Below are 144,179 nucleotides of genomic sequence, written 5' to 3'. Positions count from 1 at the left end.
CTTCGGGATCACCTGGGTCGAGCAATAGAAACTTCAAAAAACCCTGCCTTCTTGGGGACATCAAAGCTATTATTTTTTCATTTTTTAATTTTATGGGTAGGGCAAATAATAGGGTCTTTGTGTTTTATCAGAAAAGTTAATGAAGTTTACTTCTTTAGAACTTGGAGTGAATAGTAAACAAAATTATGTTGTCACTCTCCCTGGAGTACCTCCAGTGTTCTCGCATTAAGCAAACTCATTTCTGCTCCTGGGAACACAGAGCTGGCTGGCTCGGGCAGAGCAAGTTGAAAAATAGAATAAGACGATGCGTCTGGAGCCACGTGTGATGGGACAGACAGGCAGAATCCGTTTTTTAAGTGTTTGAGATGTAAAACCCTTTAGAGAAACTGACTTGGGGCCACTCTGTGTGTCCGTGGGGACTTGGTTCTGAAATATATGGCATAGCTGTAGCCCTGGACAAGTGCCTGGGCACTGGGGCAGGCGTGGCCCTTCCCTGGGGGTGCAGCATTACGTTTTGAGGGGACCTGGAGTGAGCACAGCACACTCGCCTGCCTGAGCAGGTGTCACACACGCACAGGGCGGAGGGGGCCTGGAGAGACCTTCATGACACACCCTCCTTCCCTGACTCCATGCATGATGCTCGGAGCCTCTGCGGGAGAGTCATCCGTGAGCACAACAGAAGGTGGGGGTGCAGGGGCGCGTGGAGCGGGCTGGTCTAAAACCCCGACCCAGAGCGTGGAAAGTCGTCTCCAATATGGCAACAGGTCTGCGGGAGTAAACAGCTTAGTTCATGTTGAGGAAGAAATAGTTATGATCGAACATGACGGGTACGAAACGCTGGGAGAAACAACTTTATGGGCTGCGAGAAAAAGAGGGGGAGCGTACCCATGGGCCGCCTGCTGCTCCGATGTTAAAGCCTTTCTCCCACCGTGTGGTCTTTGGCAGGAGCCGGCCTCGCTGGCAGGAGACCTGGGTGTATTGCTTCCCCCTCGTCCCCAGTAAAGTTGCTCTGGACTCTGGCTGGCGCCCCGTTGGACCGGGACGTCCTCTCTGACTACATTTCCAGTGGCATGTGGGGTGTAGCTGGCGGGAGCCCTGGCTTCTCTGTGGTCAAGGAGCATTCAGAAGAGCAGTAGAAAGAACAGCCACGTCAAGGCCTGGCTTGTCCGTGGGACGTGCCTTTGCCCGGAACCACGGGATGCCAGACCCCAGCACAAGGAGGGCCACATGGAGAAGCTGGCAAAGGAAGCAGTTTCTGTGGGTTTTTGGAGCAACCACATGCCACTGTTACACAATGTGATACGATGGGGGGGGGGGGGGGGGAATGCAGTTTTTCTTGCTCTTCCAAATTCAGATAGCATTTCTTTTAAAAATTAATAAAAAAAAATAAACTGTTTAGAGTGAAAAATGATCTGGGGCGATTTGCCCCTTAGCTGATGAAACAAATGGCATGGGAATGTTTGAAAGGGACACAGATAAATTGCATTTTCAGTCCGCTCCCTCCGAATGCTGCGGCAGACCAAGCTGGTTTCATCCTGGTCAGGAGTGTGTGGTTGGATGGTCAGAGGACCAGCGAGGGAGTCAGAAAGTCTGGGTTGCCTTCCCAGCCTTGCCGCTGACTCACCGGGTGACCTTGACCAATGGTTGCACCCTCTGCATCCCGTCTAGAAAGCGGGGGTTTAATGACAGCCCCCAGAAAGGAGTGGCTGAGCTGTTTCTGGGCACATGAGGTTAGATATCTGGAGGTCCCTGGCAGGTGAAGATGGCAAGAATTCCAAATTTAATTTCCTTGCACAGGGAAGCATGGTTGAGAGCTTTCAAGAAACAATTGGGGGTGAGAACACGATAAATCCCCAGAACTGTCAGAGGTAACCCTTGACATATGGCTTTAAAAAGTGTCAAATCTCCAAAGCCACCCGCCACCTTCCCAAGTTTCACACCGTTGGACCCTGTGAATTTATTTGAAAACAATTTAAAATTAAATTCCATGGCACTGAGTCATCTCCTGCAGGCCACTAAATACTAAGATGAAAATCTCTTGTGACATGGAACACAATGGCTGTTCAGAGGTCTTGTGTTCGATACGGTAAGGAGTTTTATATGTTGGTGTGCTGCCTCCCATAAGAACCTTCATCGTTTGAAACACTGTTCATTATTTTTCAGCCAGCAAATCAACACCACCGATCTGGGACCCTCTTTGGCTGGGTCTGAGTTTTTGCTTGTCTCGCAGAGATTCTTTATGGGAGGAGCCGAGAAGGTGCTGTGGAAGCGGTAACAAACAAAACAAGTGTCAGGAAACCTGCATTCTAGCATTTCCCTTCTGGTGTGTACATAACTTAGTCTCCCCAGGCATCAGTTTCCCTATTTGTAAAACGAGGGTGCGCCTCACAGCTTGGTGGTGGTGGTGGTGTTGCCATAGAAACCTTCTTTCCAAAGAAGCTTTCTGTATCATTCCAGGAGGAAAGAGATGGAGGTGGGGTCCTCAGCCCCTCTCCCCTCTGCTGACAAGCCAGGCCAGCAACTTTGTGAAACCCAGTACTGGCTAGAGCCCTTCTATGAGTCGTTTTCGGCCTGTGAGAGTGCGTGGGTGAGGAAAGGGAGGAGGAACTGGGTATGTTTACAACCAGGCAATGTGGGTTAGTAATGACTGCTGAATCCACAGATGCTTATTTTTGGTTTTGGTCCAGTCATTAAAAATAGAAGGTCTTACAAGTTTGGATGAAAGCCACTTTGTAGTGCTGGTTTTGATGTGCCCTGGCTGGTACACGTAGAGTCCGTATAGTTAATAGCTACTCTTAATTAACTACTATGGCCCATTCCTTGGCCACTTATGATAAATAAAATGTATTGTATTTTGCGCATAGAATTTTTCCACACATGAGTGTTTTCCTTTGAGGAAAACAAGACCCTGATAAAATATTTTCTGTTGTTAGGAGCTACATTTTCCTCTCAAAGTGAAAATAGCTTTTAAAACTATGAGAGATGGTTATAGAAAGTAGAAGAATAAATTCACCAGTGATTCCAGGTACAACTGCTACTTGTGTACAATACTAGGCACAACTACTGTTAACATTTTGACATATTTCTTTTTCTTTAAAGGTTTTTCCTATGCACACACTCTCTTACATATCATGTAAAACATTGTTTGAAAAACAAAAAACAGGCCTCATACATATGTTTATGTAACTATAGATATCCTGAATGCATATGTATCATATATACATACACACACACACACACACACACACACACATATATATATAGATATATACATACACACATACATATTTCACTGTCCATAGAGATAGATTTCATCATTTTCAGTGGTTATACAGTATTATAATCATGAATGTACCATTAGGTTTTTCAATGAGGAACATTTAGCTTTCCCAATTTTCACTTTATAAACAACAACATAATGAATATCTTATACATGTATTTTAGTGTATGTGTCCAATGGTTTCTGTTGAATATATTTCTTAAAGTGAAACTCAAACTGTACACACATTTACAGAAAGGTTGGTACAACCTACCTTAGTAAAATGTGCTATCTGTTATGGGAATACTGAAAGGCTCTTATATTGTTTCTTGGAAATGATTTTTTATTGACTTTGAAATGCTTGGTCATTGTCGGTAAAGGACTAAAATGAATGCTCTGAAAGGAGTAATAATTGGTCAGAAAGGTTCAGTTAAAAAATTGTTAGATAATCATATGATTGGATTCCTAGCTAAAATAGTGAGTTTCTAAGATTCATATGACTATTTTGAAACTCGGAAAATACCCTGCTCATTAGGAATAATTCCCTCCCTCCTTACTTTTTTTTTCTTTTATTTTCTCATGATCCATTTTTAAAATGATGATTAGATACAGACAAAAGGGTAAAATTGATGGATAGCAGTAAAACTTTTAACTGGGAAGCAGTTACACCACAAGCTATCCCTCCCTTAAGTAACAATAGGCTCAAGCATGACTTGCCCCTGAAGGATGAAATTAAATTGTTTGAGACTATCCCTTTCATTTTACTGAACCAGTTAAGAAAGCAGTACTATTATTTTTGTGCTATGAATCGATCTACTGCACTGCACAATGCTGGCCTGTCACTCATGGTGACAAGATAGGTAAGGCATTCACTTTGATCTCTAGGAAGTCAAAATTGCCAGCAGGAATCAATGGGGTTGATAGAGTTCCATTCTATTCCAGACTGTGGGACATAGAAACTCCAGAACAGGTGAAAAAGCTACCCTATGACAAATGGGAGAGATACCTCCAGCAAAACTGCTCTTCTATGTAATAAACACTGTTCAAGATATGAGGGCAACTGAAGAATACTTATTTCTAAAAACACTGTTGTCACTATCTTAAAATTTCACTTCCTTTTTGAAATTAGAAATATAAACCAAGGGCTTCTGGTTAAATTTAAAACTTGTGACTTTTAATGAGAGAAGTTAGTGAAAAAATTAACTGCTGCCTGCAAATATTCAAATCACCTATCATTCCCTCCTGAATAAACAGAAAGGACAACAGATAAAGCCTAAAAAGGCCCTCTGTGACTAATTTACCATACCACTGTGAGTTATTATTAACACATTTAATGAAAAGTTGAAGAGACTATGGCTCATTTGAACCAACCCATCAATCTGGAATTGCTCATAACAGAAAATAAATGTTTATAAATGGAATTAGACATGGACTTCAAAAATACAAGTGCTATTACCAAGAGGAGGCTAATTAATTGATGCTCTCCATCTCTATTCCACCTCCTCTCACTCCCCATCCCCCACTAAAATGCAGGTTTACATTTAATCTGGAGCTATAAATTAGAGGTTAGAAAAAATTTTTGATGATGCATATATTTTAACTACTGCAATGGGGCTATAAAATAACACATAAAATTAATTTCCCTAGGACATTTTTATTACTAGGATTGATATAATTGATCTGTATGGGTTTGACTTTTAAAAGAGAGGGATGAATGAGGGGATACCCAAACTTTTTCAGTCCCTTGATTCTGTATCATACTTTAGGCTTCTCTTCATCTGAGTGTTAGGAAGCCATGGACAAATAATCTCTATAGAGGAGAAAGTTTGTTCTAATAGTGGTAGAGATGGCTTAGATATTTATTTTCCTTAATTTTCCCACAATCTACAGAGATGTATTCTGCCTCAGTATTGACATTGCTCATTTTCTCTTCCTGATATTATTGTGGCCTACTTGATTTTAAAGATTGAATATACATTTTTATAGACACATTCATTAATAATGGTAAATTTAAAAATATATTCATACCGAAGTCATTCTGCCTAAGAAAATTTGAGCTTTCTTTGTATTCTGACCTCTTGGCCAGAGCTGTCCATTTGGATGAGTTAAAAGGCAGCCACTGACTGCAATAATTGGTTGAGGGTCACATATCCAACTCATTTATCTGCTGTGTATCTGCCAAATTGCCTGAATATCTTACCTTTAGGATCATTCTTGAATAGCCTTATTAAGGATCCAAGAGTTCAAATTTACATAGGAGAAGAAACATATTACCTGGTTATATAGCTGCCTGGTTAATTTATATAGATATGCCAATATCCCATGTAGCAGAGAACAGGGATCAGAGGGGAACTGAAGGAAATAACAAGAAATGAAAGGGGCCCAGTCCTGGATGCCCACAGAATGGCTCGAGGACACTGGGTCTTATCCCTACTGCCTTGCACAGAGTCCAGTGCCGAGTGAATGGATAAAAGAATGAACGTGTGAGTGTCAAGGTGAGAGGGTGTTTAATAAGTGTTGCTAGTAGAGGCAGCCTCATAAAAAAGACAGTAGATGGATAGGGATGATGTGAATATATAGAGCATAACATTGTTTAAGTTACTTAGGGGCAACTTGCAAGACCTGGAATTTATCTTGGGAACAATCCTCCATAGCAGTTGCCTCTCATGGGATCTGCTGGTGTAAAATGGCTGGGGCTTCTTTCTTGACTTTTCATTCTGTGTGCTAACCCATAGCGTCAGCCATATTTCCTCAAAGCCCTTGCATTCAGGACACCACCAATGGACTCAGTCCTCTGTCCAGTAGACTGTGCTGTTGTTCTCCGACCTCACTGTGGGGGGCAGCAATCTTCCTCACAGTGGTTCATCCCAGGTTTTCATAATAAAAATATTCTCAGCTATTTGGGCAAGGACTTCCCCCTCCCTCCCTCCCCTCCCTCTCTCCCCCCCCCCAAAAAAAAAAAAACTATATGCAAAAATATCTCTTCACCCTGGGCCCACAACTCAGGTCTTTTCAAAGCAACAAGGGGGCGGGGGGAGGGGGGGAGAAAGACTCAAAAGATATTCACTTTTTTTTTTTTTTTTTCACAACAATACCAAACCTCTGTGGGGTAGGGTCTTGACACCTTTGTCTGAACAAGCAGCTGGGGGACGAGGAGGAGGTAATGGTGGTCAAGTAACCTCCGACAGTCAACCACCCTCCTGTTTCGGTTGAGGGCCCCAAGTAACACACTCGGTGGGAGGCCTGGGCTGAGCAGGATGGGTCTTCCTCCCAGGGTGCCAGGGAGAACACAAGACCATTGTCAGGTAAGGTGTAGGGGCTGCTGCCGCAGGCTTGGTCTGCAGCTGTCCCCAAATGCCCACTGCCAGGGAGTCCACAGGCTGTGACCTCAAAAGGATGGAGGAAGCGGCCACCCTGGCCCAGGGTCAAACTGTGTGTGGTGACAGGGAAAGGAATGTGGACTTTGGCTGAGGAAAGGGAGGAAATATGGGAACCCAGGAGAAACGCCACCTGGGTTTGTTGAAGATTTAGCACCAGACAGGGAGGGCAACTTTGCTTGTCCTTTCAAGATGTGATTTAGGAAGCCCTGCTCTGTTAGCTGCTTTGAGAAGTCTCCCTCTTTAGAGTATCATCTCAGCTAATGAGCTCTTTAGTGGGGGAGAGAACTGATGGATCCATTCTGTGGAGAGTGCAGGCACATCAAAGGAAGAAATCATTCCACAAGCACACAGATTTCTCCTTGACTTGGCTTGTTGTAGGACTAATTTGCAACTAGGCATTGCAGAAAACCCTCAAAGCGGGGAGTTACTTAGTAAATGTCTGAAATCAGTGGTGAGTGGTGGAAAGCAGGTTGGATTAAGGACAGGAATGTCTGGGTTTGAGCCCAGTGTCTTTCACATCCTAGTTCTGATGGATTTGAGTAAGTTACAAAATCCGAGTTTCTGATTTATTCCTATAAAATGGAGATAATCATTCCTGTTCTATCAATCTCACTGTGCTATTGTGAGGGCTACATGGGGAAAACCTTTTCGTTCTAAAGGTCCACACAAGTGCAAAGATTTATATTTACTGGAGATCAGATCTTTCTCCTGACATTTCCAAAATGCCTCTTGCTACTGTACATAATACAGAAGTCTGACACACAGCAAATGCTAAAACAAACAGACAAAAACAAAACCCAATAAAAATCATGCAATGACTTAGCAAACACGGTGACAGAATGATTTCACATGGCAACAAACAATGGGACATTCCCAGTCCCATACAGTCGGGGCTGCAAAGCCCAGCTGCTTGCATGTTATTGTGAAGCCCTGCATTCAGAAATCGTCAACATTGAGCTTTTTCATAACTTAATCTATTGCTTCTTAGCTGATTAGCATAGACATAAACCAGAAAAGACTGCTCTGCGACCTCAGAAGGTTGAACAAATAATACTCTGTCCAGGTTGTAATTACCCAAGAGATATAACAAAGACAAATGTAAAACCTTTGTAATAACCCCTGAATGTTGATATGAAACTGTTCACGTCAAACTGATTTCTATAGAGAATAAAATAAAAAGAAATTAAAATATTACATACCTGTAATAGAAGATAAGACTCTAAGAAATATAATTCAACTTCTGTAAGTGATGGAAATGCTCTAGGAATAGGAACGGGGGAAGGGGGGACAAGAAAAAATTGCATTGTTAAAGACCTTAAGTCCTCAGAAAATCCCCAAAGTGAGCTGCCTTAAGTCCTCTTTTTTATTTATTTATTTATTTATTTATTTTTATTTTTTTTTTAATATTTTTATTGAGGTATTATATGTGTACATATCTTACTATTACCCCCCACCCCACACCCACACATGCCCTCCCCCCCCAGAGTTTTGCGTCCATTGTTTATGCTTATATGCATGCATACAAGTCCTTCGTTTGATTTCAAAACTCCCCCACCTTTCCCAAACTTTCCCCCTGTAATTTGAAAGTCTGTTTGATGCTTTACTGTCTCTGTATCTATCTTTTTGTTCACCACTTTATAATGTTCTTTACTATCCCTAAATGAGTGAGATCATGTGGTATTGTTCTTTCATTGACTGGCTTATTTCACTTAGCATAATGTTCTCCAATTCCATCCAGGTTGCTTAAGTCCTCTTTATAACAAGTCAGGATATAAATCAATGCAAATATATACACATTAAAACAGGCCCAGCCCTGGCCGGGTGGCTCAGTTGGTTAGAGCATCCTCCCGATACGCCAAGGTAGTAGGTTCGATCCCCAGTCAGGGCACATGCAAGATTCAACTAATGAATGCATAAATAAGTGAAACAACAAATCGATGTCTCTCTCTAAAATGAATCAATAAAAAATTAAATAAATAAATTAAATATGGCCAGAATTCTTTCCTGCACCTATTTTTAGGCTATCTCTACCGGGCCAAAGGGGATACAGAATGATAAAAAGTGGCTGGTGAAATAAATCCATATAAGGGAGTCAAATAATCATTCAGCCCAATAATGGAAGACAAACATGAAACATCTTTTTGTTTGTTTATATCTGTGCCTCTCCTGCTCTTCACGGTCTCCCTGGCCCTGTAAGAGTAGTTTTAAGGACTTGATCGTTTCTCCACCTCTTTATTTGACATGTCCTTGTCATACTTGGCATAACTGAAATGGCCACTGGGACCAGGAATTCAAGGGAATTTTGAAGTGAAAACTATAGAAACTCTTTAAATACTCTTAGTCACTGAATTTAATTGAATTTTCAAAAAAGTAAAGTCTAGAATTAGAGAAAGAATTCATTAAATTTAGACTCAGCAACGTGATGAACTATATTATGCAGCCAATTAAATAAGTGGAAAAAATTATAACATAATATAAAGGAGAGTTCGTAGAATTCAAAATATGATGGCACGTTATCTGAAATCTGTATGCAAGTGGTAGGTAAAATGTAATAAAAAAATATGTGGACTGTGGTGATGTGCTTGCTGATAACATTAATTTTAATACAATTTAGGAATTGCTTTTAAAAACATTTATGTTGCTTTTTCTGGTTTAAGAAATGGTTGTTTGGACTGTCATTTTGATCTCCATAAAAAAAGAAGAAAAACTCAGGACCTCTTTAATGTTCAATTTAGTACAGGTTTTTTATTTCCTAGTACACTCTGAAAGATTTTGTATTCATGCTGTTTAATGTTTTTCTCTGGATGACATCCAAAGTTCTACTGCTGCCCTCCTAAGAGTAACGCTGCCTGAGTTTAACAACTATTTAATCTACCTCTCTTGAATAAATACTTTTCTTTACTAAGCTCTTAAGAGTACACATGTAATACATAGTTTAGTGATATGCACCATGATATCTTAACATTTCATTTAAATTTGATTTTTAAAAGTTAATTAGGCCTTTTGAAAACATACTTCGGAGAGTGCCAATGTTATAAGAGAAACCAGAGCAACAGTGAAATAAATTCTGTTAAACAAAGTTGCTCTTATGTTTCTGAAAATCCTTCAGTTTCAGATTCAGTCACCATGTACCACAACAGGCACCATTCCAGATCCATTCAAAGACTTCTCACTCAACTCCCCTCAGACTCTGTGTCACAGAATTATTATCTCTATTCTACACATGGACACACTGAGGCTCAGGGAAGTTCAATTACTGAAAAAAGTCACAAAGGGTGTGAGAGGCTGGATTGAACTCCAATCTTCTGGTTTCAGAGTTAGGGCTCTTTCTATTACAGCTTGCTCTAAGTTCATCTTTTTTTTTTTTTGTATAATGTTTTTGTTACTTTCTTTTAATTCAAGTAATATCCCACAAAACTATCACTTCTTAAACAAATATAAGAAAGGGAAAATATTAAGAACAGAAGGTAGGACTAGTAAATGAGGTAGCTAAGATGGTTATATAATCACAAGGACTCCAATAAAACTATGTGATTCTTAAATCAAGATATGTTGGCGAGAGTGCAATGTCACCTCACCCACAGGTTGTAGATGAGTGTCTACCTGCTAAGCCTAGATATGATCTCTTCTCTCTGCCAGTTATTGAAGGATTCTAGGCTGACATCTACAACAAGAATCCCCTGTCTATGTAGGGGAAATGAAACTGCCTGAGGAGGAGGAGAGACAAGCGCCTTCCTGCTTGATGGTGGCCTCTGGGAGCCATGGGGACTGACGCTCTTGGTTCAATGGCCTGGTGCTTTGGACAGGTATAAGAACAGGAAGAGGATTCAAGGAACCAGGCCAATTCAGTAAAAACAGAAACTAATATATCAGCAGGACTTATTTTATTTGGGAGAGACAGTGTGGAATGATGGAATAAGAAAACACCTCAGAGGATCAGGAGGCAGGCTACCTAGAGTTTAGTCCTAGGCCTTTCACTGAGAAGCTGGGTGGGTTTGGGCAAATTACATCAACATTTTGGGCTTCCATTGTTCATATGTAAAATGAATAGATTGAATTACATGGTCTAATCTCTCTTTAAGGTGTGTTTTGCCAGGAGTTTCTAATTTGCCAGTAGATCCAGTGATTCAGAACTGAGGTGAATCTAAAACCTTTGATCACTGGGCATTTCAAGGCTCTGGGGAAAAGCAAGGTTCCTCTCCTTCAAACACTGATTAGGTGATTTTTCTTCATCCATGATCATCCTGGTTTGACCTGATCTTCAGTAACATTTTTTAGAGAATTGAAAATTTTATGAACTTTCCCTCAAGATGGTCATGTGGGTATATCATTGTTTTATGAAAGAAAGCTAAAAAAATGTTGGCGATGATACATTGAAGTGATTAAAAGTTTAGAGTTATCAGTCAGATTCTAGTACACCCGAGGATTAGGTTTGAAGGAAGACTCCCCCATCCCCCTCTTTTTTTCCCCCCCACTTGTCTAAAAATGGAGCCAGCTGCAGAGTTGATATACTAAGAGTCTGGGACTCAGAGTCCCAGCTGCAGACTTCCTCCTGGCAAGCCTTGAGCACATGACTTTGAGCCTTAGCTTCCTTATCTGTAAAATGGGGTCAATAGAACCTGCTCTGTCTACCCTACTAGATTCTTACAAGAACCAAATTAAATGAGATCACATTTAAGTTAGTATTTTTCTCTTCCTTAGCAGCAGGAATGTGCCTTGTGCCTCTTTATCTCTTTAACCCCTAACCCATGATATTGTATATACCAGACACTTGATAAATTATGTTCCATTGTGCTGCCCTTTAAATAAGCCACACTGGGCACTTTGCTATGCCCTTGTTTTTATGAGTGTGGATTTGCCTCCCCCAGTGGCTATTTATCCCTTTGGTCCATCACATCCAATCAAGGTGAGGTTTTCTGATGAAGTACAGTGTAGTCTTCCTCAGCCGTAACCATTGATGTTTTCATTATATCATGCCATTTTCCTGTGGTCACCATTTATCAACACACACACAATGTCATTTGTCATAAAAGGATTTCCTATTCAGGAGCCTAGGGTCTGTTCTGTGTTAGCTAACAACTGTCCACCACGGGACGGCTTAGAACACGGCTCAGTGGGGAATCATGTACATGATTTGTTTTATTTGAGTCATGCCATCCTGTGGAGCTCTGCATTTCTTTATCTGGCCTATGGAAATCGTTTTGAGTGTGAGTGGTCAGAATCAAGCAGTGTTCTCACACTTCATCGAGTCTGGCACATTTTCTCTCTTGGCAAATCCAATGGACATTTTGCAGACCCGCTAATCTCAGGAAGACTGAAGTTTTTAGAGGCTGCTCTTCATGGTTAGGGGTAAATGGCAAGGGGAGAAACTGTTTGCTACTGTTTGAGTTGTATTTTCTCAGCTCAGCAAAGAATTATAACTTAATGGGATTGATTAATGACTCACTCTTGGGACACACAGTTCAGTAGTTTGGGTTGAATGAGGCCGAGGGCCTAGTTTTCACTCTCCCAAGAATTCTAGCAATGGTAAAGTAGCGAGTTCCCAGTTTACTCTTGGGAGGAGATTATTCAGAGAAGAAATGTGCTTTGAGTAGTGCTTTCTCTGTGACTCTCTGGGGAATGCCACCTCCAAGAAAATGATATGTCTGATTTCATAGAGAGAGTAGGGTTGAGTAGTATTTAAACTCTTAAAGTGGCTTTCTCAAAGCCTTTCATTTGATTTTATGAGATTTGTGTCTAGAATATTTCACTAGGGAAGGTTAGAGTGTCAGGCTGGCTTGCTGGACAAGTCGGCACTTTAGCAAGGAGATAAGACTCCGGGTGTGAGTACCCAGAGGTTAGGCATCACTCATTCAGCCTTGGGACTTTCTGTCATTGGCCATTCCAGCTAAAGTGCAAGTCCCTTAAGAGTAGGACATGAGGGCTTATCGATATTTTGGCCCCTCTGTTAGTGGTTCAACTTAGTAGTTGTTGCTAGTAAGTTTTTCCCTCATCGATTTATACATTTATGCCATCAAACAATTGAATGTCTTCTAGGCCATAAGGCTATAAATGTTAGCCCAACCGAGCTCCTACCTCCATGGAGCTTGCTTTCTAATGGTGGAGAAAGCAACCCATGAATAATCAAATAAATATTCAGTATTGTATCAGGCTGCTATGAGTGCCACAAAACAACAACAACAGTGAAGCAGAATAAAGACAGAGAGAGTCACAAGGAATGCTGCTTCAGATCAGGCGGCCAGGAAAGGTCATTCAGAGGAAGTGACATTTGAGCAGGGGCCTGAATGGAGAGAGGGAGCGAGGCCATGCCAATGGCATCTAGAGATAGTGCTTTCCAGACGGACAGACAGAGCAAGTACGAAGACCAAAGAAACTGGTCTTTGGAGTTTGGGTGGCTGGATTCAAATCCTGGCTCTGCCACTTATATCTCCGCATGAAATAATCATGATGATAATAGCTGGTGTTTATTAAGCACTTCCCATGGGTCGGTTATAATGCTAAACCTTTTATGTGGGCTCTGTCGTTGAATTCTCACACCAATCCTACAAAAGCAGTACTGTTATGAATCCCATTCTACCAAGCAAGGAAATGAAGCAAAAAGAGGTTAGTGAATGATAGAGCCAGGATTCAATCCCTGGAGTTTGACTGGAGAGTCAGTAGTTTTAACACAAAATAAAATGAGGGATGAGCATGGCCAGATGTGGGAAAATTGGGACATTTGCTCTTTGGAAAATACATTCCATCTCCTGCCCGTGACCTTTTTTTCTTCCAGCACTGCTAGGTCCTTCAAAGGTGGTTTGGGAGGGGTGCCCATATGCATTACCACCTCTCTTTCTGGGTTTCCCCCCACCAAAATCATTCCTGATCCCCAGCCCTTGGGGAAAAGCCATTTTGGTCTAAGTAAACTGTCAAACTAAGCTCAGCCAAAGTGCCACTGGGAATTGTGATTTAGTAGAAAGAGGAGGAAATGATAAGTTCTGGCTCTGCAAGTAACCAGCTGTGTGACCTAGGTCAAGCCATTGGTTCTCAGAGCCTCAGTTTCCTCCTTCATAAAATGAATTGATACTATTTCTACTGCCTGTCTTACCTAATACTAAATATTATTTCTCCTATGCAAATCAAATAAGTTCCTACATGGTGAAGTAAAATATAAAATAAAATGTAAGCTGTATGTGAAGACAGAATATTATTATTATGCAAATATATTCAATGATGTGTTTAATTTCTTGATTATTAGAATATATTACCCTGGCCCTGTTTTACATCTGTTTCTGATGTTATACCCTCCCACTCCTTCTATTCTCCAAATTTCATTTCTTAGGACAATGAAAATGTTACTTAGACTTTTACCAACAATTTACTTAAAATGTTTGCTTCTTTAGAAACTAGATAAATTAGAGCATTTGTACCTTTTGGAATTAATGCTATTTGACTCTGTAATTTCAACTATGTGTATTTATTTTATTATAAAGAAAAATCTCAGTTAACCAGAATGCTAAGAGGAACAAGAGCTTTCAAGTAACAAATTCTTGGGTGAAAAGCAGGATGTATGACATTTTTAAAAAGCAAAAGTGCATTAGAAACCTTCCTCTTTTCATACCACAGAAAATATTTTTGAAATACATCAGTTACTATTTTCTGACTTAGGAAGTAGAGCCCAGTGAGAGTAACCAAATCGGTGTGTGTGTGTGTGTGTGTGTGTGTGTGTGTGTGTGTGAGAGAGAGAGAGAGAGAGAGAGTGAGAGAGAGAGAGAGAGAGAGAGAGATTTTATGGAGAACAGGATTGCCATTTGAACATATCTACATATACACCACTGTATATAAAGTCATAGGCAACATAAGAGGTTGATTTAAAGATGAAATAAGATTAGGACACCACCTGGAATAATGAAGACTCATTGCAATACAAGTCACATAGTGGTTAAAGGCTCAGGCTCAATGCCAGTTCACTTGGACTGGAATCCTGGCTTGGTTACTTGATAGCTCTGTGGTCCTGGATAAGTTACTTAACCTCTCTGAGTCCCAAATTTCCTCATCTGTAAAGTGAGGGTAATAATAATAATAATGATACCTACTTCATCAAGTTATTCAAGTAAAGGCAGTACCTGATGCAGAGAAAGTGCCTTATAAAGGTTAGAATGATTACTATTTTGGTGTGATGAGCACTTACTAAGTCTTTAAACATATTAATCCAATAAAACTCTATGAAGAAGGTACTATTATTATCCTTGTTTTACAGATGAGAAAGTTGAAGAATAGACATAGTGAGTAACTTGCTTTAGGCCACTCGGCTAGTACCAATGTGACTGAGAACCCATCCCACATCCACCTGGCTCCAAATCCATGGGTCTAACCACCATGCTTCCCTGCTCTGGTCACATATTTCCTGATCTCAATCCTTCTTATGACCTACCTTATTTTTCATCATTTACCTTTGTCCTCAGGCTTAGAATAAACAAGCCTATACGAAATGAAATGGTACTAAACAATCAAAATTGAAATCTGATTGCTTGGATCCATTTAATTGAGGTTTTTGAGTATTTTTTGTTAGTGAACATGGTCCTTTATGTAAATCCCATATTGGGAGTGACCTTGGAGACAGTGTTTTAAAATTATTATTTTTTTTTTGCATCAAACCTACCAAAGTTACCACAATATTTACCTAGAAAGTTTCGATTCTGTTTGGTTTTGGAAGGATTGGAAAACTTTTTTTTCGGGTTAATGTTTTATCTTTGAATCTATTCTTCCAGTGGACTGGGTAAACTTTCAATGGTGCCTAGAAAAGTCCACACCGTCCTGGGTGATACATTATCTGATGTGGGTGACAGATGTAGCCTGTGGAGATGGGAGGATGGGGTAGAGAAAGGTATGCATGACCAAGTCTGTCTTTTCCAGTCACAGTAATGGGTCATGGCTGCATTTTAAAGAGAAGGGGAAAATTACTTTTCCAACCCAAAGTATAAAACTATGACTCATGCTGGAATTGGTCCAGAATGTTGGTCAAATTATCCCTATTGACAATGAAAGCTGAAAGATCTCGGGAAGGCAACGTAGAGAACTGAAATGCAGGGACAGACATATGGGAAGCTAAGATTCATTGGAAAAACATGGACTGGTTAGAAAAAAATAAGAAAAGAGTAAGAAAAGCAGGATGTATGACATTTTTAAAAATCAAAGAAATGACTTTTCTGATCTCCTTAGATAATCCTAGGCACTTCAAACTCCCTACCCAGCAAATGAATGGGACATCCAAAGAAAACCAATCCCTCCTTGTAAACAAAGTGGAAATTTCCTTCTTTCCAAAAGGGCCCCAGTCCCAGCCATAGAGGAAGCAAGGATACGAAAACACATTTCTGCCTGAAATGACCTCCTATTTTAAGAAAAAACAACAGCCTCAAAAGAAGGGAAGGAAAAACAAAGTTCCACCCAGAAGGAAATTGCATGTAAACAGCCCAAAGGAAGACCAAGACCCAGAGGGTTGGAACACTGAAATAAGCCACAAGCGAAGGGCCTCTGACAATGTCATTAGCCTCTGACAGTGTCCGAACCTGAGCTTTGAGACAACTGCTTTGTGATTGACAAAAAGGGGGTGGGGCGAGGGAGGATCCTGACAAAAGCAAGCTGGTTGAAAGGTCCCCTCTGCAGCCCTGGAAACTTTGATCTTTGAAGTTTGCCTATTTTTTCAGGACTCCGCTAGTGTGTGACTCAGGGGAGATCAGCAACCACAAAACGCTGGCTATAATTTTCTGCAATTTGTCACATGCCCTCTGTAAGCCCTGGTAAGATGGTTTTCTTTTGTTTTTAAGCTGCAGATGGTAGGTAGCAAGGTAGCTCAGGGAAGATAAGAGCAAACTGGAATCTTTCTTCAATTCTTCTAAGCCTGGAGGCTACATTAGTTGCAGGTTTTGTTTTTTTATTATTTACTTATTTTTCTGCATAAATATTTGGTTTGACCCATGTGGAATTAACTTTCCCCTCTCTTTTAGGAGCCAACTTTTTTAAAAATCCAGAGATTCCAAGTTATAATTGGATTTCTATTTACTCCTGAAAAATTTGGTGACATGGGTCCCAGATCCCTGTGGGATAACATGTGAAGCTGAGTCCCCAGCACCCTGTTCAGACGGACTATGCACTTGACATTCTGCTAGTCCCCATCCTGCAGTTCCACTCAATTCTGTCACCTGCCCATGGGAATCTGTGTTGAGTTCTAAACTGATCCATATACTTCTTTAGGGATATCCCCTGTCTAATCCTGGATTGCAGCAGCCTGCTGAGAAGGATGCTAAGGCTGCGTCTGGGTTTGGCATAAGAGTTATGATTAGTTGCTGATATTCTCTTTGGGCACAGAGGGAGTGGGTGGCAGATGCCACCTATTTGCCTTCTCTGACTAGTTACATCTCTAGTTTAAGCCTGTGTCTTGTTTTTAAATAGGATCCCGCCTGCTTCTTAGTACAGTTTCTCTTTGAACATTCTTGAAACCTAGTAGTGTTCATTTCATCTCAAAACCTCTAAACAAAACCTTCTGTATGGACTCTTTCAAAACCTCATCATGCCCACCTTCTTTTCATTGACCCTCAGCCACTTATAAGAAGCTCCTGGTATAGTTCAAACAGAACCCCAAATAAGTGAAAGGGAAGGCACCGAAGGCCTGTAACACATGTTGTAAGATAATGTGAAGGAGAAGCCACTCCTGTGGCCTCCATTTATTTCTCTTTGCTTCTCTCTCTCTCTCTCTCTCCCCCAATCCCACCGTCTCTCTCTCTCTCTCTCTCTCTCTCTCTCTCTCTCTCTCTCTCTCTTTCCCCCTCTCTCTCTCCTTCATATTATCTATCATCTATCTATCTATCTATCTATCTATCTATCTATCTATCTATCTATCTATCTATCAATCATCTATCTACCTAACTACCTAACTATCCATTTAGACTCCTATCTGCCTGCCATAAGATTTAGGGCTGCAAGTATTCTCTCTTCCTCTCTAAGCGGCCTTTCACAGCCTCACCAACCCCCTACAATTAACAGAGGCCAATATGTAACCAACTCTTTCGCACAAATTGGCCCGCCAGAAGTCCAGGGGTGGGAACTTCGGTGAGCTGCTTTTCAAAGGTCTCCTACCCTTAAATGAAACCTCTTTGTGTGTGTGTTTTTTTTTTACGGATTCTGTTGTTGGAGCCACAAGGACCCTTCAGAAAAATGCCCAGAGCCAGTTGGTCCCCACCATCATTGAAACCCAAAGGGAGGGAGGAGCTCCACAGGTGAGGAACTGCTCCTTAGATGTCTTGAAGTTGCTTGTATTTCAAAAGAATCCAGCTTACCACCACTGCGGCTTTTAGCCTCTCTAATAAAGCAGTTTTTAAAAAGCTAAAAATGCAATCTGCCTTTTAAATCTGCTCTCCCTGCTGAGTCTAAATGGGGCTGCCGCAAAATGCCTGGCCGGCATTAGAGTTCTCCCAAGTCAATCAGCTGAAATGGGGTTGCTGGGGGGTTTGAAATATATTTGAAAACACCCCAGGGGTGGTGCCAAACAACCGAACAAAGGCAAGTTACATGAAAGGAAGAAGCAGGTGGGGGTTTATAAAGCTAAAAATCACTTGTATATTTTGGAAACATCAGAAATTGAGACAGGGATGCTGACCTTAGAAGTTCATCTATCTGATCATAAACTTGTATTTCATTTGGCATTAGAAAAAGATTGGGCTAATAAACATAGCTTCCAATACACAGCCAGGCATCGCCAAGGCAGCATAAAACCCTTGAAGAAATACCCTAGAGCCCAAAGCAAGCTGAGGCTAAAACAGGTCACAGGCAAGGACGGACGTTACTATGATGTTTTCTCAGCAGCTTTGAGGGGGACGGCATTATAATTTTCTTTTATCCCATTGAAAAGGTGGAAAGTTCTCTGAGAGTCGATTTTTCAGTAAGACAAACTCTAGCTTGCTGATGTATCCCATGGAAAAAAGAAAATCTAGGTAAGTGTTACTGTGGCAAAAATGAGCTGTAGATAAACTGACTTTTTAATGAAGACAAGAGTATGATTATGGCATGTAATACATTATACTCTTAATAGTTTCCTGAAAGGTAATGCATCCATGGATCAAAGTCATTTAGAATAAGGGTGACCAATAGGGCAATAAATGTAAATTGTGGGTTACCCAATAAAAATGTAGATTTTCTGATAAGGCAAATTTATATGAACCCCCCTCTCTCTCCCCACCCCTCTTGCAAGGGACATATCTCTCTCTCTAAGGCTTAAGAAAAGAATGAGACCAGTTTTCCAGAAAATTTGCTGATTGGATGGCATGAGCTGCCTTAAAACTTTCCTTGGCCAAAGTGATTTCTACACTTAAGAGGGAGGACTATTTAGCAGTGTAAAATTGAAAAATTCTTTGCAAAATAGTAAATATCTATGCAAGAGAGTACTTGATGTTGCCTTTCCAATATTTTCCCTCTATATGGAATATATAGAGTGTGAACAAAGTTGCCAGAAATTCTTGTTCTCTTTGTTAGAAGAGGGTTGGGAGGTATAAACTTGAAAATATAGCTTTTGCCAACACAAAATTGCTTGTTACCCTTTCAAGGCCAACGTGTGTGCCGAAAGAAATGCCTCAGAACACTTGAGAAGGTGGATGCATATGAGTAAATTGCAAGGGATTGAAGCCTTGGTTTGGATAAGAATGGAAATATTCAGTTGCTTAGCCAAAGCAGTTCCAAAGGACTTTGATCTACATATCTCAGGAGAGCGAACTTGTGCTGTTCCAGCATTTGCTGGTTTTGGCTAGGCGACACATATAGTAAGAAATCAATATAAAATAAAACCCAGTTTTTAATTGTTTTTTTTAGAACTTTCACTTCTGGCTACAAACGGGAGACAAAAGGCAAATGGATATTGTTTTTTAAAATGCTAAGCCAGGCCTTTTCTAACCTCAAGAAAACATTGGGGTTTGATTAGGTTCAGATTTGGGGCAAGTTTCGGGATAGTGTTTGTTCTAACAACTTCCTCCCCATCTCTGTGGAAAGTGTTGGTCTGTTGTGGTTCTGGAAGCCACGCTCTGAAGGCTCTAAGCTGGGGCATCATGAGACAGGCTCCAGTCTTTCATTTGTGCCTCTGCCCACGCTTCCTTCAGTGTGTTCCTTGGACCTGGGCCTCCCCCAACTGCATGAGCCATTACATGACTAAGCAGAGCCCAGACCACCTCTCGTCTCAACCCTTTATGGTAGAGCCTCTGTGTTTACCTCCCATCTCCAACATCTCTTGTGTACACCAGTCCCTGGCTCCTTCAGGTGAGCGTTTGTTTCATTTCTGTCTTCAGTCGAGCTTCATTCCACTCCACTAAGCTGCACCTTGGATCTGGGGATGTTTCTTATGTTCAATCAGTAGGTTCTTTTGGTTGCATCATTCATTTAGGTCTGAAAATCTACTATTGTCTGGGATACATTTTCTAGAAGGAAAGATGGTGATGTCTCCTGTGGGGGGGGGGGGGGGAAGAGGACAGAGAGGAAATTAATATTTTGTAGAGTTTAATATGCTCCAGGTACTGTCCTAGAAGCTTTATTGAGGATTTCATTTTAACTTGACATCAATATAATAGGATATAACATATTGTCATAAAGATCAAAAGATAATTCATGTAAGGTACTTAGTGTGGGACATGGTACTTAGTAAGAACTCAACAAGTGAGTTATTGTTTTTGTTAAATTCTTAGGAAGAAAGGAACTCAATCTGTTTCTTTTAGTGAGGGTCTTCTACAATGCCTGGCTATTTATAGGGCTCCATAACTGTTTGTTGGATGATTGAGTGAATTGACTCTTGCCAGAAGTATCTTATTACTGTTGCTGATTTTCTTTTGGTTAACAAGATATAATTTGACAGATTAATTTATGTCCCTTTATAAAACCATAGTTTTGAAGAAGAATATGACATCAAAACGGTCCAGATAAGGCAAAAATTTTTCCCTTACTTCATTTTTGTTTTTTTCCCCTTTATATTATGTTATTAGCCCTGAATTCTAATGAGCTATATCCTTCTTATGCTTGAATGAAATATAAATACACTACTTAGATATCAATGTTTGATAAACCCAACCAGATACTGCAATGTTTTGCAGACACAGAAACTAGGTTGAAGTCAAGCCATGGGAATAAAAATGTAAGAGTGTGAGAAAATAAAATGTGGCCTGAAAAAAATTATAATTGAGGAAGTCAATGTAGGCAAATACTGCAGGAACAGCAAAAATTTGAAATACTATTTCTAGCAGTAAATGGGGCAACATGGAATAATGGAAAAGCTCAAGTCTCGAGCATTTTATCTTTTGGAGCTCATCCAGTTTTCTCATCTGTGAAATAAAAATGTCATGTAGGTGAACTCTAGAGCCTTCTAGGCCCAACATTGTGTGATTTTACTTAATAATAATAATAAATTACATTTTATAGCTTTTTCACCCTTTGAAAACTCTTTCATAGTGACTTATTATAGAGCTACTGTACTAGTAGATGCACAAAGAATATTTGAAAAAGAAGAAATACACGTATTTCAAATCTATGTATTATAAAAAATGATTCACCTAAATCTGTTGAATAACCTGTCAATCACAAATATAAAAAATAAATATAACTTATTGTAAATAAATTTAACTTATTATATATGACCCTCAGAAAGCATGGTGTCACCTTCATCATAGATGATGAAAGGTAAAAGGATAGGCTCAAGGTCTCTTGGCTTCATGTTGGGGTTTCTGGACTCCCCAATAGGCTACTCCTCACATGACATCAATGTCACTGAATTAAATACTTGCTGGATTATACTGAGAGTCCCATGCAACCCAGACCATCTGAACAAAACAGAGGGATATAAATAATGAAAGATACTCAAAGTCAAAGAAAAAAATTTGCTAAGAAAATCTCTTAAGCCGAAACCGGTTTGGCTCAGTGGATAGAGCGTCGGCCTGCGGACTCAAGGGTCCCAGGTTCGATTCCGGTCAAGGGCATGTACCTTGGTTGCGGGCACATCCCCAGTAGGGGGTGTGCAAGAGGCAGCTGATTGATGTTTCTCTCTCATCGATGTTTCTAACTCTCTATCCCTCTCTCTTCCTCTCTGTAAAAAATCAATATAAATATATTAAAAAAAAAGAAAATCTCTTAAAAACTTAAGTTATTTCTGCTTAAGTACCATTTTATCTTATGAAGATTCTGGCTCATTTGTTATCTACAATCAAGGAAAAAATATAGTCTCTATGCAACTCCCCCATCTACTCTAGGAATGTTTAGTGTTTCTATCTTTACCTATATTCTCTTGAACATAGGTGGTATCTAATTTTGTAAAACCAAGTATAGAATTCTATTTGTTTCAATAAATTAAATGTTAACTATGTAAATTTTTTAAAGAATAATTTTATACCAGTTGTAAATTTATCCTCAAGAGAGGCAATGTCAGGGATCAGAACTTTTTAATCCTTAATTTATCTTTGTGCTAGAAAACTAACATATCTCCATGTACTGACAGTTAAAGTTTGAATAGTACATTAGGGTAATTTTTAAGATTTCAACATGAGCACCTACTTTATGTATATTTTTGAAAGACTACAAAATTACTTCTCTTTTTGGGTATAATAAATTCTTATTGCAGCATGGAGTTTCTGTAAAAAAAATCTTTTATAGATTTCATATGCTAAATATCAAACTAAGTAAGTGTCAAACTTTGTAGAAATATGAAGAAATTAGTACTTTCAATTTTATTAGCATGTATGAGCAGGAATCCCGTGGCACACATTTGAATACTAAAAAGTTTACAATGGTGTTAAAGTAAGAGACATTTATCGAAAACTGGAATATATGAATCATCAGGCTGTATGCTTGAGAGATTCCTTTCCCTTAGAAGCTTATAATCTAGCAGATTGGGGGGTCAACAACATTTTCTGTAAATGGGACAGATGAAAAATACTTTTGGCTTTGTGGACCATAATCTCTGTTGCAATTATTTAACTCGACTATGGTAGAAAGGAAACAGTCATACATGGACAATACATAAATGTATGAGAGTGATAATCTATACTAATAATAGCCTAGGTGGTGTCACGCCCTCAGGCATCACGCCCTAACGTGGTCACAAGATGGCCATCACAAGATGGTTGCGCACACAGCAGAGGTGGGCCCGGTGGCCGTTCTGCATGGTGAGGCCTGGGAGTCCCGCAGCTCCACGCACCGTGGAGGAGGCTGGTCCTGGTGTCTCTACCGCCTTGAGCAGAGGAGGCGGGTCTCGGTTGAGGAGGCGGGTCTCGGTTGAGGAGGCAGGTCGCGGCAGGGGAGGGCAGTTGGGGGCTATCAGGTCAGCAGGGGAGGGTAGTTGTGGGCAATCAGGCTGGCAGGAAAGGGCAGTTGGGGGGGGGGCGATCAGGCCGGGAGGGGAGCAGTTAGGTGTCAATCAGGCCGGCAGGGGAGAGGTTAGGGGGCGATCAAGCTGGCAGGCAGAAGCAGGTAGGGGCAATCAGGCAGGCAAGCAATTAGGAGCCAGTGGTCCTGAATTGTGAGAGGGATGTCCGACTGCTGGTTTAGGTCTGATCCCTGTGGGGGATATATATATATATATATATATAAACTTGCTTAAATTGGACCTGCTTTCTGATGTAGCTAAACTTTTTCTAGCCCAGTGAAGCACCCCAACTTCTCTCTCAGGTAATTGTCAGCTATACAGCAGTAAATATAAAAACGAAGCAGATTCTTATTGTAGATCATGCAGGGAGAAAAAAGCGTAAAATATTTAAGCGTAAAATATTTAGCTGCAGCAGTGTTTGACTATATTCTGCACAGTGAGAAAACCTAAGTCATTTTCAAGTTCCACCATTTCTTACTTCTTTTCAGTAGGGTCAAGTTTCTAAACATTCTAAATCTCTGTTGTCTTGCTAACACAAAGAAAATAGGATCCTACTAAGTCTCCTATCTACCTTCTCCAACACTTCTGTGAGGATCAAATGAGATGAGGCACAGGAAAATGCTTCACAAACATTTGGTTGAACTATAAAATGTTTGCACCTGGCTATAAAGCAAGTCAGTTTCCTGGGCTGAAGAAACTCCAAGGAGGCTAGACGCTAGGGAGAGGAAGCTGGCATTGTTACATGATGTCATTACTCGGCACCTACAGTGACCATTTCTGGGCTGGGCTGGGCTGTGGGCCGCATTTTGTGCAATGGGGTCTTGGCAGCATTGGCTGTGATTTGGTGGGGTGTCACTCAGGGGTGGTTGCGGGGCCTATGTCCTACTTGGGGGAAGCTGAGTGTTGGTTGGTCAGTGCCAGGTCCGTGGTGCCGTTTATTTTTAAATGGCCAGTGTGTGTCATGGCAGCTCCTGCATTGAGCGTCTGCCCCCTGGTCGTCATTGCGCATCATAACTACAGGTTGGAGGGAAGGACAGATACTTAGCCTTTTATACATATAGACTAGAGGCCCGATGCATGAAATTCGTGCAAGAGTAGGCCTTCACAGCCCCAGCTGCCTCGGCCCTCACATCCCCGGCTGCCCTGCTCACTGGTCATTCCGGAAGATCGTTCTGGAAGGTTGTTCCAGAGGTCGTTCTGCCATCCAGTCTAATTAGCATATTAGTTCTTTATTATATAGGACTAGAGGCCCAGTGCACGAAATTCAAACTCCCACCCGTAGGGACAATTTGCATGTTAGCCTTTTATTATATAGGATTATCATAATTATCATCATTATTATTTATTATATCCATTTTAATAGATATAAAGTGGTACCTAATTACAAAGAGTTGACAGAAGAGCATTTCAGGCAGAGGGACTAGCGAGTGCAAAGACCCTGTGGTAGAAAGAGCTTTATCAGCTCCATTTATAAACAGAGGGCTAGTGTGGCTGAACAGATCAGTATAGTCAGGTTGGCGAGGAATGCAAATTCTAGATCATGCAGAGCCTTGGGAGTCAGGGCAATGACGTTGTGAACTAAATATCTTTGAAAAATTTTAAGTATATAGATGATGTGGTTCGATTTACATTTTATAAAGCTCACAATGGCTATTGTGTGGAGAATGAATTGCAATGGGGCGAGAATGGAAGCAGGAAAACCAGTTTTAAGGCTCTTTCAAAGTTAGGCAAGAAATGGTTGTAGCTTGGACTAGAGGGTGGGCAGTAGCAATGAAAAAAAAGCAGAGAGACTGGCCCAACAGGTGTGGTTTAGTGGTTGAGTGTCGACCAATGAACCAGGAGGTCACGGTTTGATTCCTTGTCTGGGCATATGCCCAGGTTGTGGGCTCAATCCTCAGTGTGGGGCATGCAGGAGGCAGCCAATCAATGATTCTCTCTCATCATTGATGTTTCTATCTCTCTTTCCCTCTTCCTTCCTCTCTGAAGTTAATTTTTAAAAAGAAGAAGCAGAGAGGCTGAAGCTACTGATAAAGCCAGCAGAGCTGGCTGATTGGAGGGAGGGAAAAGGAGGACTTAAGAATGACTCCTAGGGTGTTGGCTGAGCAAATAAGTGGATGGAAGTACATTTTGCTAAAATGGAGAAGACCAAGAAAGGGACAATCTGAGAACATGTCTCAATAGATCTTTTTCATTAATGTTGAGACTCAGGATGAGCTGGATAAAGAGGTCTGTATTGAACAGATAACCTTACCTCTGCTGAGAGATACATCCCATCAGCTCAGTTCATTCTTAGAGTCCCGTCACACGAGGCTATTCATTGTCTAGCTTATGGTCTGATTTCCCTTGCATTAAGTGCTTTCACTTTTCAAATCAACTGAGACCATGAAAGGATTAAGTTCATGCAATCCAATTCAGAGGCCTGGTGCACATGCCTCTATGTAGGGACTAGAATATCCGCCTATCCTACTTCCCAGGGTTATTAAGAGGGTTAAATGGGGATTCCGTAGGTAAAAGCCCTTTGTAAACTCTAAAGTGGTTACAAATGCAATGGGCTTAAAGGACTTTCAAAGCCGTTTAATTTACCAAACCTACATATTTATGCCAATTTAACTAAATCGGTTGAAAATTTATAATAAACTTTTATTTAACCAGACTGTTTGTTGCCAGAAGCCCACAAAAATGCAGCAAGAAACTCACATACTTTTGTGTTTAGTGGAACATAATTTAGCACAAAGGCTAAGTTGGGTCCATAAAACTCTGAAAAACAACTTAAGAATTACATTGTATTAATTGAGAGCAAGTCACCCCAAATACTCTTGCCAGCAACAGCTTGCAGCCTGGTGTTCTATTGGTTCAGGCCCATTTTTGGTTGATACACTCACCTCCTGGCAAAAGTGAGAGCAATTACCTAGAACAAGAATAAGGGGTTGTTCCACTACCTGTTCTTCTCTTTCGGTCCAATATCCTGGAATTCAGTTTTTGCTATTGCCAAACTGTGGCCTAAATTCCCTTAGCTACAACCCTCTACCCAGGGCTGGCTTTATAGGCACATGACCTGTGCTCAAAAATGCCCCACACTTGGTTTATTTCTCTACCCTCTCTGTTTTGAAATTCTTAGTAATTCTATCTTTGAACTTGTGTTTCGTATATGAGGTCTGATGGGACAACAAAGCATGCATTTGGGCAGAGGAGGTATGACTGATTCCCACTCTTTCCAGCTGCCTCCTTTGCAGATAGCCTTTGCAATGTCCCATGAGCATGAAATTCTGGTGAACCCCCCATGCATGGGAGTTCAGCAAAACTGAAAGCAAAGACAGAGCAAGTATGTTACATCTAAGACTGAGGAGTGGAGATGGAGGAGAGGTTCTCTAACAGTCCCCAAAGACCACACTTTCTGTTCAAACATAGGAGGAAAGTAATAATGTTCTAAGAAACACCAACAACCAGGGAACCATATCATAGGTTCTTTACTTGTATTACTCCCTTGTGTAGTCAGTCAGTTACGGTGGAAATGATGGCAAAGAGGGAAGGGGAGGATAGGGAAACTCACAGTGCCTTTTCCTTTCAGTCTTTCTTTACTTATCATTCAGCTGAAGGGAGAGCATGTTGATAGCATACGGGCATATTAAGAAGTAAAATAAAAATAACTGGCTGTTGTTCAGTATTTCTATTGTTCTGGTAAAAACTAAATACTCATGCTCATATGAGCTACTTCAACAAATAACATTTTATAATTAATATGGTTCTTTTTTTTTTTTGAGCGAGTACTTTGAAATGTCTTAAAATTAGTATATTCTCTTAAGAAATCAAAATAGTCCCTCAAAATTCTATGGACACTCTTAATGTGTTTTATAGATTATTTGTTTATTTACAATGCAAAGAGTGCTAAGTACCTTATTGTTTAAATTGATGAGATTTAATTCAAATTGTACTGCACTCTTAATTTCTTAATGAATCAGCAAAATGTAATGATATGGAAATGTAATGATATGTCTGGAACATCTGTTAGAAGGAGTAGGTTATCCCTACTCCATTGGAGGGACTTCAATGGGGGAAACACACTTGCATCCTTGTCCCATCTTTACAGCTGTCTTGGAGGGGGAGTGACTTAATCTGATTACTGAGTTTGGCAAGAGAAGCTGGACATGGAAAGCCAGCTCTTTCCTCTCCAGCATGCAGCCACCGGCAGGAGTACATCTTCCGTTGGGCTCCTTGGTTCACATGGTGGTTTTCCCACATGATGTGGTTCTGCTGGTCCAGACACGGGGTGGGTAAGTCTTTCTAACTCAGGGGTCTAGTCCTATTCGGAATCCTGCTTGTCTGTGATAGAAGCTATACTTTGATAACAACATTCTCTAATATGATGTTTAAAACAGTGTTACTGGTACATTTTATTGATTTCTTTAAAATATTGAGGCAAGCCTGGCTGGAGTGGCTCTGTTGGTTAAGCATTGTCCTGTACACCGAAAGGTTGCAGGTTTGATCCCCAGTTGGGACATATATGGAAGGCAACCGATCAATGTTTCTCTCTCCCTCTCTGTCTGCCTCCCTCCTTCCTTCCTTTCTCCCTCCTTTCCTCTCTCTAAGCATGCCCTTGAGGAAAATGTAGTAAAATCTGAACTGAGTTCCATCCGTCTAAAATAAAGGGGATATGGACTCTTAAACACCTTATCCTTTGTCTTATTTCTTATTTAGTCCAGAACTTGGGGGCAGGAGGGGGGGTACAGGGATGTTATTCATTGGGCTCTTTGAATTCCTACAAGGTCAACACTGTTACCTCTAACTACTTCAGCAAAAGGACATGATGCAATGGGATCAGTGGCCTTCATTTGCATTTCCACATTCATGTTCCTTTTATATTCTTTGAGGTGGTGTAATAGCTTAAGCTTAGGAGAGTTTTTCACAATGCTCTCGAGGAGAAAAGTAAAGGAAAACTAAGCTCTGAAACATGGCATGGGGAAGACAGGCCATGCCTTGGCTGGTCTTCCAGAGGCAGGGCTTGCTCTCCTTGTGCCAGCCTTTTGTAGGAACGGCAGACAGAAAACAGCAAGGCAGTTCAGTGCAATGTCTCACTCTCAGTCTGACTCAGCCACAGGGTAGATGTGGAGGGAATGTGCTACACAGAACTTACATTGAAAACAGGAGGTCAATATTAGAACAGCCATATTATCCCAGTTTCAATTATTACTCGGTGATAGTCAAGCTTTTCAAGTTGTCCTAAAATATTTTCTAAGCTCTATTATAAACCCCAACCCAGCCTCGCTCACCCTCTCCCCATAAAAAAAGGCTGCAATGAATGATCTAATTCCAGTTTCTTTCAGTAAACATGGAAACAAGAGAATATCTTCAGAATCATCTTTCTTTACCCCAGTAAATCAAATTCTCAAACAAAACCTGGTTTGGCTTATGAAAGTCTTTTAACTTAAAAAGTTCACAACCAACTTTTCTTTGGCAGAGCAAGCTAATGAGCTCCAGATAGCTTTGGGGGTGGTCAGCCGGCGCTCAGTGGATTCCGAAAGTCCCACCTTGGGTTTCCTCTTTTAATGATGTCCAAAATAGACCCATTCATCTATTTTTAAACTTTCTAAAAATAGCAAGAGAAAAACAAGAGTAGCGAGCCGGAGCCATCGGCTACTCCATTACCGCCGTCATTAGCCTGACAAAATAAGTGACTTTCCATTGAACAGCAGTGACAGGAAAGGAGGAAGGTTTAGAGGTCAATGGCTCCTGTGATACGTATCCCTACATGTAGGATTTCTCTCAGGACTGTTGGAATTAACTGCTGACAAGCTAATTGCTCTTATTCCCTAATGAACCAAGTCTTGCTTCATTAGTAGTTTGTTGCAATTGGACAACTTTTTCAAGGATCTAAAGATCTACCCAATATAATTAGTAAACAACTGAAATGAAACCAGCCTCCACTTGCTGACAAGATTAATTGAATAATTATTGTTTCATTGAGAATCAAAAGAGCCAGGAAATGTAGCAAGAGAATCTATGCCAGTCTTTTCTTGGGTGGAATTTCCTTAGAAACACACCACAGCCTTCTGTTAGGGAGACCTGCTGAGTCTGATCTATGGAAAGAATCCCAACATGGAAGGTAATAGGGAATTTGCTAGGATTTATTGGGTCTTCAATGATTTTCAAGAAAGTATACTTTTTCATATATACACTTAACATCTGTATATTTCATCTAAAACACTAACCACATGGGTAGATTTTAAACAGGCATCTACCAAATGCTCTACACAAATACAACTTTGAGAAAACGAAGTGATTCAGCAAAGCGAATTGTACGCTGGAACTTTTGGCAAATATCTCAGAACAATGTGTTTGGTTTAGTTTGACTTAATAGCTGTGATTTTTGAAATCGTCTGCCTGCTTTTGAGTACTGAGTGCAGAAGACAAAATTTTACATCAACCTTCCATGGAAATTATGCGTGTGTGTGCGTGTGTGTGTGTGTGGCATAATTAAGCTCTAGTGAGGATTTTGAAGCTTGAAAATTGGTCACGGTGGACAGTCCGTGATTTCATATACTTGAGCCTGTTTTTTTCTTGTCAAAAATGATTTCAACCACACAGCTCAAACTGTCAGTAAAAAAAGGTCCTAGTGATCTCAGACAAGATAGTTGCCTCTGGAGGCTTGATAGACTGTTAGTAAAAACCCATTTTGAAAGGCCTGGAAATGTGCCGACCCCTCTATCTGTGGAAAATAAGATCCCCCGATGACCACAGGGATGTCTACAGAAGGAAGAGGGGAGTCCAGCCTTCCAAAACGGCTGGCGAGACTGGGCCAGCTGGAAAGGCAAGCGGAAACCCTGAGCAGGGAATCTGGAATTAGGGTCCTCTGTCACCTCCCAGTGACAGTTTTATCAGATTCACCTTAGGGGACTTTCCTGTATTCCAGCATATTATACCAAGGTGCGGAAATGGTGCTGGTGACCATCTTCAGAGTGGCAGAAACTATTTAATGTGCAACTCGCATTGCTGACTACTATACACACATTCTTGCATTGAATTCATCCAAGGGTCCTGTCAGGGAGGTTTTCTCTTCTCCCCAGTTTATAAATGAAGAAACTGAGGCTTAGGACAGCCATGCGTCCTTTAGACAGTCACACAGCTGAAGAATGGAGGAGGCAGGAATCAAACCCAGGTCTCTTTGGCTCTACAGCCCTTGGAGTTTGCTGAAGACAGCAGCCAAGAAATGATCTACTAGAACCAAGTTTATATAGAGTATAGGTGATCCAGAATCCAATAATTTATATAGAATATAAATGATCCAAAGTCATTTGGGGGGGGGAGGGCTAGTGCACTGAAAATCACATGTCCCTGAAAAGCTGCATTGGTCATGGGGCCAGGAGTTAACCTGTGGTCACTATAAACTGAGAAAGTGCTGGAGACATCTTTTCTTTGTCTACACTAACCTCCAACCTGAGATGGAAGGGCCTGCCTGGCTCCCGTATTAGAAGCAGCCACGGCAGTGGTGCAATAATGCAGCCTCACAGACTAGTAGAAGCTGAGTCTCAGTAAGAGGGGACTGGCTGCTAGGGCACAGCTCAAAGGCGGAGAGCGTGGGGAAAAACGGTAGCTGGCAGGCAAGTCTACCTGCTGGAATGAGGAAACCTGGGTTCAGACTGGCCCTGCTCTCTGACCAACCCCTGCGCTCCTCCCTCTGGGGCCATGCGATTCTCAGCCTCCGTGGAACCAGCCCACTCTCTCAGTAGCTGATTTTAGTCAACACAAGTCTGGGAAGACAACACAGGGGAAGCCACGTGACCACCACGCAGAGGCCAATCATCCACATCAAAGACTGCCTCTGGCCCCAAATGCCAGCAATGCCCCCACTGAGAAGCACTGAGTCTAACCTCCAGTTTCTTCACTTTTGCTTGGAGAGCCTTGCCTTTCTGTCTTGAAGTTTTAACTCAGAGGAGCAGGTTGGGGCGGCAGGTGGGCTGCTGGCCTGGCTCCCTTCCGTGACCAGAGCACACACAGGTGGTTCTGTTTTACATCTTGGGTTTCTGGATGAGTCTCCATTTGAGAAAAGGGTTCCTTGATTAAAAAACAAAAAAACAAGTTGGAAAGGATTAGAACACCTTTAAGCTCCATTCTATTTGTGAGTCGGGGAAAACTGAGGCTGAGGTGAGAAAGGGGCGTAGAGGAGTTGTCATGGGAAAAGGAGTAGAGCCTGATAGGATCTGGGAGAACAAGCGAGCAGGCCCAGCTGCACACTGAGCCCCCAGCCCACAACCTGATGGGCACAGCTGTAGAGGGTCACGGTCGCACTGGCTGAGTGGCCAGGGCTGGGAGACCCTCCCTCAGGCTCCTCCTCATTACAGTTACAGGCAATGCTCATCTGCAGGTTTGGTGTTTCAATTTGCTGCTCACATAGGTTTTACAGTGCAGGGTTGGCATTTCCAAAAGGCCTTGCAATGCATACCTCTGCGGCCGGGTAAGAAGTCCGTGTGGCCCGCCTCCGAACATGGTATAGGAGGAATTCTTGTTATGGGTAGGCCTCTGTTACAAAAAAAGTTTTTGCAAATGAAAATGTAAAAGCTGGAATTCATGTTCAAGGCAACATGGGAGCTTGCAGTCATTCTTCCCTGGAAAGGGGAAAATCTTTCTTTAATGGGTGTAATTAACTGCTAACTGCTTTATCTATTTATACTGTGTTTCCTTAAAGTGATGGATGGCCATGTTACCTCTGGAAGCCCACACATTGCTGGGTTGCCCTTTGAGTCATTCATTTCAAACAGACTACCTCAAGGGAAATATGTCTTTCCTGGTTCCTCAGAAACAAGAACTAAATAAATGGAAAGTGGTCTTGAAAATGGAGAGGCATAAGGAATGAGAAAAAAAAAATCTATATTTATCTACTGAACAATGTTTTTATTTTTTGTTGTTGTAATTCTCAGTAGCAGGATATGATCTATCAAAATATCATGTGAAATTGACCACATGCCCTGTCTCTTGTGGCTCTCCAACGGGACTGAGGCAGACTAATCCCACCAACGGGCTGTCCTGTGATATTAGCATTGTTGGCTGGCGAAAGTTTAAAAGGCCACACTGTAGTGAATGATGAAAATGAAGACAGAAACATCAATGGAAAATGCCGTCTACTTGTGAGCATAGGCAAGTATGAAGGATTCAGTGTTGCCACAGAGCACTCTATGTATGGTGAAGGCAGGTGTCCCTGTTTATGATCCTAATGGGGAAACAAGATATAACCACATAAGAGAAATAAGCAACACTATAGGTGAAATATCATCATTCAATACATTAATTGAATCCATACCCTGGGCAGCATGATATGCTCAGAAGTAGTACTAAGAAGTGGTATACCCACGTGACTTAGAGGCACCCATGGTGGAACTGGAGGGTGGTCATGCTGCATTGGTGAGGATGCAGATACACCTCAGAGAGCAAGCCGAAGCTGATAAAACATACAGTTACACGGATAAGGGGCTCTGCTCCCATGCTCCTACCTGGAAAGTACCTTCTAACATTCAGGTCCTTCCTGAATCCTACATTCTTTTGATGCAACCAGACGAGGACTGCATGTGGAGAGAAACCAAGTTCCACGTGTCTGCAATGACTACCAGTGTTCTTTATGTCCCCCAGGTCTCCAAGCCCTTCAGAGGAAGGGAGAGTGGACACAAAGATCTCTGAATGGCCGAGCTTGTCCAGTCTGCCCTATTGTCCCCAGCTCCGTACAAACTCAAAATCCTTTGGCTTGTGAGCTGATTGCAATGTGGCCACCCCAGGGGCACACACTAGATTGTGACTCTAGAAATAAAAAGTGAATATTATGAGTTGGAATATTACAGTAGCATTCCTGAATAACAGGAGATTGGGGGAGGGAGGAGAATTAAACAATAGAAATAAAACAAAGACAAATAAGTACAGCAAAAGTATACATAGAGCAAAATGAAACAAAATTTAAACTATGAGCTTTATGTAAATAGACTGCATTCTTCATTTAAATGCAGACTAATAGATTGGGTGTGCTGTGTATGAAAAAACACACACACACAAAATGATAGACTTCTCAGTCTAGTCAAGATGGAGTATGCCTACCACAGCTTCTCTCTTCCACTGATTCCAAAGGAAAATCTGGATAGACTACAAAAAGCAATGAAGCAACTATCTTAAGACTCTAAAAAGCAAATAGCAGATATATGGGGAGGAAAGTGAAGAATAACCAGTAAGAGTATTTCCTGAGTGTTTTTTCCCCCCTCTGAACAAAATGTTAACAAATAGAACCCAGAAATATATAAAAAGGATACTATGTCACAATCAAGTGGGATTTATGAGAGGCTGGTTCAACCATTCACAATCAATCAATGTAATTCACCATATTAACAGATGAAAGAAGAAAAACTGCATCATCATCTCAATATACTCAGAAAAAGCATTTGACAAAATCGAACATCCATTCATGATAAAAACTCTCAGCAAAATGGGAATAGAAGGAAATGTCCTTAACCTCATAAAGAGCAAGATATACGTTTATTAAAAAATTCATTTAAAAAGAAATGGGAAACTTTAATGTAACAATTACCAGAGAAGAAATCCAGAAGGTGACTAAATAGTGCCCATTGATAAGAAAATGGTTAAATTGTATTTAATCTTGTGAATTATTTAAAGGATTCTAGACCAGCATTTCTCAATCCTAGAAATTCATTAGACTTACTTGTGGAGCTTTCTAAAAAATTAATTTAAAAGAAGACCTGTTTTCTGGTGAGTCTCTGAATCAGAATCTCTAGGAGCCAGGACTAAACATTAACCCTTTGCACTCGCTTGCTTTTTTCTCGATTCCTTTATTCTACTCGGGATTTAATTTTTTAAATACCCCAGATTTTACAAAGTGCGGCAGTAGAATAAAAAACTGGAGTTTCTTTTCATACAAACTTATTTATTTGGATTTTTTTATATTTCAAATTATTGATACATTCAAAGAGTAATTTTAATCTCTATAATTTTTTATGGTGTGATATTTTTTGAAACATTCACCCACATGAAGACCTGTTTTACATTCACATGTTTCGCAAATATAAATCATCTCTCTTCTTCCTCCTTTGATTTTTCTGTTAGAACAAACAACACAATCTTTGTGTTTTTTGTTAGGGTGAGGTGTGATTATATGGAGCTTTCCATCTAAACGTTGCTCTAAGTTAGTGGATAATAATCTACCCCTGGAAGTTAGTGTACTGGTCTAACCTTTTTCACGTGACTGATGTGTCTTAGAAACAAATAGCCTTTGAAGATGCCATTGGTGAAGCTTAGGTGGTGGCATCAGTTGAGACGGCATTTACATTTTACTTGTCCTTTCATGCTAATGAAAACAAGAAAAGATACTGGAAAAATAGACAAAAATCCCCCTTCCCCCTGCGGTGAAACTACGTGTCGAGTGTGGCTCGACATACAAGCTGCTACCGATGCTAACCGTGTCGAGTCACACTCGACATCCGAGTGCAAAAGGTTAATATCTCCCTAAAACTACCCAGGTAATTCTAATGTGCAAAGTAAGTTTGTCTGTTCAAGTCTACAGACAAAGGTGATGAAGATAATCCGCAAATTATTTTATAAAAGCACCTGTAATTTAATACCCCAAATCAATAAAGAAAACCAACGGACAATTGCTTTTGGATATAGAATAAAAAATAAAATAAGATTCTAGGAAATTAAATCCAGTAACCTAGAAAAAGATACATTTACTTTGTTAGTATAATACATTAAACCAACTATTGATGTAATGAATTAAATTAATCAAGTTAGCCTTGGCCAGGTGGCTCAGTTGGTTGGAGCATCATCCCTGTACATCAGAAAGGTGGTGGGTCAATTTCCAGTCAGGGCACATACCTAGGTTGCAGTTCCATCCCTGGTCAGAGTGCATAAGGGAAACAGCCAATCAATGTTTCTTTCTCACATTGATGTCTCTCTTTCTCTCTCTCTCTCTCCAATCATTCCTCTCTAAAACCAGTAAAAAAAAACACAAAAAACAAACAAACAAAACAAACAAAAAACATATCCTTGGGTGAAGATTAAAAAAATTAATCAAATTAAAATAGAAAGACTATGTTATCATATATAAAGGACTTGGATAACATTAAGCAGTCATTCTAAACAAACAAAAAATAATTCCAAGATAGCAAGAGAAGAAAATTGTTTTTGTAAAATACACAGACTATTTCAATTAAAATCAGGAACCAGATAATGATGATAGTACATAGCCAGAAAACACCATAATTATTATTAAACTAGAGGCCCGGTGCATGAAAATTCATGCACTAGAGGGGGGGGGTCCCCTCAGCCTGGCCTGCCCCCTCTCACAGTCTGGGAGCCCTCAGGGATGGGAGGTGACCCGGCGATCAGGGGAAGGCGACGCCCCATCACACCTCTACTGCTGCCACTGCCAGCAGCACAAGCCTTGGCCAGCCCTGGTTACCTGAGCCTCAGGTGGCCCTGGGCAGCTGGGGGGCTGAGGGGACTGGGGGACTCTGGAGGCAGGCGCATGGAGCAGCTGGGCCTTGCCGTGTGCCTGCCGCCCAGGCGGGGCTGAGGAGACTGGGCGCCTCCATCTTGGAGCTGTGGGCGCCGCCATCTTTGAGAGCAGGGCAGTCAATTAGCATATTCCTTCCTTATTGGCTGTGGGCGCCGCCATCTTTGCAATGGTGTGAGGGTCAATTAGCATATTCCCTCTTTATTAGATAGAATAACGTCTTAAATATTCTATAATAGTGTTGCTCAAACTTTACATGAGTCACCTAGGGATCTTCTTAAAATTCAGCTTCTGATTCAGTAGATTGGGGGTGGGGCTGAGATGCTTCAACTTTAATAAGCTCCTAGAAGATGCCAATGCTGTTGATTCTACACTTTCAGTAGCAAGATTAGCAAAGGTGGCAAGACAAGAACATTAAATAATAAGCATAAACATTAGAAAAGAAAAATAAACTAGCTTTTGGATAATTCTTTGCACTTATATTTAGAAAATCCAGAAGACTATAGTAAAAGGCTACTAAATTTATTAAGGTACCTAAATATTTGATAAATATACACAAGTAGCCTTTATTCTATGCTAGCAGTAAAGCACCTAGAGGTAGAAATGGGAACTATATCATTCCCAATAGAAGCAATTATAAAATATCTTGGATAAACTTCACAAGAATTACATAAGATCCAGTAAATAAAAATACCAAATCTTATTGGAGGACAAAAATGTTAAATCTGTTGGGGTCAGGCTTAGGAGAGGAAGAAAATAGTAGGATTTAAACATATTGAATATGTGGTTCTGGTTGAATATCCAATTAGAGATTCCAAGTAGGCAGTCTGATATATGAGTCTTATTTAGGAGAGATGGATAGAGACAAAAGGTTGGCATTACAGATCAGGAATCTCTTCCCTGAGCTCCAGGTCATATATACAGTTTCCTACTTGACATCTCCATGTTTTATTTGTTTTATTTGTTCCCCCCCCCTTGTGGCCTCAACTATTGTATTAGCCTCTTAATTGATGCCTTTATTACAACTCTAGCCATGTCCCCATCCCACCTCTCATCCAGTTTCCACATAATAGACAAAAATTATTTTCTTTTTTAATGCAACTCAGGAATATATCTCTTACCTGCTTAAAATCCTCCAATGCCTTCCCATAGTTCTTGTGATAAAGTCCAAACTCTAGCAAGGCTAACAAGGCTGGCCCTACTTGCTGGGCCACCGCCTTTCTATCAAGACTCGCCTTGTACCTACCACTCCCCTCCCTCCCTTACCCTCCTGCCACTATGGTCTTCTCTGTCCTCAAACTGGCCCACTGCAGCTTAGGGCCACTGCACTTGCTTTTCCCGTTTTCTGGGATGTTCTTCCACTGGCTGGCTTCTTATCATTTAATTCATTCAGCCTCCATCTGAAATGTTGCTTTCTCAATGGGTCTTTTCTAAAGGAACCCCCAGCCACTGTCTATCTATTCTGCTTTGTATTTTTCACAGCATGTATTACCCTTTAGGATCATCTTATCATCTGTCTCCCTCATCAGAATGTAAACTGCCTTAGAGCTGAAACCATGCCTTCCTTATTTACCACTCTATATCCCCCCTCTAAAACGGTGGTTGGCAGCTAGTAGGTGCTCAAGTTTTTATTGAACGAATAAGTGAATTAAAGAGTAATAATACTGCTGAACCAGCGTTAAGCAGTATTTGCTATTTTATGTTGTCCTTTCACTTCCATTACCTGGTGTCATCCCTGTGATAACCTGTGAGGTAGGTATTATTGTTATGTTCACTTACAGATGAACCGAGTAATTTTGTGCCCTTTGACCTGCACATCTAAAAGAGAAGAGAAATGCATTTTTTTTAAGCCTGTAAAGGAGAAGAGAGTCCAGGAAGTTTAGTAAAATTATGTAATAGGCTGAGCTAACCATCTGCAAACTTTTGCTTTTTGTTCTTAACCAAATGGTAGAAATTGAACTACATGTGTTTCTATCCTGAACACGACAAACCATTCAAAGAAAAATGCTCGCTATTATTCCTGAGTCCAGATGCAAGAGGTCCATGGTAGTCAATGCTCTGTAATTAAATGAGATTTCAGGCTGAGCTTCTAATCCCCCGAGACACAGAATGTGCAGCTGTACTAATAACTCAGCCTATTATATGGAAAGCCAGCCGGCCCTTGTTTCTTTATGTCCGCGCACACATACACACATACAGTCACACATATACATTCACATTTATACTTTTAAAGCCAACAACAATCTAAACACAAGGTTCTCATTCTGTCTTTAAATATGGGAAATAATATTAGATTAAGTTAATGTAATCACTAACATCATGTTCCGTAAATTGAAAACTAATGCAGCTTTGTTCCCCCAACCCCCAGACTGCCCAAGACATCAGAATTTCCAGAATACCCAGACCCACACTTTTCGATGATAAAATATATGTACCCCACTTGGAGTAAGGTGCATAATTTAATATTTTATTGTGTTTGATTTATAGGCGTCCTCAATCCTTATTAAATTTAAGTTTTCACAATTGAGGAAAGGCCTTCAAGAAAACATGCTTTGTGGTTAAAGATGTATCCCACATGTGCTGGGCTGGCAATTTAAAAGGCCGGATAACTCCTCTCGCTGGGAACCCTCGCAGCGCGGCTGCAAGTTCTGACTGCGAGCTCAGGTTAGCAGGGCGGCAGCAGCGAGCGTCGGCGTTCACGGTCCAGGCGGAGAGCAATGCTTATTTCTTTGAGGTTTGATGTTCCATCAAAATCCACTCCGGGACAAAATCTGGTATGTGAAGTCTTGAAAAATTATATCGAAATTTGGCTTTTGTCATTTTTTTTTTTTTTAAAGAAATTTTAAGGGGGTAAGGAGAGTGATTTGCTTCTGACAACTTTGGCAAGGCTTCTGCTAAGTACGCATTCAGAGCAGCAATTCCCCAGCTGACAGAGACCTGCACATGACCTCGAATATCTACAAGCTGAGAAATGTTCCAAGGAGCCACAGACGTTTCCAGGCAGGGGTTCCGGGTCCTGAGGAACAGATCGAGGCACCTCTGGACTTTTGACTGTCAGTGCTTTTTCCTAAAAGCCTGGCCTGCCCCGAGGACTCTGGCCACTGAGAGGGATCCAAGCTACAGGACTGACATCACCGGAGAATGGAAATATCCTTTCAGCGTTGCCAAACTCCCAGCCCCTGCTTATCATCATTCAACTCCAAGCGCCTCCTGACCTTGAAGATGTTTCCAAGCCCCTGGTCCCTAAGGAAGGATTCGCTCATGCTTCTCTTGGATCTTCGCGCTTCTATGATGTCAGTGATCACATCTGTCCTCCCTCCTCAGCCACACAGCAGGGAACAGGCGTTGCTCTCTACTTCGTGTCCTCTATCTCAGCTCAAAGTCATCTTTCATCCTTTCCTCCACGCTCACTAGATCTCATCAATCATTAACTCTTGCCGATTCTCTCTTCTCCATAGCTCCCGAAACCATTTACTTCTTTCTATGTCTACTGCCTTAACTGAGTGCAGGCCACCTCCAGGTTCTTGCTTTTATCATCACAATAATCAAATTTTTTTTTTCTGACAACTCAAGGCTTGCCTTCTGTCTGACTCCTTTTGTCCATTCATTCCTTACTCGGCAGTCAGACTGATTTTTCTAAAAATTCCTATTTATCTGATCATCTCATTCCCCTGCTTAAAGCCCTTAGTATCTTCCCATTGCCTTTGAGTTAAAATACAAACCCCTTAGCTTGGCTCACAAGGTTCTATCCATCTCTCCCATCTAACTCTTGCACTATACACTCCAGAGATATTTAATTCCTGTTAGTTTGTCCAGAAGCCTGTTGGGTTCTTCCTTGCTGCTGAGCCTTTGCTTATGCTGTTCCAGGTATTTTCCCTATCTCTTCAGGTGGCTAATTCCTACTCATGATTTGTTCTCAACTTAGAACTTCCACCTGGACACCATCCTTGACCTCCCCCTCATCTTATTATTTTTTTTAATTTTTATTGCCTTTTTTTACAGAGTGGAAGAGAGAGGGATAGAGAGTTAGAAACATCAAGGAGAGAGAAACATTGATCAGCTGCCTCCTGCACACGCCCTACTAGGGATGTGCCCGCAACCGAGGTACATGCCCTTGACCAGAATCGAACCTGGGACCCTTCAGTCCGCAGGCGGACGCTCTATCCACTGAGCCAAACCGATTAACACCCCCTCATCTTATTTTTATCTCACATAGCATTTTGTTCTCCCCTAGCGCAACATGTAAACTTAATAATTGCAGTTTCTTTTCTTTTTTTCCCCCTGTCCAAACTAGAAACTTTCCAAGGAAAGAAACTCTATGTATGTCACTCTCTTTTATATCTTCATCACCTAGCTCAGTACCTGGCACATAGAAGGGCATTTATAGCCATTAAATATTCATCTTTGTATCCTTCCACACATCTTGCCTCAAGGCCTTGCACAAAGGGGATGTTCAATACCAACTTAATGAATCCAAACAAATTGACACATTGCTCAAATTGTGTGATAGAAAATGGAGCTCTGTGAGAAGCAGAGTAACACAATTAGCTGGTTTAGGGACTATTAAAAAGTTATCTGCCCATCAGTAGATAAGTGGGGGAGGAAATGTTGTGGTACATTTACACTATGGAATACTATGCAGCAATAAAAAAGAAGGGTTTCTTACCCTTTGAGGCAGCATGGAAGGACCTGGAGAGTATTATGCTAAGCGAAATAAGCCAGTCAAAGAAAGACAAGTATCACATGATCTCACTCATATGTGGAAGCTAATGAACTAAACAAACTGATGAACAAAATATATCCAGAGATACAGAAGCATGGAACAGACGGTGGAATCTCAGAGGGATGGCAGGGGTGAGTGGGTGGGTGGGAAGAGATCAACCAAAGAACTTGCATGGATTTGTACATAGTCCATATACACAGACAACAGGGTGGTGAAGGCCTGGGGCAGGAGACATGGGTGGACTAGAGGGGGTCAATGAGGGGGAAAAGGAGACATATGTAATACTTTTAACAATCAAGATTTAATTTAAAAAAATAAAATAAAAAAATAAAAGGTTATCTGCTGAAAAATGGAACCAACTCTGCTGATCAATGACATTTGACTACTAATATGACCAGAATAACCAGACCATGATATGGTTGCTTGTAATCATCTCTGCACCAGATGTTGTTGTTTGATCTTTACTGCCTATGTGGCAACTCCATCGATTGCCTGGAAATTGGCTGCTATAGGGGTTGGTTGGAATTAAAAATGACCATAATACTGATTATAAAATAACAACCAGTAATAAGCACTTATCATGATCTTTACATGCACCAAATTATTTAATCCTCACAATAACCCTGTGAAGTGGACACTGTTGTTCTGCTTCACAGATGAGATAACCGAGACAGTACGGTTCAATAATGTGCTTAAAGTGACACCACTGGAGAGTGGTAGAGATGAAGTGCAAACCCCTGAGATCTTATTTTGAATTCCATGCTTTAAAATATGCTGCATTATTGCCACTACTCTTTGCTTCAATAACTAACTAGGGACATAGACTTGAGGATGGATGGATTTATGGGCTATGCAAAAGTCTTAGGAGTCTTTTGTGTGGCTAGCGTGCATAATGCTTGGGAAACGAGGTCAGCCTCTTGTCATACCTGCTGGACTTGATTTTAATAAAGCTTTGCAAGCAAGCCATAAGAGAAATGGGAGCAATTTGGAAATAAATTACTTCCATTATGCTGCAGGATCTCCTATATGCTGTGGCATTTAGGAATTATTCACAGATGTATGTTTACAGTTAAAAAATCAACTATACTGTGCTCAATTATATGGGAGAAAACTCTAGTAAACAGTTTTTAATTGGATTGAAATTAAGATAAATTTAGGATAATGAAGGAAAATGTCTTAACAGCAAGATTTATAGACTGTGTGCAAAACTCCCATTGGAAGTGAAGGCAGCCCAGCATTTTGAAATGCAAAATTTACATGCACATGAGGAAAAAAGATTATGTGTACAATTTATTCCCATATAGTCATGAAATGCTTTTGAAACAACTTAGGTTACGTGGGTTATTCAACAGAGAGATATGAGCATCCACTGTGTACAAAGTCCTACGCTAGGTACTACGGAAGAAACAAACTTCTCTGAAATCTAATTACAGATCTCAAATAATTTATAGTTTACTTAGTTTTAAGGCTTCTCTGTTAATGGGACTATGTGATGTAGGCATAAAATGTTCATAAAGTTAGAGAACTCCGTTATTAAATGATCGTTTGGAAGAGATGCTGCATTTGGTAAAAGAGAAAATGAGAGTCAACAGCCTGAAGGAAGAGAAAGACATAGGGTTTCTTTTTCTCTAATTCTAGGAACATCTTACATGAAGCTTTAAAAAAAAGTAGGCTCTTTGGCCCCGGCTGGTGTGGCTCAGTTGGTTGGGCGTCGTCACTTGCACCGAAAGGTTGCCAGTTCAGTTCCCAGTCAGGCAGGGCACATGCCTGAGTTATGGGCTTGATCCCTGGTGGAGGGCATGCAAGAGGCAGCTGATCGATGTTTCACTCTCACATCTATGTCTTTCTCTCTCTCTCCCTCACTTGTGAGCTTATTAGAGACACAGTCTTGGGACCACCCGCCACCCTACTGAATCAGAATCGGCCGTCACCTAAGGTGAATTTGTATGCACATTAACATTTGGAAGCATTGGTCTAAATAATAAATCTGTGGCACAAGAGAGTTTGCATGTTTCTCTTTTTGCAATAATCATGAAGTATGATATCTTCTATCTTCCTAAATTCTTTTATCTCTGCTTCCCTCCCCCAAACCATCTTCTCCAGATGAACCGATTTTTTCACCATCTCTTCAAATAAGGTTTTGGGTCTCTACTTCTTTCCACAGTGCTGCTTTTTACCTGCAGGCCTTCCATTTTCCTTTCTGCCCAAACCACAGAGAATTATTCGCATTTCCAGAACGTGCTGTGTGCTTTCATGCCTTTTGTCCAGATTTCCCTCCCTATCCCCACATTGACCCATGGGCCTCCAGGGCTCTGTGACGCCTTCCGTGTCCTCTTTTCACTCCTCTAGTGCTTTGTTCACTTACCTCCATTCTCACTGTACGAGGTGTATTTCTTTATTGCAGCTCTAATCACGCTGTAATGTAATTGTTAACATGTTCTCTTGCAGAACAATGCGAGCATCTCAAGGGAAAAAGTATGTTAGCCACTTTTGTAACTTAAGTACTTACAAAATGTTTGTTGAATGAAAGCTTTATTTGCAAATTTAAAATTATGGGTGACTGTTCAAACACTGGTCGGTAAACTGAGTGAAGAAAAGGATCCAAGTCTAGAATCTCTAAAATGTTGCCAAAATTCCTTACACACACACACACACACACACACACACACACACACACACACCATACATACCATTTAACCTTACTTTATTGGTTTGCAATAACTGAGCAGCTTTTGCAGAAAAGTACCTGACCTATGTCGATGGTCTCACATTTGACAGGTACTATCAAAATGACCCTGAGATACATCAGGAGGGGCATAGAATGGATAAATTTTGATATTCTTGACACTGGAATGTTTTGTAATTTTAAATCAAGTTGGGTCTCTTGTAATTTCTCCATCTGCTAGTTTATTACCCATCTCTGGAGAGAGAATAGTATGGACAAGCAGAAGTCAATGTGAACACACCTTAAACGTAGGCATCAGAGAAGTACCATTTTCAGAAATATGAGCTCACAAGCAAGATTAAAAAATATATGAGGAAATAAGCCACAATTAAAAAGTTAGCAGTGCCCGGCTGACGTGGCTCAGTGGTTGAGTGTCAACCTATGAACCAGGAGATCACGGTTTGATTCCCAGTCAGGGCACATGCCCAGTTTGTGGGCTCGATCCCTGGTGTGGGGCATGCAGGAGACAGCTGATCAATGATTCTCTGTCATGATCGATGTTTCTGTCTCTCCCTCTCCCTTTCTCTCTGAAATCAAAAAATATTTTTAAATAAATAAAAAATTTTAAAAATTAGCAGAAACAATAAATGCCACAGATACTAAAATTACTGAATACATATGTAAAACAATTGTGCAAAATACATTTAAATAAATAAAACAAACTCCTAAAAATATGACCTAAAACACACAGAGACTATAAAAAGCATCATGCTGATTTTAAAAAGAACCAAATAAAATTTCTAGAAAGTAAACATACAATAATTAGATACACAACGAAATAAGCACCAGAATAAGGAAATAATGAAGGAAAAATTGTAAACAGAAACTCCAACTGAGAAGACTATCATTATATATCTTAGAGGTTAAAAAAATGAAAAATACCAGGCATTGAGCAAGAAGTTCTGACATATGTCTACTGGGTGTCTTGGAGGATGGAGAAGAGGCAATATCTGAAGTGATAACATCTGAGAACCTTCCAGAATAGTGGAATCACAGTCCTCAGTTGGGGTGCCTGTGGGAGGCAACCAATCGATGTTTATTTCTCTCGTTGATGTTTCTCTCTCTGTCTCCCCCTCTCCCTCCCTTTCTCTAGAAAATCAATGAAAATCATATCCCTAGGTGAAGATTAAAAAACAAAACATCTAAGGGCTCAACAATATTGTGATTATTAGCATTCCTGGGTATTGATCCTCTGGCACATAGCTGGCTCTAAACGGGTACTTGTTAAAATAGTGCAGGAATGAATCATGTTAACGATTATGCTACAAGAATGCCGATATTTTATGAACATATGTACGTGGCACATCAGGGTAGAGTACAACAGGCTTTCTCAAGTGTGAGCTCCTTCGTGAAGTACGAGCAGTGTTTGATCCTGTCCTCTTCCCAGAGAAATTCTCTCCGGGCACTTGACATCAGAATCCTCCCAGGTCGCACTGGTCCCTTCCAGACAGTCTAGGATCCTGGGGAGTCCAGAAAACCCATCATTTCTCTTAGGGAGACATCCCCAGCAGCATGCTCCCAGGAGAAGGTACCAACTCATGCGCCCACCCTGGCTTCTGCAGTGAGCTCGCTGCCTGGCTAAGCTCAGAGGAGAAAAAGCCAGAGAGGCCCAGCTGGCTCATCTTCCTCATCAGGACCACGCAACATCCCTCAGGGCCAGCTTATCCATGTGAGGACCAGGGTTGGAGATTTCCCTGAATGAACACGTCCCAACCCGGGATGCTCAAGCCTCTGTCATTGTGGAGTCCAGGAGCCCTCAGATGGCCAGAGCCTGGTGTTTTGAGGGATGGCCCGGAGCTTTGCCCCTGCTGGTCCGGCAGCCTTTATGTCTGGAGATTGCAGTGCGATGCAGAGGCAGCCATTTGACAGTGTTTGCACCTTATCGTTTCCAAGGAATCTCGGCTCTGGAGACAATCGGTGCTCTTAGCTGTCTGTCAAGTTCAAGCACTTTTCTATCTTAAGCATATCTGAGTGTTGGGGCTGAGGAAACAAAGGGAGCTCAGCACAAGAGACAGTATTTGTGGGGCTCAATTTCCCCCACAAATACTTGCTGCTACTTTCTTACCATGTCAGTCTGAGGCCATAATTGTCCCTATCCCTGTGGGCATGGCTCCCAAAGCACTTTCTAATCTGGACTGGCGCAGCTGGGCAGGGTCTGTTTTGGTGACGCCACTGTTTCTGGGTGAATCAGTCACTTTCTCCGGGTGCCTTCTTCCTGTTCTGCCAGGGGGTCAGGGGTACTCCCATTTGGGGATCGTTCACCTGGCTTTCATCTGTATCTTGTCTGGCATGGGAAAGTGGATGGACACTCATGAACAAGCAGACTCAGAGGGGTAGTTGCAGCTGACACTCCAGAGGGGATTTTAGTTCTTTATTACGAACTGGTAAATGAAATATATACTATCCTCATATTTGAACAAATATACCCTTGTCACGAAAAAACAACAACAAAGGGTATGTGTAAAGCTATAGTTTTTATGTGTCTGAGGTCTGGCAAAAATATCAGTCTACTAAATTTAATTATTACTGCACTGTACACATCTGGCTCATTTGTCAATGGGCTGGTGATAGCTGAATGTGTGATAAAGATTTATGTAACTTATGGATTATGTATTTGTTCCATAAAATTATTTTTCTCACCTTATTTCAGCAAAATCACTAATCTTACTATATTCAAGATGTTTACATATTTGTTTTCAACTCATAGTAATGATCTGAAGGGTTTCAAAAATTGTACTTGTATGAGAACATATAAATTAAGCATAAAAAATAAAATATAAAAGTTATATATTTCTAAAATTTTTCTTTTAAAATATTCAAAAGTTTTAAAAGTAAACTACAAATTATAATTAATAGAAGCCAAAATTTATTATATGTTAACATTTTAATTAAATCTTATTTATTACTAGAGGCCCGGTGCATGAAATTCGTGCCGGGGGGGGGGGGGAGGTGGTCCCTCAACCCAACCTGTACCCTTTCCAATTTGGGACCGCTGGCTCCTAACTGCTCATCTGCCTGCCTGCCTGAGTGCCCCTAATCGCTTCTGCCTGTCAGCCTTATCACCCCCTTAACCGCTCCCCTGCCAGCCTGATTACCCCCAACTGCCCTCCCCTGCTGTGACCTGCCTCCTCTGTGTGAGGTGGCGGAGATGCCAGGGCCAGCCTCCTCTGTGCCGTGCAGAGCCACGGGACCCCCAGACCTCACCGCAAGGAGCGGCCACTGGGCCCCGCCTCCACCGTGCACGTGGCCATCTTGTGGCAGCCATCTTGTGGTGGCCATCTGGTGACGACATCACATGAGGGCGTCACTCGAGGGTGTGATGCCACCTAGGCTTTTATTATATAGGATTTTTATAAAGCTACAACTATTCACAATTTAAACATTCTATCTTCATTTTGTGGCCAATATAAAAAATCAGTATCATATTTATCTGAAAAAGAAAAGAAAACACTAATTCAAAAAGATATATGCATCCCCATGTTCATTTCAGCTTTATTTATAATGGCCAAGATATAGAAACAACCTAAGTGTCCATTGCCAGATGGGTGGATAAAGAAGATATTGTACATATATACAAGGGAATACTCCTCAGCCATAAAGAAGATGAGATAGTGACATTTGCAACAACATTGGTGGATCTTGTGGGTTATGCTAAGTGAAATAAGCCAGACAGAGAAAGACAAATACCATATGATTTCACTTATATGTGGAATCTAAAAAACAAAACAAATGAACAAACAAAACAAAAGAGAAACAGACTCACAGATACAGACAACAGATTGGTGGTTACCAGAGGGGACCAGGGGTGGGGAGGTGAAATGGATAAAGCGGGGGGTGGGGGAGGTCAATAGTTTGGTGGGGGATGGAAACTAAACTGTAATTACTTATCTCATTATAATGTTGTACACCTGAAATTTATATAATGTTATACAGCAATGTTACCTCAATTTAAAAAGAGAATCAGTACCAAGAGCAATGCGAAAAGTTAAAATTCAAAATGCTTTTAAGCCACCATTGGCAACTTTTGTGAACTAGTGCCCTCATTGAATACCAAAAGAACCAAAAATTAAAACAAAAAGAGAAGCAAGAAAAAGGATCATTGGCATTACTGAGAAATGATACTTTGTTATGAAAAATATCTATTGCCTTCATATTATCTTAGAGGGGGAATCCAACAAGGTTGACTTTTCTCTTAAGCCAGCACTCTCCAATTCTCCAAGCATTCCAGTGCAATATCATCACCATTACCCATGATCCTTCACAGCTTTCCAATCCTGTCACCCTTTCTTTCGTGGGTGGGTATAGGGCAAGAGATATGGGGATTCATTTCCCTGGGGCCCAAGCAGTGTGGGCATGAAAGTGGATGGTAAGCATTATGGGCTGCACTGTGCCTGCTGAGGGCCAGACCCTGAGACATAGAGACACCCATATGTTTTTAATAAATTTATTTGTGAGTGATTGCGGTATGTGGACTACTCTAAAAAACCGCCCTTTGTATATACCAACAGCCTCTAAAATAGAAAGCTGTGGCCCTAGCTGGTTTGGCTCAGTGGATAGAGTGTCAGCCTGCGGACTGAAGGGTCCCGGGTTTATTCTGGTCAAGGGCACATGCCTGGGTTGCGAGCTTGATCCCCAGGAGGGGGCGTGCACGAGGCCGCCGATCAATGATTCTCTGATCATTGATGTTTGGATCTCTCTCTCCCTCTCCCTTCCTCTCTGAAATCAATAAAAATATATATTTTTAAAATAAATAAAATAGGAAGCTGTGGATGAGGCAATTTGAAAATCTAAACGGCCTAGGGAAGGGTGTGTAGCTGCTGGAGGAGTTCTTCCTGAAGCCAGGACAGGTTTTCCAGCCACTCGTGTTAGAGGGGTTCGCACTCCTAGTGCCCTGGGAAGGGAGCCCCCTGCAGCGCCCTGAGTGCACTCCTGCCTTCTGCTTCGGGGACCCTGTGCCCACCGTTCGACAGTCAGAACTGAGACAAAGTGCCAGCAGGCTGGCATCTTTTGACCTGTGCATGCAACTGTTTGAGAGGAGTCTGGAGCTGGAAGAGTCGGAGCCACATACAAATGATAACCTGCATCGACACAGCCCATTCCAGCCCACTGGGCCCGGACTCGGGTGAGGCGGGTGAGGCCGGAGAGGTACTTGCCTCAGGCACAAAATTTAAACCGGCTCCACACAGTGATCAAGAAAAATAATATCTTGATGGAGTATTTATTAAAAATCAAACTTAATACAAACCCCCCCTCGATGAACAAAACATCAACATTTTAAATCAAGATGGGATCAGCAGCAATGTCACTGCTATACCACGTTCGTGCTAGAGCCCAAAGGAAAATTCAGCAATACTGATCCTGTCTGTATTGGAAACTTTGATATTTTGCTCACCATGAATTTTCTTTTTCTTTTTCTTTCTTTCTTTTTTTTTTTTTTTTTGCGTTGATTCTTATTTTAAAAAAATGTTGCATTAAAATATTATTTTTTTCATTACCTGGGTTTTCTGCGTCCCCTTAAATTTTGTTTCCTGAGGCAAGTGCCTCACTCTCCTCACCCTAGTCCCAGCCCTGAGGTAAATACAGCAGTTTGGGGGCTTTATCTCATTTGAGCCCCATGACTTCCCTGTAAAGTGGGCAAGGCAAGTATCATTATCTGTATTTGAGAGTGAGGGAACTAAGTCTCAAAACAGGTAACATCAACGACACAGGACTACATGTACATATTGAACAAGAGACTAAAATTCAGACCTGCTGACTCCAAATCTAGGGCTCTTCCTGTGACATCAAAGATTCAATCTCCAGTGCACCAAAACAATCATCTAAAATTGCTGAAATCCAGATTCCTGAGTTCCCAACCATGGAGACTCAGATTCTGACAGTCTGGTGTAGGGCACAGAATTGGCAGGGTTATTTTCTTTGTTTGTTTATAATATATATATTTTTTTATTCAGAGAGGAAGGGAGAGGGAGAGAGGAGATAGAAACATCAATGATGAGAAAGAATCATTGATCGGCTGCCTCCTGCACACCTCCAACTGGGGATCGAGCCTGCAACCCTGCAACCGGGGCATGTGCCCTGACAGGGAATCGAACCATGACCTCCTGGTTCATAGGTTGACACTCAACCACTGAGCCATGCTGGCTGGGCAGGAATTGGCAGTTTTTAATACTCACACAAGGTGGTTTTGATTTCAGTGAGCCACGGGCCATTGCTGGGGCAACTCTGTCAGGACTCCAGGCAGATGCCGCAGGCTAATCACTGCACAGGCACGGCGGCAAGAGCTTGAAGTTCTGATCATTAACATTTCTGCTTGTCAAAAAGATACTGCACTTCATTTCAGTTAAAATATTATGTTATTTAGTAAGGATAACCACAGCTAGCTAACAAATAACAACCATTAATCACTCCAGTTAACTGAGAGAAAGCGGGCTCTTAATGCACAGAACTGGTGCACGTTGAGGCATGGGAGCAGAAGGATGGCGACCACTCCTACTGGATGGGGTCCCTGAGCAATGACAGGTCTGCAGGGCACTGCACACCTGGGAGGAGTCCCCGAAACGGAGAGGGAATGTGACCTCAAAGACAGACTTTGTCTGCTTAATAAATTTGCCAGTGCGGGTTAGGGCTGAGAGAAAGTTAACTCCTTTTGTCAGGACAGTTTCTAAATTGGGATCAAGTGAGAGAAAGAGTTGCAAGAAAAAAAATTGTATTCTTTACCTCAGTGCTTGTGGAAATGGTAACTTAAGCTATAAATGTGTTATCAGGCCATAAAACCTTAGGAAAAGTTGAGCTGAATATGTGGCTACAATGAAAGCAACTTGAAAAAGAATCTTGCCAGTTTTACCAGAGAAGGCTTTTTGCCTGAGGTCAGAAGCATGAAAATTAAGCAAACAAAAATATTTAAATTGGATTCTTAAACCATTCATCTCTGAAGAAAGAAAAAAAAAGAAAGAAAGAAGGAAAGAAAAAGAAAAGAAAAGAAACAGTTGATACTTTCTTTTCTATCAAGTGCTAGCTATGTGGATTTTACCAAACCTTTTCATCTAGGTTTTCCAGTTACTCCGACCTTAGCAGTTTACTACAGCCTCGCAAAGCTTTATGGCAAGGAGCAGAATTTCATACCAAAATAAAATTTATTGCCTTGTCTTGTTCTTTGGGCTGCGGGTAAAAGAAATGGCAAAGGGAGCTGCTTGTCTAATAATTGAAGTTTAAAAGTTGATTCGATAGAAGTTTTTCTTTTTTTTTTGGTTAATCCTTACCCAAGGATATTTTTTCCATTGACCTTTAGAGAGAGAGTTGGGGAGGTGGGGGAGATAGAGACAGAGACAGCGAGAAACATTGATGTGAGAGACATACATGGATTGGTTGCCTCTCAACATGCACGCCGACTGGGGCCGGGGATTGAACCTACAACCCAGGTACCTGCTCTTGACTGGGAATCAAACCTGTGACCCTTTGGTTTACTAGCTGATGCTCCAATTACTTAGGAACACCAGCCAGGGCTTGATGGAAGTTTTTTATTTAACTCTTCCAATCCATGAGCACGAGATATCCATCCACTTATTTGTGTCTTTTTCAATTTCTTTTATCGATATCCTATAGTTTTTGGTGTATAGATTTTTCACTTCCTCGGTTAAAATTTATTTCTAAGTACTTTGTTGTTTTTGATGCTTTTATAAATGGGATTGTTTTCTTTATTTCTTTTTTAGAGAGTTCATTGTTAGTGTATAGAAATGCAACTGATTCTTGTATGTTGATTTTGTATCCTGCAAACTTACTGAATTCATGTATTACTTCTAACAGGTGGTTGTGTCTGAGGGGGGGTTCTTTTGGTGGAGTACTTAGAATTGTCTTCATACACGATAATGTCATCAGCAAACAGAGAAAATTTCACTTTTTCCTTTTCTTTTTTTTTAAAAAAAATATATTTTATTGATTTTTGCAGAGAGGAAGGAAGAGGGATAGAGAGTTAGAAACATCGATGAGAGAGAAACATCTATCAGCTGCCTCCTGCACACCCCCTACTGGGGATGTGCCCACAACCAAGGTACATGCCCTTGACCGGAATTGAACCTGGGACCCTTGAGTCCGCAGGCCAATGCTCTAGCCACTGAGCCAAACCAGTTAGGGCATCACTTCTTCCTTTTCGATTTGGATGCCTTTTATATCTTTTTCTTCCCTGATTGCTTGGTAGGACTTCCAGTACTATGCTGAATAGAAGTGGTGAGAGTAGGCACCTTGTCTTGTTCCTGATTTTAGAGGGAAAGTTTTCAACCTTTCACTGTTGAGTCTGATAGTAGCTGTGGGCTCATCATATGTGGCCTTTATTATGTTGAAGTATGTCCCCTCTATACTCCATTTGTTAAGTTTTTATCATGAAAGAATGTTGAATTTTGTTAAAGACTCTTTCAGCATCTATTGAGATGATCATACGGTTTTTGTCTTTCATTCTATTAATGTGGTGTATCACATTTATTGGTTTGTGTACGTTGAACCATTCTTGCGTTCAAGTATAAATCTCACTTGACTATGGTGTATGATTCTTTAAATATATTGTTGAGTTTGGTTTGCTAGTATCTTGTTGGGGATTCTTGCATTTATATTGATCAGGGTTTTGGCCTACAGCTTTCTTGTAGGATTGTTATCTGGCTTTGGCATCAATGTAATGTTGGCCTTGTAAAATAACTTTGAAGTGTTCCTCCTCTCCTGTTTTTTTTTTTTTGTTGTTTTTTTTTTTTGAAGAGTTTGAGATGAATTGACATTAATTCTTCTTTAAATGTTCGCTAGAATTTATCAAATTCTAAAGCCATCTAGTCCTGGGCTTTCCTGTGTTGGGAGGTTTTTGATTACAGATTTAATCTCCTTGTTATTGGTCTATTCAGATTTTCGGTTTCTTCATGAGTTAGCCTTAGTAGTTTGTATATTTCTAGGAATTTATCCATTTCTTCTAGGGCAGTGGTCGGCAAACTCATTAGTCAACAGAGCCAAATATCAACAGTACAACTGAAATTTCTTTTGAGAGCCAAATTTTTTAAACTTCTTCTAATGCCACTTCTTTAAAATAGACTCGCCCAGGCCGTGGTATTTTGTGGAAGAGCCACACTCAAGGGGCCAAAGAGCCACGTGTGGCTCACGAGCCACAGTTTGCCGACCACTGTTCTAGGGTGTTCAATTTGTTGGCATGTAATTGTTCATAGTAATCTCTTACGATCCTTTGTATTTCTGTGATACCAGTTGTAATTTCTCCTCTTTCATTGCTAATTTTATTTGAATGCTCTCTCTTTTTTTCTTGATAAGGCTAGCTAAAGGTTAGTCAATTATGTTTATCATTTAAAAAACAACTATTAATTTCACTAATCTTTCTATTGTTTTTCTGGCCTCTATTTTATGTACTTCTGCTCTGATCTTTATTATTTTCTTCCTTCTGCTAACTTTGGGTTTAGTTTGTTCTTTTTTTAGTTTCTTGAGGTGTGAAGTTGGGTTGTGGTTTTTTTAAAATATTTTTAAATGTAGGCATTCATTATTATAAACTTCCCTGTTAACATCGCTTTTGCTGCATCATCTAAGGCTTGGTCTGTTGTGGTTTCATTTTCATTTGTTTCAATATATTGTTTGATTTTCCTTTTGATTTCATCTTTGACCCTTTGGTTGTTCAGGAGTGTTATTTAATTTCCACATATTTGCAAATATTCCAGCTTTCCTCCTGTTATTGATTTCTAGTTTCATACTATTGTGGTTTGAAAAGGTATTTGGTATTGTTTCAATCTTAAATTTTCTAAGACTTGTTTTGTGTCCTATCATATGATCTGTCTGGAGAATGTTCTGTGTGGACTTGAGAAGAATGTGTGCTCTGCTGATGTTGGATGGAATAAACTCTGGATGTCTGTTAGGTCAATTTAGTCTAAAGAATTGTTCAATTACAATATTTACTTACTGATTTTTTAATGTGTAGTATCTATCCATTGTTGAAAGTGGGATATTGAAATCCTGTGCTATTATTATATTGTCTGCTAGAGGCCTGGTGCACAGATTCATGCACCAGTGAGGTCCCTTGGCCTGGCCTGAGGGGTCAGGCCAAAAATGGCTCTCTGACATCCCCCAAGGGGTCCCAGATTGCGAGAGGGCTCAGGCGAGGCCGAGGGACCCTACCAGTGCATGATCAGGCCAGGGAGGGACGTGGGAGGTTGGTCAGCTAGGGAGGGGTTGCAGGAAGTCTCTAGGGCATGTCCGGCCCATCTCACTCTGTCCCGATTGGCCGGACCCCAACAGCAGGCTAACCTACCAGTCGGAGCATCTGCCCCCTGGTGGTCACTGCACATCATAATGAGTGGTTGAGCATCCTAAGCATATCGTTAGCATATTACACTTTGATTGGTTGAAGGGACGGCCAGACGACTAGTCTTTTATTATATAGGAAGGATTGTACCCTTTATATCTGTTAGTATTTGCATAACATATTTAGGTGTGCCAATGTTGGATGCATATACACTTGTAATTGTTATGTCTTCTGGAGGAATTGACCCTTTATTATTTAATCTGAAGACTGGGGAGGCTGGTTGTTCATCCCTCTCCCTTATAGAGTGTGTGGAACTCTCTCTAGATGGGAATTCCCTCTTGGTGCTGAGCAGTGCTGCCCTGGGGGAAGGGATGATGCAAGCAAAGTGAAGCTGTTCTGACTTCCCTTTTTTTTTTTTTTTTTAAATTTCTTTATTGATTAAGGTGTCACATATCTGTCCTCATCCCCCCATTCCCATCCCACCCCTCTCCCCACTCATGCCCCAATCCCCTGTTGAACCCAACCGTTGGATAGGCCCATATGCATGCATACAGGTCCTTTGGTTGAACTCTCCCCCTCCCCCCCACCCTCCCCCTACCCTCCCCTATCCTCCCTCTGAGGCCCGATAGTCCGATCGATGCCTCCTTGCTTCTGGTTCTGTTCTTGTTCCTCAGTCTATGTTGTTCATCATTTCCCCTAGATGAGCGAGATCATATGTCACTAGATATATACTAATAAGAACTGAATGTGAGACGAGCAATAATAGTTATGCTGACAGGCAAATGAATCAATCTGTAGCGAGCTTCCCCCTGGACCAACAGTTCTTTTGAGACCCAATTTCAATGTCCAGTAGTTCCTTATGTGTACATGTCAGCACTGACCCCTCAGCTCTGGATGGTGGACAAATGGTGGTAATGGAGGTCCGACTCCCTCTGGTTTGGTCTCGGCCGAACCCAGGGGCACGGCGTCACCCGGACTAAGGGACACGTGGCCTCACCCATACCCAAGGGGCGCGTGGTCTCACCCGGGCCTGGGACCCAGCCTCACCCGGATGGATCCAGGGGCGCACGGCCTCACCCGGACCCAGGATCTGGCTTCACCCGTACCCAGGGACGCTTGGCCTCTCCCAGACCCAGGGGCACGTGGCCTCACCCGGGCTTAGTTGCACAAGGCCTCACCTGGATCCAGGGACACATGGTCTCTCCCGGACCCAGGGACGCTTGGCCTCTCCCAGACCCAGGGCCACTTGGGCTCACCCGGGCCTAGGTGCACGAGGCCTCATCCGGATCCAGGGACGCATGGTCTCACCTGGACCCAGGGACGCTTGGCCTCTCCCAGACCCAGGGGCACGTGGCCTCACCCGGGCCTAGGTGCACGAGGCCTCAACCGGATCCAGGGACACATGGTCTCACCCAGACCCAGGAACGTTTGGCCTCTCCCAGACCCAGGGCCACTTGGGCTCACCCGGGCCCAGGTGCACGAGGCCTCACCCGGATCCAGGGACACATGGTCTCACCCGGACCCAGGGACGCTTAGCCTCTCCCAGACCCATGGGCACGTGGCCTCACCCGGGCCTAGGTGCACGAGGCCTCATCCGGATCCAGGGACACATGGTCACACCCGGACCCAGGGACGCTTGGCCTCTCCCAGACCCAGGGCCACTTGGGCTCACCCGGGCCTAGGTGTATGAGGCCTCACCCGGATCCAGGGACACATGGTCTCACCCAGACCCAGGGACGCTTGGCCTCTCCCAGACCCAGGGCCACTTGGGCTCACCTGGGCCTAGGTGCACGAGGCCTCACCCGGATCCTGGGACACATGGTCTCACCCGTACCCAGGGACGCTTGGCCTCTCCCAGACCCAGGGCCACTTGGGCTCACCCGGGCCTAGGTGCACGAGGCCTCACCCGGATCCTGGGACACATGGTCTCACCTGGACCCAGGGACCCTTGGCCTCTCCCAGACCCAGGGGCACGCGGCCTCACCCGGGCCTAGGTGCACGAGGCCTCACCTGGATCCTGGGACACATGGTCTCACCCGGACCCAGGGACGCCTGGCCTCCCCCAGACCCAGGGCCACTTGGGCTCACCCGGGCCTAGGTGCACGAGGCCTCACCCGGATCCAGGGACACATGGTCTCACCCGGTCGCAGGGACGCTTGGCCTCTCCCAGACCCAGGGCCACTTGGGCTCACCTGGGCCTAGGTGCACGAGGCCTCACCCGGATCCTGGGACACATGGTCTCACCCGGACCCAGGGACGCTTGGCCTCTCCCAGACCCAGGGCCACTTGGGGTCACCCGGGCCTAGGTGCACGAGGCCTCACCCGGATCCTGGGACACATGGTCTCACCCGGACCCAGGGACCCTTGGCCTCTCCCAGACCCAGGGGCACGCGGCCTCACCCGGGCCTAGGTGCACGAGGCCTCATCCGGCTCCAGGGGCACATGGTCGCACCCGGACCCAGGGACGCTTGGCCTCTCCCAGACCCAGGGCCACTTGGGCTCACCCGGGCCTAGGTGCATGCGGCCTCACCCGGATCCAGGGACACATGGTCTCACCCGGACCCAGGGACGCTTGGCCTCTCAGACCCAAGGGCACGTGACCTCACCCAGGCCTAGGTGCACGAGGTCTCACCCGGATCCAGGGACACATGGTCTCGCCTGGACCCAGGGGTGTGTGGGCTCTCCCAGACCCAGGGGCGCTTGGCCTCGCCCGGGCACGGGATCCAGCGTCATCCGGGTCCAGGGGCACATGGCCTCACCCGGACCCGGAGTCCGGCCTCACCTGGACCCAGGGGCATGTGGCCTCACCTAGACCCAGGGACGTGAGGCCTCACTTATACCCAGAGGCGTGTGACCACACCCGAGCCCAGAGGCGCGCAACCCCGCCCGCACCCGGGTCTCAGCGGAGCCCCGTCTTCCCGATCCCAATTCCTGCCGGTCAATCCCCCCTCAGCAATTCCCCTGGCCATCCTTCCAGAGCTCCAGTATGGCTGCTGCAGAACTTGTCGGGCGGCGGCTCGGCGAAGCTCCGGTGCGCCCGGTGCAGGGTGGTGGGCCGGTCCGGCGTCGCTGCGTCGGCCCCTGGGTCTGCATCGGTGGCCGGTCGCCGAGCACGCGCACCCGGCCGCCTCCGGGGCGTTGAGACCCCTGACGGACTCGGAGGTCAGCCAGCGCGGAGTCTCCCACCCCATGTCTCATAGGGGCTCGTCTGTCCGTGCTTGGCTGCCAGTGGAGCCGTCCCCTCAGCCGGAGACCGCCGGGGGAACTGCGCCGAGCACGTTCTAGGCCGCTGTTGTATCGCCTGAGCCATAGTTCTTTTGTGTCGCCTGAGCCGTAGTTCTTAAAGTGTGGTCTTTGGGTCACCGGCATCAGCATCATCCCACATACCCCTCTTTTATTCTAGTTGTAGAGCATCTACTCAGCCAGCCCTATGGTGGTCTTGGATGGTGTCTGCTCTGCTCTCTTGTCGTAGTCTCAAAGTTGTTGTGGTAGGCAACAATCAGGCCTCCGCCCTATGCCTCCATCTTGGTCCTCCTTTGTATAGTTAAGTCTTGATTGTTGTTGGTGTCAGCCCCTTTCCCCCGCCACCAGCTCTCTTTGTCTATAAAGGAAGAGTTGCTGTGCAGGAGACACGTTTATGGGCCGGGTCTTGGTGCAGCAAAGCTTTGGCGCTCACTGAATATTCCTGTTGAATGTGTCCCTTATGCACGTGGTTGAAATCTGGTGTCATCTCCCACAGACCACTAGATGCCCTCGTTTCTGGGTCTCCAATGGGGTGTAGATCAGCTACTGCCTTAGGCACTCAGCAAGGATTACAGCAAAAACTGTAGTTTCTTCCTCCTGTCTGAGTGGCCCTGGAGCAGTCCGACTAGAACAGCAGTTCATCTGGTCCGCTGCCAGAGGGCAGGCCACCCACATGCATAAGCCGTTGCTTGGGGCGCAGGTGTGCCTGCAAGACTTGCGGGGCAGGTCTTCCAAACGTGCGGGGCGGGTCCCAGGGCGGGGCGGGGTCTCAGGGCGCCAACAGGCCATGGTGCGGCGAGCCGCGATGGCTGTGAGTCTGGTCCTTCTGCCTTCCACGTATCTAAGTCCCCTCGTTCCGCACTCCAGCGCAGCAAACACTGATTGCTGGGCGCACCTCCGCAAGAGTCCCGCCTCTCCCTGCAGGCATCTGGGTCTCCCGCGGTTCGCCAGAAGATGGATTTCAGGGTGATGGAGAGCTAATCTCCCCTAGGTTTGGAACAAAAGCCCCTTTCCCCCGCCACCAGCCAGACCCACGCGCCTCCACACCTCATCCCCTCCGATTTCGCTGGGTGCGAGGCAACAGAACAGCCTTTAACCTCCGCCGCCATCTTTTTCAAACTTCCCAATTTGTACTTCTTAATCCCTTCATTTCAGTCAACTCTACTGAAGTCTAGCGCCGCCGGGAGGTGCACGGAAAGGGCGCCCGGGCCTCCGTCCGGTGCGCGGTGCGCACGTCCCGTGGAACCAGGCGCGCGAGGGCCGCGCGGCGGGGACGGGCGCTGGGCGGCCTCCGTGCTCCAGGCACCGCCATCGCCGCGTTCCGGGCGTCACCGCCGCGGCGTCCCCCCAATTTGTACTTCTTAATCCCTTGAATTCAGTCAACTCTACTGAAGTCTAGCGCCGCCGGGAGGTGCACGGAGAGGGCGCCCGGGGCTCCGTCTGGTGTGCGGGGCGCGCGGCCCGCGGCACCAGGCGCGCGGGGGGCTGCGCGGCGGGGACGGGTGCTGGGAGGCCGCCGGGCTCCGGGCGCCACCGCTGCGGAGGCGTCCCCAGCGTCCCGGGCCGGGCGGCCTGCGGGGGCGGCGGAGTTGCAAAAGTGAGTCAGTTTCCCAGGGTTTCGCCCGGAATGGGGTTCAGTGCAATCGGAGCCGGCGCTCAGCGCACTCCGGAGCCTTTATCTCCTTCCTGCCAGTGAACGCCGGCCAGGTCATCAGCCGCCCCTTCCTCTCCGGTTCCATCCTCCCCGCAGGCGCGTGTGCTCGTGTCTCCGCCCGTTTCTCCATACCTCAGGCTTTTACGGCTTCCCCGACTGTCCCCGTGGCCTTCTCCTTCCCCCCAGCTGTGGGCATTTCAGTCCACCAACTTTCCTGTGGTTCTGGACGATGTCCGTTCTGACCTCTAGTTGTATTTTTGAAATTGTGCCCGGCTGCAGGTTAGGTGTTTAACCTATGGCGCCATCTTGGTTCCTCCTGATCATTGTTCTGACTTCCCTTTTGTGAGGTTATTATCAGGCTTTTTGTTTCACTATGCTGCCAATGTTTCTTAAGTGGTCTTCTGGGCTCCCCCAGAACTATTTCAGTTGTGGATAATTGTGGATAATTGTCTAATTATTGATCTTTAAGGGTGACAAGGTTGGGGTATCCTACTCTGCCATTTTTTATTCAGATAATCTTTTTAAAATCTATCTATCTATCTATCTATCTATCTATCTATCTATCTATCTTAGAGGGAATGGGCCTTGAAAACTTCAGATCTCATGGATTTATTATCATTGCCTTCAGCTCTTCAGCACTCTCTCTGTATTGGAATAATAGCTTAAGGAATTGATGTCAATAAATTCGTACTTATGTCAAACCTTCTAAAATTTTTTTTATCTTTATTGTTGAAAGTATTACAGATGTCATTCCCCACCCCCACCCCCACCCCCAATTGATCCCCTCCACAACCCTCTCTTCCCCAGGCCTTCACCATAATACTGTCAGTGTCTATGAGTTATGCATATCCTATCTAATAAAAGAGTAATATGCAAATTGACCATCACTCCAACACACAAGATGGCTGCCCCCATGTGGTCAAAGATGGCTTCCCCCATTTGGACATAAGATGGCCACCACAAGATGGCCAGCAGGGGAGGGCAGTTGGGAGGGACCAGGCCTACAAGGGAGGGCAGTTGGGGATGATCAAGCCTGCAGGGGAGGGTAGTTAGGGGTGACCAAGCCAGCAGAGGTGGGAAGTTGGGGGTGACCGGGCCTGCAGGGGAGAGCAGTTGGGGGGGACCAGGCCTGCAGGGGAGGGCAGTTAGGGGTGACCCAGACTGCAGGGGAGGGCAGTTGTGGGCAAACAGGCTGGCAGGGGAGTGGTTAGGAGGTGACCAGGCTGGCAGGCAGAAGCGGTTAGGGGCAATCAGGAAGGCAGGCAGGCAAGCAGTTGGGAGCCAGCAGTCCTAGATTGTGAGAGGGATGTCCGACTGCCTGTTTAGGCCCAATCCAGGTCCTAAACGGGCAGTCGGACAGCCCTCGAGGTGTCCCAGATTGGAGAGGGTGCAGGCTGGGCTGATGGACACACACCCCTGTGCACGAATTTTGTGCACCGGGCCTCTAGTATGCTTATAAATTCTTTGGTTAATCTCTCACCCCCACCCTCCCTCTGATATTCATCAGTCTGTTCCATGCTTCTATGTCTCTAGATCTATTTTTAAAAAAATTTTATTGATTTCAGAGAGGAATAGAGAAGGAGAGACAGAAACATCAATGATCAGAGAGTCATTGATCTGCTGCCTCCTGCACACCCTGTACTGGGGATTAAGCCCACAACCCAGGCATGTGCCCTGACTGGGAATCGAACCATGACCTCCTGATTCATAGGTCAACGCTCAACCCCTGAGCCATGCTGGCTGGACTCTTGATCTATTTTGTTCATCAGTTTATTTTGTTCATCGGATTCCATATATGAGTGAGATCACGTGATGATACTTGTCTTTCTCTGACTGGCTTATTTCACTCACCATAATACTCTCCAGGTCCCTCTAGATAATCTTAATGTAGAGTCAGGAGGCCATATGCCCTAATAGCAACAACATTATAAGGACAGTCTCTCACACCCCGCCCCCCTGCCAAATCTGAAAGCAGTTTGTCTTCAAAAATTGAACTTGGAAGATGGTTATTTGGACACACCTTTGCATGGTCAATGTCGAGGTTCAGCTGCACTGTCTTAGTGCTGCCCAACATACAAACACTTCCCTTACTTTCTAAGATATTCCTGCCTGTTGCCTTTCTCAATGCTCATTCTTTATCTTCCATTGCTCCTAGCCTCCCTTATCAACTAGAAAAGTTGGTGCTCAAACGTCAGTGGCATCGTGATCACCTGGAGAGCTTGATAAACTACAAATGTTTAGGCCCCACCCCTAGAATTTCTGATTCCGAAGGCCTGTGTAAAGCTTGAAAGTCTGCATTTTTATTAAGCTCCCAGTTGCTGCTGTTGCTACTATTGCTGCTGTCCGGGAGACTTTGAAAATCACCAAACTGGAGTGATGGTTCTCATACATGCCATCACCTGGAATTATTTATAAAAATACTGCTGCCCAAGTCCACCCCAGACCAACTAAGACTCTTTGGAGAGGGGGCTTGTATTAGTTTCTTAGGGTTGCTGTAACAAATGACCACAAACCAGGCAGTTTCTTACAAACAAAATTATTCTCTCACAGTTCTGAGGCCCAGAAGTTCCACATAGGGTATTGGCAAAGCCATGGACACTCAAAGGGTCTAGGCCAGTGGTCAGCAAACTGCAGCTCGCTAGCCACATGTGGCTCTTTGGCCCCTTGAGTGTGGCTCTTCCACAAAATACCACGGCCTGGGCTAATCTATTTTGAAGAAGTGGCGTTAGAAGAAGTTTAAGTTTAAAAAATTTGGCTCTCAAAAGAAATTTCAATCGTTGTACTGTTGATATTTGGCTCTGTTGACTAATGAGTTTGCCCACCACTGGTTTAGGCAAGGGGCTTCTCCTGGTTTCTGGTTGTTGCCAGCAATCCTTGGCATTTTTTGTAGAAGCATCACTCCAGCCTCAGCTCTTACCTTCACACAGCCTCCTCTTGTGTGTCCCTATGTATCTACCTGTCTGTGTGCCTTTTTCTCTTCTTATAAGGACACCAGAGCTTGGATCTATGGGCCCATCCCAACCCAATATGACCTTATCTTATCTTATATCTTAATTATATCTGCAAAGACCCTATTTTAAATAAAGCCACATTCTGAGATTCGGGGTGAACATAAATTTGGGGGGAGGACACTATTCAATTCTGTAAGGGCCCTCACTTAATTGGAAGATCCCTCAGGGCAAGAGTCATATATTATCCAACTTAAGTAAAGAGTCTAGTACAGCCCTAACCGGTTTGGCTCAGTGGATAGAGCATCGGCCTGCAGACTCAAGGGTTCCAGGTTCGATTCCGGTCAAGGGCATGTACCTTGGTTGCGGGCACATCCCCAGTAGGGGGTGTGTGCAGGAGGCAGCTGATTGGTATTTCTCTCTCATCAATGTTTCTAACTCTCTCTCCTTCTCCCTTCCTCTCTGTAAAAAATCAATAAAATATATATTTTTTAAAAAGAGTCTAGTACAGAATATGATGCCCCCCCCAAAACAAATTGTGAATGGATGAGCCCATGTATTCTCTTCTTCTAATTCACAGTTGTCACAACATAACAGATACAACACACTCTTAAAAGCTTGTTAAAACTAACTGCCGATTCCAAGGACTTTAAAGTGTTTATCTATATGACTAATTTAGCTCTAAATTAAAGAGCCTTTTCCTTAAGCAACTGAAGATATTGAAGGCATTTATTTGTAGAAAGACCAGTATACTGTTCCTCAGGGCATTTTATAGGGAACATACCTATAAAGAGTCCAGATTACACACTTCTGAAAGCTTTTAACGAAAATAAACAATGTTTTTGAACTTCCCATTATAAACTTGGAAACATATTTTCACATGAAACAAAAATGCTAACTTACTAAACTGCCTCCCTAGGTTTTTAACTGTTGTACAGTGGAATGATCCTTTTCCATGAATTAAGATCATAGGGGTGTCTCTTTAAAATGCCTGTAAGGCAAAGCAGGAGACAAGATACCTGTCGCCTGAACTTCAGCATTGGCGAGGCGAGCAGAGTGTGGTCACATGTTGGGAGCTGTGATGTGTGTTCTAAGCACAGTTGGAAATTAGAGGACGATGAAGGAAGGTTTGTTTTGGATGAGATGGCATCTGAGGATCACCGTCAGAGTAGTCCAAATGGCTCCGAGTTGACATTAGCTCTGTTATGCCCGTTTCAGGTCAGGGGTTGTAAGAACGCTGCTCTGTGACCCCTAGGAACAGCAATGTATATAGCGGGACATGGACTGAGCTGAGAATGGAGACCCTGGATTCTGGTTCGGCTCTACGGAGAGGTTCTTTGCGATTTTTAAGTATGTTGATGTCAGGGATGCAATGTAATTAATAACATATTTGAGCTTGTGTGCCCTGCCTCGTGTTGCCTACATTATGGAGGTATCTTTTAAAAAGCAAGCTGAGAGACTTGGTCACTTATTTAGAATTTTGGAAGTATTTTCTATTAGCCTGTTTCTGGTTTTGACACCCTTTATGAAAGAAAATTCCTTCTCACATTAACCAGGAACAAGGCAAAGTGTAGAAGTTATGAGAATATGTAAGTTATTTTATAACATTTATGTTGTTTTTAAAAATATTTATAGCCACACACTCAATAATAATAATTTCCAATGTTTTTAATAAGTATTTATCAATAGCTTATCAGAGCCTGTGCTAAGCACTGTTTTTTGCATTATTGCTTTTTTTTTTCACATTTAAAAAAATGTTATTTTTCAATCACATATCCTCAGGTGAGGATTAAAACACACACACACACACACACACACACACACACACACACACACAACAAACCCCACTAAGTATCTATGGATTGTGTTGATTCATTAACTCTGCCATGACCTTCACCTCGGTCTGATCACTGTGAATGACTCCAACTGCTCCATGCTTCCATCAACCCTCCAACTTCATTGTCAGAGTGATTTCTGATTGCCTCATGTCACTTCCTGTTCAATATTCTACAGTGGCATTAAGTTCAGGATTCTTTGGCGTTCTTTAAAGGCAGTAAATAACCTGATCTCCTCTCCTGAAACATTATTTCATCCTCTTCCCTGCATTCTTCTCTGCTCCAAGGGCTTTTCAATGTTATCCTTACTAAGCAAGGTCTTTCTCTGAGCTTGCTTTGTCTTCACCTAACCTCCTTGCAAAACCATTCACTATTGCGCTTCAAAACATATATGGTCTCCATTTATTTACTATGTTTATAAGTTTTTGCTTTCCGCAACCACATGCTAAGTTTCTTAAGTACAGGATCTTTGTCCTGTAATTTTGTGAAAATCCTATAATTTGGGGCAGATAAGTGCTTGCTGGTTTATGAAATAAGACAAAGTAGAAGGAACATAAAAATTATAAAATGTGGAGAGTTTTTTTTTTTTAATCAGAGTCTTTAGGAAGAAAATGCTTTGCACCCAGGAAGAAATCTCTCATAGAAGTTGTCAAATACCAGAATAGCAAGGGAGAAGCTATTTAACTAGCTCCTTATGCAACTTTTGCATTGTGGTATGCAAACTCGGGCCAGTGAATTCTATCTAGGTGAGTCTGTTTTTCATTTTAAATAATTCTCAAAATATGTGAAATACTCAATAAGTGCTCCCTCACTTCTCCTAAGGGTCCAGGCAATATCCAATGCTAGACACACACCAGTCTAGGACATCTGAAATGTTCTTACTACTACAAAGTTTGGGAGCTTTCTTTCTTTCTTCCTTCCTTCCTTTCTTTCTTGTTTTGTTTTTCCTTTTTAAATATACTTTTTATTGTTGATAATATTACAGGTATCTTCCATTTTTCCTTCCCTTCCCCCGTCTCCTCCCAGTCCCTACTCTCCTCCACCCAGGTCTTGACTACCCTATTGCTCATGTCCGTGGGCTATGCATATAAGTATATAAGTTCTTTGGTTTATCTCTTCTCATCCCCCCAACCCCATTTCTTTTTCTTTTTTCTTTCTTTCTTTCTTTCTTTCTTTCTTTCTTTCTTTCTTTCTTTCTTTCTTTCTTTCTTTCTTTCCTTCATCTTTGGTGGAGGGGCTATTTTCAAAATGGGCTTTTAAGTAGAGTTAATAAACAGAAATTTTTCCCCTTGAGAAGGACTTAGGAGAGACAATTTCACACTGACCAAAGTATGTTTAAGAATAGAATATGTCAAGTGAGGTCAGTTCAACAACTACTAGAGAAACTGAGAAATAGAGACAGGTAAAGAGAGGAAGAGAATATAACATTGGAAGAAAATTGCAATGATATTTCTGGCTATAGAAATATTGAAAAATTTTATAGAAAAGTACATCAATTAAAGGCAATCAGGATTTGTTGGTTATGAATACTGAATAAATAAAATCATACAATCACCACCTATTTGTAGACGTTATATTTAAATAGGTGTTTATTTTTTTCCACAAAAGGATACCAAAGTTGGAGATAACTTAGCCAAGTGCATCCCTACTTTCTGTCTTCTTCCCTTTCATTATTCTTGAGTTAAAGAGGCACACTGGACCTTTACTTTAAACTGACATTCTTCTAATTCTTGCTAAAGCAATCCACAAGAGAGGCATATTAACAAAGGTAAGTTTAGAAGACTCCTAAGAGCAAAGTGCTATTGTACCCACTATCATAGTTATGAAAGTTAAAATTTAAAAAATTTTCACAATTGCACCAATATTTAATTAGCAACGTGATATCACTGTTGGCACCAGAAGGCCCTGAATAAATGATTGTTGTGGCTTTGCTGATAGACAGCTTGTCAGGAAATGATCAGTATTGGTCATGATTTGGGGCTAATTTCATGGATGTTTTCCAGTTTCCATGATCTTCCTTTCCCCTTTTCCAAACAAAAGTGCTTCTGAAAATTTCTGTTTAACATCTTTCACTTTGAATAAAGAAAACACAAAACACTCCCCTTGCAGCTGGTATTGGTGAAATTACTTCTCTGGAGGGACCGGCAGATGAGGGGTCTTGTTTGAGAAGCATTAGGCAGAAGGTTCATTCTGTATCACAGCCCACACTCAGACCTGCAACCTGAGCTCTGGCCCTCACCCCCTTCCCACCTACACACACACACACTCACACACACACACACACACACACACACACACCCCATCTAAATGAACACAGATGGCTGGCACCCCGAGTAGGCATCTAGGAAAACAGCCTCAGGCCTCTCTGCTTGCTGTCATTTCATTCCACAAATAGGGAGACTTCAGGAGGCCTGCGTTGTTTCTTAATCTGAGATCACTGCCGTTTGGGTGTTCAGCCACTTCCTGTTGGGAAATGTACCAGAGTATCAGAAAGATACCCAGAGATGGATTTGACTAAAGTAAAGCATTCCTTTCAACTCACTGGTTGTATAGTATTATATTTAATGAAAGCCATACTATGATAAAATCCATATTGGTTCCTAACAGGCAAGATTTTTTTTCCCCCTCCAGAGCTGCGTAGCATTACCTGATCTATTTGTTTCTCTGTGAAAAAATAAATAATTTTTCAAATGTAATATAAATGAGAATAAAGCCAAACTTCACAAATGCTAAAAAAAATATAAATCTTTATTACCCCCCAAATCAAATGGAACACATGTTTTCCCCCATTTATTTCTGTGTAAAGCATGCAAACAATTACCTGGATTTGGAGGGCATAATTATGAAGGGGTTGATATCTAAAAGGTTATTATTGATTTATAGAGTTCTCTAGTTTAATCGAAGACAGATTTAGGAATAAGGAAAAAAAAAACATACTGCCTTCTCCAGCAACAATAAATGTCTCAAAGGGGAAATGTAAGATTTAAGAGTAATTTTTATAAGACATATATACTACAGTTTGTGGATCTGGGAGGTGTTTCTCATTTGAACAACTTCTATGTAATGAACAAATTGTAGTCATTTCACTTCTTGTAGTACATTTTATATGCCTCAAAATGTAGTGATTAAATTTCTAGGGTAATTTTTGTTAAGTCTGAGTTCCTCAATGGATTTATAATTCTCAGTCAGCAGATTAAATATGCTTTAACAAGTATAAAATATTTATTTAAACCAGAAATGTAGTTTAATTCACTCTCCATCATGTATGCTAATTCTTTGTCTCCTACACACACACACACACACACACACACACACATACACACACACACACACACGATCATCTAATGTTGGACAATGTGATATTGCTTAATGATAGAATGTGGCTATATAATGAAAATTAATCGCATGGGGAAGGACTCCCATACTTCAGCTTCATACGTATGCTTTATTATTATTGTAAGGTATCTATGTAGGAGCAGTCTAATACCCAATATTAGAAGACTGCATGGTGTCAATATTCACAGTAAACCAAAATGTTTTTAAAAAATCAAATTTTCTTTTAGGGAAAATTTGAATTTAATTTTTTGTCACTCATAAAAGCTTTAATCATACCTCAAGCAGGACTTTAAATTATATAAAAGCTTCCTAAGTTGTGGCTTTTACATAATAATTGGACCATTGCCAATAATCCAAAAGCCAAACATTATAAGAAGAAAAAAACAAGAAATTTCAGACTGAGATTTGTTCATGTATCTAATAACAACATCCTGTAACCACATACACAAACTTGTACAGTCTGTGATGTATCACAGTTGTTGTACATTTGTAACCTGACTTGTACCTGAGGGCTGTTTTATTTCTAAAACTGGCATTCACAGAGATAATAGCCAAGGACTCCCAATTCTGGCTAAGATGAAATGACAAAGACTGGACTGACCTCCCACCTGGAGCAAGTTGAAAACTGGACAAAACATGTGAAATAATGATTTTCACGCTATAGCCAACAGGGAGCACAGTCAGTTATCCCTGAGAGAAGGGAAGCAAACAAGGTGAGTCCATGACAGTTCCAGCTAAATGACTGAACTCAGTTTCCAGGCTATAGCACAGGGAGGGGAAACTCAGGGTCTGGTGGCCAAGACATCTAGAGTTTGTGAGACAAGTGTATTGGAGTGAGGGGGCTATACAGGTAGATAGAGAAGGAGAGGCAAAGGGAGAGGAAGGGAGAAAAGGGTAAAGAAGGGAAGGGAAGGGAAGGGAAGGGAAGGGAAGGGAAGGGAAGGGAAGGGAAGGGAAGGGAAGGGAAGGGAAGGGAAGGGAAGGGGAAAGGAAAAAGCTCTGGAGATCTGCAGAGGGGTTCCCTCGAGTCTTTAGCTGAGAATTAATTTGTATATGCATGAGAGTAATCTATTAGACAAGGGGAAAACTACTGGAAAGGAGAAGAGAGACCAGTAGGGGTAGGAATTGTGGTCCCACCAGCTAGAGATAGAAAGAATCCTTAGAAAGATATTGCCTTCATTGGAGGCTAAATTAGCTATAGACCAGTTTCATTGAACCCACTCCAACAAAGTTTAAAAGCAAGCTTTGAAAAGACTCAACCTATTCCAAGTAACTTAGCTGCGTGCCAAATTGAAATTCAACAGTAATTAAGGAATATAACAACATCCAGCAATCAAAGACAAAATTTACAATGCCTGGCATGCAATAAAAATTTACCAGGTGTGCATAAAGCAGGAAAATACGAACCATGGACTGAGGGGGGATCAATTAGTAGAAACAGATTTAGAAATGACAAAAATGATGGAACTAGCAGACAAGGACTTTAAACAAATACTATATTCTCTATAGTCTCAAGAATCTAGAGGAAAACATATGCATAATGAGGACAGAAATGGAAGATATCTTTATAAGCTCCAACTAGAACTTCTAGAGATGAAAATACAACAACCATAATGAAAAGTAATACTAGCTAAAACTTAATGAGCATTTACCAGGTGACAGGCACCGGACTATTTTATATGCAGTATCTCATTTAACTTGAGCCTCACCTCAATAAAGTGGGGGTTAAAGATGAGGAAATTGAGGATTAGAAAGGATAAATAATTGTACATGATCACAGAGTTGAAACGTGAAACCAGGTAGCCCACTTCCAAGGCTCATGCTTTTATGCAACATTCCATATTGTTTATAGCACTGTTAGTAATAAACTGTAACTCAGTTTAAAGAATGAGCCTCATCTGGGGAAGTGGACTGAAATCCTTCAAGGATCTCATTAAATATGACATTTATTTTGTGTATGTGAGCATGTGTGTACGCATGCCTTCATGATCTAGGTATAGATTTATTGGAGGACAGATAGATTTTTCTGAGAGTGTTGTATTTTGAGATGGAGAATATTGAACTTACTTATATCCTACTATTTTTTATTAAAAATATATGATGGAAATAAGCTGAAGGAAACTTGCAATTTAATAATAGAATAAAACAATGTGAGATTCTTCATAGCTCTTTTTTTTGCTATTGAAGTATTGGCATGTCAATTAAAATGTGGCAATAATAGTAAGAAGAATATAATTATATTAGGTAAAATTTATTAAATAATTTTCATGTGTCATGCTAAGGCATACTCATTATCACAGTTAATACTTAATATCCTTTGAGGTAGATTCTAGTCTTATTTATAGAATTGAGGAGCAAAGAGGGGTTACATAACCTGCCCAGGGTTACATGGACTAAGGTGGTACAAAGTATTTCTTGTATAGAATCATCTTTGTAAAGGAGTTTAATAATCATTCCTATCCCATTACAACTTTTTATAGAATATGTTTACTTTATTTATTTATTTTTTGCTAATCCTCACCCAAGGATATTTTTTGCCATTGAATTTTAGAGAGAGTGGAAGGGAAGGGGAGAGACACACAGAGAGAAACATCAATGTGAGATATATCTATTGGCTGCCTCCCCGCATGTGCCCTAACTGGGGCTGGGGATTGAACCTACAACCCAGGTACCTGCCCTTGACCAGGAATTGAACCTATGACCCTTCAGTCCATGGGCTGATGCTCTAACCACTGAGCAAAACTGACTAAGGCAGAAGACATTTATTTTAATGTTTTCCTTATAATATGATTTTATAGATAAAGGCTATTGAGTAAACTAGCATTAGCTATAATCAACATACTATCCAACTGATAAAGAATGAAAGCACATAGATTTAAAAAGACTAAAATGTCTTAATATACTGGTATGAATGCCATCAATAAATAATCATATTCATTCTCAAAAGTACATTAACTTAAATAAATGCTTCTATCATAAGATAAAAATGTTTTGGCTTCACGATTGCTGGAGTTTGTTATTATGTTAAGGAATTTTTTTCCCTGAATAACATCCATATACTAATGAGCCCTAAAGTCCTCAGACCAAGACTGTTAAGCAACAGAGGCAAATTTGACACCTTTTCTCTCCTTGCAAGAAGGTTGGAAAGTCCACTTGGATGACTATGTCAGTTCAGAAAACAAGTAAGTCAATAATAAAGTCAGAACTAAGATTCTCATACATCGATTCTCGCTCTAATGCCTCACCCCTTTATAAAAGCCACTGTCCACTCATGGGAAGTGTGTAGCCCTCTGCTGGGTGGCAGTCATCTGGGCATAACTCGCAGTGGTCACGAGGGAACTGGGTGTGGGCTTCTTATATACCTTGCACAGTTCATTTAATTCCATTTCAACAAGCATTTATTGAGCATCTACAAAGTTCCAGATGCTATTCTAGTTGTCTAATCCAGATAGCTATTTAACAAATACCGTATTTTCCGGTGTATAAGACGACTGGGCGTATAGAAGATTTTCCTGGGTTAAAAAGTCATCTTATACGCAGGAAAATACAGTAAATAAGCCAGTGTGTCCTGCCTATTTTAGTTCCAATTCTACTCTGGAAAATCAGTCAAATGAGTAGCCATGAGTCAGGGGATAGGAAAAACAACCACTTAATATGATTGTAGCATTAACTTGCTGTTGAGTCGATTAGGAACCAATCCCCACAATATTGATTTCATGGCCTAGAAAACGTTTTTATAAAATTGAGGACCAACCTAGATCAAGCAGAGTAAAAACCAAAGGGCAAACCACCATCAATAATCACCATCAATAAACACATACAAGAAATGATTTTGTTTAATACCAAATAAATAGTAAGGGCATCATTTTATTTTCCATATCAGAATAATAGGTGCTTATTTCAATGGAATCAATTTAGCTTTGTGAAAGAAAACTCATTACATTTTCCCTGGTGTCCTCATTTCGATCTGGACCAGAAAACCCTATCAGACGGGCACTCCTTTGCAAATAGGAGTTTAAGAACCACTTCTGTGGATACATTTTAGTATCAGTTATAGAAACATGAGACTAAGAAAAGAGAGGAGCAACCACACACCAGGAGGCAGACTTGAAGGATGGCCAGTTGCCTCTTTGGTGATGACATTGAAGACAGGTGGTTCTCACTGCCAGAGGGGTCCTCTTTGGAAATTAAGATTAGCAACATATAGAAATGCTGTGATTTCATTATTCACTCCCTGTATTATTCTTGGGGTATATCTCTGTCTCACTAGCAAAAGTACTAAATAATAAAATCTATGGTCTTTACTCAGTCCAGTGGTTATAAACGCTTTTTAGGATGACGAACTACTTTGAAAATCAGATGAAAACAATGGACTTTCCTTCCATAAAGCTGCATATATGCATATACTCAAATAATTTTGCATATATTCTGGGGGAACCCTGAAGCCCACAAATGGATCCCAGTTTAGAGATCTCAGCTTTAGTGTATGAAGTAACATGAAGTATTCACCTCTATTATTCCAAGGTATCTGTGCTTCCCTATATTGTTTTTATTTTATTGTTTTGTTTGGCAAAGCAAGCAAGAATTTATTGACTGCAGCAAAATATACTTAGAACAGTGAAATCAAGAAGGGCATAGAAGAAGCAATAGGGGAGCGTAGTTTGGGCTGCTTTGGCTCACTGGGGAATCAAAGAAAAGGGGGCCTCGGAGACAGGTTCCAGGGGTTAGCCCAGGACAAGCTGCCGCTGCCCATTGTTCGCTTGTTGCAAGTCTCATGGGGTCCCTTAGAGGTTAGGGGATGCGTGCCTGTGGGGGAAGGAGATGGGGTAGAGAATGGCATGGGCATGCTCCCTGGAGGGAGAGCACTTCCCTATACTGTTTTAGTTTCCATGTGGTACCCAGGAAGTCCTTTATCACTATCTTTGCTGCAGCCTTCCCTCCTATCCCCCAAAACATGTTCCTGGACTGGAGGTTAGATTTGCATCTTGGCTACTGGTTTCCACACCTTCCAGCTTCCTGCCAGGCATGGATTGCATTTGACTGAAGCCCTGACAATCCATCTAGCTCTTACCATATTTTCCTCCATGTCTGGATCTTTTTCCTGTTCCCTTACCATAGGTTTATATTCAGCTCCAACTGGATGTTGTGAAAGAACAGTCTCCCTCTTATTATGGGATGCAAAGAACCAAGATGCTGTCAGCTGACTTTTGCATGTTACTTCTGCCTAAATTCCATTGCCTTGATAAGTTGAAATCAGACCTGGGGTCACCATTCCTGCTGGTCACATCCTAATTTTAAGTATTGGCCAAGATCCTTAGTTCCTCAGTAGAGCTACTTTGTCCCCTGTAGTCCTGAGTTATATCTTTGTCCATCCTGCCCTGCCTTAGAGGTCCAGCATGCCTATCATGACAACATCAGAGTGCACTTCAGTCCACTTCGCTGTATGGGAAGAAATAGTTAAGGCAGATCTTAAGATGTTTCCATAGAGGTCACTTAGTAATATTAACTCCCAGTTAACAGAAATGTGTATAAGCAAAGCTTAGTGGGATAGCCTTCTTAACTCTCTGACTAGGGCATCTTAATTTCATATGAACCTTTCATCATTTTAGATTAACCATTAGTTTAAAGCTAATGAGGATTGCTCCATGAAGACCTTAAATTCACTGATGGTAAGTGCACCCTTTTCTAAGAAAAGACTGAAAACTATCCAAACATGGTGGACATTGAACACATTGAACTGTTCTAACTAAAATTTATTGGATGTTTAGTAACTACATAGCAAATACTAACGAGAATAACTTACTACTATTACTATTTTGTGTGTGTCAAATATTGTACTAAATGCCTTACATGGATTATTTCATTTAATCCTCAGAAATGTTCTCTGAGACAGGTACTAAAGTCAGCTTACAGAGGTTTTGTAACCTGCTCAAGGTCACTGGCTGAGCCACAGTTCAAACTCCTGATTCCAATAGCTGAGCTCTAGGCCACTCTACTATGTTGCATCTCTACTGTAAAGAAAATTTTCCTTGAAATGGCCTCACAAAGTAAATGCAGATTTTAAATAAGGCTTTTGTTCACTTGCTACTCTTGTGGTTTTTTTTTTTTTTAATCTGTTTTGACAACCTTTGTGTTTTGATTGGAGCATTTAGACCATTGATATTCAAAGTGATTACTGCTCTAGCCCATTTGGCTCAGTGAATAGAGTGTACTGAAGGGTCCTGGGTTCGATTCCAGTCAAGAACATGTACCTTGGTTGCAGGTTCCCAGGCACTGGCACATCAATGTTTCTCTCTGTCTCTCCCTCTCCCTTCCACTCTCTCTAAAAAAAAAAAAAAAAAAAAAAAAAATCAATGGGAAAATATCCTTGGGTGAGGATTAACAAAAAAAAAACAAACAAACAAAAAAACCTGAAGTGATTACTGTTGTAGTTTGATTAATATCTACCATAATTCTTATTGTATTCTATTAGTTATTCTTTTCCTTTATTATTTTGTCTTCCACACTTTTTCTACCTTTTGTGATTTTAATTGAGCATTTTATGTGATTCCATTTTCTCTCCTTTCTTAGCAAATCAGTTGTACTTTTTTTTTTTTTTTTACTTTTTTATTGGTTGCCCTAGGGTTTTCAGTATACATTTACATCTAATACAAGTTCACTTCCACATAGCACTCTATTCATGGGTGCCGTGAATACCTTATAATAAAATCATCCTAATTTCTCCTTCTGATCCTTGCATCATTTTTGTCTTTCATTTTATTTATACATCAGCATACATGAGTATATATATAATCACAATAATCAAACAGATAGTTGTTATTATTTTGAATAAACTGTTATCTGTTAGATGAATTCATTTCTTTTTGGTTCGTAGGATTCCCACTTCTTGCTTACATTATCCAACTGTTCTTGCACGCTGTCTACTTTATCCATTAATCATAGTTGTTTTAAATTCCTGGTCTGATAATTCCAACATTCCTGCCATATATGAGCCTGTTTTGTTTTGTTTTTTAAATATATTTTTATTGATTTCAGGAGAGGAAGGGAGAGGGAAAGATAGAAAGAAACATCAATGATGAGAGAGAATCAGTGATTGACTGCCTCCTGCACGCCCCACACTGGGGATGGAGCTCGCAACCTGGGCATATGAGCAGGACTCAAACCGTGACCTCCTGGTTCATAGGTCAACGCTCAACCGTTGAGCCACGCGGGCTGGGCTACGTGAGCTTGCTTTTGATGTGCTTCCTCTGTCTCTTTAAACTCTGTTTTTTGCATTTTTTGTATGTCTTGTATTTTTTTTTTATAGGCAGATATGTTATACTGGGCAAAAAGAACTGCTGTAAATAAGCCTTTAGTGATGTTATGTGCGCGAGGAGGGAAGTGATTAGGTCTCAGTCTTTAGTGAGCCTATGCCTTTGGACTGTAAACTCTATACATGCTTCTCAGTTCTCCAGCCTCACTCTGGAATTTCCACATGGAAGGCTAGAAGGGGCTGGAGTTGAGTATTTCCCTTACTCCTCATGAAAGGCTAGATACAGCAGGAGTTGGGTACTTCCCTGACCCCAGGTATGTTAGTTTCTGATAAAACCCTAGCAGGCTAGGCTCTGGTGAAATAGTTGCTTCTGTGGGCAAAGCTTGTTAAGAAGAATAGAAACTCTGGCTGTATTTCAAAATGGTTTCTCTTCAGACTGAGGAATCTCTGAGGGAACGTGGGGGAGGGTGGTGGGTAGGAAGTGATCAACCAAAGAACTTAAAAGTATATATGCATAGCCCATGGACACAGACAATAGGCTGGTTAAGTCCTGGAGTGAGGTACTGGGGAGGGAGGTGGCCCCAGGCAAACTAGAAGGGGTCAATGTGGGATGGGGGGGGAGCAGGGAAGGGGGACATATGAAATACTTTCAACAATAAAGTTAAAAAGGAAAAAAACAGCCGAAATCGGTTTGGCTCAGTGGATAGAGCGTCGGCCTGCAGACTCAAGGGTCCCAGGTTCGATTCTGGTCAAGGGCATGTACCTTGGTTGCGGGCACATCCCCAGTTGGGGGTGTGCAGGAGGCAGCTGATCGATGTTTCTAACTCTCTATCCCTCTCACTTCCTCTCTGTAAAAAAATCAATAAAATATATTTTAAAAAGAAAGGAAAAAAACACACAGTACATGGCAAAAAAAGTCAAAGTTCCTTTCCCTCTCCTCCTGTTGGAAACATGAGGGGATTTTTTTCCTGTAAGGTGCTGGTAGAGCTTCTGGGGGTAAAACTCACAAAGTATGGGGTATCCTCTATGACTGGGCCCCCTTAAATTTAAATCTCAAGAGTTATTGACACACACAGAGCCTCCATCAATTCATTAATTACAGGTCCCCTACCCCATCCCTGGTTCCTATGGAGGTGGCTGTATGTGGAATTCTGCTCAAGTTGGGATTTTCTGCAATTGCTTGTTTGTCTCTCCAATGTGGGGGGGTAGTGATTTGCCCTATGACCTCATTTCTCTGATGGATCTAAGAAAAGTTCTTAAATTTTCAGTTTATCTAACTTTTGACTTGTTGTCAGGATAGAGTGACAACTTCCAAACTTCTTACATGCTGGACTGGAAACAGGAAGTGTGCCATGGTGTGATTTAGAAGGGTATTTTATGGTGGTATGTGGAACTCAAGCTGGTGTAGATATGAAAAATAGGGTGGGCTAGAAACGAGACGAGTCTCTATAATCAGAAAAGCTATAATGATAAAAGCATAATATGCTAATTAGACCGGACATCCTTCCTTCTGGACAAAGCCTCAGTGGGTGGGGGCTGCAGCAGAGGCAGCAGAGGCCGCCCGCCCAGGCTGCAGTGCAGTGGCGGGGGCTGGGGCCAAGGACCTTGCATGAATTTCATGCATCGGGCCTCTAGTGAGTAAAATAAAAGCAGAAGGGAAAAGGAACAAAATTAGAAGCAGGAAATGGAGAGCTGCCTGGGATTAAAAAAAAAAAAAAAAAAAAAAAAACATTAAGAGAGAATCAACATTATCTATAACTTTTACAAAAATAATAAAATGCATTTATGTATTACTTATATAACACGAAGTTCATACAATTTAGTAAGAAGTAGGGAGGGAGAGGAAAGAGAAAATAAGTAGAAGGAAAAGGAAGAGAAGCAATGGTCTTACAACTAAACAAAGTAAAACACTTTTGGTGGCAGGAGCAGGGCAGGAAACAGTTTGGAGTCAACAAGAACAATGCAATTACAAAATACTCCATTCATGTATACATGACCTAAGTGATGAAGCCAGGAATAAAACCCAGATTTCCTAATTCCTGCCCCTGGGCCTTATGTATTAAATCATGTTGCCTCTGTTGTCAGATAATCATCTTGCATCTGGAACATAAATACAGCCAATTCAAACATGCATCTTGAGCTTATCATGTGGTTAGCAATCCATGCTGTTACTATTGTCAATAGGACTGCATCCCATTAATACCACATCCACTTTTTGAACAAATCTAGTGGCATAAGGTGGATAAATATGATATAGAATGTGGTCAAAGAAAATTGCCCTCATTCCAAGGTAGTGCTACTGTGAAGAATCTTCAGGAAGTCAAAAGGAAAACTGAGAAAAGTGATTTTAAATTGAGATGTGTTCAGCTTTGGTAACTCTAAATCATGTAGGATTAAGTGTGATGATTTGATTAGAAATATATTTTGAAATTAAATGCCAATCTTTGCTAGAAGGGATCATCTTTACTATCTTCAGTGCTCAAGTGAAATCCGCGCAATCCCATTTATATTGCTTAGGTTTCCTTTTCACATTAATGGGTAATATATGCCATATAGCCTGGAGAACTGATCATTAGAATTATCTGCACATGATCAGTGATCAGCATCGATGTAAGTTTTGACATTGAATCAATGGACTATAAACTCTATAGCTTGTGTTTCTCCTGAAAGCACATTGACTCCTTGTTCAAAGTGTTAGTTTGTCTTGGAAACCTAATTACCACTTGTACACCCATGTTCATAGCAGCATTATGTACAGGAGACCAAAGGTGGAAGCAACCCAGGTGTCCTTCATTGGATGAATGGATAAACAAAATGTGGCATAGACATACAATGGAACATTATCCAGCCTTGAAAAGCAAGGACATGTTGATACATACTATAACATGGATGAACCTTAAAGACATTGTGCTAAGTGAAATAAGCCAGTCACAAAAGAATGATTATTGTATGATTCCACTTTTATGAGGTACCTGGAGTAATCATATTCATAGAGACAGAAAGTAGAATGGTGTTTTCCAGAGGGTGGAGAAGAGGGGAATAGGGAGTTAGTGTTTAAGGGGTACAGAGTTCCAGTTGGGAAAGATAAAAAAGTTTTACACATGGATGGTGGTATTGATTACATGGCAATGGGAATGTACTTAATGCCACTGAACTGTATACTTAAAGATGATTAAAATGGTAAATTTTATGTTATGTACAGGTTACCACAGTATAAAAACCCTTAAGCTACATTTTTATCAAGCACCTTTAATTTAAATGTATAAACTCTTGAGCTCTCCACGTAAAATGTGATTTAGCTATTTATGATATTAACATTCACATTACAAATAGTTTCTTAATAGCTATATAGCTTTTGAAGTTTTGCTTAAGCAAAGGAAACAAATGCTAACAATTTTTAAATGAGAAGCTAGGAGTTGGGTCAGAATTCATATCGTATAATATGGACTATGACATAGCATGCTCATATCAGGGAAGGTGAAATTAACATGATGTAATTTTATAAAATAAGGTCTGTTCCTGAGGTTCATGCCTGGAAATGTTATTTTTAAAGTCCAAATGAGAAGTTCTGGAAGTGGTCATGCTTGGCTCTGGCTAGAAACATCTTGTCCTCTTCCCATCAACGCTCCTTTGAGATCTTTTCTGAATTAAGTATTATTTGAGTAAAGTTATGTCCTGAAAGATGATTGGCCTGCAGTATCTGGGTGAGCTAGAATGACTCTTTTGCTGTTTTTAATCCTCACCCAAGGATAATTTTTTCCATTGATTTTTTTAGAGGGAATGGAAGGGAGGGGGAGAGACAGTGGGAGGGGAAGAAACATCGATGTGAGAGAGACACATTGATTGGTTGCCTCCCTTATGAGCCCTGATCAGGGCAAGGGATGGAGCCTGCAACTGAGGTATGTGCCCTTGACTGGAATCAAACCCGGGACTCTGCAGTCCTTGGGCCAACTCTCTAACCACTGAGACAAAACGGCTAAGGCTAGAAGGACTCTTGATATACAAACCACACTAAGATTGTTTCTGCCTAGGAAAGCCTGTAGCCATTGGAGCCACCATCAGACTGGACTTCATATAGGCTAAAAAAGACTGACATTATCTTGTGTTTTTATTTAAGCAAGTGTCCTTGGTAGAGTCTAATCACTGCCTGAGAGTGATATGTGAGGAGATGAATATTAACAGCTTGGAAATTAGAAAGCAAATAGAATCATAGTTCTTACGGAATAACCTGGTAAGGCCCTGACTTCACAGATTCATTAATTTAGTCAATCAGTCATCTGATTATATTATTAGTCGACTACCATATTATGTATTGGGCACTGTGATGGTCCAATCTAGTGGAGAAACAATACTTATAATAAAGACAATATGACCAGTTTAAGAGATGTGTACAATTTCATAAGGGTTCAAAGAAAGACCATTTTTGATTGGGGAATTTTTTAAAAGGCTTTATAGAAATGGATATCAGCCAAAACCGGTTTGGCTCAGTGGATAGAGCGTCGGCCTGCGGACTGAAGGGTCCCAGGTTCGATTCCGGTCAAGGGCATGTACCTTGGTTGCGGGCACATCCCCAGTAGGGGGTGTGCAAGAGGCAGCTGATCGATGTTTCTAACTCTCTGTCCCTCTCTCTTCCTCTCTGTAAAAAATCAATAAAAAAAAATTAAAAAAAAAAAAAAAAAAGAAATGGATATCACAATCAGGAGAGCGTGTGAGAAGGCTACACCAGTAAATCCAATAAGGAGAAATGCATGGTGTTTGTCCATATTGTCCAAGGAATATACCTATGGGCTAAAGTATACACTAAAAACTGAAGAGCCAGTACAGTGAGAAAGATAGGTTGGGACATAATTTAGAATGTCAGATTGAAGATTTGGGGGGGATACACAGGGTTTGTGAAAAGAGGGGTGATTATAGAAGCACAGCCAAGTTTTTACATCAGGGAGCAAACCTGGAAGAGGGGTTGTAAATGGATGGTGACGTGGAGAGTAAGTGCATATAACAGACACTACTCTTTTTCATTGCTTTCTCTTTGGCTCGCACAGTCTGACCACTAACACAAGAATCACATGTGAACACACAGACCCTTGCTTTCACAAAACTTCTTTTAGAACAGGGACTCTCAAAAAATGTTAGATGCTTACAGATCACCCAAGAATCCTGTTAAAATTCAGACTCTGATTCAATAGGCTTGGATGAGGCCGGCAATTCTGTGTTCCTAGAAAACTACCAGGTGCTGCTGCTCCTGGGAGGACACTCTGAGGAACTTGGCTTCAGTGTCATATCCTTAGAGTCGTAAGTTCTCAATAGTCATCTCATCCACCTACTCCCTAATACATTGTTGAAAAGACACAACTTTTGGTGATTGTGCTCAGGGGGGCACACAATCCTTCCTCCTGCACCCACAACTGCTCCCTCTCCTCAGTCCCAGGTCGGGATCCCCACTGATTGGTGTTCTGTGTCAGGAAAATGAATGGGACTTTGGTAGAATGGTTAGAGTAGGAAGGACCTAACTGTAGGAGCTATGGTCCAGGTGAGAGATGATGAGGGCTTCTTGATGAGGGATCACAAAAGCCTATGGAACATGGAGCGCTTGGAACAAGGGAGATGCACCTGACTTATGGTATGGTCTATCTGAGATTTATAACAATTTTAAAAATCAAATTAGCTAGCACACATGAACTACTAAGCTAATGAGCCCTCACCACCTGCCTCGTTCCACCTCAGGCTGCAGGTAGCCTGGAGCAGGCTTGGATCAATTAGTCAATGTAATTGAAGCCAAATGTAATTAATTATATAATTTGGGGCTGTTCAGGTTTAATTTCACTAAATCACATTATGAAACTGGGGCATTATGAGGGATTAGTGAGAAAAGGGAAACAGGCTTGAGTAAAGCTTTCCAAGGAGCTGAAATGCATGTATTATTTCTTGACCTGAGACCCTTAGGAGAAGAGAAGTGCAGATGCTCCAAACTCACCCCCCCCCTTGTTATTGACAAAAATTCTTGTGTCTTGTACACTCATGGGTTTGTGATCAAGAATTTGCTAGCAAAAAGGCATAAATGATCTGTTACACTTGATGGGATGGGTAGCTGGTGACAGGAAAGGGCAGGAGAACGAGTGAAAGAAGGCACCAGGTATTGATACTGTCTCACAAAGAAGCCATTATCAGAAACATAGAAGGCAGCGGAAGAAGTTAGTGTAGAGTGAGGAGCAAAGGTACTGTGACAAAAGCTTTCAGGGGGAAGACAATTCAACCCACAGCACTAATTATGCAGTAAAAACAATTCAGAAAACCCAATTTCCAGATCAAAGAGTTTCTTACCCTTTGCAACAGCATGGAAGAACCTGGAGAAATAAGCCAGTCAGAGAAAGACAAATATCACATGATTTCAATCATAAGTAGGATCTAATGAACAAAATCAATTGATGAACAAAATAGAACCAGAGAAAAAGAACAGACTTATGAATCTCAGAGGGAAGGGGTAGATGGATGAGGGGGTGGAGGAGATATTAACCAAAGAACTTATATGCATATGCATAACCCATGGACACAGACAATAGTGTGGGGAAGGCCTAGGTAGGGGGCAGTGGGTACGGGGTGGAAGGAGTCAGTGGAGAGGAAAAGTATTGTTGTAATACTTTCAACAATAAAGATACATTTTAAAAAAAAGAGGAAGAGTGATGAATACATTAGGTCAAGAACAAGAGAGTTAATGTTGGCAGTCAATGCCACTGCGTCTGTGTCAGTTGTTGACACACCAAGTAAACCCCAGTGTGAACATCTGGGCCACTGTCCATTTCTCTGGTTATTGGAGTTGGGATATCACTGCTACCAGTCAGACACAACCAAGTTCCTCATAGTTTCATTTAGTAGGAAAAAAGTTTACAAGGAATAGAGACAATGGCCCACATGGTCTATGTGTCTCCATCGTCCACATGCCTCCATCCATAGTATTCTGTCTTTGTGATAACAAACGTCGAATAGCTTGCTTTTTCGTATGTTTACCCACTAATATCCACTGACCTACACTGGCAATCCTTGTAACACACATGTGCTGGCAATTATTGTGAAAGAAAGTAGAGAAGAGGGAGAAGGGTCATGAAGGATGGAAGAGGTGAAGCACATCACAGTTTATCAAGATATGAAAACTGGCACCTAGTTTTTTACGCTCTGGAAAGAATAATTCTTGCTATCATGTGACTTGGGGCCCCACAAGCAGTTTTTCCAAGGCCTAAGCAAAGGCGGCAGAATGAAAAACTCCTATACCTGCAGAACCGAAATACATTCTGGTGATTTGATGCCCCTCATAAATGACCCATTTAGCCCCAACGGCACTGTCATTCATACACATGATAGATACTACACATATGAATATTTGGTGTAAAGAAACTAGTAACCAAGGAAGGCTTTCATGTGAACAATCTTGAAAGCTAAAGAAGAGCGGTAAGATGTACAGAGGAAGGAGATTTGTTTCAATAAAAACTCTTTGAGCACTTACTATGAGCCAGGTACTGCTTCACCCATCTGAGTCAACAATGAGCAATAAAAACCCAACTTCCTTCCCTCTTAGAAATTCACTCTGGCAAGAAGAGACAGACAATAAGTAACAGACACACCAAATAAGTCAATTATATTTTACTTATTTTTAGGAGGTGATACATGCTATGGAAAAAGAAAGGGTATAGCAAGGTAAGTGGGCTCAATATAGAGTAGGGGTGGGTGGGCTGAGATTTCTAAAAAGGCTGGTGTTGGGGTAAAATGGCTCATTTGGAGTGAAGACAAGCAGGAGGTGACGGGGGAGAGCCACTTGGGCATGTGGAGGCAGAGAAACCCACCAGTAGAAGCCCCTTGCATATCCGTGAGTATGGAAGTTTTTAAAACAGACTGTGTTTAAAACAGACTGTTTTCTCAGGATCCCCCAAGCCTCCCTAAGCTAGCCCAAAAAGTAAAGGTATGTACAGATGTACACTTATCCACCCAGGTAATGGACGGTTATTTCCAGGTTTAGATCACACGCAGAGACTAAAAAGAGCAAGGTTATTGAATGGCTGGTAGTGAAAAGCATCACCTGACAGTGTGTACCTGCGAGGAAAGGAGACAGGTGGGGAAGAAGAGACCTCTTGGTCAACTTCTTAATTAGCAGTTTGGCTTGTATCACATGGAAAGTGAAATCAACTCCAGTCCAATATGGTCTGCCAAGAAGATCCCGCTAGAAAGGATTTTGATGGATGCTGGGGGTGAGGCTTTATAGCCAGAAGGAAGATGTTATTATTACCCCAGTTGAGGGGACCACAGGGGAAGCAGGGGTCACAGATGAATGCATGACACCAGAGGATGCCATGAGTCACTCATCATCTCTTGTTATTTTGCAGCCTGAGATAAGACTTTGGCAGGTAACTGGGTGGAATGACAAGATCGCCAGACCACACCTGCTCTGCCACGTACTTCCGGGATTTCTAGCTAGTTACAGAGCCAGCTGAGCAGCTCAGTTTCTTCATCTGTAGAATTGGGAAATAACAGCACCTGGCCGACCCACTGCATCTGGCTTTCGTGAGAATCAAATGAAGTAACAGGGGCCACTGCTCTGTAAGTAATCAAATGCTATCTGGACAGAAGACAGTATTCCCAAGGCTTTCAGTCTCATCAAATACCTGATATAACCTTTGATTCCTTTGAGCTCACATCTGGAAATAATCTGCATTTTCAGGACAAAAGGAACCTCAGTCCTGCTGGTTTACTCTCCAATCTCCCCCACAAAGACCAGCATGGCTGAAGGGTAGGGAGAAGGATCAGAAGCAAATCTAGCACCCAAGTATGGGTTAGGAAGGAGTGTAGGCAGGCAAGCCACTCTCTACCTCTTTTTCTTCGGAAACAGAAATAAAAGGGTGCCATGTTTAGGCAGAGTCCTTCACGTCTGTCTCAGATATTGATTTTTCTGTGACTCTGAAGAAGTCAGGAACTGGTAGGCTGGGCTCCCCTTTGCCCCTGCTCCCCTCTTCTGGGTTCTTAACAGACGTGAGCGTGGGCCAGGGGATCTCAGCTGGCTTTTCTCCTCCGCTGCTGATTTTCCTGAGAGCCCCGTAATTCTCAAGGTCAGACCTTCCCATGCAATGCTGAAGCTGACAAATCTAATCTCTCCAGCAAACAGGTCATCTTGCTGCAAAAACCTCACAAAGAAGAGGGCGGGACATTTCCCTTGGCTTGAAATTTTAAGCTACTTTGAGTCCGAGCGCACAGAGCATCTCTATGATTTTCTTCAAGGGGGCCTAAGGGCAGAATTCTAGGGCTTTCTGTCTCTTATTGAATATCCCCATTTGCAGCCTCAGTCAGACCACTCAGAAAACACTCCCTCCGGCTTTTATCAGCTTAAACCTGGCACAGACATGTGGTGTGTGGAAGGATATAGGTTGTTATTCAATGCCTCTGGCATATCAAGTTAAGATGAAAAACATAAGTTTGCTACTGAAAGGGGAACTGTCAGTCCAAGGTCATCACTCCCCAGCAGGCCCTGGGATGAGCCACACCACAAATAAGGTGCTGGGTGTGGGACGAGGGTCTGGTTAGTGTCTCCATTCGGGAGAAGCAGAGAGCACAGCATTTCCTCCAAATACCAGATCAATCATTGAGGGGCAATTCGTCTTCAACTAACATGATCTCAAGTTCACGACTAATAAGACCACAGCTGCCTTTTTATGGTTGAGTTACCCACACACAACTCGGCACCGTATTCTAGGTCAGGTCACAACTGCGTAATAGGCCTCAAACTTGGCAGTTTCGTCGTCTTCTGTCTTTTCCTTGCCCAACCCACACTGAATTACACACTGACCAAAGCTCCCCTGGAGTCACATGGAATGAGGATTTGGCTCCAAATATCTGAATGTGCAGCCCCAAATGGAGGCCTCTCCGGGCCAACACAGTTTTTCCACTGCACCGCCCAAGTGCGGCCACGCTCTTTCCAGAGCCCCACGCACAATCCACGAGGCTGCATTTTCCTGCGGATGGTCCAGGTTCTGCAAACGTAGATGGGGGGATCACAGAAGGCCTTAAAATTAAAAAGTGACCCCCAAATGCAAGAGTAAAATAAGAGTCGATTGTTTACAGAATGAACTTGAACTGCGAGGAGCACAGAGGGAAACAGATCTCAGGGAGAGAGAAGGAAAAGAGTAAATGAAATTTTGTCTTTGCGTTTCCCCTCTTTCCAAACTCAATTTCACCAAATTGTTAATTACCCTCGAAAGGCTATGAAGTTCAGTCAGGAGGAAGTCAATGTTAGCATTTCGGATGTGCTGGCCTATGTCACGTGCAGTCCCCGGGACATCCAGTGTGACACGGACTGACACATGGCTCCAAGCACATGCTCCCCATTACCATTATATTTGCGTAATTGATCCATTCCCGGCACGTAAAGCACGGGCCTCTGGGAACCGAGGGATTAAAATAGCAGCCACGGGGTTCAAACTGCTGTCCTTATGTAGGATGGTAACTTCTTTTATCTGGCTCTCTGGGTTCTCAGATTTTTAGTTTGCTCTAACAACGGAACAATCACATCAACTCTGGGGCGCTGGTCTGAGGACCAGGATAGTGAGGCTCACCGCTCTCCTTCCTGCCTCTCCATTTTTATCTCATCTTCTGCATTGCACTTTTGGCACCCCAGCCTGGGACTTCTGCAGAGCTGAGCAGTGCCTTGTGCAAAAAGATGCCATGGGCATGACACCGAGATGCTTACACCATTCTTCTTCGTCATGAATCCACCCTGCCTGTCACCACCCTGCATATTAAATTAAGTAATGCACTTGTGTCCCAGGTAGAGTCCCTTGACAAGTGTCATTGTACCTCTGTCAACCTTCAACTGCCTTGCTTCAGTGAGAGCTTCATAGCTACACTTCCAATAGATTCACATACCACGTTGTTCCAGACGTAAAAGTTTTCCATTCACTAAATCAAGTACCAGCTTTTTGTTTTCAATTTCAACGAATTAAAACTAAATAAAATTAAAAAAACATTGGCCGCATTTCAAATGCTCAATAACCACAAGGGGCTGCCATCTCGGATAGTGCAGAATAGATGATGGGATGTTCTCTCCAGCCTCCAGTCTCTCAATATCTTGAGTCTTGCTCTTCCTTCACTAGGTTGTCTAATGAAGACACATCTTCCTTGACCACCCTATCCCCATTGCTTCTCTAAACCCTCCCTACCAACCTCAGGATCGTGCTTAATTTACTAGTTCCCCTACCCTCCATTCTCATTCCCATCAGTGGTGTCTCCTTGTCCTTTTTTTGTACCAGTGGTTCTATGGGCCAGAAGCATCAGCATCACCTCACAACGTGTTAGCAATATACTTCTCAGCCTCATCCCTCACCTACTGAATCAGAGGCCCTAGGGGTGGGGCCCGGCTATCTGTGTTTCCACAAGGCCTCCAGGTGACCCTGATGCACACTTGTTTGAGAACCACTAGTTTATATAGACAAATGCACTTGAAAGATACACAAAAAACAACCAAAGTTGTTGCCTCTGTATGGTGTGGGGGCAGGGACAAGGTGGATGGATAGAAGGCTACAAGTGAGACTTTTTACATTGTTAGGATTTTAGAATCATTTAGGTTGAACACTCAACGCAAGTTTTTTTAAAAAGGGAGGATATTTACAATATACTGATGGGTTCTTTCCCACCCCCATTTTGTTTCATTTGGACTTTAGTAAATTGTAAAAGCTCGCTAGGTGATCCTATAAAGTACACCATTAAATATGTTTTAGTATTCTCACAGAATTGTGCAACCATCACCTCAATCAATCTTTATAACTTTCATCAATCACTCCAGGAAGAAACCTCATACCTATTTCCACTGCCCCAACCTTTCCCCAGACTTGTATTATTTTTTTAGATGGACATTTTATTACTGGCAATTTAAGAAATAATATCATTAACCACAACATATTTAGGTGAAATATATTTTTCAGACATTCATATTAATTTGGGCAATAATAAAATATCTCTCGCTCATAATTACTTCCCTAGGCCTAAAACTTTTTTTTTTTCCCCAGTGTCCAAAATACAGAGAGTAGGCAAAGTTTTCACAAGCCATCCAGGGCCTTTCTGAAAACAATAGTCAAAGGTGCATTTGACCTGGAGGTGAACTGGGTCCTCAGTGAAAAGATAAAGAGATCTCTCCTTACTCCCAAAAGATCCACTTTCGCACAGGGAAGAGGGACATCCGGAGCAGGTCAAGGAATATGCAAGGAAGGCCTCCACCCAAACCAAACCAAAAAGAGGGAAAATGGGGCCCAGAAACTTCCTTGGACTCAGACTATGCTGAGTATCCCAGGAAAAGGCAGGGAAAAGCCACTAGGACAAACAAAAGACTGGAATCGGTAACTCAGCCCTGAAGGGAACTTTCCAAACAGCACCTTCCTTGATCTCCTAGGGCCAGAGGATGATAAAGCGGTTTGTGGGCTCCGGCTGGTGCCACAGGGAGGAGAGGCTGAGCGTGACCCCCCACCCCCTACCCCTCCCCACTGTCTCTAAGGATGGCTTTGTTCTTCCCAGCCCTGGGGGCTTGTCTTCCCTGCGAGGCTAGGACAGTTTTTGTTATCGACTAGACATATCAGTTTCAGCGACAGTCCTTCTCCTAAACCCACATGTGATTTCTCCTGATTTCCTCCCTTGCTCTGAAAATGTAAGTTTTAAAGGGAAAGAAAAAAAAAAAAAAGATGTGGGTAAGAGAAGAAAAGGACTGTATCAGCAGGGAGGTTTAATAATGACCCATAGAACCACCTCTAAACCGGTTGCATGGAGTTTGCTTCCAAAATCACGGGCACATGAAGAAATAGAATTCTTTAGAGCATTCACTAAGAAGGGTTGCCGCATAGAGAATCTTGAGACAACAGATATAATCGATACCTTGGCTGGGGAGGAAAATACCTCATGCCATGAAATGAAATGAGTAAGGAGGGTGGTGAAGGGCAAAGGAAAAAAAATCCCTAGCTAATAACATGTTCTTTCCTTCCTTCCTAACACAATGGCCCACGTGACTTAATGAAGCCAGTGAGTTCGGAGACTGATGTAAAAGTTCCAAAAAAAATACTCCTCGGCAGAGGCCCCTGGGTAAATGGTGTCATTTCTAATTTCTCTGGTTCCCGTGATTTAGAGCAGGCCCAGGATCTGAAATTCACACCAGCTTTTCGTGCACGGGGTCCGGAGCAGCCAGGGCCCAGGCCGGGGGGAGCAGGAACGCAGACTTCCTATGTGATTTCACCACCGCGGCCCTGCTTTGTCTCACGTTTAAAATAATTTGCCAGGTAAAAATAAACTTCTCCGAATCACAGAGTGAAAAATGTACTTAACAATTCAATCCCCGTAAGTTTGGGATTGACAGAGAAAGTGCAGCCAAGGCTAATTAAATTACCCAACATGTATTTGAACGGTGGTTTCACTGGTGAGTTTATTAATTCGCATCGTTATCATTGTTATTATTACCATGACTCTGTAAATGACGCTTTTCATGGGATAGCAGAATGTGCGGGCTGTTCTCTCTCAGTTACACCCTGCTTAACAGGCTCCTGAACCCCATTCTTAGAAAGCAAACCTCATTTGTCCAGATGGCAGGTTTTGAGTTATTTTTTGTTTATTACTCTTTGGAAATCATTAAAATCTACAAAGAATGTTCGATTTCCTTTTGCTTTTGCCAATAATTCTCACAATATAAGTAAGTATGGTTCATGATGTCAGCTCCTTCCCAGGTAGTTTCCCTGCGCTTAAATGATTTGCAAAATTCAGACTCCCCGGTTTAAATCCATTGGAATCACAACAGCTCTTTATCCCTCAGGAACAATTCCTGGTATAGATACAGGAGTTTTGTGCAGTCAGACTGACCCCGTGTTATTAAAAAATCAACTGCCAATTGTATATATGCTCATTTGCCCAATAATTTTGGACAAATTTGAGAAGACAACTGAAATGAGCAAAATTTACCCTAACACTCGGGTAAAACAATTTTGACTCTTAAGCCTTACTACTCAAAGTGTGGTCCCTAGACCAGCGGCATTGGCATCACCTGGAGCTTGTTAGAAATACCGACTATCAAACCCATCCCAGACCTACTTAATCAGAATCTGCACTTCATCAGCATCCCCAGCTGATCTGTATGCGCATGAGACGCTGAGGAGCGCTGCTCGAGTGTTGAGGAAGAGAGAGCGATGCCTTCTCATGCCACCCCACCACAGCATCCTGCCACCATGATTTTCTGCACCACACCCTGAAATATGTTGACAAACATAGAAATTTTTTCTAATATATATCCCCAAGCTGAAGAAATTTAATGCAACTTACCTAATATCTATCTCTGTTGCAACATCTGTTGCAACAGAGATAGATATTATATAAGATAGATATTATATAAAATGCAACATCTGTTGCCAAGATGGTCTACTCTGCAACTCACGCTGGTTTGGAGGAAACAATGAAGTGTGTTGGACAGCCATTAGATAACTGCCCTCCTCTCCTATGATACAATCACCTTTTTACTCCATGCCCCAGGGACTGCTAATGTTGCATAATGAGAAAGTCATCAGCACATAGTGGCTTGCCGATATCCCTTCCCCACAAAAATTCTTTTCTAGAAAAAAAAAAAAAGATGAAATACTGCATAGAGGAAAATTTTTTAATTAAAAATATTAATTTGTAAAGCAAACAAATGCCAATTTCAAATCCACTTTTGTCCCTACCATGAAGGCCTCCTAGAATTTCAACAGTAGTCTATTGTAGGGGCTGCTTCTCCGGATAGCACCATTGTGTAATGATTTGGTGGATCATAGTCACAGAGTACTTTTGCATATTACAACGACAATTCTCTTTCAATTTTTATCTCAGATTAAGAAAAACCAATATTCACTCCCTAACTCATAAAATGCCAAATAATTTGACACTTTAATAATCATAAGTGTGCTAAAATTCCTTGCATTAGGAAAGAATTTACATGGCTTTAGTTCTTGGCAAAAGAAATTGCAGTTCCTGAAAAAGGGTTTCCACTTAGAATTATTTTAAGCACAAAAAGGTAGCATTTCTAAAAAGGACCATCACTTTACAGAAATAGTTTTCCGGGTGCTTTACACTAACTTCACCCATCTTGGGGAGATACAAATAAAATGTTTTTCATGTATAGTAACTGTGATCTTCTTCTAAAAACAAATACACCCTTGGGTTTAAAAACTTCCTTGGTGACATGTACAGGAAGAGCTTTCACTGTGATACTAATGCATTCTGAATTGCTGTGGAGGAGCTCTAGGGATCCCTCCATCCTGGCATAAAAATGGTTGTTCTGCTCCCTCCTTTGCCGAAGACATTACTTTACTAAAGCAAAACTCGAAATGAATATACATGGGTATCTATGGACATCAAGACTTGACTTGTTTTAGAGTTGGTTCTAGGGTGACTGCTCTTCATGGCTCTAGCTGATGCTTACAATGCAGCATGGCGATTGAGAAAAGACCAAGATCTTGGTGGGGTTGGCATCTAGTGCCGAGTACAGGCAGGCTTGCAAGGCAAGGCTCCCCCTTAGCTTGTCTGGACTGAGAGACACTAGGAGGGGAGGGGAAGGACAGGGTAGGGTTGCAGTGGGTGGATGGTGGTGGGAGGAAGACAGCAGGGAGGGAATTAGCAAGAACTTAAGAGAACATGAGGACAGAGTTGCTGCTCTGGTCAGGGTCAGGGTGGGCTGCAGTATAACACAGTGCCCAGGTAATAGCAGAGCCTGCCCACATCCATTACAGGTAAGGTACCACCGAGGTCTTATCCAGGAAACCTGGGAACTGAAACCAGGTCCAAGATTGCTGGATGGAGTTAGGATGAGTGCTGTGATCCATGGCGTGGTTTTCGTCCATCTGTTCAGGATCATGGTAGGGAGACAGAGCATGTTCTTAGTTGGGGCCTGGGGAGAACAAACAAACCCCAGGAGGAGGCTTGGGAGTATGAGGGTCCTAATGAGTACAAAAAAATACAGCGATCCCTTATTTCCAATGACCTGCTTTCTCCAATGGCCAAAGGCCAGAAACAATTCAATGAAGCATTCCTAAGCAGATGTCATCCTCTTGAATTCCACCCAAACTCCTGATGGAGTTGGAGGAATATTGGTCTATTATAGGCCCTGTAGGATACCCAGGGGTAGACTCAAAAAACCTGAGATGGGTCAGTCACTGGGCAAGAGCATTTGCAAAGAGGTGACATTTAGAGAACAATCTAAAAAGATACCTAGTTCCGCTAAGTTGAGCTGAGTCTTAAAGAATGCAGGACCATAGGCTGAAAGGAAAAGGAACATTTATTTAGCACATGGATTGTTTTTAGGCACCCATCTAGATGCCCACAATAGGCAAAACTGTTGCTATAATCTGGATCTATAATGTGCATCATAAACCTTAGCTATGAGGGTAGAGAAAAAGCCTATCTTGGAGAGATTTTATTATCTTGGAGCTGAAAGACACATTGGAGATATTATTGTGTGTAAAGTAGTCATAAGGGATAAAAAAGATGGCCTAATAATACAACATGAAAGCACTTTAAAATTATAAATATGGAATACATATATGACAATGTATCCTCTGTTAGGAAAAATATTAAGTGAAGTTCCTTTGTGTGAGATCCAGTCTAATGGCTTTGCTTGAAAATGCACAATAATTGTTCATATGTCTATCAATCTTTAAAAGAAAACTGCCTGAGAGTTGAAATAAGAATCCATGACAAGGATCAGAACATGAAGATGCTCAGTGTTAAAGAAAGTTTTACATTTACCCTGTTATTACTGATAGTTAATATGGTAAGAATCCAGACATTTCAGCATTTCTAGAAAATATTATGAATGGCTAATCCTTTATACATTCTATGTCTATTAGAATCAAGTACTAGTTAATTTCTAATATTTTTATCACCTGGGATTTTTATAAGTGTTTTTAGAGACCTAATTGAAATGCCATCATCCCCTCTGTGAAGATTTCCTTAATTCTTTTGAGAAATTAATCTCCCCTTTCTCTGGACCCCATGGTCTCTGCTTGGGTCTCTCTTGTAGCATTGTAAGTTATTTACCCACTTGTCTGCCTCACCCTTTTGGTTTTGAGCTCCTTGATACAGGGACGATGTTAATATATCCTTAAAGCCTGGCAGCATGTGGCACACCCTATGTAATAAAAAAAATATTTGTTAAATAAATGAATAAAATAACAAGTTGAGAATGTGAGATGTGTGTGCTAAATGAGCCCAACTGCATAGACTCAATGCCTGAACCAAATGTACAATTTCAAATACTATTAGAAGACTGGGGAAGCTATTTTCATGGCTAACTTCCTCCTCCTTCAAGTGTTGGTTTAAATGTCATTATCTTACTATCTTGAGCACCTCCACTAAAATTGAACACCCCACCCTAGCCCCCCTACTCCCATTCCTCTCTCACCCTGTCCTACTTTTCCAGTGTCTGCTCATTGTTTGTCTTCCTCAATAGAATATGAACAATATGAGGGCAAGAGATTTTTTTTTTCTTGTTTTGTTCACTTCTATGTTCTAAATGTCTAAAACTGGAGCAGGCACATAGTAGATGCTCAATGCATATTCGTTGAGTAAATGTAATGAATAAGGACCTGGTCAAAAATATTTGTGCTTGTTTTGTTGGCTGAGGAAAGTAGACTTAAAGTTTATAGATTTGTACTTTAGTGGCTTGTAGAAGAGATGGACCTGACCACCTTCAAGATAGGCACCAAGTGTCAGAAGATAAGACAACATCCAACATTAGTCATTACAACTCTAAGGCCGTATATTTTGATGTAGATGTTTCATAGGACAGAGCTAAAATAAATTTTTAAATAATATTTATTTCTGATGAACTATTTTTAGGCTTACACCCTTGGGTGCCATATTTTCTCTTGTAAGGGTGGTTTTCTAAGGGTGTTTAGTTGAAGGCTTTCACATAAATACAGCGTAATTATTAATTAGTACTTGCCATTTTACAGCCATTATGAAGGCTAAATCCACTGAGACAAATATATGATCTGCATTTATAGTGTCTGTCTTGTTGCAAAATTTTGGTAAAGAAGTCCACTCTGTCAAAAATCAGTTCCCATGTCTATGAGCCAGTCCTTCAGATACACACATACTCCCTTCTCTTATCTCTTCATCACTGTATATTTGAGTTCTCTATCATAGACCATGGTGCTAGCTAGTAAGAATACCAAGAGACATAAGTAATGGTTTCTGCACCATTCTGTTAGGCAGTGGTCGGCAAACTCATTAGTCAGCAGAGCCAAATATCAATAGTACAGCGATTGAAATTTCTTTTGAGAGCCAAATTTTTTAAACTTAAACTTCTTCTAACACCACTTCTTCAAAATAGACTCGCCCAGGCCGTGGTATTTTGTGGAAGAGCCACACTCAAGGGCCAAAGAGCCGCATGTGGCTCGCGAGCCGCAGTTTGCCGACCACGGTGTTAGGGAGATGGAGCATGCCCACAAGTAAGACAGGGGAAACAGGTTAAGGGTCATAAGGATAGTAATTTCAGAGGAGAAAGTGAGAATGAGAGTTGGTGGAAGTTGGAGTTAGAAGAGTTAGAATTTGACCTAATTTTTTAGGGGGCTTGGGAAAACAAAGACAAACAAGTTTTTCTTTTAGGCCAGCCACATCTTCTAAGTGGTCTTCTGGTGTATCAAAGGGGAAAATCCTCAGTCTCTTAATATTTCTTGATTTTTTTCCCCTCTACAAAATAGCGGTGACTATGTTCTGCCCTTCAATGTGCTGACTCCCTAATTTATTGTACCTGAATGAAGAGACAAATGTTTACTTTGAGGATTTGGTGTGCTGCTCCCCATTTTTCTTTCATGATCTCTCAGAGGAAATATTCCTTAACCTTCTGTACTGGGGAGCATTTTAAAATGGTGCATGTTCATTGTTGCCAACATTCCCGACTGGTAAATGGATAAGTGAATCATCCTGTTGTATTCCTTGCACCTGCGTGAGGCTGTCTTCTCTAACGTACTTAGCGAGCGTGTAGTGGATGCATCTGTTTTACAAGTTAACCGGCAGAATTTGTTTATAAACCACTGAAGAGCTAAATGGAGCAAACTGCATTATCGTGCTTGCTAATTACATTTCATTTCAGCTGAAAGCTTATTACAGATACAGCCCGAAAACCTGACTTCTTAATTTTGTTTACATCCACTTCTGCTTTTACTTCAGTCCCCGGAAGAATTTCTCCCCCCTATAAAACTAAGGAGGAGGATTAAAGCAGTTGACTGCAGGAGGCTGTGGGATTGGTAATATCCCCTCAACTGCATTTGTTACTAAGAAAAGGCCTTTGCTCTGGGTCTAGATGGTATCACTTTCTGTGCTAATGGACTCCTCAGACATCCAGAATGCACGGATGTCTTTCACTGGCCTTGAACGTACTCCTTCCTGAGCAGAGGTTACATTTCTTACAGATGCAGCTACATGACTGTAAGAGCAAAACAAGCTGATACCCAAAACCACAGATATCTGAGCAAGCCATTCCTTAATTCTGTCATGTCAACTCAGAGGTGCTCACCTCCTTTTTCATCAAAGTGAAGTTGTGCCCAGCATTTCATTCATTGCTGGTTCTGTGTGTGCTCAGGAATGGCAGGCCCTGTGCTGGCCTCAGCTCCATTGCTAGTTGATCTTTCCCACATGTCCCCTGAGAAGCAGTTTACTCGCCCCACCGTCTCCATCAATCCACAATAGTTACAATTATCATTACCTGCTGCCGCCTTCTAGAATAGTCACCTGTAAAATTACCATACTGTGTAGTGACCTGAATCCTAGGCTGTTTAAATACTACACTCACAATTTCTCTCTGATAAAATTAGAATCTCCCAAGTTCATGTGTTACAGTTACTTCATAGTTAGCCTTTTCATTCTACCATGCGTATAGGTGCTACCTCAGAAGGTTATGATATCCTTGGGACGGTGGCAGATGCAGCAGGCACGGAGTTATTTGACCATGAATGACAAAGGCCTCTTTATTTTTGTCATATATCTCCCTACACATCAAATTTCAAAGTCTGAGGGGTCCCCTTCAAGAAGTCTATGGCTTCAAAACTACTTTCATAAAAATAAGAAGGCACTGTCTGCCTTTTTTACTGTGCTGATGATACAAAAGCAATAGTGGGTAAACGTGGCAGTGCCTTAGTCTAAAGGTAGTGACACAAAACTGCTAATAGTTGTATTTTTTATCACGACACACTCATAGAAAATAAAAAAGACTGGTGTCATTTAAGAATGTCTTTGACGGAGTGAAAATTATTATTTTTAAAAATTTTTTATTGATTTTTAGAGAGAGAGAAAGAGAGAGAAGGAGAAACACTGAGGTGAGAGAGAAACATCATTTGGTTGCCTCCCACATGCACCCCAAATCAAACCTACAACCTGGGTATGTGCCCTGACCAGGAATAAAACCTGCAAATTTTTGGTGCTTGGGACGAAATTCCAACCAACAGAGCCACACTGGCCAGGGCGGAGTGAAAATTAGTTTATTAGACCTCAACCCTTGAATATACTTCTTTTCAGTGTGACAAAATGGGGAGTGTATATGAAGCACTGTTGCTGCATGCTAAAGCATGGTATGTGTCTGTGCAGATTGAGTGGAGAGCTAGAGTAGCTGTTTTTTGTTTTATTTTCATAGAATGACATTTTGTTTTTGCTTGAACGAATGACTTGTTCAGATTTGGGTATTTGGCAGAGATTTTGTCAAAAATGAACAAAGTGAGCTTGTCACTTTAAGAAAGACAACTGACAGTATTTGTTGCCGACAATAAAATTTGAACTATCAAACAAAAGTTAGAATTTTGGAAAATTTGTATCTGCCACTGTGAGCCTGACAGCTTCCCAATATGTACAATACTTACAGGCTTTCCTAATAAGACTGGTGTGATATTAATGAACGTGATTTGTTGATACTGTATTATGAAATGTCTCAACATTTAGAAAATCTGTATAACTCAGTGAAGCAACATTTTCCAAATGACCAATACAAAATCAGACATGAGGAAAAGATCCATCTGAAGTACAAAATAGAAAAACTGATTTTAATTGCCTGGTATAAAAAGCAAGGAAGTTCATTGACAGGGTTTCAGATTCCACTAACAGATTTCACTCTGTATCCTTTAAGAAATGGACACTTACTGAATTTTGGAGTAGTGTCAAAGAATAATCACAATGATCTAAAAAGGCTATTAAAATATTCTTCCCTGTTCCAATTACATGTCTATATGAGGCTGGATTTCCTTTATATACTTCACAATATACCACAACAGATTGAATACAGAAACATATGAGAGTCTAGTTATTTTGTATTAAGATATTGAAGAGATTTGTAAAAATTAAAAACGTCACTTCTTGCTAAATGTTTTTGGTTTTGAAAAGAGAGTTGGTTGGTATTAATATATGTTTCTTACATTAACATGTTGTGGGTTTATTATTGTTATTGAACAATACATTAATAAACAATTTTTAAAAAATTTATTATTACTATGATAATAATTACTATTAATACAGGTATTAATCATTATAACTCATATAAATACAATTTCTTTGGGATTATCAATAAGTTTTAAGAGTGCAAAGGGATGTAAGATCAAAAATTATGATGGCTATTATCTAACTTATGTTCTCATTTCAAGGTAGCTATTTGCATATACACTGAGTGGCCACATTATTATGATCTCTGAATGCATAATAATCTGGCCACTCAGTGTATATCCTATATAATAAAAGGCTAATATGCAAATTGTCCCCTTGACCAGGAGTTCGACCAACAGGCAGGCCAGCCAACCGCCCCTGTCCCCTCCCCCTGGCCAGGCTGGCCAAACCCAGCCCATGCACGAATTCATGCACCAGGCCTCTAATATATATAAATAAATATTTATATATATATATATATAAATATATATATATATATACTGAGTGGCCAGATTATTATGCATTCAGAGATCATAATAATCTGGCCACTCAGTGTAGACTAAATTTTGAAATTTTTATTATGTACTTTAATACTTGATCAAAGTTAAATTTGTGAAATCATTGTAAACCCAGGAACATCTGTTCTAGACCACTACATTTTTTCAGTGTATTTAAAACAATCATTTTTATAAATAAAAATCATTCATTTAACAAAGGCAGACATGGCTAAATTAAGGTCTTTCCTATGGACATTTAATGCTATAAGTTGTCTCCTAAGCATTGCATTTGCTGTCTCCCACATAATTTGATGTGATATTTTCATTTTCATTTAATACAAAATATTTTAAAATTTCTCTTTTGAGAATTTTTTAACTCATGTACAATTAAAAAGTGTGTTAATTTCCAAATATTTAGGAATATTTCCCAGATATCTGCCTGTTATTGATTTCTATTTTAATTCTATTGTGATTTGAGATCAGACTTTTTATGATCTCTATACTTTTATGTTCTTTATGGCTCCAAAATAATTTAGTGACTGTCCCATGTGATCTTAAGAAAAACGTATATCATACTCAATGGTGAAAAGCCGAAAGCTTTCCCCCTTAAGATCAGGAACAAGAACGGATGCCCACTCATCACCTTTATTCACCACAGTAATGGAAATCCTAGCCATAGCAATCAGATAAGAAAAATAAATAAAAGGCATATAAATTGGAAAAGAAGATGTAAAACTGTCACTATTTGCAGATGACATGATACTATGTAGAGAAAACACTAAAGACCCCGACAAAAAACTATTAGAATTAATAAATCAGTGAATTTGCAGGTAAAAATTGTATATACAGAAATCTGTGGAATTTCTGTACACTAACAATGACATGTCAGCAAGAAAAATTAAGAAACCATCCATTTATACTTGCATCAAAAATAATAAAATACCTAGGAATAAATTTAACCAAGGAGGCAAAAGATGTGTACTCTGAAACTATAAGACATTGATGAAAGAAACTGAAGATGACACAAGTGGAAATGATAGATTGTGCTCATAAATTGGAAAAATTAATATTGTTAAAATGCCCATATATACCAAAGCAATGTACAGATTTAATGCAATTCCTATCAAAATATTATATTTTTTCACAGAAGTAGAACAAATAATCCTAAAATTTATATGGAACCATAAAAGACCCAGAATAACCAAACCAATCTTCAGAAAGAAGAACAACCTTGGATGTATCACACTTCCTGATTTAAAACTATACTACTAAGCTATAGTAATTAAAGCAGTATGGTACTAGCACAAAAAGAGACAAATAGTTCCATGGAACATACTAGAAAGCCCAGATATTAACCCATGCTTATATATGGTCAGTTAATCCATGACAAAGGACATAGGAATATACAATTAGGGAAGGTCAGTCTTTTCCATAAATGGTGTTAGGAAAACTAGACCAATATATACAGTATACATATACAATATATTATAGATACCCAGAGGTAAGAGGAAGAAACTGTTGCAAACACCAAAATGCTGCCAGTGATCTTCCAAATGGTGAAATTATGGGCAATTTGCATTTTCTTGTTTACTGCTTAGGCCAATTTTTAAAATGTCTATAAAATATGTACCACTTTTTTGCCCTAACCGGTTTGGCTCAGTGGATAGAGCATTAGCCTGCGGACTCAAGGGTCCCAGGTTCAATTCCGGTCAAGGGCATGTACCTTGGTTGCGGGCACATACCCAGTAGGGAATGTGCAGGAGGCAGCTGATCAATGTTTCTCTCTCATCGATGTTTCTAACTCTCTATCCCTCTCCCTTCCTCTCTGTAAAAAAATCAATAAAATATATTTAAAATAAATAAATAAATAAAATATGTACCACTTTTATAATAAATTTTAAGTCTTTAAATGCAAATTATATTATGTTTATTGTTTTTTATCCATGTGGATTTGAATACTTTCTTAATTTTCTTTTGCCACTCTTGCCTAAATGTAATGATTTGTGCATCAGAGCATGAACTCAGGAGAATAATTTACTCCTGGTTCGTATTCCAGGTTCATCCTGGATCAGCATTCCTGAGGAAAGGCTTTCTAGGCAGAGTCGGCAGTGAGAAGCCATGAAGACCTAAAAGACATGATGAGTGTGTGGGGCAGGCTGCACACCTGCACTGCTAAAGCGCTGAAGATGTGAGTGTCGGGGAGAGAAGAGGGCCTGCACCAGTTTTGCACCATATTCAGGAGCTTGGAAGTTTCCTTTGCGTAATGAGGAGCCACGGAGGAGTTTTAAACCAGGAAGTGACATAGTCAGACTTGCTTTTATTTTTATTATTATTATTTTTTTAATATATTTTTTTTTATTGATTTCAGAGGGGAAGTGAGAGAGAAGCATCAACGATGAGAGAGAATCATTGATCAGCTGCTTCCTGCATGCCCTCCACTGGGGATCGAGCCCGCAACCCGGGCAGGTGCCCTAACTGGGAATCAAACCTTGACCTCCTGGGTCATAGGTCAACACTCAACCACTGAGCCACGCCGGCTGGGCCAGACTTGATTTTAGAAAAATTGTTTTGGCAGCACTATAGAGGACAGAGACTGGGAAAGGGGATAGCGGGATCTCATCACTCACTTACGGCAGGAACCCATGTTAGAAACTGCTGAGCAGTCTGCAGGGTCAGGCTCACCCTCGGCTCCATCGCCACCCTGTGCTAGCCTTAAAATCTCCTGTCTGTTCCATAACTTACCATGGAGTCCTTCTCTCGCAGGGCCTTCCCTGGTGCCACTGGAACCTCTGGGATGGAGGAGAGTCAGGAAATGGATGTGCTTCTTTCATGGCATTTGGGGCTTTTAAAAAATGATTCCAAAGGAAATCTGACTCCCACACAGTCGCAGAGGTGCTGTTCTTTTATTGAATTGATATTTTTAAAAATTTAGCCCAATGTTTTCTAATTTATTTTACTAATTTTATTTAAAGAGTAGTAATAGTTCATATGTTTTGAGGGGACACACAAAAATTAAATGAAGGAAATCCCAAGCTACTCAGAGCTCCTGATGCTTAGTTCCTAAAGCTGAAGTAGTAAAACTCAACAGCTTGCTAAAATATTGCCATATGAGAGGGGGAAAAATTTTAAGACCAAAGAATTAGTGTGCTGCCAGTATAAAAGACTATTTGTTAGCACTTGGCTGGCACTATGTTTTATGTTATTGCTAACAAGAAGCTGATAACATGATTTCTGAAAGATTTTCAATGTTGGCAAATATGTACATTTACTCCTTAGTGTTTTATACTTCCATGTTTGATATTTCCAGATAATCTAGGCTTCTTAAACATATATCTTAGTTATTTTTAGAGCCATGCCTACAACCCTGAACTTTCCCTATTTAATGCTTACACATTCCAAAGGCTATCTACATTTGGCCCATGCAGTTAAACACAAATAGGATGAATGTTTCTATTCTCTGCTCTAATCCTCCAGCTTAACATTTTGACTCTGCAACAACTAATAAAGCTAAAAAGAGATTTGTGATCCAAATTGTCATGCTTAATACCGATGACTGGTCTAGCAATGAATGCTATTGACCGACAAGACACTTAAGCTTAACGGATCCTCTTCCTGCCTCCTTCAGAAACAGCCCTTGAAGAATGAGACCTGAGAATCTAATTAGCTTGCACATTTGTGCCTCATCCTTTGAATCAGCCTGTGTAGGATGACAGCTGCTCTGCAGACTTCTCTGTTGCTCTGAGGAGAATCAGCTTGCTCTGGCTTCTGGGGCAGGAAGTTGTTCCTTAGCCAAGCCTGTCAATCATGTTGAATTTTGAAGTGACCAAAGAGGCAAATTCAGATAAGGAGGACCCTACAAATGCCAAGATTTATTGGTCCTACTGCTAAGTGTTGGAGATTCAAAAGTGAATAATATGGGAGATGAGTAAGAGATGGTGAAATGGGTGAAGGTTGTCAAAGGGTACAAGTTTCCACTTACAAGAAAAATGAGAAGTCCTGGGGACACAATATACGGTTTGGAGACTACAGTTAATAATACTGTATCATATATTTGGAAGTTGATAAGAGAGTAGATCTTAAAAGTTCTCATCACAAGAAAAACAATTGTAACTATGTATGGTGATGGATGTTAACCTTCTTATGGTAATCATTTCACAATATATACGTATTTCAAATCATTATATTGTACACCTAAAATTAATAAAATGTTATATGTCAATTACATCTCAATTTAAAAATTAGTAAATAATTGCAATACAAATTATAAAGGCTATCCACAGGTTTCTCATCAGAACTGAATACATACTGCTCACAATCTCAAACCAATTGTCCCATTCCTCCTGTTGCTTATACAGGATCTCTAGAACTTGTGAAGTAATATGACCTTTGAAAAATATTTATATAATTCTCTGCTGTCTTTCACATAAAGAAAACACTTATTGGTTTTAGTATGCACCGACAAAAACCAGCCGAGTTCTCTCAAGTGTTTTTGGATTTATGTCTGGTTTTTGACTAATCAGTGAGCAGGAGAAAGAAGAATTAGTCACCATATAGTTTTTACAACTCACCCACAACCCCAAGGCTCTGTTACGAAAGCTAGAACATTCCACAGGCACGCACTTCAGGAGGACATTGAACAGATTCTGTCCTGTGGTTTGTTTCCGAATGAGATTCTACTCACCCTGCTTTGCTGATAAATGTGGTTCAACACAATTTGAATACTTAAAAACCTTTGACGGGGGTGTGAGCTGTTGACTAAGGATAAACTGCCATGCCCGGTGGTCATTACCCTCCACTTTGTTGGTCAGAAGCCAAGGAGTTTGTTATCCCTAGTAACCACCTACCCATGGCAAGCGAACACACTTTCAGCCGTACCTGGCACAAAGTATATATGTACAGTGTGGAGAACCTTCAAAGTCTCTACAGCAGATTGCAGCCGAGGAGGCAGAATGGTGAGTTCAGTCTGCAGGAACAGATGAAGTCTTCTCCGAACATCTGGTTTTTATTGAGACAGCAATTACTCTATAGCTGTGAGGAAAGCCAGGGAAGACACCCCAGCTCACTGAAGCTGGAATACTTAAGCTGAGCCATACATTCATATGCATTTTAGAACTGATGTGTCTTGCATCTCTATGTTAATTTTTCCTTGATTGACAGTCCAGAAGACTCTCGGAATCCTGTCAGCAAAACATAGCCCTTAGAGCTGCTTAAGCTAAAGCTAGTCTTTTATGTATGAATGGGGGTTTATAGCCTTTGGTTCTGCTTTAGTTCATCCGCTAAGACTCCCGGGGATGAATAAGTACTGTGGTCAGTTTAGTCCCATGCCGCTCACAGTCCCAAGGAAAAAAAAAATTGTAGTGTTGTCACATTTGAAGAGTGGCATATGTTTTCCTAGTAATTACTTCTTATATGTTTACTATTCAAAACATGCAGGTGTGGGTTTTTGAACAGTGGCCAAGGACAATGTGCCTGGCTGGCAGCAGTTGCTCAGTGAGTCATGCTTCACTGTCTGTCAGTTTTTATAACTGTTTTCACTACTAATTTAGTTCTGTGATGCAGCGTGCAATTAGTTCTATTATGGAAGCAGCTGTCTTCAGTTTTACAAAGACGCTTTCCCCTTTGGCGTGCACGGATCTTGTTGTGGTTCTGCTGATGTGATGATGGAAGTTGTAAAGTGGTACCTAGGTGAGCCACAGCGGCCCGGATCCTCCACACACACAGGATTCTTGCTTACTCACGGCTACCCTAATGCTGTTTCTCACAGCCCCGTGCCAAAGGGGTCACAAAGGCATTTGCTCCTGGCAAGGCATGTCCTGTGGAGATTGCGGAGCAGTCCACTTGTACTCCCCACAATCCTGTTGTTTATCAATTTTTCTATTTGCAAATGACAAGTTAGATCAAAGTTGAGGTGGGAGGTGTGGTGGGCAGAACAAGAGGGCTGTGTTTGGTTCACTTTCGAACCATGGTTTTAAAGAACCAAGATGAAGCCTGAATGCAGCAAATGCCAACACTTAATGTTTGCAGGTAGATGAGAGGTGATGACATGCTATGGCTTTTTAAAAAAAAATACCCTATCCTCTCAGGAGTTTCTATGCTTTTAATTTTCAATCCCAAACCCCATCTGACACCCGGAATTCTCCAGGTAACATAGAGCGATGCCCATTCTGAGCCTACCTGCCCTACATAGTGCTAATAGTTATAACTTAAACTGAGATGATGGCATGTGTCTCCACAAGGCATAGTAACTCAGCATAGTGGAGCACATTACTTTACTGGTACACTGTGCACGAACATACACTGGCTCCTTAATCCTTTCTGACAGAACTGGTATGCATACATGCATAACTTATGGACACAGACAATAGGGTGATAGAGGCCTGGGGTGGGGGGTAGAGGTGGCTAGAGGGGCCAATGGGGGGAAAAAGGGGACATATGTAATACTTTCAATGATAAAGGTTTTTTTAAAAAAAGATTCTACTGTCCCTGTTTAACAAATGAAAATCTAGCTCACAATTTAAGTGGCTTACCCAGCATCAGTCAATAAGTAGGGCTACAAGGGTCTACCAGTTCTAAATAGCATGCTCCTTATCCTATCTAACAAAAGAGTAATATGCAAATTAACCATCACTCCACTACACCCACAAGCCATGCCCACCAGCCATGCCCACCAACCAATCAGGAGTGATTATGCAAATTAACCCCACCAAGATGGCTGTGGCCATGGAGAGAGCAGGAGAGAGACTTGAGTTTCCCTGGCGATGGAGGAAGCCAAGCTTTCCACCTGCCCTTGCTGGCCTAGGCCTCCACTCAAGGCTACAAAGTTTCAATTATATAAGATAAATCCCAACAAAAATGGCGGCAGCCATGGAGCTGGAGAGAGCAGGCTAGGGTTGCCCCCAGTGACAGAGGAAGCCAAGCTTTCCACCTGCCCTGGCCAGCCTAGGCCTCCACTCCAGGCTACAAAGTTTCAATTATAGAAGGTGAATAAACCCCAACAGAAATGGCTGCCACCATGGAGCGAGCAGAAGGCTTGGCTCCACTCCAGGCTACAAAGTTTCAATTATAGAAGATAAATATATCCCAGATACCAGGGCCTCCACTTGGGTCACTGAGGGGCATGGCTGGCCTTCAAACCACCAGAGGCCCCTCACCCAGGCTGCCCCACACCCCAAGGGAACCCCCACCCTGATCCAGGATACCCTTCAGGGCAAACCAGCTGGCCCCCACCCATGCACCAGGCCTCTATCCTTATCTAATAAAAGAGTAATATGCAGATTGATCATCACTCCAACACACAAGATGGCTGCCCCCATGTGGTCAAAGATCCTGCCCCCATGTGGACACAAGATGGCCACCACAAGATGGCCAGCAGGGGAGGGCAGTTGGGAGGAACCAGGCCTGCAAGGGAGGGCATTTGGGGGCGATCAAGCCTGCTGGGGAGGGCAGTTAGGGGTGATCAGGCTGGCAGAGGAGGAAAGTTAAGGGCAAACAGGCTGTCAGGGGAGCAGTTAGACATCAATCAGGCTGGCAGAGGAGTGGTTAGGGGGTGATCAGGCTGGCAGGCAGAAGCGGTTAGGGGCAATAAGGAAGGCAGGCAGGCAGGCAGGCAAGCAATTGGGAGCCAGCAGATTGGAGAGGGTGCAGGCTGGGCTGAGGGACATCCCCCCCCCCCGCACAAATTTCGTGCACCGGGCCTCTAGTTTATCTATATATATAAAAGGCGAAGTGTCTGTCTGTTTGACCAGTAGCTATGATGAACACTGACCACCAGGTCTAATTAAGCAAGTTTATTCTATTTATAATAATAAAAGTGTAATATGCTAATTAGTCCAGACAGCCAAACGACCTTCCGGACATTCTTCCAGATGACCTTCTGGACGAAGCCAGGGCTCCAAGGGCCGAGGCAGCTGCCATAGCTGTGAGAGCCAAGCCCCTTGCACGAATTTCATGCATCGTGCCTCTAGTATATATATAAAAGGCTAATTTGACTTGCGCATGCACGATACATATAAAGCTCTCGCTGGTGCCAACCGCATGCGTGTGTTTCGATCTGTCATTGTTGGTTGTGAATTTGGGTGACACTTCTATTATAGAGAAAGGTCAAATAGCGATATTAAAATATTTCTTCTAATTAATTTCCTTTCAATGTGCATGAATCTGTGCACCCAGACACTAGTTTTTAAATAAATGTAATAGCTTCTGTTGGATCTTGATTAAATCTTTGTCATTCCAGCACATAAGGGCTTTCTGTATTCTTGCAATGTGGATCCTGGTCTGGGTCTGGGGTCACCTGGGAGACATACTTTTTAAACAAACAGATATGGGGCTTAGGAAGACCATCTTGCCTCTTCATGGTTCTGCGCACTTTTACCTTCACATTCACTCCCTGCCTTGTGAAATCTCTCTCTCTGTCTCTCTCTCTCTCTCTCTCTCTCTCTCTCTCTCTCTCTCTCTCGATAGTTTTTCAAGAAACAACTAGGTCAAGCTCTTCACTTTCTTCTTTAAGCTTATTACTACTGGTCATCTGCTCTATGCCTGCACTCATTGCATTCACCCTTCTTTACCACTTTCTTCATCTAAGGAGCCTTCCCACATTCATAAGCAATTCTCCACATATATATGAAAATATAACAGATTATTTCCTTTGAATAAATTCCTAGAGATAAAATATCTAGGATAAGATTATGCACACTTGAACTTTTGATAGATACTAATTGTTTAATTAGTCAATTGAGCAATTAGAGGTTGTACCCATATTGTAAAGCCACCAAGAGTATATGAAAGGAACTTTTATTATACACTAGAGACCCGGTACACGGATTTGTGCACCGGTGGGGTTCCTTGGCCTGGCCTATAGGGATTGGGCTGAAACCAGCTCTCCGATATCCCCCAGGGGTCCCTAATTATGAGAGGGCAGTTCTTGGGTGACACACCCCGGATTCGGGCTTCTTCCTCTCTGGTACCCAGTGCATCACCTGAGAACCACATCTGCCAAGTCACCGCAGTTTGGCAGCTCCTACGTTGAGCATCTGCCCCCTGGTGTTCACTGTGCATCATAGCTACCAGTCAGAGCTACCGTTCTGCCCCCTGGTGGTCATTGTGTGTCATAGCTACAGGTTGGATGGTCAAATGGTTGGACAGTTGCTTAGGCTTTTATATATATAGATGTTTGACAAACTGTGTGTTATTCACCAAATTTTAAAAAATTAATGTCTGTTAATGAGGTTTAACCCTTTGTATTCGCTTGCTTTTTTCTCGATTCCTTTATTCTAATGCTAACCGTGTCGAGTCATACTCGACATCCGAGTGCAAAAGGTTAAGTTTGCCATATATTTATTGGCCATTCAAATATCTTTAGTACAGTGCAATTACTGCCTTATAGTATATTTTTCTATTTGGCTGTTTTGTAGTACTAATAGTATTTGACATGTCAAGAATATCAACCCCCTGTCTTTATGTTCCAAATATTTTCCTTGTTTGTTGTTTATTTTTGGATCTTATTTTTTTTAAATCTTACTTTTAATGTTTTGCCACATGGGCATCTTTACTTTTTACATCATTAAAATTAGTGAGTTTTCTTTCTGACTTTGGTTTTGGGGTTCTGATTAGTTTCCTAATCCTTTCCATCTCAAGTTTTTAAAAAAATATTCACCTATATTTTATCCAAGTACTTATAGGATTTTATTTTTCATAGTGAAATTATTAACCCTGTCTGGCAGGCTCCTATGTATGATAGATTATTCAATATATGATATAGGAGCCCTATCATTTCCATTGGATTTTAAAAATGCCTTATCATACATAAATTTTTATATTTTAACTAGAGGCCTGGTGCACAAAATTTGTGCACTCAGGGGGGTACCTCAGCCCAGCCTGCACCCTCTCGCAGTCCGGGAGCCCTCAAGGGATGTCCGACTGACGGCTCCCCATGAGGAGTGGGCAAAGCCATCAGTCGGACAGCCTTAGTGCTGCTGCGGAGGCAGGAGAGGCTCCCGCCACTGCCGCTGCACTCGCCAGTCATGAGCCCGGCTTCTGGTTGAGCAGCGCTCCCCCTATGGGAGCTCACTGATCACCAGGGGGCAGCTCCTTCATTGAGCGTCTGCCCCTTGGTGGTCAGTGTGCATCACAGCAACCAGTTGTTCTGCCATTTAGTCGATTTGCATATTAGCCTTTTATTACATAGGATATGTTTCTGTACTTCTTATTTAATTGATCTTGCTATTTCTTTCTAAGCTAGTATATGCTATTTTATTATAGGTTTAGTTATTAATTTAAAAAAAAATTTGGTCCCTAGCCAGTTTTGCTCAGTGGATAGAGCATCTGCCTGCTGACTGAAGGGTCTCAGTTTCATTTCCGGTCAAAGGCACATGTCTGGGTGGTGGACTCAATCCCCAGGAGGGGGCATGCAGGAGGCCGCTGATCAATGATTCTCTCTCATCATTGATGTTATTCTCTTTCTCTCTTCCTCTCTGAAATCAATAAAAATATATATTTTTAAAAATTGGAACTTTCATAGCTATATTAATACATTAATTCTTCAAAATAACTAAAATAAATTTGTAAAGTTCCATACAACCAAATACTTAATTATTCAAAGGGAAAATTCTGGCCCTGGTCAGGTGGCTCAGTTGGTTGGAGGATCTTCTCATGCATTGAAGGGGCGTGGATTTGATTTCTGGTCAGGGGACATGCCTGGTTTGTACGTTCTATCCGCAGTCTGGGTGTATATGGGAGACAACCGATGGATGTTTCTATCTCACATCTATGTTTCTCTCTCTCTCATCCTCCTTCTCCAAAGTCAGTAAACATATCGTTGGGTGAGAAATAAAATAGAAAGAAAACATCTATAGAACTGCTCAGGTTAATGCAGTGGAAACACAGGTGGGGAGCTTAACATCCCATCTATTTGTCTACCCACTGGATCCCTGCTGCAACTTTTTAAGGAATAACTAGAGAAACCACTGCTCTGAAGATTCCTTCTGCTCTAAAGGACATCTTATCCCATCAGCAAAGGTCATGGGCAATCAGAAACAGAGGCGGCTCATGATCTTTTTTCAGTACTTATGGCCTTGGTCTCCTTACAACATGGCAGAGGCTCCCACACCTTTGGTTGCCTAGACCCTTCTGCTGCTTCTCATTGCAGTTGCTTCAGCTGTAGGTGCTCATCCATCACGAGTTGATCTCCCCTACTCTTTTATCTGCTTTTCAGCCAACCTAAGTAATATCTTTATTGCTTGAACATCTGTTCTGCATTTAAGTATTTTCACTTAACAGTAGCTTTGGAACCATTTAAGTAACTAACCATTTCCATACTCAGCTGAAGAGAATAGAAAATGTGCACATTAAGGATGTGCTATAGATGGAGAGGTGACAAGTATGTGGAGACTCACTTTCCCCGGGAAGAAGGAGAAAGCTCTGTGGTGGTCTGAATTTCTCAAGTTAACATTTCCATGTCCTCAGCATCTGAGATGGAAAGGTATGGAATCCATCCTTGTAACTATGTCTGGTACATTTGATTATCGTTGTTCACTAAAAGGGATAGAACATTTACCTCTTTTTACATCTATAGCATGAACTTAGGAAGGCCCAGTTATTGCTACTTAGTGAATGCACCTTCCTGGTAAATTCAACTTTAGATACAAGTCACTTCATTAATGTGATTCCTTATGGACCACAGGCAATTTTTTAGTCAAATTAAAGTTTAGAGAGAGTTAACTGGAAAGTCATCTTTTCCTAGTTGTAATGAATTTAAAATATATTCAATACAAATAAAAATTCACATTAAATTGTCAAAGCAAGGCAATCAAACACATCTTGATGAAAATTTGTTAGAAATAAGTTTAAAAGGTTTTCCATTCAGTTACTTATCATTCATTCATTTTTATTAAATGTCTAATATAAAGTATCATTCTATGTGCTAAGAATATAGTGCTAGGAATATATTGCAGGGTGAAAGTTCATGCTATAATACTAGAAGTTTAGTGAGAGATTTAAAAATTGATGAACAATAAGAAAATGATCACACTGAGTGATAAATGTTATACTAAGAATTAAAATAGAGAAATATGATAGACCTTGTCTCCTTTGGATTGGATGGTCATGGAATTTCTCTGTGAACATGACTTTAAGTCAAAATGTGAATGAAAAGGGGAGATGTCCATATGAATATCAAGAAGAGTCTTACAAGTAGATAGAAAAACTGGAAAAAAGCCATACAGTGGGGAGAAGTTTGGCGAATTTTGTAAGGTCACTGTGACTGGAATATAGTGAACAAGATGGAGCATGATACAAGATGAGTTTCAATAGATAGTTAGGGGCCAAATCACAGGGACTTTGCAAACTAGATTAAGGAGTTTAAATTTTATATCAAGTATGAAGAAAGGCCATTGGAGGATTGTAAACAGTTGAGTGAGACATTCTGATTTACATTTATGGTGCTCTGACTGAATTAAGAGAGGCAAGATTGAAATGATGGAGTTGTGAAAGGGGAAAATGACGATGCTGAGGAGGGGGGAAAGTTGTTGGAGGGATGCTCCTGAGCAGACAAGAGGTTGTACGCAAAGGATGGCCTTAGAGCAGACTGTTCCTGACAGGAAGAAAAACAGACTAGTCTATATTCAACTAGATAAGTGAAGTAGCACTGGAAAGTTTGGAAGGTCTATTCGGATTGCTTCTATTTTCTCAATGGAATAGGAAGCTAGGTCAGCATGGAGAATGAGGATGGGGAAGGATGTGCTGGAAGTTTGAGGAAAGGGAAAAATTTTGGGATTAGGAACATATATGGTCTTAGGAAATGTAATATGATTGCCAGGCAACAGCAAAAAATCCTGTTAATATTAATGTTCATAAATTCAAAATGAGACCACACAATATGGATGTGTTTTTCTCTAGCCAAATTCAGCTATACATGGAGAATACCGAAAATTTGGAATTTACCAAGATTGACATTTGTCAAAGCCAGAGAAAAACAAGGGAGTTGATGATTTATGCAAGAGGATGATTTTACTGTTGGACCATAGAATGGAATCTGGGTAAGGTATGAGTTAGGAAACTGGGGTGGGGTAGGGGGGTGGATAGATGAGACAGGCCATGAATGTTTAATTTAGTTACTTTTATTCCTTCTTATTTCATAATTTTTTTTGAAGTTTGGTTTTTCTTCTAATCACCCTCTTATTTTTACCTTACAGGTTTCAATATGAGATGTTTTCAGTGTTTTTGATTTCTTTCATCTGAAATGTTTTAAAAGAGATTAAACTTTTTAGAGGGGGCCCTAAGGTTTTTTATTTTAATAAATAGGTATTAATTACTAGTTTTATTTCATTTTGGGAAGAACAAAACAAAATAAAACTCTTACAAATTTGAAATGGTTTCAGATCTTTATGGCCTATTAAATGCTTATTCTTTAAAAATAATTCTATGTGTATTTAAAAAGAAAGCATATTCCTTATAAGGAGCTTAACATATATCAAGTAGACCTACTGTATTGATTTTGTTATTTATTTTATCTTTTTACTTCTTTTGGTCTACTTGACTATTTATTATTTTAGATAATTTGGCAAACAAGCTATCCTAAAAACGTTTCCAATACAGAACAATTAGAAATGCTGGGTACAATATTTAATCTTTAAATGAATAACTGAACGGTCAAGAAATTGAGCCCCTAACCACAAGAAAAGATAGCCCCAGACAGTAAACATAGTACTGCACTGGCAGCTGCTCTGGGAGCATCCGATATTTGCTGGTGGCCTAGAGCTTGGGCCTTAATGGGCTACTTCTGTTTGTGGGATTGAAGACTACGAGAGAGGTTTGGAATGAGAGACTCCAGCATGAGTCCAGAAACTCCCAAATTGACTATAAATTATTAATGAATAGCCTATTAATTAAGTGACACAACAAAATAAAACACCCAGGAGAGAATTAAGAAATAAATGTTTAGCTGTCCTAGACTTGATTCTAAAAAAGGGGGTTTGGAAAAATTTTTCCCTGAGAATTTAAAGCCATAGCAAGTCTTTCCATGTGTTTGAGGATGAATTTAAAAAAATTCAGTGCCCTGAAAAACCAAAAGCTAAGAATTTAATTTGAACTGGTCCTGGCTAGGTAATGCCCCTAGATGACTGTCAGAGGAAAAAATAAATAATATGTAAAAGAAAACACTTTAAACTTGAGCCTCAAAATATTCCCACAGCCAAAATTCCAAAGAACATGAGTTCTGAATGAAAAATATCGTATTAAGTGAGAAAATAAACCACTATGAGCAAGTCAACAGAATGAAAACAAAAACCCTGTGTATTAGATCCATTAAGACCACAGGATTAGAAATTATCACATACAGGATACAAAATAAGTATGCTTGATATGCTTAAAGAAATACAAGCCTCAAATATAACTAAGAATCAAAAGACTATGAAAAATGACCAGGCAAAATAAAAAATGGACCAAAGAGCTTTCAGAAATCAAATTAGAAATTCAGTGTGCTAAATAGTAGTTGGACTCTAACAGCTGACTGAAAATACTGAAGAGAAAGTCAGTGAACATGGAGGGTAGAGCAAGGAGGTTTAACAGAAGTCTAATCAGATTTCCTGAAGGAGGTAATAGAATTAGGGAAAGGCAACATTCAAAATGACAATTGGCTGAGAATTTTGCAAAATGATGAAAACACAAACCCTCAGATTCATAACCCCAATGTAATTCAAATAAGACAAAGAAAAAGACACCTAAATACACAATGAAACAGCATATTGCCAAAGACAAAAAGAAGTTCTTAAAAGGAATTAGACAGTAAAAAACACAGATAACTTATGTGAGGGCACATGCACTAAAGACTGGTATTCTGTCTAGAGGAGTGTTTTATATGGAATCCCGTCTTTGTGAGGAACTTACTTCTTACTGAAAATATGCTAACTGCCAAGTGGATCAATCTCACTGATGTATATTCTAGCTCTTACTCAGGTCATAATTCTTGGCCTGTGTTGTACTTTTTCATTCTGTGGATTTTGTGAAGCAAAAGGAAAAGTGGATTTTGAGGTATAGCCAGCCCTTCCTACCCTTCCCTGGTTTCTCACTGGGAAAGTCTTAATTTCGAAGAATTAAATCTTTTTAAAACTAAAAACAAACAAACAAAAAACACCACCATCACCAGAGATAACTTAAAAACTATGACAATTTGATTGAAGCCATCAGAATATGGGATAATACCTTCAAAATAGTAAGAGAAAATAACTGTCAGCCTTGAGTTCCATAGCCAGTGAAACATCTTCCACGGTGAAACTCACACATTTCCCACAAAGTGAAATGTCTTAAGAACTTTGAGACAAAGAAATATAATCCCCAAAGGAACAGCTGAGGTAAAAGAAGGAATGCTAAGAGATATTGGTAAACACGTAAGTAGCTTTGTATTGTATTAAAAACAATCACGTCTTGGTTGTGATGTTAAAAATAAGAGTTCACAGAGCCGATTAGGAGACACACTCAGGCAAATGCTGCTAATCCATGCCAGGTGGTGTGCCAGAGCCAGCCTCTTTGCTGATGTGGTTAGTGAGTACGGGTGCCCACCCAGCGTCACTATTGCAACAAGACTTTATTCCCCACTTACTGTAAAATATTCATTTTATGGATAACATTATTGATTATAACAGTGTTCATTGGTCTGGAGATCAACTTGTTGAGCTACAAATGTCATGGGTATGCCTTCTAACAAACTGAGAGCCGTAGCTATACCAAAACTATGAGAATCAGTCTCTTAAATCTTGACCTATTTTTATTAGAGATCAGAGGAGAACATAGCAAAGAACATAGTATAAAATCAATTATGTCATCATTGAATTTTTTACTTCCTTAACTACCACGATAAAATTCAAAAATTTCTTTTTTTTTAAATTTTTATTTGAATAAGAAAGTCATTATGATGCCATCATGAGATCATTTCTAACCCGGTGGTGCCAGTCATTACTACCAGTTGAAATATAGTTATGCCTTTCAGCTGTGGCTTAGTAATGATATTAAGTCTGAATTTTCTTGCAAAAGCAATTTATTCATGTCACCACTTACCGCTGTAAGCTTGTTTATGACTTTTTAAAATGGGATCTGTTTCACCATTTGGCCTTTCTTCAGCACATTTTGCTTTTTGTGGAACACATACTTTTCCGCCAATGCAATCATAAATGATGACAGAGGAGAAGGAACTGAATTAGAATGTAAAGTTACTTCCCAAAGTATTTACATATGATGGCCAGACTTACAAAGAGGAAAAGGGTCGCACATTGCAATCAGAGAAGAAATGTTCAGAATCCTATAAAAAACCTTGAATTGTTCTATCAAAACCCTCAAGTAACTACTTTTTGCTCAGGCCTACCTCCAGTTATAAAAGCAGCTTCCTATGTATCTGTAATTATTTCTCAATAAAAGGTTTTTAAAAACCTATTTCCTCACCTCTCAATTTTAAAAATGATGAAGATGGGGGTTTATTTTTTTCCAACCTTGGGAAAAATTCTGTGCAGGCTTGACCTTCTGATCTCCATTCTCGGGGTTCACCACCTCCCCCAGATGGTCCCATCATTCCTTCATAATATCACTGCCAGTGGTAAGAAAAATTCTTCCCACCTGAACCCACAGACGCAAATCCCATAGCCCGTATATATCTTAGCAAAGCAGATATTGAGAGCTTGTGGAAAGAGCAGTATAAGGAGCCAAGAGACCCAGCTCATCTCATTTATACTGCCTGTCATTTCATCTCTGCCCCAATTAAATAGGCATACCTGCTACTGCCCATCAAATCACTAAGCTCCTTATGCAAATCATCTCACTCAAGCCTCTCAACTAACCACAGGTGAGATCATACTTAATTACATTTGACCATACATAGGCTGAGACATCATGTTGTTTTGGTCAATTCTACATACATTTAATCTTTAATCTCTAAAAAACATTTGAGTAGCCAGATAAACACTCTGCTTAGAGAATTCAAAGAGGAGGAGATAACTCCCCCTCCCCCCCTCCAACCCTCTCCACCAACAACCTATGAAATAAGCCCTATTAGCATTGGAGGGAACTGAGGCTTAAAGAAGTCAGGGGCCTTGCTGAGGCAAGTAAAAGACCTGGTATTTGAACCCACCGCAAGGCTATTTTTTTTCCCATTGATTTTTTTTTTTTTTTTTTTTTTTTTTTTTTTTAGAGAGAGTAGAAATGGATGGAGGGAGAGAGACAGAGAGAAACATTGATGTGAGAGACACATCGATTAGTTGCTTCCTGTACATGCCCTGACGGAGGCCAGGATCAGGCCTGCAACCCCTGTACATGTCCTTGACCAGGAATCAAACCCAGACCCTGTGGGCCATAGGCCAACGCTCTTACCATTGAGCAACTGGCCAGGGCCCATTGTGGACTCTTTTGGCTATTTTTTCTATCACTTTAGAACCAAGAGCTTCTCATTTTTTTGTTTTTGTTTTTCAGAAAAATAGACATTCTGAATTCTGTTATTTTACTGGTATTGATAACACCAGAGAGCTGGATAGTTTATGGTAAATTAACAGTCCTTTACATATATCAGATTATTATATATTACATATTTGCTTTTATTAGAAACTTGCACTATAAATTTAGCATTTTCCTTTAGTCATTGAAGAGATAGTGAACACAAAATATTCAACACTGGAAAGCTAGATAAAATGATGGTTTAGAAAACTTTTATACCAATAGATCCAGTATCTGTACTTTGTCATATTAACTAAAAAGTACTACATGTTATAAGCTCATTGTTCACCCTTTAAAGCACCAGAAAAAAAAAATGCTTGTAATTGCCTTACATTTCATCAAGCCAATTTATTTTTTAAACCTCACCCAAGAATATTTTTTTCCATTGATTTTTAGAGATGAGGGAGGGCAGGAGAGAGAGAGTGAAACATCGATGTGAGAGAGAGACACATCATTGGTTGCCTCTCCCACATACCCAGACAGGGACTGGAGATTGAACCTGCAACCCAGGTGCATGTCCTTGACCAGGAATGGAACCCGAGACTCTTTAGTGCGCAGGCCGATGCTCTAACCACTGAGAACACTGGCTGGGGTGATCAAGCCAATTTCTAAAAGGGCATTTCATTTTAGAAACTTCAGAATATAATAGCAATATTAGGTTCAACAGGATAGGTTTGTTACTTGATAATAAAAGCCCATTCCAATGTAATAATAGAAGTACCAAACTGTCTCTTCTTTTCATTTTGAAGTATACTTATTTTAAGAGTAAGGAAGGGGGAAAAAGTGGAAATTATCAATAGCAGAGTGAGGCTAAAGATAATACAAAGGAAAAAATTTAATTATAAGAATAGGAATATATTTCAATTCATACACAGTATGAATATTAGCACACATTTTAGAAAAATTAAATATGCAATATTCTGATATTAATCAACATAATTGGTAGTACATTTCTTTATTAACAAACATTTTTAAATTGGCTTATATTATAGAATTTGTGATGAAAGAAATCATGAGGAAATCATGACACTCATGTTCAATTGGTTTCGCAATTGTTTTGCTAATAATATTGAGCCATGAAAGTAAAAATTAGAATATGTTGCTACTGCAATTATAATTTTTAAAAGAAAATGTCTTTAGTATATATTTCTTGGAACCCCAAAGTTATCTGAAATATTTGTTTTCTAATATTTTGCTTATGACAGTGTAATATAAACCAGAGTTCCTTCTTCCTTGAACTAAGTTAGTTTTAATCACACTGCTGTTCTCCTGTTTGCTATTCTTATAAGGCTTCACCAGTTCTGAGTGACTGCAGATGACTTGAGTAATGGAGTTTAGAGGGTTATGTACAAAAACCAGCAAATGCTAATTCAGGCAGAAAACAATGGAGTTTCATATTTATGAACACAAAGTCTATATTTTACTATAATGTGAAAAAAGGCACCAAACCCCCAATCATGTTAAGATTTCTTGCCAATAATATCTTATTTTAACCTATTATTTAAATTGATCTCATATGCCCCCAATACCAAAATTGAAATGTAATTCATTCCTTTGATTCCCAATAAAATGTGACTCATAGAAAACACACATATATAAACCAATTTTGGCTCTATTGATCTTATAGGGTTGCCAGATAAAACATAGGGCACCTGGTTAAATTTGAGTTCCAGGTAAACAAAATAATTTTTAAAGTATAATTATATCCCAAATATTGCATGAGACATACTGATATTAACACATGATTCCTTATGTATCTGAAGTTCAGATTCAACTAGGCATGTTGTATTTTTACTTGCTAAATTTGGCCTCACCTCACTCCTTTATTGCTTTTATTTCTACAAGTCATAGAAAATTCCACAAAGTATCACTCTTTTTTTTTTACATAAAAATCTAGACATAGGAAATTAGTTTCATATATAGAATATGCTGAAGGAAACAATGATAACATACAAAGGGGTTCAAAAGAACAGGAATCTTTAGCTATTTTTAATTGGGTCATGAAAGAGATAGCAGAATTCTAGGAAACAAACAAACAAAAAATGCTTCAAACAATTAGGTTGTAGTAATAAAAAAAAGTTTAGCACCTTCATTCTAATTTAAATTCGAATGCCTGAGAAAACCAGCACCTAATTTGGTAAGATCTAAGGCAATTAGTTAAAAAGGGGAGCAGGTGTAATTGAGCATGCAGTCTTGTCATCATGTCATTGGAGAAAAGGCAGATTCTGCCATTGGGGCAGCATGACTACACCAAAAGCATTTGTTGAAAACCCATTTTGTTGTGCTCTGGGGAAGGAGGAGATTGTCAGAGGGGGCGTCCAGGTGGAAAACACGGGAATGTGGCCCCTAGATGAACTAATAGAAAAATCCCTGATCAAGGCTGAAAAGTAGCACTCTACTTGATGAAACTATCCAAATTCAATGCATATCAGTACCAGGAATTAAAAGAGAGAAGGCACACAACTTGTTTACAGAGTGATCGAGATTTTAAAAATAAGTAGCAATACTTGCCAATTTAATACTTGACGATTGCCAGGTGTTGTTGTTAAGCCTATCATTTCCCCCTTTTGTGTTTTTTTTCATGGCTTTTTATGTTAATTTTCTTTTACGCAAGATTTACAAAATTAAGCTATTTGGTAGGACTGAAGCATTTATTTTGCTTGATTTCCTTTTTGATCATTTCTTAACATGAACAGCAAATATCTTTAACACCACCCAAAACAATTTATATACATTTCACAATAAAAGACTTTCAACTAGCTTCTGACATTTTAAAGTAATAAACTATCAACCATCAGAATAGTTAATGCTGAACCTCAAACAAACTTAAGACCAAGTTAGCACATCTTCCTCCATGTAACAGAATGCAAAATGTTTGCCTAGAATTAATAAATGCATCATATATTTTCAAGGAGAATCAAATGACAAGTTCTACAAAGCTTACCTTAGCTGGAATTCAAAGAAGTTATTTAACAAGAATATAACTCTAAACAGGCACCCTATACAAAACTGATGGCTTCATTGGATGCATTTTGCCCCAAAATGTTGACATTAGGGTCAATTTTGTTCAACACTTTACTTACCCTGAATAACCGGAGTCCTTAAATGATTTACAGCTCCTTTGCTGGGGTTTTTCTTGGGACTTCTCCTGAACATAAAGGGCTATTCCTTTTCCCTTCAAATGTATTTTAATTCAAACCATTCCTTCACGGAAATAGTGTGAAAGGAACCTCGGGATCTTGGCGAAGATTTTTTTTTTTTTTTCCTTTCAAGACAACAGGCATTTGCTAAGTTTCAGGGAAGCACCTGTATTAATTGTACTTCCTGCTCATGTGTTGCTTTTGTTTGCCATAAAAGAATTCATCTCAGGTGAGTTAACCTTGCTCTTTAGAGAGGGCACCTGCAGTTATCTTGGTGAGGCTTGTAAATCAAAACATGTTGAGCCTTTAAAGAGGGAAATAAAGAGGTGCTGACAAGAGGGGATGCCAGCAGGATTAGGCGACTTTCTCACCACTTGTATTATCAGGCCAGAGAACAACTGAGTCACATTAAATTACAGGGGGGAGAAAGAGTCCCAGAAATTCCACAGATGGGAGGTTGACTGGCATCTTCAGTAAGCCTGGGAAGAGGAGGGGTCCTGGAGGTCTGAAAAGACAACTCCCTTCTTAGCCTCAGGCTTCTATAATTGACCAAGATTTTTCAGCTTGTGATTTGATCCAGCCATCCCCTGTGAGAGGCACTTGCCCCCGACTGAGACCAAGGCTGCAGTGAATAAGAATTAGGTGACTCACTGCTATGTACAATACATGCATTCACATCTATTAGGATAAATGACACGTCGCTCACTTTAAGCACAGGCAGCTGGAGATTGTCATATTCTGAAAATGACAACTGTTATTTATTTATTGAGAATATTTATACAGGTTCTTCCTGGGCACGGAGAATGCATTTTTCAGCAGCACTATGACACCGGGCTGTCACGTGTCTAGAGCAGAACGTACAAAAACCATTAGCACCAGTGGAGACAAAGCACATGGACTCCGGGCAGCGATCTGTAGGAGCATGGATTTAGAAGGTTGAATGCAGCAGGTTTTTAAGTGAGGCCCAAGCCGTTATCTTAATAAGGTTTCAAGCCACTCGGAGGAAAAAGGACCAGTTTTGAGGCATTGGTTAATTTTGGTCAAAGGGTTCACATTACACAGCTCATGGGCATGTTGGTCAGCTAAAGAAAGAGGGATGGAGAAAGCAGTTAGGAGCGGAGGCAATGTTTGTCACCTGTTTCCCATACATTACACACGGCAGATCTTTTTTTGCTCTCTGCTATAATTTCCCCAGTATGAAAAGAGGCACACCTTCTTAAAATAGTATTTCTCTAAGCTGGGCCCAGGTTTCAATTGCCCATTCCTAGGTCCCATCCCAGCTCTATTCGATCAGAAGAGCTGGGAAGGGGGCCTTGGAATCTGCATGTTGCCAAGTTTCCTCAGGTGTTTCTTTTGTACACCAAGAATTGAGAACCATTGTAAGAGTGAGGTTATGTAAAGAAATATGTTCGGAGCTTTGTGTATTCTAAGTGCTGGTTCACATGGCATTCATAACAAATACTGCTTGATGGCAACTAAAGTAATGGAATTTATCTACAATACTAGAGGCCCGGTGCACTGATTCGTGCACTAGTGGGGTCCCAGGCTGGCTTGCAGGGATCGGGTTGAAACCGGCAGTCCGACATCCCCAGAGGGATGTAGCAGTGCTCGAAGCAGCAGGTGGTTGGGAGGAGCCCAAGCCTGGGCACCACACCACTCCCGCTCATCCGGCTATGCCTGCCACCACCACCCGGTAGTGCTGCCACAGAGGCAGGAGTGGCTCACGCCACCGCAGCTGCACTTGCCAGCCATGAGCCTGGTGTCTGGCACCCATCAGTCAGCTGTGCGGCGCTCCTGCTATGGGAGCGCACTGACCACCAGGGCGCAGCTCCTGCATTGAGCGTCTGCCCCCTGGTGGTCAGTGCGCATCATAGCGACCTGTAGTTCGGCCCCTTAGGCTTTTATATATATAGATAACCCAAATTTCTAAAGGGACGCTGTACTTACCTAATAATACACATAAGTGTGAAGGAATGGACATAACCTTTCCCAGAGAACAGCCCCCTGGAGCTAGTTTTTTGGTACGTTGCTAATTCCCAATCACAGGTATGGAATTTGTAGACCCCCAATGTGCCCAATGGGACATTGACCTGTCTCCCAGCGCTATAGTAAATCCCGGAGAGTGCTCCTTAGAAATAGGTTAGTGATTCTTGGAAATGGAGTTTTAACATGAATATTGAATGGCATGTATATGTTGACATTTCAGGCCATTATTTTATTGGGAAGGATTAAAGAAATCCAATGTCAAAGTGATATTTTCTCTTTTTTCATTAAAAATATTTTATTATCAAAATAAAAAAATTTTAATGATACAAATCTTTTTAATAAAAATTCAAATCTTACAATTATACCTGCCCAAGGACAACTACTGTCAACACCTTGGTACTATATATATCCATATCTGCGTTTGTAGATACAGAGATTATTTTTTAAGCAAAACTGGGACTTTACCATTCCTATTGATTGTATCCTGATTGTTTCATGTGAAAACATATTGTAACCAATTTTCAAATCGATACATATGCCGGAATGGAACATTTTTAGCTGTTATGTGCATCTGTTGTGTGGAGGTGTAATAATGTATTTAACCAACACCTGACTCTTAAATATTTAGGTTATTTCCAATTTTGCAATTATAATGAGTGAGATAATGTCAGCCAAAAAGAACATGCTGAATGGCCTATCTCTTGTGTGAAGAGGATTCATACAACTGCAACAACCAAATGCCTGCTATTAGACGTAGTTTGTAAATAAGCTTATGGGTCCCAATACCAGGCTGAAAGGGGCCTGGTCCCCAAGAGCCATTCCTTCTCGTTTACCTGCCTCCCATCCAAGACCTCCTTCCTACTCCATTCCCCAGTCCTATCCTCTGAAGATTCTGGGGATGTGAGAGATTTCCTCACCCATAAACACACCCTGCCCCTTCCCCCCAAATTAGCTTGAAGCTCTCTGTTAATTTAAATTCACATTTATGTATGCTGTGTAAGCTATGTATGTAGCCCTATACTGCACTGAGCAGAGATGCACTGAAGACTGAGGCATGACTTAGACTTATTCCCAACAGCACATGGAGTCACACTTATTGGGTCAACTCTCAGGGAGGCTTAAAGGCAGATTTGTCATGACTCTATTGAAACTCAAGCATCATGGCCTCTTTTAAAAATTTTTTAAAAGTGTTTTTATTGATTTCAGAGAGAAAGGGAGAGGGAGAGGGGGATAGAAACATCAATGATGAGAGAGAATTATCAATTGGCTGCCTCCTGCACGCCTCCTGCTGGGGATTGAGCCCACAACCTGGCATGTGTCCCATCCAGGAACCGAACCGGCAACCCCAACCACTGAGCCACACCGGCCAGGCGCATCATGGCTTGTTACCTGCATAGGCACCTTTCAAAAAATTTTTTTAAATTTTTGCAAAATTATTCTAACATGGAGGAACACATTTGGAAAGATGTTTTGGAATGCTTTGATAAAACAAGTGAAAATTTATGAATAGTGTTCTGATTTGAATGTTTATGAAAGGTGCCATTTTTGTCAACTGTAAATGTATTTAAAAACTAAAAGGAAATTGGCCCTGGCCAGGTGGCTCAGTTGGTTAGAGCGTTACCCTGATATGCCAAGGTTGCAGGTCCGATCCCCAGTCAGGGCACATACAAGAAACAACTTATGACTGCATAAATAAATGGAACAATAAATGAATGTTTCTCTGTTTTTCTCTCTCTCTCAAAATTAAAAGCTAAAAGAAAATTCAGAAAAAAATTAAGGGAATTCTAAATTAAAAGCAATAAAAATGAGTGATGAAGTCAATAGAAATTACACTGATACAAACAAGATAAACAAAAAACTTTGAAATTAAAACAAAATCAGTAATTAAGAAAGATATATTTGAATGGTGTCATCTACAACAAGCTGGTTAATGAATATATTTCAAATAAAAATGTATTTAAGATTATTTTAAACAAAACCTGAAATACTCTGAAATATTACAGCTCATGTGAAAAAGTTTAATAAACATTTTTTCGGAATCTGAGAATTTTTAAAATTTACATGATATAACCAGTCACAAAATAAAGCTGAAAGAAACTTCTTAAGCTAAGTAATAAACTTTTTTTCAATCAATGTTACTAGAGGAAAGACTTAATTTCTTTTCTCTCCATAAAAGATTATAAAACCATTGTCATACGAAGACGCAATCAGTCCGTTGTCCCCTCCCCCTGAAGCAAGAAAAACAGTTTAGTCAATCAGTTGATTTTATTTATATATTTATTTATTAAATTTTTAAAATTACAGTTCACATTCAATATTATTTTGTATTCGTTTCAGGTGTACAGTATAGTGGTTAGACAATCATATACTTTACAAAGTGTTCCCCCTGATATTTCCAGTACCCACCTGGCAGCATACATAGTTATTACAATATTATTGACTATATTTCCCATGCAATTCTTAGGCACTTGATCTTAGTCATGTTTTTGTTCTTGTTTTTTTGACTTCGTGATGTTTGTAGACTTGTCAGCTTTCTAAGCTTTGTCATTTGTCTCATTCCAAATACTCATTTTTGTACCGAATTTTATATTCATAAATGCTCTATTCTTTTTGTTAAAGAGGGCCTCCCGCAACTTGCATGGGCTTCAGACCCTTGGTAACCTGGATTCAACCCTGCTTGTCCAAACCCATAAAGCTCAGTTGCATCAACTCATTTACATCAAAAAGGTGTTTGTGGCCATCAAAGAGGTGTGTAGCTCTCCTGAAGATCAAAGAATGAAGAAAGCATTGCAGCCTTTGGAGAGATGGGGGGGCGGAGGGGGGGTGGGGATCCTGGATGTTGGAAAGGAGCCAGGCAGAAAACGTGCACTGGATGCAGTGGACTTGAGCCACTATGTAAACAGGTAAAGGAACCTTCCTAAGCAGTATGTTAGCTCCCTAAGTGCTGCTTAAACATATCCCAAAGGTAGCAGATGAAGGATCAGATTGTTAAGGAACAACTTGCTTGTAAAACCCAAAGAGCAGTGGTTGATCTGATAACTCCAGGCTTCTTAATAGCTCAACACAAATAAACCACTTGTAAATACCCCTGGGCTGGCCTGCCTCACAACCCTTTTCACATGGCAGTAATATATGGCCAGTAATTACCATAATGAGCCACCAGAAGGCATCTATTTGTTAGCCCTGGAAGAGCTTGCATCTGGCTTTTAGGTGTGAAGCCAGGAGAGGCAAATGACAAGGGGTATTTGAATATACATTTCCTCGGGCAGCTACTTATTTGAACAGCTGCTTAGGAGGCACACGGCAACGTTAAGAGTCAGTCCAATTTGGGAGGCTGTGTGCATCTTGATTTCTAATTTTTTTTCTTTGAAGTACAGGACCAGCCTATTTTCTCCCCGGGTAATAATTTCTCCAAATTAAAAGTGGTTACCCGACTTAAAACCTGTGACAAGTCTATTGTGTGGACCTGTACAGCTGGGAGAGGGTGGAGGTTGCCAGGGAAATGGGCTCTAGAAACGAAACGTGGAACACGCTCAGAAGTCACGCGCCAAATTGTTTGGTTTTAGATTAAGTTTCATAGGAAAAATAATCCAGAGCTTTCTTTTTCTCTTATTTTGGTCTTTGTCAAAACAAAGAAGGTATAACAAAGGCAACGGTTTTAGCCATCTGCTGAAAATACAAAAATATTTTCATCAAAATAACAAATTGCTGGTTTGTTGTGTCAGCTTGTACATTTAATAATTCCAATGATAAGCGTTCTCCAGATATCATCAGATAGAGGCAAAAATGCCACCTGAAGAAAAGAAAGGAATCTAGGTACATAGAAATGAGCTTAAAATGACACTGGAGCTGGCATAGGGAGGGGAGAATGAGTTTTTTTTTTGTTTTTGTTTTTTTTTTGCGGGGGGTGGGGGGGTGGCAGGGCGGGGGGAGAAGCCTGTGAATCTTTGTAATTGTATGGCTAGGAATCAAAACAAACATGTGCTGGCCTTTACCACAGAACACACTGCCAGGGATGGCTGTTCAATGCCTCAACACCTCTGCTTATGAAAATATATTAGAAATGCTGTATATTTCTCGAACTATTAGGAAAACACGTGACATAATGCCTCTAAAACACACACGTAAAACAAAGATCACAAGTATTTTTTTAATATATTTTCATTGATTTCAGAGAGTAAGGGAAAGGGAGAGTTAGAAATATCAATGATGAAACAGAATCATTGATCGGCTGCCTCATGCACGCCCCCTACTGGGTATCAAACCAGCAACCCAGGGTATGTGCCCTTGACCGGAATCGAACCCGGGACCCTTCAGTCCACAGGCTGACGCTCTATCCACTGAGCCAAACCAGTTAGGGCCACAGGTATTTTACACTGACCCACAGTTTTTACCTTAGATAGAGATTTATAGGAAACCTGGAAGAGCCATATCAGAGTGTTGCCTTGACTGACATTCATGCCTCACTGAGCAGTTCCCAATGCTTCTAAGAAGATTATCGGGTGGTTGTGCTTTCTGCCGTCTCCTGAGCTCTCCTTTTACCCAGGGGTCAGACTCTAGGCATTTGGGAGCTTATCCTTGAGATATTAGCAAGGCACAAGTTAACAGCCAGCAAATCAAACACAGGTCAGTAATACAGACACCCCTACAGATTCATCGGCTGAAATTTTCTCTTGGACTGTAGCTGCATTTTATTATATTTATGGTATGATGAAAAAAAAACCTTTAAAATTATACATATATAGCTAATATAGTCACATGGTTCAAGTATCTAACAGTATAAAAACTGTATGCAGTAAAATGTCTCCTGACCCCTACTCCCATATCAATCCAGTTACCCTCTATGTACTCTCTCTGCCCTAAATAACCAGTTATTAGTTTCTTGTGTATTCTTCCTATTTATTTTCTTTATATCCAAATACATACATAAATATTCTTCTCATCTATTTTTCTGCAAAATCAATATACTCTGAACACTGCTCTGTATCTTACTTTTTCACTTAATACTATAACTTGGAGATTTTTAAAAATCTTAGTACATGATTTCCTCATTCATTCTTACAGCTGCATAATATCTCGTTGTTTGAATGGATTATAATGTATTTAATCCAAAGTGCAGCATTTTAAAGTCCTGGTCACCCTTAGAAACACCATAAAAATGTGATGTGACAAGCTCCATGAACTTTCATTTATATTGAACTTCAAATTAAATTTTTACTTGCCTGTAGCCTGAATTTGCAATACTCTGGAAAAAAATATAGTGGACCTATGGAGTCAGGGATGATTTGAAAGAATAACACAATTTATGAATTTGAGTTAGATAAAATGCATGGAATTAGAACATAGACTCAACTAAAAACATTTAAGATATTACTTCTTAGTAGGCTTTTGTTTGGGTTGCCTATATTCTATGGGGTGTTTGTCATGCCCACCTTATTTTCTTTGAATATTGTATAAACATCCAGAATTACTTTGATTTTTTCCAAACATGGTAACAGCTGCCCTTCAGGGCTTTGTCTATCAGACCACAGAACTAGTGTTTCTTTAAGGTCTTTCTACCTCTCTGATCCTACTTTTACATTTAATTAAGGTAATCCTTCAATCTACATCCTCTTCCAGACTCCATTCTCCTTTCTTTCTAAGTTGTTATCCATGTTCCACCTGAAGTAGGAGATCATATTGCAGTTTTGGTCCTAAGCTCATTAAAGAAGAATGCATCTGGCATTTCTCTGGGAGGAAAATGGGCTTTCAAGTTCTAATTGGAAAGATCTGAAGAGTGTAGGACTAGGATGTCTTTTTGACCATGGGCCCCAGACCACTGAGTTTATATGTTCACTGCGTGAAAAATGTAGGGTCTATGATCTTGGTTGCAGTTGTTTGCCTATTAAAATTAAGGGGTTTTTGTTTTGTTTTCTTGTTAAACCTCCATTCTGATGTGGATAATATTGTGTAGGCATGTGCAGTCTCTTATTGAGATTAATATAATTTGTCCCTCTTTGAAGGAACTGCATAATTTATGGATAACCCTGGAGTATTAGAAAAGTTCAAACAGAGAAATATAACCAAGAGTGAAACTGTGCCATCAGAGAGCAAGAAAAACAGAAAAGGAAAGAAAGAGGAAGGAAGGAAGGAAGGAAGGACGGAAGGAAGGAAGGAAGGAAGGAAGGAAGGAAGGAAGGAAGGAAGGGAAGGAGAGGGAAGGAGGGAAGGAAGGAAGGGAGAGAGGTAGGGAGGGAAGAAGGAAGGAGGGAGGGAAGAAGGGAGGAGGGAGAGAGGTAGGGAGAGAAGGAAGGAAGGGAGGGATGAAAGAAGAAAGGAAGGAAAGAAGGAAGGAAGAAAGGCCTTGGAACTCAGGTTGCCTCTATTAAAAGGGAAAATTTCGGACTTTATCATGGGTAAGTGCTAAAGCATAAACACTTGGTTTTGCCTGAAGGAAAAACTAATAAGTAATGTTCTCTCTTTTTGTTTTTTAAAGTGTATTGGTGGCTCGAAGCCTTTTTACTACAGAAAATGAAAGAAAAGACAAAAAAAAAAAAAAAAAAGGCAACCCCAAAACTCCAGAGTAATCAGAGTAATAAACAGTTCCCTGCTCACATATTTACCTAAATATATGCCGGTCACTCCAACACCCCCTTATGTGTCCATATGCCAAGCTCCTCCTACTTGCCTCACCCTAAAGGATATGAAATAAATATCTGCTGGTGTTACTAATAACCGGTGATATGATTTCTCCACTTGGTTCTACTCATGACATGAAAATATCATCTTTGTAAGTATCATAAATATTAAGTTTCTTACAATGCTTCTTTCCCCTGCCCCCCCCCCTTAAAAATTGCGTGTATTTTGCCCTTACAAGGCTTTAAAAGAGAACAAGAGGACTAGCAGATTCCCTTCCTGCCCTTCTGACCCACACCCATCCTGAGGTCAGCCCCCTGGCCTGTCTTTATATAGTCACTAGAAAATAGGTGCCAGATCCCCTTCTCTTGGTTTAAGCGCTGGCTCTGCATGTGTTTATTTTCACCTGTTGAGAATGCAGTTCCACTATAAGTACTGAAGCAAACATACAGATCCCTCCTGAAATGGTCATAAAAGGATTTATTTCCCTAAGAACTTGTTAGCTTATCTAAACATCTGCTACTCAAAAGCGATTACTTGGGAATTTCCAGGTCACATAGGAACATGCAAGTCTGTCGCTACTGGATGCATTTAGACAAAAACCAGTGACCAAACATTCTGAGGTGAGGCAGAGAATGTTGAAAAATTAGTCCATGTTTAAGGAACTAAAAATGTGAATTGACATACTTTCAAATGCCATTCCTGCTTTTGTTTTATTTTAATCAATTTATATTATTGGCTTTTCTGCTGACGTCTTAGGTAGCAAATATACAGAAACCATTAAAGTCTTTGAAAATAAAGACCGAAAGATTAATTCTCATGTAGCAACGGCAATAGTGTTGTTGTTTTGCCCACTGCATTCAGAGGGCAACTTTTTTTTTTTTAAGTGAGAGAGAAACACAGAAATTTTAAAAATGTGTTGGAAAGAATTCAAAAATCTAAGAAATACTTATGGTATGGACAGTAGGTTGAAGGAAAATCATAATATTTTGAAAATAATATGCTCAAAAAGAGTAAGGTAATGCTGAAAGTAATTTAAGAGAAGGGGAAGAACCAAATTCCCTAGGATGGTTTTAGCAAACATTCATCTTGGAGGAAGGAAAGGAAGCAATCATCAGTGGAACACCCACTGTATGCCAAGCATTTGGCATTTATTATCCCATTTAATCCTCAAACAAATGTGATGACTCCCATTTAACAGACAGGGAATCTACAACTCATTGAGGTTTAGTAAAGTGGCCAGCGTAAGGGGCAGAGCCAGGATTTTAACTCATAATTTCAATTCCATCTGCTCGGGAGCTCACCCATGCCATGTCATCTCTGTTTTCGTGAAGTTATTATAAAACATGACTTAAAGCAACAAGCAATGTCCTTTTGTTGTGTGAGTGCATGGCTCCTGATGCTCAGTTCTGGCCTTGACTAGTTGAGGAGGTGGGTAGGCAGGTATCACAGTAGGTATGTAGCATTCTTCCTGGATTACTCCATAGGTCCTTTGTTGGCCGGTTGGAGTCTGCAATGCTGTACTCTGAATAGACCAAGTTTGGAGAGAGCAATGGAAGAGACAGGAGGTAGAGATAAAGCCAGAGATGTGTCTAGAACCCCCTCCCATATACTAAGTTTTGTTTACTATCTGCTTTTGACAGTTTGGGATAGAAGAGGTACTTGTACTGACTGGTAAACCAGGGGCAGAAGAGAATGTATGGTCTACATTGCTTCTCATAACCTGAGGCCACTACCAGACTGCACACAGGCTTGGCCTGTATGTTGTTTTATTTAGTCCAAACAGTATTTGTTTCAATAGTTGCCAACATTTAAAGATCCATTCCACAAATATCTATTGGGCTTGTGCCTGGCACTGTTTGAGAACTTAGGATTCATCAAGGAACCAAACAGATAAAGATGCCCTCTTGGAACGTACATTCTTGCTGGGAGAGACAAACAATGAACAATGAACACAATAAGTGATTAACATAGAGTATCTTAGGAAATAAGAGTTAAGAAAAGTAACTTAGGGTAATGGGGGTTTAGAAGAAAGGTGGGTGGGTGTTGGCCTCATGGAGTAAGTGCCATTGGAACACACACTTGCAGGGAGACACGGAGTTAACCATGTGAACATGAGGGTGCGAGGAATGGTCCAGGCTCAGGGAATAAGTCAGCCAGCGTCCTCAGGGTGGAAGCAGGTGTGCTTATCTGAGGACTAACAAGGAGGCGAGGAGGCTTGGCTGGGTGTGAGCCAAGGAAGAGGTAGTAAGAAACAAGGCGAAAGAACTGATGAAGGCTCGCATGATGTGGGGCTTACAAGCTTTTGCAAGGACTGACTTTTACTCCATTAAAATGGGGAGCCATACAGGGGTTTGAGCAGAAGAGTGACATACTTTAACTTATATTTGAAAATCATTGTTTTGATTTCTGTGTTGAGAATAGCCCGTAGAGAGGAGGTAAGGATATTCTCAGGAAGAGCAGTTAGGACGCTTTTGAAGTACTCCCAATGAGAAAAATGTTGGTTAGGGAGTTACCAGGGGAAGTTATGAAAAACAGACTGTGCAAATGTTCTGAAGGTTAAAGCAATGAGATACCCTATTAGATTGAATATGAAGAAAGGTAAAACATGACTGCAAGATAATGTGTTGGTGAGGATGGGGAGAAATTAGAATCCTTTTGCACTGTTGTTGGAAAGGTAAAATGGTATAGCCTCTATCGAAAACAGTATGGAAGTTCCTAAAAAAATTACAAAAAGAATTACCATATGACCCAGCAATTCCATTTCTGGGTATAGGCCTAAAATAATTTTAAAACAGGATCTTGAAGAGATATTTATACACCCATGTTCACAGCAGCATTATTCACAATAGTCAAACTAAATATCCATTAATGAATAATGGATAAACAAAGTGTGGTAAGTACATACAATGGAATATTATTTAGACTTAAAAAGGAAGGAAATTCTGACACATACTACTACATGAATGAACTTTAAGGATATGATGCTAAATGAAATAAGCCAGTCATGCAAAGACAAATACTGTATGATTCGGCTTACATGAGGTACTTAGAGTAGTTAAATTTACAAAAGGAAGATGGTGGTTTTCAGGGGCTTGGGGGAAGGGAGAATAGGAAGTTGTTATTTAATGAATACAGAATTTGTTTAGATGAAAAGAGTTCTAAAGATTGATTGCACAAAAATGTGAATGTACTTAACACTACTGAACTCTATACTTAAAAATAGTTAAGATGGAAAATTTTATGTTACATGTACTTTACCACAATTAAAAAAATTTAAAAAGCAACTAAATCTGAAAAAAGTAGGGGTTATAATTACAGGAAAGCATAAGATATTCAAATAAAATTAATGAATTACATTTAGGAATTAAAAATGTATTTCAGCCGAAACCGGTTTGGCTCAGTGGATAGTGCGTTGGCCTGTGGATTGAAAGGTCCCAGGTTCAATTCCGGTCAAGGCATGTACCTTGGTTGCGAGCACATCCCCAGTAGCGGGGTGTGCAAGAGGCAGCTGATTGATGTTTCTCTCTCATCGATGTTTCTAACTCTCTATCCCTCTCCCTTCCTCTCTGTAAAAAAATCAATAAAATATATTAAAAAAAAATAAAAAGTATTTCAATTAAACACACACACACACACACACACACACACACACACACACACACACACAAAAACAAAAAAAAAAAACACAAAAAAAACAACAACAACAAAAAAACCTGACTGTGAGGTTTCTGGCCTGAGAATGACACTGTCATTAATGAGATGGGGAAAACTGTGGGCAGAGCAGGCTTTGTAGGAAAGATCAAGAGTTCGGTTTTGTCTGTTATGTCAGTGATGTCTATCAGACATCCCAATGGAGATGTCAAAGAGACAGGTGGATATGCAAGTCAGAGTTCAAGAACGTGGTCTGAGCTGAAGACATAAATTTGGAAGCCATTGACAAGAGATGGTTCAAAGACATGAGCCTGAATGATGTTGCAAAAGAATGAATGAAGAAGGAAAAGGACCAAAACTCTAATGTTAGTAAATTTGGAAAATGGAGAAATGTTTCAAAAATATCCAGATTTCCATCTTCTCTTAAAAACTAGATGATGTGGCAACTCTGAACCCACATTTCTGCATGTCGTAAATCAACTGGAGCTGAATAATTGCTGAGCATTCTCTCTACTCTCCTCTAGCCCGGTCCATTTGGACAGGGTATGTACTCTCCAGCTCACCATCATCTTCACCAGGCTGGGCTTACTCATTCTATCACCTGCCTAGACTCTGGGGTCTTTTGAGTTTGCCAATTCTGGTGTAGACCTATAAACAGGTAGTACTAATTTTTCTACCTCTCACCTAAGGGTAATAACCCCTCTACTTTGAACCAATCTAGCTTTTTCCCTAATTGTATTTGGGAAATCCAGCCAGCATCTCCATGAGAAGATATCTGGCCTATTGGTAAATCCGAGTCTGACATTCTTACCTAGAGAAATTAGGAAAAAGATGGTACCAGGAATGATATACAAAGAACGAACTGGTGAGTATTTCAAACTTTTCTCCCATTTAGGAACTCAAAGTACTACCTCAGTCTTGGTCAGCTTTGAAATGGCAGCAAAAATCTTAGAAGTGATAAAATGGAAGGTCATGCACAGGTAGTGAGAAGGCAAAGCAATCAAGGAAAGAAGGATGGATTGATGAATAATCAGGATTAGATGTCCAGTTAACACTGAAAGGTTCGGTCCCTAGGCATCAAGTATGATGACTTTGCCTTCATAGCAGCATAAAAGTGTGTATTAATTGGAAAATAAAAAATCAAGTTTAGTTTTTAACCTGCCAATTCACTTGGAATGTAGCTCTATGTGTTGAGTGAATAGGAAATTGCAAATGAGCCATAACTTCAAAGTAATGTGCTTTGCTGTCAGGCTCACAACAAAAAATTCTTTTCTCCTTTGAGATTTCAAATCTCGGCCCTGAGCTGAGAGTCTGTCTTCGTTGGCCTTAAAAGCAGTCATAAGAAACTTCTAAGTAGGAGAGTGGTTGGCCAGTTGACAAACATACTAAATGCCTACTATGTAGTTCTGCAGGCTGGTTAAAAAACAAAAACCACAGGAATTGTGGCTGAGATTTCTGACTCATGGAGTGGGAGTGAGCTTTGGAGGAGAATGCGGCAGCCAGTCAAGGCCTTCTTCCTAACACGTTACTACCTGGTCTTTGAAAAAGAAATGACCACCACATTTTGGGCATCTCCCCACCCTGCCCTCACTCTCTGAGAAAATACCAGCTTTTCAAATGCATGCACATAAAAAGGTGTTCAATATTTTCTAGTACCAGATCCTTTTGTTTTCTCCATTTGTTGGTTTTATTTTGTTTGCTACTTCTGTCTTCTTTAGGAACTGATATCTTGAGCAACTGGAAAATGGTTCCTATAGCAACAGTTACCAAGTGAAATCTCTCCCAACAGGTTTTCTTCCTCCCTCCAGCCCCACCTCAGTGATATTTTTTTTTAAAAATCTTTTCAGTCTTTACATCAATGTGTTTGTGTAAGTAGAGAGATTTTTCAAACTCATCCACTAAACTTATATTTAATGGACATTCAAATTTATAGGACAGCTTTTTCAATACAGAGAGGTCTCAGGGCCACCCAGGTACCATCAATTTAGTATTTGTGGCTGCATCTGAATTGTAAGATCATCATACTTGATAATAAATAAACATTTTATTAAAGAAAAAGTTCTTTTAAGTAGATTTTTCCATTTTAATTTTGGTTATGATGTATTCAGTAGATGACAAATGGGATTTAAAAACCAAGACAGGAACAAGTCATCATTTCACTCAGCGAAGAGGTAAAGTAGGAGGAGGATGTCCTGCATGAATACAAGCATGAGAAAGCCACCAGGACTTTCCTACTAACTGTGCCACGCTTTCCATCAGCAGCAATGGGAGTGGCCACCTGCAGGAGGACCCTTAAGACCTTTAACACATTCTTTCTGTAGCTATTATGACACAGTAGGAGCATTAGACTTTTTGTACTGGATTAGAGTTGGCTTCCACATGCCCCTCTGGTTTGTCTGAAGCAGAGTTTCTTAGGCAGAGTTTGGGAAGACTTTATGGTTGCCCCCAGTTCGTCGGCACCTACAGGTTGATACCCTCCAATTTTCCCATTGTCCTTTCATGTTACATTATGCATTTAACATTCATAAATTAGCACTCATGCTTATTTATATTTGCAGCCATTGCCACATCTTGGTATAAAGAGTTCTATATGTTTTATAAGTATTCCAAGAGTTGAGTTTAATTTTAATATAATCAGAGACCATCTAGTGTGGTGGTTAAGATCATAAACTGGTGCCGGATTGGTTAGAATCAAATCCCAACTTTGCCACTATGAGATCTTAGGCAAATTACTTTACCTCTCATATTTGAAAGGGGATAATAATAGTATTTTTGTTAGGTTATTGTTAGGAGAATTAAATAAGTTAAACAATATAAAATACATATTAATTTATTAACTTATTAGTTTTAATAATAAACCCTTTTAATATTTACCTCTTCATGTTACAATTCCACTTTATAATAAAACTACCCCCCCAAAAAATAAAAAAAAATAAAACTACCCCAGTGTGGGAGACCATCAATTTCTCCAGTCTTCAGTCCTATATAGTCATTTATGAGGTGTAAAGACTGGAACTAAATTAAAATGAATTATGGTGTTTTGATTTTTTTTCCAAAATAAATATTTACCAGGAAAACTATTATGGTTAATTTTATGTATCAACTTGACTGAGCCAAGGGATGCCCAGTTAACTAGTTAAACATTATTTATGGGTGTGTCTCAGAGGTGTTTTCAGAAGAGATCAGCATTTGAGTTTGGTGGACTGAGAAATGAAGATGGTCATCCCCAGGATGGGTGGGCATCTCCCATCCATGAGGGCTTGAACAGAATAAAAAGGTGGAGGAAGGCTGAATTCACTCTCTGCCTGGAACATAGATCTTCTATGAGCCCTCTGAGCTCCTGGTTCTCATGCCATCAGTCAGTGATGGGATCTACTCTCATCAGCTCTCTGGCTCTTGGGCCTTTGAACAACATTATTGGCTTTGCTGGATCTCTAGCTTGTAGATGGCAGATCATGGAATTTCTCAGCCTCCATAATCACATGAGACAATACCCCTTAATAAATCTCTCTAGATGATAGATAGATGATAGATAGATAGATGATAGATAGATGATAGATAGATAGATAGATAGATAGAGATAGATAGATAGATAGATAGATCCAATTTGTTCTGTTTCTCTGGAGAATGGAAAACAACAGTAAAATTATAAAAAGGCCTAGATTTGGAGATGATAGTCTATTGACCCAAAAGCAACTCTATTTTTCACACTGGAAATTAGATAGCAATGCTTGTGGAGCTGGCTAAGAGTACTCCTCATGCCTCACCATGTCCCAATTGAATAATAAACAAAGGCTCTCCAGATATAGGCCAAGGTACATGAGTTAGGACTGCTTCCAACTTGGGTAAACTATTCAGTCCTTTCCAGCACCTGCTTCCAAGCCTCTTTACCAGTTGAATTGATTTGCATTGGGTTTTATGCAGATGGGATAGGGAATATATTTTTCCCCCTCCAGAAACACACTTCCTATTGACACCTGGGGTTTCTTTGACTGTAATAAGTGGAAACCTACTCAAGCCAACCTGAGTACATTAGGTTTATACAGGGCATAAGGGCCAAAAAATGTGGATAGTAAATGCTTCTCAGACTCTAGTTAATAGCCAGGGGGGCAGGGGGGTCCATCTTATTCAAAGCAGCTGAGCCTACCTCAGCAAGAGCTGGGGAAGCCCTTCCTGCGGAGCAGGACCCTAACTGTGTCACCTGAACTAAGGTTATACCTGCCCTTTTGGCAAGAAAAAATAGGCCAACGTCCATAGACAACAGGCTGGAATGGAGGACATAGAGAGAGTAGAGAGAAAATTGTGACACAACCATTACAAAAAATTTATTTACTTTCTACAGACATTTTTCACCCAAGTCCTGAGATGCATAATTAAAATAATGTGGAACTTATTCCTTTCACTGCATTGAAGTTGAAGAGCAACCCCTGGGCATAAAGTAGGTTGCATTCAACAACTATTCGGAGTCTCTCCTGGTTCAGATCTGATAGTTAGAAACCATTATCTTATAGGCACATTTGTACCATTTTCCCATAATGTGTTATCATCTTACATCAGTCTACATGGAGCTTATTTGCCATTTTTCTGCCCACTCATATGGCTAAGTTATTTCCTTTTTCAATTTATTCTTATTGCCTCAGTACGTCATTACACAGAGAGCTTTGCAGAAAATCTCATCCTAGCAGGCTTTTTTTTCGGATCACTTATAACAACTAAGATTGATCCAGCACTAATTCCTGGTGTTTACACATTTCCATTCATAAAAGTCTTTCCCTCAGTCCTTCCCTTCCTCTTTACCTGTCTCCCTCTATCAGCAAATATTTATTTATGAAGTTCCTGTTATGTGCCAGAAACTGTTCAAATGCTCAGGATACTGCAGCAAGCCAAACAGATAACAATCTTGGCTCTCACAGAACTTACGTGTTAATGTGGAAAGATAAGCCATAGTAAATAAATGTATGATATGTCTTGTTGCTACAATAGAGGCACTGTTTTCCCCTTCACTTACTATCACAATTGGAGTTAGTTCTTCAACAATATATATTTTCCCCGAAAAACAGCAGTATCTATCCCAAATCGGAAGAGAATCACTTTCCTTTGTTTTATGGTATGTTATGTTATTTATTTATTTAATAAATTTTTATTGATTTCAGAGAGGGAGAGGGAGAGAGAGATAGAAACATCAATGATGCAAGAGACTTATTGATGGGCTGCCTCCTGCACGCCCCACGCTGGGGATCGAGCCCACAACCCAGGGATGTGCCCTGACCGGGAATTGAACCATGACCTCCTGGTTCATAGGTTAATGCTCAACCACTGAGCCACACTGGTTGGGCTGTTTTTTTTTTTTTTGTGTGTGTGTGTGTGTGTGTGTGTGTTGTTTTTTGTTGTTGTTGTTGTTTTTTTGAAAGAGTTAGATAATGAATCGGCGAAAAGAAAAATGTAATATTCACTCTGTTTCAGGCGAAGATGTTTAGGGTAAAATTAGTTCATTTAACAAACATTTGTGGAGTATTGTGAAACACGTAAAAGAAGAAATTATAGTCCTGCCCTTAACAACTTTATAATTTAATTGAGTAAAGCAATAAACAACCAGGTAATAATCGAAGCCAGTAGTGCCCACCTCATGTATTCTATGCCATCTGCAGCTGCCCACGATTGGGCCCACCGAACTTCCTGCAGTGCTGCTCACTGGAGTCCCGCCTTGTTCTCTGAGTCACCCTTGCCCGCTCCCTACCCAGCCATTGTATTGACAGTCAGCTTCCCGCACAGCTTTCCCAGGGGGATTCTGGCTTTTACCTTTGTTTCTGAGTTCTGGATCTAAATCTTGGTCTAGGGTTTCAGCTACTTCTGGGACACCTGCCCTTTTTTTGGTCCATTTATCAAACATGTATTGAGCATCTACTTGAATCAGTCTTCATGTCAGGTGCTGGGAATATTAAAAATAATGAAGAAATTGCTTCTGCCATTGAGGAGATCAGAACCTAATATGGAGATGTGCCTGTAGAAATCATAGAGGAACAGATCAACACCCTAACAGTAGTGTGTGTGGGAGGCTATGGGAATGGACGGGGAGGAAGCTGTTGCCATTGCCTGGAAGAGAGGTTGTAGGAAAGAATTCACAGAGATTGGAGAGCTGGGATGATTCTTGGAGGACAAATAGGAATTCACTAGGTGATCAACAGGGAAGAAGATGTCAAGCTGAGCAAAGCATGGAACAAAAGGTATGGGTATTTGCGAAAGAGCTCCCGCCAGCACTCCTACAGAGAGAATTGCTGGTTCATACAGTAACTCTATGACTAACTTTTTGGATAACTTGCACAGTGTTTGCCAAAGTGGCTGGACCATTTTACATCTCAGTCAACAATATATGAGAGTGCCTGTGTCAACACATCCTTGTCAGCACTTGTTATTGTTTGTCTTTTTCATTATAGCCAGGCTAGGAGGTGTAAAGTGGAATATCATTGCAGCTTCTACTTACATTTCCTTAATAGCTGATGCTGTTGAGTGTCTTTTCATGCACTCATTACCCATTAGCATGCCACTACCTCTTAATCCAGTGAGGCTAACATTGTCTGAACCATGATGGAGATGGCAGTGGTGTCCCTTGGGCCCAATGCTGGGAGCCTGGATTTAAGGCCAGACATACTTGGCTCCAGAAATGTCTTACCACATGTCCCAGGGTGAGCCTCTGTATCAAACACCCTTTCTGCACCATGGGCAGAGATATAAAAATACCTTCTATCTCTAGGGTAATTTACAAAGTAATTTTCATGCACTATTTCACTTAAATGTATATGATGCATATGTGACATAGGTACTATTACAGAAGGGGAAACTGAGGCCCTGAGAAGTTAGGGGATTTGCACAGTCATATAGCTAGCAAATCTCAGGATAAGGACCTAAATGTAAGTCCCCTAATTTTAATGACAATACCATGCCATTATGATACATCATTTAATGGAAATTCTTGTACAAAAGTAATTGATACCAGAGGATGGAGGCAGGGTGATCTTCCTGGAAGAAGAGCCTCAAGACCATATAAAACAGGAAGGTAGTCTAATGATGAAAGGGACACAGGCAGAAAACAGAAAGACATGTAAGCTAACAATAAGGGGGTGGGATATGAAATTTGAAAGTGTGATTGACACCTGATGTTTATCTTTTGAAAAACAATACCCTCCTCTTGGAAATTGTTCCTCCTCCCTTTCTAATCACTAAGTTCAGATGGGAAAAACCATGTTTTGTTTTTTTTTTAAATATATTTTATTGATTTTTTACAGAGAGGAAGAGAGAGGGATAGAGAGTTAGAAACATCGATCAGCTGCCTCTTGCACACCCCCTACTGGGGATGTGCCCGCAACCAAGGTACATGCCCTTGAGTGGAATCAAACCTGGGACCCTTGAGTCCGCAGGCCGACGCTCTATCCACTGAGCCAAACCAGTCTCTGCAGGAAAAACCATGTTTTAATGTGACTGTACCTTCACTCCAAAGAAGATAGATTGATGTAGACACAATCACCTGACCCAAACTGGACCAATTAAAGACTTTTCCCAGAAACTGTGAACTTGAGAAAGTAAAAGCAATGTCAATCCCTTCCCTTTGATGGAAGTTATAAGTTATAACTTCCAGCAGCTTTTGATAATCAGGTTTCTGATCATGTGAAAGAGAATTGTCTGCTATGAAGATGAAGAATATGGATACCAAAAATACATTAGATAAGAGGAGAGTCAGAGAGGCCAAGTCCTGGCTGTGCTCAAATCTCTGACTTTAGTTGTTCTGGACATCAGTGACAAGATTTTTTTAAAAATATAAAAGATCAAGTGAATTCCTAAAATTAATCTTTGCCATAAACCTTACAAAAACTGTATGTCTCATCCTCTTCCAATACAGGATTCAGCGTTTCTGGATTCTCAGTCAAGGGTTCACATAATTTAGAGAGGTTGCCAGAGTATACAATCCTTTGTATAAAAATACTGGGCTGAGGATATGGAAAACGCTAAGATGTACACAGCACTGTTATTGGCCTTAGGGTGCTTATCATCTCAGGAGAAAGCAGCAAAATAGGTAAAAGGCCTGGCAGGTCATCCACAACAGTGATATCATAAAATATGAGCCAAAAACCATATGAGTGATGGAGACCAGAGGTGCTGCTTGGAGTTCAGAAGAGTGAGAAAGAGTCGTGAATTACAGTGGGCAAAGATCCACAGAGGAATGAAGTAGGATTCAGATAAACACAGAGAAAGAAAATGAGAGGTCAGAGAGATGAGTTCAGTGAGTACCGTCTGTTTTTTGAGGATTTTACTTGTTTCTTCTCATAAGAACTTTTGGGTCAGCCTAACCTGCAAAGCAATCACAGAATCCCCTGTTTAAACAATTTGATCCCATTCTACTCTTGAGCAGCTCCTATCAAGTGAGAGCTTTTCCATCCGGGGCTCACTGACCCTCACTCTATTTCAACAGAAATTACTGTCTTGTTTGCATCATTGGGTCCCTAAGTTCATCAGATCTACTATCACAGGTCACTTCATGACTCATGGGTTTTGCTAGTTTTTTTCAAATACATTTCTGTGCTGACAGAAAGAGCCTCTTTTTTTTCATTTAACCCTTTTGCCTCAAAAAATATATAGTACAATTTCTACTCTGATATGTGTAACTGGTTTGTCAAATTTATGACCACTTTGGCCCTAGCTGGTTTTGCTCAATGGATAGAGCATCGGCCTGCGAACTGAAGGGTCCCTGGTTCGATTCCAGTAAAGGGCACATGCCCGGGTTGTGGGCTCAATCTCTAGAAGGAGGTGTGCAGGAGGCAGCCAATCAATGATTATCTCTCATCAGTGATGTTTCGATCTCTCTCTCTCCCTTATGACCACTCTGAATAAGCATTACTGTAATATTTTCAGTTGCAGATCTCTTTACAATTCATAAAGCAACTCCAAATACCTTCTCTTAGTAGCTCTTTGTGGTAGGCAGGACACAGATTATGATCCTTTCTTAAAATGAGAGAAGAGGTTCAGAGCAATTAATAGACCTGCCCAGACATTGTACTACATGACTGTTGCTCTAATTCTGTCCCATGAAAGTGGTAAATTCATCTATAAAAAATGCCTGGCTCCTGATATATGCATCCTGCCTGTCTGGGTACAGGATGGGCTGCTGTAAACAAAAACACATGTACCTGGAAACTAAAATGAGCAATATTGACATTTATCATGGCTTTGTAGAGAAAAATCTGTGCATAGATGGACCTATATTGTCTATACTCTGGAGGATGCCTATCAGGGTAATCAGATTCCGATTTTATGGGAGCTATTGTACGAGCCTTATTTTGTAGATAACTGATTGCAATGCAAAATTATTCTTGTCATAGCCAAACCAATCCTGTCTCTTCCTTTTACCCTGGGAAACAATCTTACTAGTACACACATGTCAATATTCCTGATCTAAAATGAGTCAGTTCATGGATTCTCTTTTGAACCCAATATAACACCTGCCTAGCTCACTCATGAATTAGGTTCAAAATAACATGCGTTCATATAATACCTATATGAGAGTCAGGATTTCATAGTGTTTTGAAAATTATCTTTTAACAGTTTTCTCGGATCTTTTTTTTTTTTAAATAATCCTTACAGAAAAATGTTAATTTATACCAGATTTTCCCTTTTGGCCTCATTTTGCTCCTTTCCTCCTCCTCTCCTTAGAGGCAACCTCTGTCACGAACTTGGTGTGGATCCAAGTTATGCCTTTATATTTTTCTTAACTACATACATACTCAAAATAACATATTAATCTTAAAAAAACAGATTTAACTAGTACAATACTCTATGTGACAATCTGTAATTTATTTTTAACTTAATAAATATGTGAGACCTCTTTATGCTGATATATGTAATCAGTAGTATCTTTAATGGCCAGTGGTGCACTTTGTTTTTCTATTTCTTTTCTTTTCTTTTTTAAAATAATTGTTTATTGATTTTAGAGAGGAAGGGGAAGAGAGAGGGAGAGGGAGAGAGAGATAGAAACATCAATGATGAGAGAGAATCGTTGATCAGCTGCATCCTGCATGCCCCACACTGGAGATCCAGCCCACAACCTGGGCATGTGCCCTGATTGGGAATTGAACCCTGACCTCCTGGGTCAATGCTCAACCACTGAGCCATGCCAGCTAGGCCCTATTTCTTTTTTAGACTAATTTGATAATTGATTCTTCTAAAAAATGTCTATTCTATTTGCATCCCAATGTTCTGGCCTCAAGTTTTTCAGTTTTCTATACTGATCTTCTTTTCTTTACTGTATATTAGGTATGCCCACTTTTTTCATTGCTTATTTTTGTCTTCTCTATGTTTTCTTCACTTGTCTTTTTTTCTTTCTTTCCCTAGAAATAAATGCTTGATTGTGCTAATTGCTTCTATTATTTCTGTGTTTGTAGACTTGCTTTATAATGTTATTAACTTCTGTTATTATCTTAATTATTTCCTTCCTTCTACTTGCTTTCATTGTTTACACACTATATAATAACTATGCCCTCATGTTTTGAAATGTTCTACTTTGTTGTTCAATTCTGATATTTTGCAATTGTTTTGTTTTGATTTCTTGCTTAACACAATGAATTCTTTAAGAGTATATTTTAGTTTCCAAGTATAGTGTTTCCCAAGAAATGTATACACACACTTTGAGTAATTATAAAGGCAGTGTTTATTAAAATACATTTCATTTTCAAAATAGAGCTACCAGCCTTAAAGTATGTATACATTTTGGGGGGACACCCTGTATATGGGTTGGTTTTTGCTACTACTTTTATGAGTTGTAATATAATTGCATTGTTGTTAGGAAATGTGATTTACATTAGATTTGATCTTAGAAATGCATAAGGCTTACTTTATGAGTCTCAAGCATTTTCTATATATGTTCCATTTGGTATATATATTCTGTATGGGCAAAAAAGTTGGCATAAACTTTTGCTTTGCTTGCTACATTTGAGACAGAACTATTAAAATCACCCATTGTGATTATATATTTCTTTTATAATGTCAGTTTTTCTGGGCTATGTTGTTAGGTGCATATGAATGATTATTTTATGATTATTTTATCTACTGGTGCATGCTGTTTTTCTTATTATATAATGTTCCTCTTTATTTTCATTAATACTATTATAGGGATTAGTGCTTTTCCCTTAAATTCCATGGTGCCTAATGTTATTATTAGTTTTCTTTTGTTTAGTGTTTCTATACACCTTTCCCTATTTTTTATTTTCAACCTATCTATGTCCTTTTAAGTATTTTGTAAACAGATATAGCTGGCTTTTTAAAAAATCAAATCATATTGTCCTTTTTAGGTGCATCTAATCCACTTATAGTCATCCTAACTAATATATTTAGACTTACTAATACCAATTCCTTTTGTGGTGTGTTTTATTGTATTTTGTAATTTTATCTAATTTCTTACTTTCTATGGTATTTATAAGTAGTCTTTATTTCACTTTTTTCCCTTTGCTGGTTTTAAAGTTACGGATAGTATTCCTAATATTTCAGTGGTTATTCTTAAATTTTTCAAATGACGATTATAGATAGTTAGCATCTCTAGTCTCCTCAAACTACCCATTAAATAGCCCCCTTTTTCCTACCTCTCACACTGTTCATTTTCCTTGTCTGGACCCAGGGTCAGCAAACTATAGGTAGCAGGCCAAATCCTGCCTACCACCTATTTTTTGTATAGCTTATGAGCTAAGAATGATTTTCACATTTTAAAATGTTTTTTAAAAGAACGATAGTTCATGACATCAAAATGATATAAAATTCAAATTTCAGTGTCCATAAATAAAGTTTTATTGAAACACAGCCATTCTCATTTGTTTATATATCACCTTTAGCTGCTATCTTGATACAATTAGCAGAGGTGAGAAGTTACAACGGAGACCAGATGACCCACAGAGTCAAAAATAGCAGGAAGCTCTGTCCAGACCCTTAACTTTCTGAATGACATTTTTTTGCTTCTTCTTGCCACAACTTAAACTTTATGCAAACCATATTCAAAGACAGTGGTATCACTTCTTTTTCAGCCTTCCTTTCTCAGGCAGGGCAGCCCTGCCCAGCTCCTGGTTTTGTCAGGTCTCTCACGTGCATGGGAAACTTTGGGTTCTCTACAATCTTATGGTTACAGAAATGTGGCTGCCTTTATCTCCTCTGCACATGAGACCCAGTTCATGTGCTTCAGCCTAACTTAGAGCTTTAGGTTTCTGGTCCATTTCTGGTCCACAGAGATACTCATTTCGCCTTTTACACAAATCTCTCTCTCTCTCTCTCTCTCTCTCTCTCTCTCTCTCTCTCTCTCTCACACACACACACACACACACACACACACACACACACACACACAATTGCTTTGTTTGAAGAGAAAACAGTTTTACAGTATAAGCTCAGAATTTGCATTGTTCCTTCTTATGAGCTCATGAGTCTGACCTCTAAACCAAGGGTCAGCAAATTACAGCTCTTGGACCAAATCTGGGCTGATAACTATTTCTTTAAGTAAAGCTTTATTGGAACACAATCACATCCATTGCATATGGCTGCTTTCACTGCAAAGGTACAAGGAGGTAATTGCAACAGAGACCATGCAGCCTGCAAAACCTAAAATATTTTTGGTCTGATCTTTTACAGGAAAAGATTGCTGGCCCCCTACTATGAACAAAAGAAAGCCTCTTTTATTTATCTACTCTTCCTTACATGGCATTAAATACTAGTTAAATCATGGTAATTCCATGAACTTCCATCTTGTTTACTTAGCTGTATATCTCTGTTAGGCTTCTCAAAATTAACATTTAACATTGATGTCAAATCCCTGACATTTCCCCTGTACCCTTCTTCCCCTACATGACTTTCTTCCAGTATTCTACTCCATGCCAGCAAATGGAAATCCTGTCCCTTCGCCTTGCTCAAGTCAAACATTTTAGGGTCAAGTCAAAAATTTTAGGGACATCCTTGACTTCTCTCTTTTCCTCACTTTCCATGTCTTTTCTACCAAAAACCTAAAAACCAGAATTCATGAGTAAGCAATGCAACATGACCAGTTCTCCCTTCATGGAATAAACTGTCCCAGTTGTGAACCAGGTACCAGGAAAAGTCCGTCAGTGAGTGCTGAAGTCAATCTCATGGGAAGCTTGACACGAAGCCTTTTCCATAACTCAGGCTCAGACATCTGCTATCTTTGTTGTGCCTGCTGATGTTTTCTTATCTTTATGAGAAAAGGAAATATGCTAGCCTTCTTCTAGTAAAGTCCTTTGGATTAAACTCTCAGAAGGAAACCAACCTCACCTAATAAACTCACCAGAACATAAAAGGACATGGAAGAGGATAATAAAACTAATGTGCTAATCAGTAAATGCCTGAAGCAGACCTTAAATCAAATAAAAGACAGGAAAGGATGCCTTATGTCAGAACTTAGAGACGCACCATGATAAGAAAACATTTCCTTGGTTTTGAATTGCTGGGGGGAAATAGCAGTCGATTTAGAAGTAGCCTGACCATCAAGAGACACCAGTGGCAGCTTTTAAACAGGGGATGTCATCTTCCTCTCAGTGTCCTACCCGAGTTGATGGAAGCAATCATACAGCACATGGCAAGGTACTTCTGGCTTCCTTCTCATTAGCCGCATGACCAATGTGAAGCCTGCCTCCTGGGATCTGGCAATTCTCCCACCCAGTCTTCCAGGGCAGGGTATCCAGCCACAGGCAGAATTAGAAAGTAAGTGAAGGTTTTCTTTGTCAAATGTCCATCAGCCTCAAATCCCCCTTGACTACCTGATGGGTGGGGAAGCCAATATAATACCAATTCATACCACTGTGTTAGCAATCTAATGCATTTTCCTGTAGGACCTCTACCGTTCATTTTCAAAGGGAGCAGGCACTATTTACATAAATAGATGCATTTCAAAAGGTGGACTTCCAGCTTCACTGTGCCCTGCATGGAATACAGTGGCAGTGATGTCCCTGAAAATGAAACTACCTACCCCTCAGGCTGCCACAAATCAACCCAGATCCAGGGGAAAGAGCCCTGGTCCACCTTTTCTCCGGGAGGAGCATCCAACTCTGACATCGTTCTATGTAAGAAAGGAGAGGCGTGAGCACACTGAAGGCCCCAGGAACATGCTGCACATTGCCCCACTCTGTCACTGCCTCCCGTCAGCTCTGCCCACGGGCAGGTGCTATGAGCAGACCAGGGTCCAGAGGTTTTGAGAAAAATCTTTGCGAGGCATAATCCTAACCTGTAAAAGCTCCCCACTTTAGCAATTAGACAAGTCCAGAATATGAGTCATTCTACAGGCTCTTCCATAAGTTAATACCTGGAGGGGGCGGGGGCAGGAGGAGTGAAGAGAACACTTTCCTAAATCAAAATGGACTTACAAGGAACAAAAACCAAATGTAACCTATGGCCCCTTCATTGGACCCTATCTGAACAAAACAACTGTAAAAGACCTCTGGAAGAATAGTAAAATTTGAATATAAACTATACATTAGAAGTTATTAATGAGTTAGTGTTAATTTTGTTAGGAGTGATCATTGTATTATGGCCATGTAGGAGCATATTCTTATTTATTTTTTAAAACATTCACTTTTTAAAATATTTTTATTGATTTCAGAGAGGAAGGGAGAGGAAGAGAGAGATAGAAACATAAATGATGAGAGAGAATAATTGATCGGCTGCCTCCTGCACACTCGCTACTAGTGATCGAGCCCACAACCCGGGCATGTGCCCTGACCAGGAATTGAACCATGACCTCCTGGTTCATAGATTGATGCTCAATCACTGAGTCACACTGGCTGGGCTATCCTTATATTTTTGATGATGCATATAAAGTGTTCAGGGGTTGTACTAGCTTCCTAGGGCTGCCATCCTAACTCATCACAAACTTGATAGCGTAAAACAACAGAAATCCAGGTGTTGGCTGGGCTGTTCTCCCTTTGATGGTTCTAGGGGAGGATCCTTCCTTGCTTATTCTAGCTTCTGGCAGCTGTAGGCATTCCTTGGCTTGTGGCTGTGTGACACCCATCTCTGCCTCCCATCTTCATGTGGCCTTTGCCTTCCTCTCTATTGTCTCTGTCACGTCTCCCTCTGCTTTTCTCTATAAACACGCATGTCTATGAATATAGGGCCCCATAAGGTAATCCAGAATGATCTCCTTTCAAGATCTTTAAGTGAATTACATCTTCCAAGACCCTTTACCAACCAAGGTAACATTCAATCTTTTACCATACAAGGTAATAGTTGTAGGTTCTGGGGATTAGGATGTACAATACCTTTTTGGGGGCCACCATTCAACCCACTACAGGGCTGAGGTATCATCACCAAAAAGGTACTTTGAAATGATTCAATAAAAATAAATGTGGATGAAATAAGACATAAGGTTAATTACTGATAAATCCTGGTGGTAGGTATATGGAAATTCATTACACTATTTTTTTCTAATTTTTGTATCCTTAAAAATTTTATCATAAACCAAATTTAAATTCTTCATTTTGTCAAGAGAACCTCACTTAGGGAGTTATTTCAGCGTAGGAGAGAGGAGCATGGGCCCTGGGATCAGAATGCCTGGGTTTGCATTCTGCCAGGCTTGGCATTTACTAGCCGTAGGGTCTTGAGCCAGTTACTTAGTTTTTCATCTATAAAGTGGAAATAATACTAACTTTGGACAGTTGTGAGATTAAATGAAACACTGTTCATGAGCTACCTGGCAAATAGAAGGGTCTGGCTATATTCATTATTATGTTGACTTTTGTGGGATTTCTACTCTTAAAGATTTGACTTTGTTAAAGTACAATTACCCCTCTTTGAGGTACAGGGAGAGGTGTTTATATTTTATCCTAGTATCTACTGCAAAAGAAGAT

Source organism: Eptesicus fuscus, chromosome 14 (assembly GCF_027574615.1).
Source record: "Eptesicus fuscus isolate TK198812 chromosome 14, DD_ASM_mEF_20220401, whole genome shotgun sequence".
NCBI classification, from domain to species: domain Eukaryota; kingdom Metazoa; phylum Chordata; class Mammalia; order Chiroptera; family Vespertilionidae; genus Eptesicus; species Eptesicus fuscus.
The sequence above is the reverse complement of the archived record's forward strand: the minus strand, read 5'-3'. Positions refer to the sequence as shown.